Here is a 144,179-nt window from a genome sequence, read left to right as displayed (position 1 = left end):
CGCCTGGTGCCACTCTTGAAGCAGGGCAAATCCCCGCTCAAGCTCACCTCTTACCACCCAATGGCGCTGGCCAGATGTGTTGGAAAGTTAATGGAACGGATGATCCTTGGCCACCTGGAATGGTACCTTGAACACTACAATATTTACCCGAATTCCGTGGCGGGTTTCCAACGTGACCACTCTTTCATCGACAATGTAGTTGATCTCGTTTCATATGTTCAGCAGAAAACGTCCCATATGCGGTTATCTGCAGCTTTATTCTTAGATTTGAAAGGCGCATACGATAACGTATTACATGAGGCCATTCTTGATGCTCTTGCGACGGTTGGCCTAGGTGGTTGAGTCTTTTTGTGGATTGCAAGTTACCTGGCTGCAAGTTCATTCATTGTGTTAATTGACGATGGCCCAACTACGCGTCGCTATAGCAGCAGGGGCATTCCTCAAGGCGTTGCTCTCAGCCCGTTGCTATTCAAACTCGCGCTTGTCGGACTTGCTGAATACTTGCCAACTACCATCAAGATTTCAATATACGCAGGCGACATCTGTGTCTGGACTTCGGCAGTCACGCGTCCTCAGATACGTGCGCGGCTTCAAAGAGCAGCAACTTTGACAGCGAGCTACTTGTGTAAACAAGGTCTCAGCATATCACCAGAAAAATGCGCACTAGTGGCATTTACTCGCAAACCAATGACGCCTTATGTCATGTCAATCAATGGGCGGACCATTTCCTATGTTAGAACCCACAGGTTTCTTGGCGTAATCATTGACCGAGACCTCTGTTGGAGTCCGCACGTGGCCTACATGAAACGGCGCCTGACAGCAACTTCCCAGTTGTTTAAGTACTTCACAAGAAAGAAGTGGGGGATGTCAGTAGACGCAATGCTGAAACATTCCAGAGCTCTCTTTCTCGGTTTTCTAAGATATAGTCTACCTGTACTTGCAAGACAAATATTCGTGTTCTGCAGGCAGCACAAGCTCAAGCACTCAGCGTTTGCCTTGGTTTGCCCAGATGCACGTTAACAGAGGCAACTATTGCAATTTCTCGGGACCATCCAATGCAAACTCACATTACGGTGGAAGCCCTGAGAATGCACATCAGACATGTTGCACGGGCCCCCTATCACCACCTTGCAACACTACCTTCAGACAGGCGCCAAGCATTGTTCTCTAAAACTATCGTCAAGTACAACGACAAACTTCACTCGGGATTCAGCGCTGCATCTGAACCATCGATACCTCCTTGGTGTCTTATTAGCTCCACAATACATCTCAGTGTACCAGGAATCAGGAAAAAATCTGAGCTGTTTTCACCTGTGCTGAAACAACTGTCTCTGCTTCCTTTGCACAAGAGGTATGCGGACAGTGTATGTACATATTTATACTGATGGTTCCACAAACCTCCAGTGTTCATCCGGTGCTGTGGTTGTCCCAGCAAGAGCTATTACCACCAGCTTTACGACTGACCACCCAACGACATGGACAACTGCAGAACTAGCTGCTCTGCGCGCTGCACTTTGTTTAGTCAATCGGGAACCACCTCGACAATGGTCAATCTTCAGTGACTCAAAGGCAACCCTACAAACTGTGCTATCAGCTCTGCGTCGCGGGCAATACGAACAGCTCGTATTCGATATTAGATGCCTACTCTATGCATCACATGAGAAAGGACACCACGTGATGTTTCAGTAGCTGCCAAGTCACTGCGGCGTCATAGGGAACGAAGACGCCGATAATGCCGCTAGGGCTGCTCTTGAAGACACACAGGAAGAGGAAGAGGCCATACCACTTTCACGATCCGACGCAGCCGGCAGACTTCGAGTGCTCACACAGGAGATCACGCTCTCTCGATGGTGTACACCAAGCAGCCAGACCAACCAGAGCAATCGTAAATACCACCTTCCCTCTTTGATGCATCTCTGCATGCCAACTGGACTCCGCCGAACAGAGGCCACTCTGCTTTACCGCTTATGGCTAGGGGTGGCATTCACCAAATCTTATTCATTTCTCATTGGAATGTCCGAAAACGCTCTTGGCAATGCCTGTCTTTCCGAGGAGACGCTAGAACACATTCTATGCGACTGTCCTGAATATAATGTCCCGAGACAGTCCCTGGCGTAGGTTCTAGCGCACCTTGACAATAGACCAATGTCAGTTGTCGACAGAAGACATCGCAGCTGAAGGCGACGAAGGGACTACTTAGGTTGTTGAAAGAAATGGACTTGGACAAGCGTATGTGACAGTGATGTCACGTACCATACAAGATGGTACTCTCTCTCTTCTCTCCATCTTTCATTATCCCCCCTATCCTGCTCCCATGTGTAGGGTAGTAAACAGGCTGTGCTGAACTGGGTAACCTCCTTGCCTTTCCTTCTCCACTCTTTCCTTACTTATCGCAAAATTTTCTTGTCCGTTTAGGGACAAATATTTCAATTTAGCGACCAATGACTTTTTTTAGGGACGTAACAGAACAATTGGAGGCATTTTAGCGACTGCGAAGTTAGAAAATTAGCGACGTAAATAGTCTTCTAGAAGCGCACTTTATTATCTAAAGCTGCATGTGAGCGGTCAAAATTGGCTGTATGTCGCGTAGACTCTGTCACCATGATGAAGCAATGGTTGCCTAACAGGATTCACAGTGCATGTGAATCCTGTTACAGGAGGCATGTTTCGTCTATTATATTTTCATAAAAGCGATCTGAATTAGCCCTTAACGCTCCTGGTTCTGCACTTTCACTAAATAAGTTCAACTGGTGAACATTTACAAATTTTGTTGTGAGATTTAGAATGTTAAAGTTGAATAATAAGACAAACGGACGGTACAAAGACATAAACATAGGAGCGGTTGTGCTCGTTCACGTGAGCCTGAACACAATGCTTCCTTATCGCATGGGTTTTGGACTAATCAGAACTGTGAAGCGCCTTCAGGTAATCCAAGGTGCGGAAGCGTAGTATTTGAACTGTATAAAGGTCACGTAATATTCATCGCCGTGCTAAGATGCCACCTTGTGCGGCTTGCAGAATATTACTGTCCCTCCAAGATTGCCAAAAACTGGCAAATTGTCAGAAATAATGTGGACCAAGTGCCCTTTTGTGCTAAGAAAATTAGATTCATTTTGTTTTCTAAATAGTGCTGCATTTGGAACCGAACCTCACAGTCTGAGAGTAAATGCCGAATTTTAGCTGTCATCGTCCATTGCATGTAAGTATAATAGTAAATAAAAGCCCACTACACACTGCTCGTAAATTCAGTTTATTCCTGCCTCACACGGACTCAAACGCGAGACGTTTCGGTGAATTATTTATGCCATGCTAGCGTACATTATAGTGTTCCAAAAACGCCTACGTTCCCTAAATTTACTCCCAAGTTCTAGCAACAATTTTAGCGGCATTGCACAAGAATTTAGTCAAATTCTAGCCACTTTCTTGTCTGCGTTCAGCGACAGGCTTCAAAAAAAATGTGGTTGATCCCTCTTATATAGGAATCGGTATAGAACACGAAAGTGAAACGTGTCTTCACAGAAGTAGTGTAATGTTTATTGCACATTGATATATAATGTCTATTGGTGTTTTGTGGCTAAAGCGCCCTTAGGCGTTGATGCACCCACGCTGACGCCTGGTGGCACGTCTCCTCCATCACTACTACCAACGTCGATGACCATGAGCAACCGTCGTGCATATGGAAGCTGCACTACGCTGCACACGCTAGCACAACGCGAAAGACGAAGCACGTAACTGACACACTAATACAACGCGCAAGACAAAGCACGTAACTGAATCGTCACCGAGTCAAATCAGCGCGTACAGCGCGTCGTAATTGCAATCTCCGCGATCAACTTCAGAAACATTTTCAGAGCTAATTGCGGAGGCCACGCTCCGCTGTGCTGAGTACGGTGAACGCCACCTGGCGTTGGTAGTGCTTCTTGATGCCAGCGTCCCTTCGAATGCTGGCATCGAGGCGTCGTAGTGCTGAGACCACCGAAGCGTTCACTGTCGGTGCGCGTTAGTGTCATAATGCAGTACTTCTCTTTTCTGCTCGTAGGCGGCGGCACCGCCCCGAGCAAGAGCGCGGGTACACGGAGGAGTGTTAGATATATAAGGCGCGTCTGTGTAGCTCTCTGCAAATGCGTTTGTGGCGCAATGGGTTAAACGCTCGGCGATCTATCGTCGCGGACCGAGAGGTCGTGGGTTCGATTTCCAGATTTTGCATGTTTGTGGAACTTTTTCTTCTGGTTTCTTTCTTTGTATTATGTTCGTGTACATTGTAAGCTGACGTATTTCCGTGACGGAAATACGTCAGTGAAGTCTTGGTGGACCCCGGCATAAAACACTTTCGTGTTAAAATATGGCAACGCTGCTCCCGTGGGTGAGTGCCATGAAGGTCGCTGGTGTCTCTTTCAATTACTCTAAAGCAATCTAAAAAGAAAAGCTAGAATAATGGCCAGGAAGTATCTTGCAAAGGAATGAGCGATAAATGAAGTGGTAAATTAGGATTCTGAGGAATTTTGGGCTTGATGCTTGACAACTGAACATTTGAACGCGATTTCTGGAGGAGGAAGAAACATCTTTATTTTGTTAATTTGGTTTAGTGAGGGGTGGCTACCAATGCGATTTCTGGAAGACGGTGTTTTCGCTGACCAAACGATCATTATCTACGCAGCTAATAAAATTTTCAGCGCGAGATGGTGCCCAATTGTTGCAATTTGTCTTATGCATGTACTTAATCTAAAGCAATCTTGTTGCCTTAAGTATATTATTTCAAGTAAAAATACTTTCTTTACCAAATTGCTTTTATGTGGGGTTGCCATGGTTGGAAAATTTGTTTTGAAGACATTTGCAATGTGAATATTAAAATTTTAATTCAGTCAAAAGCTCACTTTGTGAGAAATATTTCACAGAAGTTTTAAAGCACTGACTGCTTTAGTTAATTTTTAAATGTTTGTTAACGAAAGTACTCAAATGGGTAGATATGAATGGTTATAGCTACAACACTTCTGAATATTTTCAAACTAAGCTTAGTGTGCGTAATCAAGAAGGCCGATACTAAACACGCGGCAATCTAAAAAAAATATTTAGAGACCTTGCAAAAATTAGAAAACGCGCTGATGTACCCTATCTGGCTACCATCCTCCCTTAAAAGAAATTTTATAAATTACGACCGTATGACATTCTGTGAACTTGTTGGAATGAATTGCATTACATCTGACAGGTCTGTCCTTGCTGTTCAACTGGTCTTCCTTTCTCTGCATGGCGACGCATATCTTTCCATACTTATGAGCCGTAAGCGCAACGTTGACTCCGTGTCAACTTCCAACTTTCTTAAAGTAGGGAGTCTTCCTTAACTACGTATAGAACGTGAATATAATGTATACCGACGACTTTCTTACCCGCAATGCTTTTTGTAAATAAGTGTGAACTATGTAAGTCATGATGTACATTTTCATGTGTTCGGAAACTGTGGCTACGGCAACACGAGTAGAACCTGCTTCTAGGAAACGCGTGACCTCCATACTCAAGCAGTTGCTCATATTGGGCACACACGACTTGGTCGGTGCGAACACAAAACATGACATGGCTATTCCGTATCTTGCAATTTCGGTATGCTTGGAGGAAAAGTTCAGCAAAGGTTTCGATAATTTCTCACAGTATTGCTCGGACGCTGTTCACGCAGGACACTTACCTGATGTGTGTCTATGTAAGTGAAGTTCTTTAGAGTTCTCTTATGCAACCATTCCCACGGCTAGCGTCGTTGTCCTCGGTGTAACCGAGTGAACGAGCACAGCTAAGGGTGAAAGAGCGAACACGAAGTGCAGCGGGGCATGAAAGACGGCGATAGCGAAGAATGCGCGAGGAGGAAAGAGGTGGAGGAAGGTGCAGTGGAACCATGAGGCGGAAAGCAGAGGAGGAGGGTATGGCAAAAGCGGAGAAGGAAAGCGTAGTGCCGCGCAAGAGGGTCTCGGCGGCGACGATGGCTACGAGATGGCGCCAGAGTAGCACGCGTCGTCTGTTCACCGATGACGCCAACGATACCATATATAGAAACAAAGCGCTGCGTGAGCCGAGGTCTGTCTGCGGCGGCTGTTGTGAATCGCGCTCACGCGTCAACCCCGCGCTGCCTCTCGCGATCTCCCGATTAGCGAGGCAGTCGCGCCACACTTCGCTTCGTTTGCAGCGTGCCGCACGAGACAGATTGGCCGCGCCAGCCAGTATATCGCGAAATATAAAACACGTATAGAGCTGCGCTCAAATTTCGCATTAGGGAGTATCGTAATCGTCAGTGAACGTTTTTACTTTGAAAACGGTGCAATAAGACAAAACACATCCATGTATAATGTGCAGGTCTCTTAATTAACAGATATAAAGTATCCATTGTTTCTGGTCGTTTCTTTCCTTCATGTTCAGCAGCTGTCTGAATCTTTTGAGGGGACACCATTCACAAGTGAATGAAAGGGTCTTCTACATTTTATATACGCTTCATGACGTCACTTGCCTCTTGCTGGTTAGTTATTAGTCCGCAGTACATTTCCCCAGGCATTTGCGAAACGCAATAGCTTTTGCTACGGCAGAAGACTCCAAGCTGGTGATTTCCGCGCGTTTAAATCGCTTACTATTAAGCACCTACGTTACAAATCACGTGAGCGAACTAAGAATACATGTAGGAATACAGGCTTAAGTCAAACGCCACAGTCGACGGCGGCTGATTCGATATTCCGGAAAGTTAAGGGTGTGGAAAGGGTGCAGGATGTGTGGTCCGAACCAGGTACTGTATAAGCCGACACAAGAGCGTATATTTTATGGCACGAGTTCAGAGAGTTCAGGGAGCGCGGCATTTTCACGTCAATGTGCTCCCGCGCAGTCTCGATGGAGGTTAGTTGAAAGATACCTCCAAAACCGCAGCAAGGGGCTAAGGATAGGATAGGAATAAACTTTATTTATCCAACGGTTATGGCTGTTGGTGGCCGGGGCTAGGCTGCCAGGGGTCCATCGCCGGAGAAAAATCTTTCGAGATCCTCGGAAATAGCAAAGGGCTAAGAAAGGGCCGATTAAAGAGCTGCCCTCTCACTCTTCATTACAGGAGCGCACTTGATCCCATGCCCATTGTTATTGCTTTCGTTATTGTGCATATTCGTACATTGTGAAGAATTGTAAACGAATAACGTTACTTTGCACCAGTCGTACCCATTGCTTAATCTGTTTTATTTGTTTGTGTTTTCCAGATATGAAAGGCAGCATCGCCGCTATATTTCTTTGCTTGGTTTCCATGGTGGAGGCAGGAAGTAGGTTTTATTCGTATTCACCGCTGGTCACAATGTGTTAAAGTAATAATGTAAATGCATGGTAAAAGCAAAATTGACGTTAATTGCTGGATATTTTTAACTGTTCACGTCTGAACCTTACTTGCGCATATCAGACGGTTAAGCAGTGTCTATTCTCATTGGTTCACGGTGTTTAACGTGCCTAAAGCAACACTGTGTCTGTGATAGACGCCGTAGTGGAAAACTAATGATTATATTGACTATCTCGGGTTCTGTACCATGCACCTAAATCTAAGCACACGAGCGTTTTCGCAATTCCTCACAGACGTCGCTCTATAATTATGCAAGATAATTATGTTACTGTGTATATTTCGTTGACTTCAGTTGTTTACTTTCGCATGAAGTTGTAAACATTTAATTTTTTGTTTTTATGTGCGGAGATATCTCTTCTTGTGTGATGTTTATTGTGCGTAGGTATGTGCGCATGTGCCTTGGTTTCTGCTTCATGAAGCTTGCCGACGAACGCCGAATTTCTATCGAAGTGAGAATAAAGGCTGACCAATTACAGCGCCTCCAGATAAAGATTGCGTTGGCAGGGGCCCCTCAATCCCCAGTGTAGAGCCAACCTAGCGGCCAGAAATCGTGCCAGGTCGATGTAGATCACCGAAAAGCACCTGTGCAGAAACGACTTGATCTTGAAGAAATTATCATCATCATCACCCCTGTCTTGCGCTAGCTGATTCCAACTTGCGCCTGCAAATTTCCTAACTTCATCACCCCAGAAATATAGGAGGTTTATTAGGGCAACGTAAGGAGGGATTATCTCAAAAGGCAGCTCGAAATCGAAGTCTCGCAACCGACGGACGCAGCGGCTTTTTCGAGAAATCCTTCTCTCACAGCAGAGCGAAACCGCAGTCGGTTGAAGCACGCGCTTCGCGTCTTGGCTTGCAGCATTCTCGCCACCGTGCCCCTTGGTTCATGACGCGTCACTCGCTGGAAGCATGCCTGTGCCTGTGTTCTCACAAAGTCAAATTTCTTCTTCTTTCTTCCTGGATATTTTACGTGCCAAAACCAGTTCTGATTATGAGGCACGCCGTAGTGGAGGGCTCCGGATTAATTTTGACCACCTGGGGTTCTTTAACGCGCACTACAACGCAAGCACACGGGCGTTCTTCCATTTCGCCTCCATCGAAATGCGGCCGCCGCGGCCGGGATTCGATCCCGCTACCTCGTGCTCAGCAGCGCAACGCTTTAGCTGACTGAGCCACCCCGGCAGGTCACAAAGTCAAATTCAAACTGTCACAAATGATAACATCAACGGCCGCAGAGCTTGCTGTCCTGCGTGCTGCTGTAAAATACTTCCTGCAAGACACACCTCAGAAATGGCTCATCTTTTGTGAATCTAAGGTAGCACTTCAGAGTCTGCATTTTGCTCTATATCCTAGGACTCATGCGCAGATCGCATATGAGATAAGAGAAGACTACCATCAAGCTATCGATAAAGGACATGAAATTATATTTCAATGGCTAACTGGACATACCAGCATAGCGGGTAATAACGTCGCCGACGAAGCCGCCTGGTCTGCCCATCCGGAATCCCGATCAATTCTAATCACCTTATCCAGAACTGACGCTGTAATTAAGGAACCTTCGTATTATGGCTAAAGGTATGACACACAAAAATTGGTCGCCTCATATTCTCCCGAAGTGTCATCTTCACAGACTTGATCCATCCCTAAAGCTACAAGTGCAATCAAATGTTTCGCGCTCCGAGGCGACGGTATTGTGCTGCCTCTGCCTCAGGGTGGATTTTACAAAGGCCTACTCCTTCCGCATTGGAATATGGAATACGACCATGTGCGATTCTTGTGGAACTATAGAAACTACTGAACACACCTTACGTCTCTATCCTCAGTACGACGTCGAGCGTGAAGCTCTCCGGGCAGCATTGAACAGGCTGGACTCTAGACCATTTTCTGAAATTAAGATCCTCGGACCATGGCCGTGCGCGCTGATGGCACAGAAAGCTACGAAAATGTTGGTGCAGTACGTGAAGTCGACAGGTTTTGGCGACCGTGTGTAGAATTGGTGCGAACCTTCAAATGTGCGCCAAACTGTGCTTTCTCTATCTCCTCCCTCTCTCTTTCATCCATATACCCTCTTCCCCAGTGCAGGGTAGGAAACCGGACGTGCATCTGGTTAACCTCCCTGCCTTTCCTTTCTTCTATTTCTCTCTTTCCCCACACCCAGACACGATTATCCGTTTTCTTAGCTAGCAACACTCAGCTTTTAGCATCTCCAAGCTTCCGAAAGGTCTTCAGTGTCAGGACGATAAGTTTAAATCTCGCGTGGCACCACTGGGCTCCGTTTAGTGACTGTAACCTTCGTCTCAAGGACGAGCCACAAAAATATTAGAGGCAGCTTCCCACTAGTGGTGCGAAGACTGGGCAAACAGCGAAGCTGGCGACCCCACCTAGCTTTATCTCGGTTCGGCCAAGTTCTTGCGAGGTTATGCTTCGAGACTCGGCAATGTTTTGCGCAAGATCACCCCGGAATCATCGACAGCCCAAGGAGCAACGAATACTTTGGTCATTAAAGTATCTCGACGCTTCTGGAGGCTCAAACGCTTTTGCTCGGTTTCGCGGGCTCGTAACTCCGGATCTTCTGCGAATCGCCGACGTTTCACCGCCGCCTCAGCGGCGCGATACTCGGGATCGGACCGAAGTCGTCTCACTCGCTCTCGAGTAGCGGCGCGGCGGCTTTCGCGCCGCGCTTCCTCTTCCTAGGGAGTGACGCTCTTCTTCGGCCGCCCCAGCTTCGCAACGATGTGCTCGGCGCGGAGACGGCAGGGCTTTTGTGTCGCCGCGGCGGCGACGCAGAGCTATATATCCCGTGGGTCGGCGCGTTGACATCACGGCTTAGCTCCGACTCTGCGCAGCCACGGCAACCACTCCGCACGGCGCGGTGACGTCATGTCTCGGCCAAGCTAAGGCGAAGCGATGCGGCGCGCCCGGTGACGTTACGGCTCACGCAGCTCTGGTGGGGGCTCGGCGCGGTCGGCGCAGCTTTGGCGAAGCGTTGCTAGGCGACGCATGGTGACGTCATCGCCAGGCGGAGGTTTTGCGGCGTACACTCGATGGACCATCCTCGAGTTTGAACAGGCTTCGCTAGTTCACTGAGGTATGTGCCATTGCGCTTAGACCCTTTCTGCACTACCACCAGGATCGGCCCACATTTCGGCGTTACACCTGACGGCAAACGCCCTGGTTAAACAGCTTCGCTGTTAATAATAGAGATATTATATTTGCCGGAGGCCTCTGTGCAAATTTTCATATGCGAGTGAATGTTTCGTTGCCTACATTCCCGGGTTTTGCGTGGCTGCTGGCTGGGTCCCTCAATATCTGGGGATATATACTTATGGATACATATACGAAGGTTATATATGTGCGCCGAATGAAAATACCAACGAGTCAATTGCGCGTGTGCGCACTTCTGTTCTGTGTAACAAGAAAATAAATTCGTACGCAAAACCTGGACAAATAATGTCGGCTCACAGTTGTCTCTAAATCACACCGCCCTGTTAATGGAATGATGAATTCTATTGGCACGCGGCACCGAGAACACTAGACGAGGACACGTTTTACGAAAACACGCCTATATAAGGGATCAAGCGTAGAGCCGTCGGCTTCGTCTTTGGATCTTCCACACAACAAGACGGCGTGCTCCAAAACTCCCGTCACTGTCGTTGTTGTCTCACGGAGCACACGTAGAAACATTTAGCGAATTTTTGTTTACTTACTTACTGCCTTCATAGTTTAGCCACTCGGTACGTGCCACTTGGTGTGCCCATTCTTCGCAAATCCTCCAGAATGGGATATTTGCCACTGTGGCACAAGCGGCGCAGAATCCTTAAAGTTTGTTTGATACGCGTCGTTATTTTCTGTGCATGCATCTGTCACTATACGCTCCTTCTCGCGACAGCATTATATACATCGCCTCGGTCATCGTGCCATCGCTCCGCATATGTCTCACATGTGTGCGTGCGCCTGATTTTGCGTTTGCATTTCAGCCTTAGCTTGTGAGCAATGTGGTGAATAAAGATAGAAATTGAATAAGAATGAAGTTGTGACCTTTGGTGTGGATAAACATGAGCACTGCATAACATTACACGTTGTATGTTATGACGGTAAACAAAGTTTTAAGCATCGCCGTTAGTTGTTAACCGCTTTACCGAATGTTTCATATAGGTTCCAACATGTGCGGTGGGTCTGCATATTTATTTTAATATTTTCTTTTTCCTTTGTAAAAGGCAAGAAAAATCATCTTCAATCGTCGCATTTTTTCTGAATTTTTCCTGCTACTAAGCTGTCGCTCCTTTGGCATCAATGCATAGCTTCCTGGCGTCAAGGTATAGCGGTATTTCCGCGTACTTGAGCTCGTTTCTGCAGGAAGACTCTTTAAACATTGGTGCTTTAGCTATATGTTTATTTTTGGACAAACTTTTCGAAAGCAATATATTAACGGACTCATCCATTCGACGCCGCAATCCGTGACACCACGGGATGCTTTTCGAAGTATCTCAACAATTTGTCGCCACCAGCCGATCACTTTGCGTCGTTTTCTGGCATGCCACATGCCGTCTCTGAGTACACTCATCATATTTCACAGTGTAACTTAGAAGCTCGGCTGACTAAATATTTTCCTTTAGTGTTGCTTTAGAAGTCTCTGTTTCCTACTAAGCGAGAGGAATGTTCATTGCGGAAGCAACTGCAAGACATTCAAGGCGTGTTTTCACCATCGCCGTTGGTACCACTGGGCTGTCCCAAGAGCGAATCGCATGTGCGGCCCGCTTGGCCCGTGCACCAGATGTTGGAGGTCAAGAGATCTGCGTGCTGCGAGTGCCAGAGCGAAGGGCAAGCATGCAAGGGTGAGTAGCTTCATGCGCGCTGTCAGCAAGACAAGACATGCCGAAGGAGTAGAGGAGCAAGTTCGCGACACTGCCCCTCCCTAAAAACATGCACCCAGAACATCACCAAGCAAGGAGGAGGGCTAGAGCCAAGAAGATGGACAGGATCTATTCTAAAATAGAGGGAGCCTTCTTCGTGGATGCTGCGGGTCCTATAGGAGGGGTCTCGGCAATATCGGTGGTGCATCAAGGCGAGACGGTCAGATGGACTTTCTGTTGGGCACCGGGAAATTGCAGAGTTGGAAGAGGTGGCGATTGCCTTGGCAGCTTCGCATCCTAATTCCGAATACATCATTACGGTTTCGCAAACTGCATACAGAAGTTACACGCAGGGCCGAATTGCGCCGCTAGCTTGCAGGATTCTCAAACAATCGGGGGTCTTCGCTTCGCGCAAGGAGCTGATTTGGGTGCCAGGTCATCAGGGTGTAGAGGGAAATGAGCTTGCACACGCCGCCGCACCGAGCTTTTTTTCCCCCGGGGTCCCTCCTCCTCCCTCCCCGTAGATTCGGACCTCCCATTGCCATTAGTAACCTATGCTGCAGACGTATTACAGCACTTGCGCTTATCGCGACGAAAATTCCCGGGCCCTGCTAAGAGATTAGATAAAGCAGAAGAATTTCATCTACGGAGATTACAAACCATGTCATTTAACAATCCAGGAAAGCTACATGCTATCGAGCCACAATCCATTTCAGCCGAATGCAAATTCTGCGGGCAGAAAGCGGTGTAGTACCATATGGTATGGGCCTGCCAAGCTAACAGTGCCTTAGGAAGCACACAACAGCCAATGTGGGAAGGATGGGAGGCAGGCCTGTTCAGCTCAACCCTCGAGGACCAGCAAGCCCTCGTGAAAAGAGCCAGGGCGGCGGCCTTAGCCAACGGAATCCCGGAATAAGGATCCGACCACCCTTCCCCTAACTCCCCTCTCTTTTTCCTGTCAATAAAACGGTTTCATCATCATCATCCCGCGCGACCAGTACGATACCAGTATTCGAGGTCCCGTGATATGCTGAGGTGTGGAGACGCAGCACAGTTGACATTGTGAAAGGAGCGACGGCATGGAATCGCACGCTTTCCGATAAGCGTGCACGCTCCATCTCGGCTTGCGCTCCTCAGAATGCCAGCGTTGTGACGGCGAATTCTCGCGGTCATTGAGTGAGCTATAGCTGCTGGCGTGGGTGTTCGTACCCGTGACATGGCGCTTGCTTACTTAGTAAGCGAAAGCTTGCTGCAAACTATACTGTCCATAAGATTGTTATTCTCACTTCATGTAATGGTCTAACACTTTGCCGACAATATCAATAATTTGCTATACTGTATATTGATATATTACTTTGCTATCGCTTTCGAGTGAAAGTGCGATTTTTTTCCTATCCCCTAACAATAATTTTGCTTGTATGACATTCCAGTCTGCCCGACAGGCCAACTTTACACGATATGTCCACCGGACGGGAGGCTGCGAGAAAACATGTGTCCTGGCTCAATCTTCAAGTACTGTGTAAGGGACAACCCTACGTGCCTATGCCCACCTGGTACCTGGCGACTGCTAAACCACTACTGCGGGCGCAGGAAGGATTGTTAACAGTAGCATTGATTATGTCAGCTTTGACTCCAGATTAACAAAAATTATTAGCATACGCATGACTAATGGCGTCTATCAGATCATCTGATTTCTACCTCGTTGTGTGCTGTACTGGGGCTCCCAGTTCAATTAGTTTTAGATGATTCTCAGTGAATGATATCTCGTGTGCATACAGATGTGACTGAAGAATAAAAAAACGAGGCCTCGAATATGCTGGACTCAAAGCTGGGTATATTGTTGTACGAAATGATATGCATAAACACATGTTACAGCAATTGATTATGCTATATGGTTTGCCACCATGTGGGAGTGACGAAGCCCTTTCCTAAAAACTGGGGTGGCGCAGCTGTCCCCGCGGACGCTAGATGTGCTTTTCATGAACTCCGCATCGAACACCCAAAAGTCCGCGGAAAACTCATTATTTGCGCAATTTCTGTACTACCGTCTGATTCAGCCAAGTGAAATGCACGCGGGGACAATAGAATTACGCCGGTGAGTGCCACTTTTGCGAATTTAAAGCCATCCTTCCGTGTGCACGGACTAGCGGGGTAGGCCAAGCGAACGAGTGTAGTCGGGGCGGCAGGGCTATAGCCACGAGCACGGCCGAGGAGCAGACCCCACCACTCCCGGGACGGGCGACGTGGCCCCGCACGCGTAGGGAAGTACAATCAAGGCATGGAGGAAGAAGACAACCATATGCAACAAGACGACAACGAGGAAAGCTAGGAATCAACAGTGGCAGCGAGTGGATCGCGGCCACCTCGAAGGCGCAACGTCAACCAGGCCAAACGCAGCTCAGCACAACCGCCGACCAGCCGCCGCCGTCTTCACCCCCGTAACTACTACCGAGACCGACGGTCAGAAAGCCAGCACCCAGGCCGAGCGCTTCTCCCCCTGGTCGACTAAAAACTAGTGAACCACCCGCAAAGAGGGTTCAACGTGGGCAAGCTCGCACCGTCCGAACTATCGCAGGCCATGCTGCAGGCCGCAAACATGACGTGGCAACAAGCAAACTTTAGCTAAGGATCGACATGAACCAAAACACGGCAGCTGTGAGCACTCCAACCAAGGAAACGGCGGCGATGTAATATCGAAGGGAGCAAGATCAAGGTCGGACAAACAAAACACCCGGTGGAAATGTACGAGCCGCCACCCGACTACGCCGGGAAAGGAGTAGACGCGAGCCTGCCACGAGTGCAACGCGTGACCCGGCACCAGGCCACACCTGTGAGGCCAAGTGTACGCTATGCGGAGGAGGCCACATCAGGGGTTCCAGAGGATGCCCGCGGAAGGCTTCATCAAGCCTTACGTCATCCGGCAACGACAACCGCAGAAGCAGCAGTGACGGTTACCGTCGACGCAACTGTCCAGGCGAGACCAGACCCCGAGCAGTGAAACTAGACACCGATCGGCAGCGCCTGGAGGTGTTATAAGCACCTCCAGATCCACCACCAGGGACGGAATCAGTACGAGGAAGAAATGATTGACCTCTGCAATCAGGACAACGACGACGGCGAGGAACAATGCTGGACAAACAGTTGGGTCGGGCAGGGAGACCTTCATTGGAGATGAGAGTCAAGTGCCCCAGTTAGGACAAGAGGGTAAAAAAGTCATTGCAAGTAATGTGAACATACGAAAAAGATGGTAGAGAGACAGAATGCGCAGATGGACAACCAATACGAACAGATAGCGAAGCTTACGGAACAATTACATAGGTATAAAACGTGATAACTAAGTCATGGCTAGCCAAAATCATAACCTGCAGAAACGAACAGGCAGGCGGAAACGAATGTGAAGCGCAAAGTAGCCAGGCGAGACACTCAGCCCGAGACGCATAACCGACAAGAGGCGGAGATGAACCAACGTGGGCCCAACCCCTCCAAGTAGTCAGCAACACGGTGGGGCAACTCACATGCCAAATGACGCAGCTAGCAGAGCAAGTGAAGCAAGCTTGTTGGAGATGGCTAAGGTCAGCGTTTAGGGCATCAAACTAAAAGACAATGTCAGCGAACTCATGCTCGCAGAGAAAAGCAAGAAGAACGCCCCGTACGCCAAGTTTGAGACTGAAATGTATCCTACAGGCAGAATGGACCTGACCCAAGATGGCTCTGTGAACTAAGTGGCGGAAAGAAGGCACGACAATTCTCCACTGGAATTGCCGTGGCTTCAGGAATAAGGCGGGCGAGCCGCAACAACACGTGGACTCACTTGAGAACAAACCACAGGTGATAATACAACAACAGATACCCAGGTTGCCTAGGTATATATGTAGATCTGACGAAGGGGACGGCGGAATTGGTACGCAGTTGCATAGCGGGGATGCCCAGCACCAGACGGCACAGCAGGGATGCGAACACACCCTCGTGGAGCTGCCCAGTCGAGGCATAGGAAACACGGAGAACGTGTTTAGACTGAACATGTATTGCAGGCCAACCATGAAAGGAATAGACATGGTGGGCAGTGAGCAAGGCAGGCTCCCGGCCGTTTCTTGTGCTGAGGGATTTCAACGCCCCTCACACAACGTAGGGGTACTGGTTCTGTTTGAAGACAGGGAGAGTACTAGCAAATCTGATAGAACAACGCAACCTAGCCCTACTCAACGAGCCCGACACCCCCACCCGCACGGCCACGACCAGGGACACCACGCCGGACCTCTCGCTCATGATGGGGACTCTAGACGCCTCATGGCAAAACACGGGAACGAACCTGAGGTCGAGCCATGACGTAACCACGATAACAATCAGAGGCCCCGCCTTCAAGGCGAAAACAGGCGCGGCGAGTATTACCACTTGGGATATCCTGAGAAAAGAGCAAGAAGGGACCGCAGCACAGACGTACGAGATCTGGGAGAAACAGCAGCTAGCCGTCGGGGAGAAACATACGCCAAAGATCGCAACCACCCACCAAGCCACCCCCCCCCCCCCCTCCGTGTGGTCGCGAGACTGGCGCACCTGTGGGAAGCGAAAAGCTGCCTAACCAAACGCCGGAAAAGGTAGACACAACAAGAAGTTGCGCAAGAGGATACGGAAAATAAGCGACAAAGCGGCAGAGTATGCGGCGGAATTATGCAAAGAAAGCTGGTTCAATCTGTGCGGCGGCCGTATTCACTCTCAAAACGTAACATCTCCTCAGGCACCTACCTCTACGACCGGATGACAAGCAAGAGCGAGCACAATTACGACTTTGAATAATTACGACGGGGACGTGAAAAAATTAATGGAAGACTTAAGAAGCCAATACCTTAAGACGGAGAAGAGCAAGGATCAGCCGAGACCGTCCCGAGACCTCGCCACTGGAGGAATTAGACCCTTTACTGATCCGCAGCGTAGAATCGCCATAGCAGAGAGCAACCAGAAGAGCGCCCCAGCGCTTGGCACCATCACATACCGTCTGCTGAACAACTTGAGCGACAGAGCGAGAAAAGAGCTCCTCGGGCACATATATGAGACCTGGAAGAGCGGCAGACTGCCAAGTAGTTGGAAGGAGGCAGCAGTAAGGTTCATTATGAAACCGGGAAAGCCCCCGCACATCGACAACCTGATACCCATCTCCATCATGTCTTGCGTGGGCAAGGTGATGGAAAGGATGGTGTTGAACAGGCTGCAAAGACACTTGGGTGAAACCAACCAAATGCCAGACATCATGTTCCGTTTCAGAAAGCACCTGAGCACGCAGGGCATGCTCGTACAGATTAAAGAAGAGTTCATAAATCAGGCCACGAGGAACTCGCCACGCGCCATCTTGGCACTTAACCTCAACTTCTAGAGAGCGTTTGATAACGTCTACCACGCCAGCGTCCTGACTAACCTCCCGGGCACTGGCTGCGGAGAACGGGTCTACAACTATATGTGGGACTTTCTAACGGATCGCAAAGCGACAAAGTGGGGGCGGAAGTATGCCTTAATATGACCGAGCCTTGAGGAAACCCCTCAAGCCTCGGTCCTCTCACCTCTCTTATTTCACGTATAGTACTCCTGAGCCTGCCCAAGGCGCTCAGAGCGATTGAAGTCCTGGAGCAAGCGCTCCGAGCTGATGACATCTTGCTCCGGACGATGAAGACACGGTCCCCCCGGTGGATGCAAGACACGCTGCAGACGGCGGCGGAAGTGGAAGACAAATATGCCAAGGAATGCGGCCTTAGATAGCCTAAGAGTCCAAGAAAGTCAGAAATGGTGCTATTCTGACAGCCGGACACGGAAAAGATTCAAGCAATTGACATCACAGTAGGTGAAGAAGACATCGTGCCGGGCCTATAGTGTCAAAATCCTGGGACTAGTTATAAAGAGGAGGAAGAAAGAGAAAGACAGAAAGCAGGGAAGTTAACCAGAATAACGTCCGGTTTGCTACCCTGCACCGCGGGAATGAGAAAGGGGAACACAAAGATGACAGGGAGAGAGAGGAGGGAAGGAAAGAACGAAAATAGCGGTGAATTCGCTGACGCGTGTGGTATTGCACTATTAGTCAAAGACGTTCACACAAGCTCGTCGTCCTCAAGAAGCACAAAGTACGTACCTTCACCGTTTTGTTGGCCGACGAATGATGGGGGCGGTGTTCCAGCAGCACCTGCACGGAAAGCGGCCGATTGTCCAGTTTTTGTAGCGCGTTAGCAAGTTTTGTCTTTCTGTGGCATATCGTGGACAATGGCATAGCAAACAACAAGGCGGAAGCGACTGTGAGTGGCGACGAGACACATAGGAATGAAAGAGAACGACACCCTGAGACTCGTACAGTTCTTCGTGGTGTCCCGAATTACTTAGGTGCATGACACCGTATTTCCTGCTGAATGCACTCTAAACGAAGCAGATTGATGTGATAATCCGCAAAGCAGTCAAACAAGCCATCGGAGTCCCGATGAGCACCTCCATCGACAAACTCATGAGGTTGTGCCTGCATAAAACAGTGGACGAACTGATCGAGAGACACCTCGCCAGGCAGAAGCAGCGCCTAAGTCAAACGAAGGCCGCCAGAAGATTACTGAAGAAGATCGGTCGGGAGGAGACGATACAGACGGAGCGAGGACAACTAACGGGCGACTCACTGGAAGCCATCAAAGTGAAACCACTCTTCAAGAACATGAGCCGAGCACATCACAGTGGCAGACAGGACGCCAGAGCAAAGGCTTAGAGCGAGCTGCGGACTGGGGACAAGGGGGTAGTCTTTACGGATAGCTCCAGAGACAGAGGAAAAAGCTGGGCGACCGCAACGGTGACAACCAAAGAAGAGCGGCTAATGTGCGCGACGGCAAAAATAACGACGTCGAAGAAGCAGATCAGCGGGTGATCTCCCTGACCCTCAACATTCCGTGGAGGACCAGAGTGGTCACAGACTGCCAAGAAGCACACAGAAACTTCCATTCGGGCAAGGTGTCCCGGTTGGCCCTTCGGGCGCTCAAAGGCGTCATCATCATCATCATCATCATCAGCCTATATTTATGTCCACTGCAGGACGAAGGCCTCTCCCTGCGATCTCCAATTACCCCTGTCTTGCGCTAGCGTATTCCAACTTGCGCCTGCGAATTTTCTAACCTCATCATCCCACCTGACTTTCTGCCGTCCTCGACTGCGCTTCCCTTCTCTTGGTATCCATTCTGTAACCCTAATGGTCCACCGGTTATCCATCCTACGCATTACATGGCCTGCCCAGCTCCATTTCTTCCGCTTAATGTCAACTAGAATATCGTCTACCCCCGTTTGTTCTCTGATCCACACCGCTCTCTTCCTGTCTCTTAACGTTACTCCTAAGATTTTTCGTTCCATTGCTCTTTGTGCGGTCCTTAACTTGTTCTCGAGCTTCTTTGTTAACCTCCAAGTTTCTGCCCCGTATGTTAGCACCGGTAGAATGCAATGATTGTACACTTTTCTTTTCAACGACAGTGGTAAGCTCCCAGTCAGGATTTGGCAATGCCTGCCGTATGCACTCCAACCTAATTTTATTCTTCTGTAAATTTCTTTCTCATGATCAGGGTCCCCTGTGAGTAATTGACCTAGATAAACATATTCCTTTACAGATTCTAGAGGCTGACTGGCGATCCTGAATTCTTGTTCCCTTGCCAGGCTATTGAACATTATTTTTGTCTTCTGCATATTCATCTTCAACCCAATTCTTGCACTTTCTCGATGAAGGTCCTCAATCATTTGTTGTAATTCCTCTCCATTGTTGCTCAATAGGACAATGTCATCTGCAAACCGAAGATTGCTGAGATATTCGCCATCGATCCTCACTCCTAATCCTTCCCAGTCTAAGAGCTTGAATACTTCTTCTAAGCATGCAGTGAATAGCATTGGAGAAATTGTGTCTCCTTGCCTGACCCCTTTCTTGATAGGTATCTTTCTGCTTTTCTTGTGGAGAACCAAGGTAGCTGTGGAATCATTGTAGATATTTGCCAAGATATTCACGTATGCCTCCTCCACTCCTTGATTACGCAATGCCTCTATGACTGCTGATATCTCTACTGAATCGAATGCCTTTTCATAATCTATGAGAGCCATATAGAGAGGTTGATTGTACTCCGCAGATTTCTCGATTACCTGATTGATGGCATGGATATGGTCCATCGTAGAATATCCCTTCCTGAAGCCAGCCTGTTCCCTTGGTTGACTGAAGTCAAGTGTTGTCCTGATTCTATTGGAAATTATCTTGGTGAATATTTTATACAATACTGAAAGCAAGCTAATGGGTCTGTAATTCTTCAGATCTTTAACGTCTCCCTTCTTGTGGATAAGTATAATGTTGGCGTTCTTCCAGCTCTCTGGTACACTTGAAGTTGTGAGGCATTGCGTATAAAGGGCCGCAAGCTTTTCAAGCATGATATCTCCTCCATCTTTGATTAAATCTACTGTTATTCCATCTTCTCCAGGCGCTTTTCCCCTGGTCATGTCTTTCAAGGCCCTTCTAACTTCATCGCTAGTTATAGAAGGAGCTTCTGTATCCGGTTCATCACTATTTCGAATGGAAGAAGCTTGGCTGTTTTGGCTACTGTACAGGTCAGTATAGAATTCTTCTGCTGCTTTTACTATGTCATCGAAATTGCTGATGATATTACCATGCTTATCTTTCAGTGCATACATCTTGCCTTGTCCTATGCTCAAAGGCGTATAACCTCCGAAAGGGGAACAGATAGAATTATTCTGGCTTGCGGCCCACTCCGCCGTGGAAGGCAACGAGTTTGCTCACCAGCAGGTCCGAGCACTCTCCCACCAGGCCACAGCCGTGGAGAGGGGAGGAGGAGAACGCCAAGAGCCAGCCACTGGTCAGGTAAAAGAGACAGTGGAGTACTGTAAGAGTACTGCAAAAACTTCAGACAGAGCTTCGCCGAGCCATACCTCAAGCTAACGAGGGAGCAACGGACAACATACAAGCAGATTCAGACAGAGGCGTAGCCACACCCCCGACTACTCAACCGAATGCACTCGAGCCAGTACGGGCAGGAGTGCCCCGTGTGTCAGGAGCCAGGAACACTCCAACACATGATAGAAAAATTCAGACTCAGCCAACGACACCCTCCATCCCCTCGCCAACGCCAAGCCCAACACGATCCCCGCCCCATCTCACCCCTTATAGAGCGATAGAAGATCTTGCTGTTCAGACCCGCCCTGGAAGACCAAATGCGGCTCTAGTACACTGTAACCGGGGGTCAGGCGGCGAGAGCAGCACATGCATTCCTGTGAAATGGGGACCACTTCTGTCCGGCGCCAAAAAGCTCACTGAATGAAGTTTTTTCATTCATTCCTCTGCGCTCGTGCCTTGCAGGAAATGTCATTCTTTGTCAAATGTCAGTGTGTCCAAGTTTATGCAGCTGATAAAACTACTATTCTTACTCCGTATAGCTCCCTACTAATTTGCTATCGCAATGGATGCTTCGCTTTTCGGGCGAAAGTGCGACTTTTTTATTGCACAAGTTTTGCATTCCGGTCATTCTAGTCACCAGAATGACTTTTTCAACATGCAACCTCGATTAATCAAAAAGCCAGACACTTATTAGCTTAATGTATTGTAAGCTGTCTTACCCTGTTTTGTCAATTTGATTTTATTAAACACCGCCCAATACAGATGGTTAAACAGCAGAGCTGAAACGTGCGGCCCCGGTGTTTAGCAGTGCGTTAAGTGATCTCGAACGCAAGCGACAACGGCGGGCCGATGAGGAGGTGTTGCGGGCAGAGCAGCGTCAACGTGGCGATGGCGGGAACGCGTTCGCCGGGGCCAACGCCCGCTTTCGGCGGGAATTTCTCGAGCAGCACTTTGGCTTCGGCTGCGACGAAACGTACACGTTGAAATCGCGAAGTGGAATGCAAGCGCCAATGGCGGGCGGACGCTGCTAACCACGACGCGAGCTAACTCGAGATATCGAACGCATGCGGCAACGGCGAGCCCAGGAGCCGGCGTTGCGGGCAGAGCAGGTACGACGCAGAGAACGACGTCACTAACGGCGCTGCCAATGGCGCGCGCGCTTGGGTGCGACGTAGAGAACGACGTAATTGACGGCGTAGCCAATGGAGACATTTAGAGAAACATGGCACGAACGGTTTTTCGTTTCGCCTAGCCATATACAGCTTTCGCTGTAAAAGTTGTAAGAGCTAGTCATTTCAGTACTGTGTGGAGGCTTTGGATTAAAGTCCAACTGCAACATAATTTCGGACCGCGTAAAAAGCCTAGTTTCAGATAACGCAGATAAAGAACATTCTCCATGCAAGCTTTACATATGCGTCATGAACAGCTCATAAATATAGACGTTCTCGACACAGAATTTTCTTCCTTTTTAAACTATGGCTCATCGGAAGTGAGATCAGACCCAGCACGTGTGGCTTCTCGACATGACCTCTGACGTTAGGGGGCAGCTGTGACTGGCCCGCGGAGTGCTGAAAGAACTCGTATAGGTGACACGGTGGGACGTATAGTCATAGCGTCAACTGCCAGGTGCGCGCGTCATCTGCTTACGTGCTGTTTCAAAGCTGCTAATAAGGTAATAATGGTAATAGACAATTACCAGCCCAGCAGCTTTAGTACATATACTACACATTTATAACCATTTTGCACAAAGGGAAATTTCACTGCATTTAGCCTTTAGCGAGCTGAACCACGGCCGCTGGATAAAAAAACAAGGTCACCTTTTTTTATCCAGCGGCTGTAGCTGAACACACACGGAGCACTCCGTACTTCGTGTGTAACCGTGTTCACTCCGTGTGTGTAACCGTGTTCCTTCTTTTGTCCATGTTTTTTTTTTTTTTTTTACGCGCAATGCTTGCATGTTCATAATGGAAAAGCAACGAGCCCAAGTTAAAACCTTACTGGTATATAAGGTCTTCAAGCGCTTCTAGTCGCACTAACAACTTCGCTGTAAAAATACTATAGGGCAGTTTTGCCAAATGGGTGAAACATTGGAAGCGACAGCGAGGTTCAGCGTTGTGCTGAAGCTCTTCGCACAATGTTCGAGGAATTACGCGGAGGCGAGACGTTGGTGCGATACAGCACGCGAGGCAAGTGCGGGTGCGCAGCAGAACCAACGCCTTGGAAGCGATTAGGGGTCTCGCAACGCTAGCATGATGAGGAGCACCGCCACCGGCGTGGTAGGTGTGGCAAGGCCTTTGATGTCGCGGGAAATTTTTTGAAATGTAAGTGGTAATTGTCTTCTGTCCTATATGTACCAGACAATTTATTGCCCACTCGAGCGAAAATCGTCTCCTCCGGGTAAGTATTATTGCCGTTGTTTTTGTTTCAGAGTTATTTCTACTGCACTTTGAATTTCCTGTAGCTTGTATTCAATGGATAAATGCACTTTTCTGTGTATATTAACATGTTTTATACATATTGTAACATGCATTAGAGTTCTGAATGCTGACACTTTGCCGCCTTGTTTCGTTGGGCGGTGGGGCCAGTCACGCTATTACGTATGGGTGCATCCCATTGCATACAACACATTCGAATGATTGTATCGTCCTAAATGCATATCAGTGTACTACGCGTGTCTACGGGTGACTACTGTTTTTATGTATCTGCGAGCTGTGCGACCGGGATTTACTTCCACAGCCTTTATCCGTACCACAATGCATCGTTCTTTCTGGGTATCGCTTTCTCGTACGGAGTCTCTATCGATTAATTCTTCCAGGTATTTGTGCATTGCCACGTCAAAACCGTTCGAGTTAAGGCGCGTCCTTATAAGACGCTGCAGATTCAAGGAGGACAGTTCATGCATCTTTAATCCACCGCCACAGTGCAGCACGAGAAGCTCGTTCAAGAAACCCAGTCGAGGTCATTGCATGCGGGCTCCCGCGAGCGTGTCCATTCCACGCAGGACTTTGTAGGGCTTCTTGATATAGTAGTCAAGCGGTTGCAGTCAAGACGTCATACCACCAGGGTTGACAACGAGTGGCCCCCAGGCACCGAGAAATGGTGCCTATTTTAACTCGTAACCTTCGAGTATATCCTAATGGAGAACTTATGGATTAATCTCAACGACCGGGAAGTCATTTAGCACATGAGCAGAACATGGGCAGCACATGGGCATTTTTGCATTCCGCCCCCATCGAAATTAGGTAGCGAAGTGGAGCCACGGGTATTTGCTGAGAAATTGACCGCCAGAGTGTATTGGCCACCACTGCGGATGAAACCACAACTGTGAGCGCCAGAACAAGCCACATTTTTTTTGTTTTCAAATTTCATTGGGACTGTACAAGTAAGTTCAAACGGTGTGTTCACTGCGAGCTCAAAGATTTCCCGCAAACAGCGACTGTCAGTGATGGCCATGGCTGCGGAAACAAACTTGTCAGCGACCAGGCTGGCAAAGGCAGAGTTCGCTCTCAATCCATAACCACATGCAACACATTTCCCGCGCTTGCTGAGGGCGGCGTATTTAGTGCACGGGAAAGCAATATTGACGTTATCTGTGGTCACCACGCACGATACCAATCATGAAATTGGCCGCGCTTTTTGTTGTGGTCGCCTCTCGCAGTGAAAGTGACACGTTTTACACGGCATCGAGGAAACCCCCAGAAACGCGTTCCACGTGCCCCTTCATGCGCTGCATATCTAAAGCGGGCGACCGCTTCGGCGACAGAGAAAAACGCGGCAGTTGCCGAATTCTCGGGCGAGCGCACGTGAAAGCTGCCACCTTCAGCAAGGAAGGGAAAGAGAGAGAGAGAGCGCGCGCAGCCGCTACACGTGCCGTAGGTCTTGGGCAGATCAAGCGGGCAAGGTACCGTTCTGTGTGCGGCGACATGTTCCGTGCACAGTCGGCGAGGGACTGTGTGCACATTGCGCGACGGCGGCGTGCGTCGCCACAATGCGCCGTCAAGCACGCCGTTGAAGACGGTCAAGAGAGGGGGCAGCGCCTCCTTTCAGCGCCACGCGTCTCGTGTTCGGTGCAGTGTGGCCTACACGGGCGGCTATGATGGTGACCACTGGGGAGGACGAACACAGACTTGCCCTCATGTTGTGTCACTCGGATACCAAGCCGCCACTTATCCACCGAGCACGTACATGGTAATTTGAGCCAAGTACGATGAACCTGCAATGCAGGTGTGCTGGACTGAACATGGAACGTGTTCAGTCCAGCACATAGGGTTCATCTATACAGGTGCATGGGGGGGGGGGGGGCAGCGATTTCCGCAGGACACTCACTTGAATTCATACTATGCAACTTGACAGCATGTGAGGCTTCTGAGGCATTACAAGTGTGTCTGCCGGAAGTTCTTCTTCATCCTTGATGTATTTTTATTTTATCGTGTAGCAGCCTTGGAGAGTAGGACTGTACTCTTGGCAAGCCGTTTACGATAAGTCGCTGTCGCGTAATTGAAATCAGCGAGAATTTTTCCCTCGTATACAAAATGAGCACCGCGAAGTCGTTGACCGAATTTAATCACTTGATATTTCTAGCGGGTTCCTACGCCTGTCACTACGATTAGAAAGCAACCGCTTCCCGACTCGCAAGAGAGAGGGTTTTCGATTACTCCTACAAGGAATTGAAAATCATGCCACATGTAGCCGTGGTGTCAGCGCGAACAATCATGTGGCACCGAAACCCACTGGGCCCAACAGCACACGACGACCTTGAGACGGCCCACCAGCGAAGACGAGCCGATCCAAGGGTCAATCGCTAGAGCGCGCTGACCGAACGATACCGGCATTTCATTCAGCTCCGCTGTGCCCTGCGTGTTCAGCGGTGGTGGCGCTCATCCCAGAGGCACTGCCGGCGCGTGCTGCACGGAACAGCGACAGAGGAGTAGGTCGGCCGCGAGGAGGCCAACCAGGCCAAGAGCGGTTTTCCCCTCGCTTTTACACTGCGAGGAGGGGGACCCTACTTAAAGGCGGACACGGCCAGTAGGACGCCTCATTTTCGGTGCTTCTCTTCACGGCCGGCCTTCCCCGGACGAACGCTTTGGTGTGCCATCACATGTGCCGTCGGCAATAGTGACCCGACGCCACCAGCGGCAGCAGAAGACTGCCTGCCCGATCTATCTTCACCGGAGTCCTAGTGCGTTCTCTACCAGTGTGGTCCCTTTGGGAAAACCCCCGGTTGAAAGACCTCTTCGCACGGTTTGCTTGCGTCCCGCTTCGACCCTCTTCGGGAAGCGTCGACTCTCCCGTCTTGCCAAGGTGAGGATACCGCGTGGGATACGACACACCGGGCCAGCGCCACACCCCGCCCCCCTCTATTCTTTTATTTATTTTATTTATTTTTTTCGACCCACTTCCACATTCTGTCAATCTCGCCGATGTTACACCAGGGCTCTTATTTCGTCATGTACACCTTGTCCCGAGCGAATATTTGAGGCCAAGTGTGTGTGCAGTGAACTGCCGTAGGTATGGGCAAGCCTGTCTAGGTGTCACGGTGTTCTTCGGTGTATTGCTTTCCTGACTTCTGCAAGGCTGGAGCGTGGGGCCTTGACCTTGACTTCCGCGGCAGACTTCTTGTCGTATACAACTGCGATGGCAAACCATTGTGGTCGGGCTCAAGCCATTGGTACTAAACGCCTACGCTCAGATGCAAGGTCTCTTACTCTTTGTAGTAAAGAGTTGTGATTAGTATATAACTTTATAAAACCTCACCATTACTTCTGCTTGAAGCTTTACTGTGGTGCTCGAATTGCATATAACATAGATACTCAAAAAAAAATATCGGCAAGCTTTCATTGTAAACTTCACCTGACGTAAACACTTTAATGCTATTCAGGTGTTTCCCATAAAAACGGATGACCCTGTAGCTATACTATACGCACGCCCGCACATGCTCTCCAAGCGAAGTAATAAACGTAAATTTAGGTTCAGTTGCTTGCGTAAGCAAGCCGGACGTATTACGTAAAACGTGCTAAATGCCACGTGTCAAAGGTCACCTAATATTGCTTACAGATAGCAGAAAACGCTCGGCCTTTTTATATGTTTCCTTGGTCTCTTTAGTTAACCCTGGAAACAATTTGTATTATGGTCTTTATTGTTGGCGTGAGCTGCTACAGGTAGCGCAACTTAAGAATTAAGGAGACTGCATATCGAGAAGTAATGTATATATAAACTTAGCCTCGGCGGTCGCAGCGAAGCTGTGCAATACATCTTGAATGGTGAAATAAAAAACAAATCCAATTCTGCTTTCGGTCCCACATTTACGATTTTCGATTCACGGAGGTTCTTTTAGACGCACCAATCCGTGCAATATGACATTGCCAGCACCAGGTTATTTTCATTTTTATTTTCCTACAGCTATATTTATCCAGCACTCATGTTCGCGTGCTTCATGCTCAACACTCAGAGTAAAACCGTGGTTTTATGTGCTCACAAAATTGGCAGTGCAATTTCTGCAGAAGATGACGTTGCGTATAATCTGCTTTCTGTTCTCTGGCAGTTTAGGAGAAACAGTACTGCGCACAAAATATATTGCGACTGGTTCCAGATATACGTTGTTGTGACAAACTGGCAAGAATGCTACACTATTTCATGGCGCGCTCGTATGTAAGATCAACTATTCAACTGCTCAGTTAGGCAGCAGATGGCTCTGCCCAGCTGCTTCGGGCGCCGCATTTTAGCTAGGTTGAAATGCTACAGCGCTTCCGTACCCGCAATGCAAGCAGTGCCAATGAACTACTTCACACACGAGAGAGTGCTCGGATTCCTACACGACTATCGTTCACATTACCAACACTGTGCTCGCACAACTGGCGTGTTCTGGCGAGACTTTTATGTTTGCGCACCCGGTATCTGGAGTGAAATAAGCGTGGAAATGATTTCCAGCAACTGCTTGCATTATGGACACAATACATACGTGACCCCGACCTTAGAGAAGTGATGCGTTGTATAGAAGGTTGTTGGTCTAACCACATAAATTCTTCTCTGAAACCTCGGCTCGGCATCGCTGTAAGCCACTTACTGTTATTTGGATCGAGACGGCCTGTCCAAACATTCGTTAAGCCAAAATAAACTCATAACACAGCTCCGATGCCTGGAGCTGCGATATGATGATTACCAGCTGATCAGTTGTGCAACGATTCTCTCACATATGAAGAAAAATAAATCTTTCTTCCAGTTATACCCTCACTAAGATAGACTTTCGCCAACGAAGAATAGTCGCCCGTTAAACAAAATGTTTTCAGTTTAGGCTAACTATTCGTAGCCATACCGCGTTATTATCAGGAAGCTTAAAAAAGACGTTGCGATTCACTTTTTAAAGTTGAGACATCTCAGTTTTGTTCAGTTGGGAGCGTTGGCCTACTAAAGACGCACAGCAATCTCACAGCACCAATACATTGCGCGTCTGTGGTGTAACATACACGAGAACACCCCTGTAATAGCCACCAGTGCCCTCTTATTTCCTCTGCATGCTTGTATACGCTCGTTCATAGGGATAGCCGATGCCTGGAGCTGTGCTATGATGAATAGGTGAGGTGTGTCGCGAAACCACTCCTTAGCGCGGAGAATAGACCGTTGATTGAGCGATCGTTCCGAAAGCGACCTCATGAATAGGATGAGGGCCTCATCACCATTCTCGTCTGCCTCGTCGAGAGTGTTTCTTTCCCTATGGAAGAGAGCCCCCCCCCCCCCCCCCCCTCATAAATCTGTATTACTGCACAAGAATCCGAACAGGCAATGTGGTAAGGCTAACTTTTCAAACAGCGCAAACCTACCGGATTACTTACCGGCCGCATGCAGGCTTTAGTCGCGATGAAGTGCCGGTAACTACCGTTCGTGTTAACCTTTTTCAAGCACGAATCAATTTATTGAATTCGATGTAAAGTATTTACTCGTGTCATTCTTGTCTCGAAAAATCATCAATTGTTACCTGATCGTACGTGTCGTTCCACGGACAGCAATAATTTGTTTTTGAACTGAGAGAACATTGGCAGTAAGGTTACTTCATTTTTCAGTGTACTTAGCATTTTAACGCTGTGCCTTTATAAAAAAATTTGGTCAAGTAGGCATTCCAATTCGTAACAAACGCATTAAAAGGCAAATTGTCGCTGTTTTGCCGTTATATTTAAAGCAATTGAGCGACGCGACTGCCTGAGGTGAACAGTCGCTGTCTATTCTACTTTGCAACTGGCATCTGGCGCTCATTACGATGTTTCCGAGCAATGTCGCTGCGAGGTATATTGTTAATTAAGTAGAGTGTGACACTACAACGAACAGAAAAGAAGCAAGATGCTCTCGGCAAGGTTATGCGCATAGTATCAGCGACCAATATCATTAGGAAACATCTTGGGTGCATTTCCATTACTCAAATTACAACACCATTGCTGAACAATTCTTGAAACAGTTTCTCGAAGTTTCAAGAATATCAAAAAGTTAATAAACCCATTTAAGGTTTACCTTTCATTTTGTTGTCCTTGCTGATGTAACTCTAGTTGTTCTTCAATCGGAAATTTTCGTGTTAACTCGTGTCTGCTTGTGTTGTCGCGTTTATGTGGCTCATGTGTCCGGGTTCTGGAGTGTTCCGCTTGGAATGTCGCGCACTGACGAGAGGCCTCGCTTGCGCGGGCTTAGACACTTTATATGTTGTGAAATCTCCGGGAACATTTGTTTTGTACGCGACGTTTAGAACTAATACCACTGCGTTTATCTGTAGTAAAGTTGTTTCTATCATTTGCATCATTTTGAGAAGAATTGACATTTCATGAAAGAGGAGTAGCCGGTGGTACCCGCATGCACCAGAATCTCCTCAAAATACGCGGAGAGCAGTTCTGACAAACAACATGCAAATGTTTATGCATTGTATTCGAGTAGCATTGATACTACACAAAGCTGCTCAAGTGTCTGCCATGTTGCCACAAGGTCGTAGCGTTCAACCATGCAGGCAGCTATCTTTCATTAAATCTGGTGTTCAAAAGGTGTCAGTATTGCTCGTAATTGTTTCTTGCCCACTGCAGCGAAGGCGGAAAAGACGATCAGCGTGATAATTAATTACGGCGGTCCTTTGAATTCTAGACAAAGTGCTTGCACTGCCGTAACGATTCAGTCCGACTCTATGAAAATGAGCGCTGACGTTAAGATGCTTGCTAATTTATAGCTAATTTATTTTTCCTTGCCGTTGATTCAAAACCTTATTTCACCTTTATTTGAGTAGAATTTCACCTCGTCATTGGGATCTAACTATGCCTCCGTAATCAATTAATTGTTGTCAAAGCCGTTCTAGTAGGGCGGACATGGAAATTGCATTCGTAAGGTATTATTATTATTATTATTATTATTATTATTATTATTATTATTATTATTATTATTATTATTATTATTATTATTATTATTATTATTCGTAGTAGAATTTCAGCTCCTGCGTGTACAGTGTCAAGTGCGTCCGTAAACGAGGTTCAGAGCTCCAGCATTCCTACAACGAAAGGAACAGGAAGGGAAACGAAAAAGTGGAAAAAAAATAGAAATAAAGGAGAAGCAAAACAGTGCATGGCATCAACGGCAGGCAAAATCCCGTCCGCGTAAGCGAAAGTGGCGCCCCTAAAAACCCACGCCGTTCCGTTATCGCATCGATCGCGTCGTGCGCAAGGGATACTGCCTGCTTCCCTATCCGCTTATGCACGTGCTCCTTCGAAGTGCAGATAACGCGGAACCCGTAACGCCCGGAAACACCTTCTTTCCTACACTTCGACAGAATGATAACCAATATGCTACCGCTTCCACAAATATTTGCATAACAATTATAGCTGTCGTATAAACGCAAATGGAAAATGGTATCGTGGTTACTGCTCCTTTCGTCAAATATAATCGCATGCACTAAAACACGGCAAGGAAAGGCCTCGAGTGTAAGATTCATGCTTCGTGACTTGCGTGTCAAGCGTAACTATAAATATGAGTTGCGCCGGGGGCAGTTGCAGCGGTTATTCGTAACTGCGCATGTCCTGATACGTTCATTGAGAACGCACGTGCGAATGGTTTCTCTGATACAAACACTTGGTGCATGGCATTAAAATGTGTGCAATGAATCGTATTCCCCGGGTGTCCTACATGCAGTCATGACCTGCACGGTATCGCCCACTGCTACAGAGCACACCGTGAAACTGCAATATCTATTCCCACTATTATTTAAAGCACGGATACTTACCCAACGCGTCATATTAGACATTCAATTTTCTTCTAAAAGTACTACGGGAAACTGCGGCGCTGTGGTCCTTGAGCTACCATGGGAGTAAGGGGTAGTGCATGAATTTGTCTAGTCGTCATGCTTGAGATTTAAAACGTTCTCGTGGCGTTATTTATTACGCTTTGTCTTTTTTATTATTATTTACTTCTAAACAGTAATACCTTTCTAAACACAGTCAGCGAATGAGAATCCGCGCACATGCCTAACGATTGCGAATTGCAGCATTTATAACGAAATATTGTCGAAAATGAGCAGTTTGCAAAGCCACAAAGTCGTTCGATCCATGTAAAGTCCAGTTTGCCACGTGTATTGCCAGATAGATTTCCCCTTTGACATGGCGCCCTGCTGTAGATTTACTGAAGTTATTAAATTCCCCATTAGAAGACTCAGTGTATTCCAAACAAGACGAAGTACACCACGAAGAGTAGTTCATTTCGACTTCTTCTGGCCAATGTTCTTTTCCAAACTGCAGCGAGGGCTTTACGCTGCAAACATGACCCGGTGACGAAAATTCCCAATAAAGGACGGTCTCTGCGCAAATTGGCCGGGATTTGATGATTCCGAAGATGTTGTCCGATTATTAAACAGCTTTTAAAGTCACTTGTAGGTGGAGGGAAGTATAGGCCTACATCTGCAAATTGTCAAAGCATCATGAACTGAAAGTAGAGTGTCCAGAGGAAAAACGGGTAACAAATAAAAAGCCCACTATAAAAGACGCAGTACCCAAGTTACGGAGTCCACGAAAATCGCCCTAATCAGGTGGTAAGTTGCACTTCAACCACCTTTTTTTTAAAAATGCAGGTTTATACACTTAAGTAACTTACGGCTAAAGAATCCGCAAATATCTTGGAAGATGTCTCATCGATGGTTTCAACGTGCCAAAATAACACAGGGGCTGTGATATCAACCATAGCCTAAAACTCAATTCTGGCCACTTGAGGTCATTTAACATGCACCTAAATCAAAGCACACGAGCCTCTTCGAATCCCGTCCATATCGAGTCGCTGCCGCCGCGGTCAGGAATTGAAACCACGGCTTCGTTCGTTCTCTGCAACAGGCCGCCATAGCCACTGAGCCGACTAAGCCAACTCGACGGGTGTTCTGGAAGAGTGCTCAGTCGGTTTCCGAGTGCGTTGAAACACCCCAAAGCTTCCTGCCACCTTTGATTAGCATGCTACCTTTAACTGAGCGAACATTTTGGTGGTCCTTAAGATACGTAGATCTGGAGCAAAATCTAAACATTGAAATAAGTCTGCTGGGCCCAAGTCACCCTGAAAAAGAAACGAACTAACCAAACTATGTCTGTTTTTAGGTGGTATAGAAAAAAATAGGCACTAGATTACTCTGACATCGCGGAATTGCTGCCGAAATTCCAGATAACAATTTAATAAAAAGCCGTTTCTTTTCTTAGCCTCGGAGCAATTTCCCAGCAATGAGGCGATTACATTTCGGGGGGTCATTTCGCAGTTGTGCACCCTCCATACCAGCTGCCACGCAGGTGGCGTTGAATATTCAATGTATAGCTCGCAATACACGCTATCAAATCACTACTTCTGAACTTGGAAAATTTCCATGGTTAGTTCGAACTTTAAATGATCGCCTGTGTAGGCTTGTGACGTTTCAAGCAGTAAGGTTGAGCTCCATGCTTATTTCAGCAGTGATTCAGCAATTTATATTATGCTCGAAGAAGCATCCTAAAGGTTCCGGTGGCATTTGAAACTTTCTTAAGCAGCGCATTTACATAACCTAAAATTCTGACATTTCCCTGTGACGTTTTCCATGACGTACGCGTTATTCCTGCAAACGATTATCTCGATGCACCCCGGAGTACAACGAAAGGTTTAGTCCACGCCAAGACTCCTACTAGCAAAATTTTCAACGACATCCCAAAGCACCCACAAGTTTGAAAATTATCGGTTCGTTCCTCCGAAGCTACACTTTGTTTGCGCCTACTTTCACATTTATTGCCGAGGTGTTGTTGTAGCGATAGCATTCCACAATTACCGACGAAGCTCGTGTTCTCTGACGCATCGACACTTATATAAATGCTAATTAGAAAACACTGAAATGTTCAGAATGGTAACCGCGGTCTTATGTTCGTGACCATTGTTCAATGTGCATATTTGCTCACATTTGTGCATTTAGGAGTCGGTCACTACGTGGAAAACCTATATTTGTCAGTGCGGCTCCGGCTCCTTTGCAGAGTGGAATATTTCGGGCGCATGAAGGTGGGCTGACCATGCCGAGCGCGCCATAAAATACCTGATGAACTTTTTCTGTGGGACGTGCTTAGACGCTGGTTTTTACAACATGTGTAGTGGGAAGACTGTGTTCGCCCGAGAACGTTTTCTATAAACGCATTACTCCCAGCTTCTCGTAGTGCCTTCATAGTGCATCCGCGTATTGGATGGACAGCGCACGTATATATATATATATATATATATATATATATATATATATATATATATTGGCTCAGTGTACTTTAGCATGGTTACCTGCTATCCATCTCTTTCTCTTCCATTTTCACTAACTCCGGTGACTAGTAGCAGGCTAGAGACACGCTCGTTCGCCCGACATCTCCTCCTTTGTCTACATTTAAACAGTACTAACTTTGTTAACACGATAGGTGTATGTAGAATATGTTGCGGGGATAATAGTGATTCGATGCTCACCGGGTATTATGCAGATCGATAGGTGACCTACTTTTGAGAAAGACACAGAAACAATAAAGTTGTGGTATATAGCGACGATGGGACTCGAAGCAGAGATTTGCAGATCGAAATGCTCACATATTTTCCGCCGTACATCACGCCACCAGTTTAATGGCTTTATTTCACGGAAATATTCCTTCCTAAAAATTAACAAGGCTTCACGTAACCCGCGGTAAAAAAAAATTATGGGAGGATCCTATGTGATTTAACGAAGCTGCTGGGCTATTCTTCGTCTAATACCACGTATGTTGCAAATCGATCATATGTTTACAAAAATAGACAAGTTAAATTGTGTGATGTAGAAACGTGATTTTCAGACAATGAAAAACGAGAAGGCAGCTGCGACCACAAACAAAAAAAAGAAAAAAGAAAGAAAGAAGATCCCTAGCATAGTGACAGTCCTGGGTCTTCCAAAGCATCCTCTATTGGAAAGTGTCATAAGGATGTCTGCTCAGCCGTTCAGCAATTCTCGGTTGATTCAATATGAATATCGTACTAAATTCTTAGAACACTACCTCATGTTGCTTCTCGTTCAATTTTCTGAGAATATTTCATTTGTTTGTTTTTGTCTAGACGTGACTAATGACCTTTTCTAATCATCCCATCCGATTCCTTGGCCATTCTCCAAAGTTGGTTGAGCCATGTTTAGAAAAAATGCAGGTGAGCACGTCCAAGGAGTTGTCAAGTTATTGTTTCATGAATGTAGTTTGCAGAGTATGTAATCGCGATCGTTTGATCGTTCGAAAAACAACGCAGGCTTGGAAATAAAGAGCGTTCGTGAACGTGGTAACGAGTGATTCATAAATTCTCAAACCCAGCAGCAACGAAAAAAAAAATACTGCTTCCTCCCTTTTCATTCAAGCCTTATGGTCGGTGACAAAAAATGCAGCAGCAAATCTACCGCTATCCAAAATGACAGATTTGTACAGACGCGCCACCCAATTTTGTTCGTTAATTTCCTTGATGTCAATTGTGGAAGCGAGCTTCTTTCAACACGGGCGTCCCTCGAGAACTATGTTTGGAGTGCGGATCAAGCCACAAAGAGCCAGTAGTCCAGTGTGATTCTGTCGGTTGAATCCGTGCTGAATTCTGATATTATCACCGACCATTGATGATGATAATTTAGTGGCATTCCCTTTGAAACGGGGCGGTAACCTATAGTCACCTAGCCTGCTTGATTTAATCAGGTATTATACTGTACATGTTTCTTATCTAGCATTTTTTCTATACATCTCATTAATCCTGTTCTTTTTTTTTCTTTTTACTCAATCTACCTTGTACCGCCACCTATGACTCTAAGAAATCAGGGGGTATTCTGTAAGAGTCCCCCCAGTGGACCGTCCACTTCGGCTGTCTTCGAATGGCTCCAGGTGCACGAACGAGAAGGAGCCAGCCAGCCTTCCCGTCGCTCGTGCAGCTGGAGCCAATCGACGACTGCTAAAATGAACACTAAGTGTCCACTCAGTGGACTTTTACAGCAAACCCCCCCCCCCCCCCCCCCAGGTCGTATCAATCTCTTCCCTGCTTTTTTTTTTTTTTTCACCAACACTCTAAACGTATCTTGCTTATCTCCACTGCTGACCATAAGTAAGCGTATGGCGCACTGCACCCTCAACGACTACCGCTGTACAAGAACTTACGCAACTCGTGTATATAGGAGCGTTACGTGAAGTGCCGCACAACTTCCTCGGCCCCACAACAGCGTGGCCGCCGCACAGAGCGGCGTCGGCAGTGACCGACATCCGTGGTCGACGGCAGGAACGGCTCGCAAGAGCCACCGCACGATCTCCGCTAACGCGATTATGGGTCACGCGTGGCCTCTGCGGCTTCGGCGGCGGCCGAGCTATGGCGGCACGGCGGTGGCCACCGGCGCTACCCAGCGCCGCTGGCCCTTCGCGTAGGAAACGCCCCCTCATGTACGGACGGGTCTTACACACCACTTCCATCTTCTCCCCCGCTACTCCCTGGAAGGCCCTTGTATAGTGAGCGTCGGGCGGTGATCTTCGCCGCATTGTTGTTGCCCTTGTCGGCTCGGCCACTCAGGCACGGCAGCTGTGAACGCGTTGGAAAGATGGAGGGGAAAAAAAAAAAGAAATGGAACCCCGGACAAAGGAGGAAAACGAGGAACAAGCGGGCCTTTTTTTGGCTTCGCGGCCATCATCCGGTCGTCGCAAGCGTTGGCGTCGAACGTGTTATATAAGGCGTCGCTCCAAGGCAGCGCGCTCCCTGTAGTATGGTCGTGCTTGATTGATGACGTTGTCGGCGCGGATGTTCGGCGCGCGTCGTTTAGTGTTGATAGCTCTTCTTTTATTTGCTTCTCGGCGTCGTTATATAGATCGGTTGCAGCTGTTGCGTAAAAGAGAAATAAGAAGAGGGTTCCTTTCCAGTGTGGCGTGTCTGTATGTCAGGCCGACCGTATAATGGCTACGGAGGTGTGTCAGTGTCGCGCGGATTGTCTCGGGCAATACCGTACATTGACGTTTACACAGGCACAGATAGTGCGATTCCCTGTGGCTTACCTTCACTGAACTACCACACGGTATCAAAATGCAGCTGCAGGTGACAGTTCGCTGCACGTTGTTTTAAGCAGCGAAGAATCGATGCATTGACGCTGTGATTGGCTCACGCTCGCGACGCTGCTCTTAATGGTGCCATTGTGGTAATTACGTACCTGATCTCCGTGGTGATCAATCGGTGCCTCGACATTAATGGGTTGCGTTGTAATGGCGTACAAGAAACAGGCGTGAAACAACGATGGCTATTTGGAAGCTGATGTGTGCATTGTCGATTTGGTAGTCTGAAAATTTGCATGGCTGAAGTATAGCCACAATTTTGGCCGAAGGTGAGTAAAGTGCACAAAGCTAATGAAGCCTATGACGATGACGTACCCGAACTTTGCAAAAATTAGTCATTTCATTATAGCGACTTTAGCTTAAGAAAAATAGCGTCATTTTATGTCAGAGCGGCGGTCGACCTGAGCCATGCCTGAATGTCATTGTCAAGTTTTATTTACAACATAAAAAAGTGCTGTGTTGGAGGCTGGGTACGCTCGCAGTTGTTTTGCCCTTGGCACTTCTCTTAGCGCTGACACAAATCCCGTTGTCTTTGTTCCACCTGACTGCACGACTACATTATTCGCAACTGTTATGCGGCGGTTTAACGTTTTAAAAGCTTGCTTTGCGTCAGCTTCACATAACTGATCATCTATATCATTCCTAGTACCTGGCAAACGAATAAAATAAAAATTTTAGAACGTTTTGCTCAATGTACGCTGCTTAAGAAGGTCGCCCGCTTTTCGTTCACTCCTTTGATCGGAGAGTTGTTCAGCAGCTACAGGAAAGCCGAAAGCTCTAATCCGAATCGACCCTACTACTTACTCCCCTCGTCAGCTTGGAAGCGTTCAGACTTCAGCTTCTCGCGTATATATTGACTGATCGACCCAAATAGGGTTACAGCCGCACTGACATATCATCGATTAAGCCGCGAGTCGTAAAAAAGAGCGGTGGGTTTTCTCCCCGCGGCCCGCCCGTATTAGGCGCGCGCCAAAGCGCCGCTCCATTGAGGAACCAGTACATACATACATACACTGCGGCGCATAGGACAATGGCAGATGGGCCGCCCATTCACCCATTTTCCTTCGAGGGCACATAGTACAGTCGCCGCCGGCGCACACTTGGCCCCTGGGGGTCGACGTCGTGGCTCGAGGGTCACCTTGGCCTCCTCCGCTGAAGCTGAGCCTACGGGCCATGAAAACGCTCTTCGCGGTCGCTTCTCTTCACTGGGACGTCCCGCTGAAGAGAAGGTGAGCGCAAGCCTGTCCCTCTCCGAGCGGCCAACAGGCGTTCGGGCACAGCGCAGATGCGAGCGGAGAATCTTGGCGGCGCCATTGAGAGTTTGCGTCGGCCCGACAAGGGCAGGCCAGTGTGTATGCCAGGAGGACACGGTTCGCCGAGAAATTTTACGACCAGGCTCCCACGCCAGCCGAGAGAGGAGGAATGAAGAGAGCGCGTCGGGTAATAAATTAACCTGGAGGATACGGTGATCCCGTGTCTCTGCCACGCGTGCGGCCGTATTTGCCTCATCTAAAACTCTCGCGCGCGCTCTCGAAAAAAGCGCATACGTTCTGGGCACGAGTTGCATGACCCGAGGCTTAACGTTTGTAAGATGTGTGATGTAGTGCGGTTCCGCCGTTATACGTGGACGCGGCAAACATTTCTTATTTGTCGCAGGAGTGCAGAGGAAGACACGAAGTGCCGAGCGCCGTCTTTTGTGCGACCGGGCTACGCGAGAGAAAAATTTACTATGGGTCAATAAAAAAAAAACGGTGGTATGTTAACAGTGCTGCAAATTAGAACAACGTCGATAGTAATTACTATCCTACTTTTTCTGCTCTCCCTCAAATGACGCAGTCAGTCAGTCAGCCAGTGTTGTTAGGTTGTAGTCGTCTTTTTCTCGCTACTAAATTCACAGTAAGGATTCTGTTCCCCAAGAGATTAGCTGCTCTAAAGAGATTAGCAAATCTGCGAGCATAAGGTCGAACAAAGAAAAATTTCATGCAATACGGGTAATTGGAGATAGCGGGGACCTACAGTGGACATACATAGTTAGGTTGATAGTAATGAGATGATTGTTATGACGATGACAACAACAATCGCAACAACGGCAGATGGACAGTGGACATACATAGGTACAGTGTACCTAGAGTTGACATAAATAGTTAGGTTGATGGTAATGAGATGATTGCTATGACGATGACAAGAACTATGGCAACAGCGACAATGATGACAATGATGATGAAGACAACGACGAGGACCATTACACTTATATCACAATACAACGTTGTCATCTGCAAAATTGACGTGTAATATTGGCTAGGGGTTTGTTTATAGACACAAACATTGCAGTGCCAATATTTCCCGCGAAGTGAGCATGAGTGAGCGCGAATTATTGGCCACTAGTTAGTGTGCCTAAGTTGGATAGTAAATTCTTTAGGCAACCATAACTTTTGCTTATGTTCAAACAGGCTTACCGGCAATTTTGAGATTTCATTTTTTCTTCTTTTTTTTATCCCCTAGAAAATATATCGTGCTCTGACTAAGTAATTGCGTTCTTTCGTTCAAATAAATTCATTTCCGGCGCGCTTTTGTCATCCTAGATAAGACCCAGGTGGTAAAAATTTATCCGGAGTCCTCCGCTACAGCGTATCTCATAATTATATCGTGGTTACCGCACTTAAAACAGCACAATTTATCTTTTTCCAGATTTTCTCTAAAAATTACAATTTGCCATTTCTAGCTGTCAACGTTTCTTACATTGTATCGTATTTCAACTCACAGTTCCGTTAAAATTGACTTGATGCATCTGCTCAGGCACATAAACTCTTTAAGCCATCAGCACGATCCAAAGCATTTCTCTTTTTTCTTCTTTGTTTTCTATAACCTTTCATTGCCTTTTCATCAGCGCTGGCCAGCTGCAATAAAGAAGTCTCTAAAGCAACCACATATGTTCCCCCTATTTTCCTTTCATTTTCTCTCTTAACTTTTTTTAAATACTTTTTCATCTTGCATTGAAATTTCTGGCTAAGGAAACACGAAGGAATTAACCACAAGTTAGGAGGCCAGCCAAGAACGAATACTTTGGCGATTTCTTTTTTTTTTCGTATCTTAAAAAGCTATGTCGTCTACAACTGCCCCGACTTCTCAGAACACTTTTATAGCAAACAACGAAAAGTTGTGGGATATAGAGTGCCAAATAAACTCCCGGGATGTGAAGAGCGCTGCAGGGATGTTATTCACACCAGCTTGAGCTTTTTAACTTTTTCTTTATTTTTTTTTTCGGAAAGCGGCCGGAATGGCCGGGAATCAAACCCACGACCTCGTGATCAGCAGCATAACGGCATAGCGACTGAGCAACAGGGGAGTGAGCATAATAATAAAAAAAAAAATCCAAAGTGCCAATGTTGAAAATGCAGGGACACAGCGGTGCAGTGACCGACAAACAGAAAGGTGTTCCTACATGCTGTTTACTTTCTCTCTCTATTTCTCGATACGCTGGTGTCAAGTCGGTAAACCACTTGAAGCCGACGAGCTCGTAGTACTTCAACAAAGTTTAAACACTGCAGCACGTCTGCTCGCGCATCACAGCTGACCGCGTGTGCTTGACATTCAGGTCCCGCGCCAGCGAAACCGGGCCGACACGGTATCGGCCGCCCTAGCAGAAAAACGGCGGCGGCAAAAGCCCGAAGCGTTCTGACGGTCTCCCACCGCTGCGCCGTGTTTGACAATGTGCTCTCCCACAGTAAACGAAAGATCTCTGTGAACAGCACAGGCACCTCGCGTCGAACGGGACGTAGCACTATCGCTTACCTCACGCCGTTGGACTCTTGTCAAACAGCAGAGTGGATGAGTGAGTTTCACTTTGCGAGACGCAGCAGCGACCGAGAGCCTTCTCCGGTAGGCTCTCTATATATAAGAGTGAACGTGGATAGCCACAAACTTTGCCAGGTCCACTTCAACGCCAGCTCTTCAATAAGTCCCATTTCAGCTTTGGTCAAAGGAGGTCCGCGAGCAGTAATACTAAAACACCTACTTTGCTCTCAAGCGAAGTTCACTTGCGACGTGTGAATTAAAAGGTGACGCGACTTTGTGTCAAAAGTGGCGCTCAGTAGAAAAGTGGCGATGCCTTCGCCTTCATTTTCGATGAGTTGGCTTGGCTCGTCTATGCTCGTCTATAGGCTTGGCTCTTCGGAGCGAGTGAAGGAACGAAAAGTGATATGCGTAACGTTCAGAGACAGGAATGCAGTATTGTGGATTAGAATGCAAACAGGGGTGGCTGATATTCGAGCTGGGATTAAGAAAATGCAATGAGCGTCGGCGGCCCATGTAAGGCGTAGAGCCGATAGTCGATTGTCTATTAGAGTTACAAAATGGGTGCCCAGGAAAGCAAAAGCAGTCAAGGAGGGTCAATGACAAGGTGTTGTGATGAAATCAGGAAATATGGAGTCGGCCGACGAAAGACAAGGTTAACTGCAGATCGCTTGGAAGGGCCTTCGTCCTTCGATGGACATGGAAAGTAATTTCTGTTAAGCAAACATCCTAAGGCTAGCACGCATTCTCGATAGATCCGTTCTTAAAATCAGCCACGAAAAGAATCTACATTGCCCAGTTAACTTTCCCAAACTCTTCCCTCTAGAAATTTGGGATTACTTGAAGTAGAACGCCAATGAATTTTTTTTCTCCAGATTTTGGGGACAGGCATCTCGAATGTTTTGTTATATGGCTTTCAACGATTATGAAAATTCGGCCGATTCAGCACAGATACGGACAGTCATTGACGAATTGCATGGTCAAGGAGTCGAGAAAGCGCACGTGAGTATTTTGAAACGCATTTCACATGCTAAGCCTCCGCAGCTAAATTAATTATGCACAGGAATCCACAAAAATGCTGGCAATGTGCCCTAGCGGCTTGTCTCCGCAGTTGCGGGGACGATCGTCTTCACTGCTTCACATTTTTGGGCGGGACGGCATCTCTCTCTCTCTATCCCGTGTCACTATATATATATATATATATATATATATATATATATATAATGACACAGGATGTTGTAAGTCCGCCGGGCGTCTGACAGAAGAACAGGAAGACGGAGCAGTCTCAGCTGGAAACCGATCGAGCGTGCACTACTAGTTCGCCGTCTTCCTCTTCCACACTTTACCGTGCCGGCGCCGATAATATCCAGTACGCGTACAATCACTCCCAGCACAGAAAGAAGCCATCCTTGCGACCTAGGGAAAAGACAGCATCGGCGGGTCGTAGCGTGGTTTAAACCGTGCTACATGAACTATTTCGCGCCCTCGGCAACGGCGATCAGAAGACGGCGCGAGCGGCTCGATGACATAGTTTACGCATGATGCTTGCTGCAGTACGTGGTAAGGACCGTGTTAGTTTGACAGAAACTTAGTGGATTGGCCGGGACGAGTGGACGGGACCCGAAGCCAAACAAGCAATCCGGGGGAATAGCGGGCACTAGGGGCGGATGCGTCACGGCGTGATTTTTGGCGCCACTGATCTTGGGTGGTGAACGAGCGGGCTAGTTGGCGACATTCTTCAGCATAAGTAGCTGCTTCTGAAACAGGTGTCACTTCAGAAACGTCAGGACGGTAGGTGAGAATGGTGTCCAAGATGCAGGAAGGTTCTCGGCCATAGAGAAGAAAGAAAGGAGAGAAGCCGGTGGTAGTTTGCGGGGCAGAGTTATTGGCGTAAGTGACAAAAAGAAGAACCCGGTCCCAATTGGAGTGATCGCCGGACACATACTCGTACATCGCAAGTATGTCGCCAAGCATACGATTGAAACATTCCGTCCTGCCGTTAGCTTGAGCATGGTAAGAGGAGGCGGTGCGGTGAACGATGTTGCACTCCTTGAGGAGTGCCTCGATGGCATTGGAGAGAAAGACGCGGCCACGGTCACTTAGTAATTCACGTGGTGCACCGTATCGCAGAATGAAGTGGAGAAGGAAGCAAGCGACGTCTTTCGCGGTGATTGTACTGCAGATTATCGGCGCCGGCACGTGAGCCGGCCGTACCGGAAGATGCGACGAGTAGAAACAGGCGGCGAGTCTAAAGGTAGCAGGCATTGGTCGCGCAGGATCTTTTTCACCCAAAGTTTGACACATCAAATACTTATTACATTTGGCATATGTTTTGTGTGACTAACATCTCTTGAATGCAGAGCTGGCTTTTCTTTTCTTATTCCTCGCGGATCTATAACCTCTGATATGTCAACCTTCCAAACACAAATGACTGCAGCATCGGAAACAATATTATTTCGGTTACTGTGTTTCACTTACGGGAAAGGTCAGAACACGTGATAAGAAGGATCTCGGGACATCAGTGACTCCTTGATTCCCTTAAAGGGGCATGTACCAGAGAAGAACTAAATAAGTTTAGACTGATTAAATATTGTGTTTTCTTTTATTGAGTTTACGTCAACTTAACGGTAATAGGTTAGTAACTGAAAAAGAAAAAAAAGGTCAGTTTCATTTCTCTTTTTTTTTTTTCGCGCCGAAAACCGAGAGCCGGTATACGTCAGTGTGACTTCATGAATGTCAAAGTATTTTCTTTTTTCTTTCGCATTTCGGTCGTTGTGGGTAAGTAAATATTCTGGCAACTGGCGATGTTCAATATTTGGCTTTTCAGAATGCAGTGTAGTCCATCTTTAACAACAAAAAATTAGCGTAGCTTGCATTAGTGGCGCAAGGCTAAAAAAACAGCGGAGCTGATCGGCACCTAGCACTACTAAGCTATCCCCAGCATTTTGCGGAATTTATTGATTGACTATCGATTGGGTATCGCAAGGTATTGGAGACGTATTTGGGCTAGCTAGGCTTAAACACCTTCGCTAGTTCACAGCGGTATGTGCCATTGTGTTTGGACCCTTTCTGTACTACCGCCAGGATCGGCCCACATTTTCTGTTCTCTCTGCACGAACCAACGGTCGGCTTAAGCACCTCCGTTGTTAAAATTAACTAGGCTTGAGCAGATGCCATCAAACCGTGCTCATAAACACATCACTGAGTATGGCTTACTCATCACTTCCTACACATCAATTCCTACACATCACTTGCTACACATCACATCACTTGCTGCACATCACATCACTTGCTACACATCATATCACTTACTACACATCACTTAATGCACATCACTTAATGCACATCACTTAATGCACATCACTTAATACACATCACTTAATGCACATCACTTAGTGCACATCACTTAGTGCACAACACTTAGTGCACATCACTTAGTGCACATCACTTAGTGCACATCACTCAGTGCACATCACTTAATATGGCTTTAGAATTTATATCATACGTCAGCTGACCCTTCCTTCGTACACCGATTCTGCCGTTATCAAACAGCGGTTGACGGTCACATTTCTTGCAATGCATTGCAAGATAACAACGAAACCAAGCGCAACACATTTATCCTTTGCTTTTTACAATGCAGCAATGTTCACTGAAACTGTCAATTATGCAACGGCCAGGTTGATGTCAGGCGGCGATGACAGGCACCACTTAGAGCATGCTTCGTGGAGAACAATATGCCACTGGCGTTTCAAGCACTGGAATGCTTTGCGCAACAGTGAGGTGGTCTCTCTCTCATTTTTTTTTTTTTTTTTTTTGTAATGCGAAAGTGTCAAATGGCGCATTGAGCGAAACAGCTGGCGTTTGCAGCAGCAACAGAGCACCTAAATTCTCACAGCACGAGTGGCACGAGCACGCCTCGACGAAGAAGAGCGGGCGAAAGGGCACAGCAGTGCGCCAGGTGTTGCGTAAGGGGAGAAAGCATCGCCGCAACGCCACGATACGTTCGCTCTCGCTCTCAGAAGCCTGTGTTACCCGCACGTTCCTTGTCCTTCTTGTCCACGCAAGCTCTCGCCTGCGGTTTAACTACGCCTGGGTAAGGCCAAATCAAGAAGCGCCAAGCGTCTCAATGCGCTCGGTTCATAACTCGAAGGACCACTCGGCGGCGTTCAGTTGGACATTAATGCTTTCGGATTCACTAATTATCAGAAGTGCTTAGGTGTCCTGGGATTTTTTTGTCTCTAACCGTATTCCCTAAAGTACAATAAACCTGAAACACTTGTCAGAAGTAATATCAACGAAAGAACACCCTCTCCACATCACCCATATCGTAAATGGTGTCAACACATTGTAAATTACGTTAACGTGCTGTGAGCTAATTCTGTGAATGCATTTATTGAGAGAATAAATTGGTTCCCCTCTGCTATTCAGAATCAGATTCAATTTTATTGATATCTACTGGTACATATACATCATCATCATCTTCTTCTTTAGCAGCGGAAGCAGCAGCAGCCTATCTTTATGTCTACTGCAGAACGGAGGCCTGTCCCTGCGATCTCCAATTACCACTTATTTTCTGCCATCCTCGACTGCGCTTCCCTGCTCTTGGCACACATTCTGTAACTTTAATGGTCCACCGGTTTTCTGCCATACGAATTACATGCCCTGCCCAGCTCCATTTTTTTTTCTGTCAATGCCAACTAGAATATGCGCTGTCGCCATTTTCACTGTGATTCACACCGCTCTCTTAACGTTATGTCTCTTAACGTTACGCCTAACATTTCTTGTTCCATCGTTCTTTGCGCGGTCCTTAACTTGTTCTCGAGCTTTATGTTAGCCGGAAAAAAATGCGGAAGCAGTAAGAAATGGCCGCAGCATGTAATCAGTCAGAATAAAACTTGGCATACGACAGGGTAAGATGTGTGCAGTAAATAGTATAAGCAGGGCAATATCAGCAATTTCGATGCCACAGTAAAAGGAGCAGAATAATTTTGTACTGACTGTACAGTACCCAGAACAGCCACGCCACTTTCACTGGAAGTTGTGATGAATAGGATACAGAGGCTCCTTCCATAACTAGCGATGAAGTTAGAAGGGCTTTGCAAGACATGGCCCGGGGAAAAGCGGCCGGAGAAAGATGGAATAACAGTCGGATTTCAATCAAAGATAGAGGATATATTATGCTTGAAAAGCTTGCGGCCCTTTACAGTAATACCTCACGACTGCAAGTGTACCAGAGAGCTGGAAGAATGCCAGCATCATAATCATCATCCTGTATTTTACGTGCACTGCTGGTTGAAGGCCTCTCCCTTCGATCACCAATTACCCTTGTCTTGCGCTAGCTGATTCCAACTTGCGCCTGTAAATTTCCTAACTTTATCATCCCACCTAGTTTTCTGCCGTCCTCGACTGCGTTTCCCTTCACTTGGTATCCATTCTGTAACTCTAATGGTCCACCGGTTATCCATCCTACGCATTACATGGCCTGCCCAGCTCCATTTTTTTCTCTTAATGTCAATTAGAATATCAATTATCCCCGTTTGCTCTGATCCACACAGCTCTCTTCCTATCTCTAACGTTAGGCCTAACATTTTCCGTTCCATCGTTCTTTGTGCGGCCCTTAACTTGTTCTCGAGCTTCTTTGTTAAACACTATACTAATCAATAAGAAGGTAGACGTTAAAGAAGTGAAGAAGTATAGGCCCATCAGCTTGCATTGTATAAAATATTCACCAAGATAATTTCCAATAGAATCAGGACAACACTTGACTTCAATAAACCAAGAGAGCAGGCTGGCTTCAGGAAGGAATATTTTACAAAGGACACATTCATGTCATCAATCCGGTAATCGATAAATCTGCGGAGTACAATCAACACCTCTATATGGCTTTCATAGATTATGAAAAGGCATTTGATTCAGTAGAGATACCAGCAGCAATGGAGGCATTGCGTAATCAAGGAGCACAGGAGGCGCACTTGAATATCTTGGGAAATATATAAAGATTCCACAGCTACCTTGGTTATCCACAAGAAAAGAAGAAAATTGCCTATCAAGAAAGGCGTCGGGCAAGGAGATACAATTTCTCAAATGCTATTCACCGCATGCTTAGAAAAAGTATTGAAGCTATTAGACTGAGAAGGCTTAGAGTGAGGATAAACGGCGAATATCTCAACAACCTTCGGTTTGACGATGTCATTGTCTTGTTCAGCAACACTGGATATCAATTGCAACAAATGGTTGAGGACCTTAACCAAAAAAGGGTAAGAGTAGAGTTGGATATTATGTAGAAGAAGACAAAGATAATGTTCAATAGCCTGGAAAGGGATCAAGAATTCATGATCGCTAGTCAGCCTTTAAAGTCAGTGCAGGAGTACGTTTATCTAGGTCAATTACTCACAGGCTCCCTGATCATGAGAAAGAAATTTACAGGAGAATAAAATGGGGGGTGCTGGGGTGCATGCTACAGGCATTACTAAATCCTGAGTGGGAGCTTACCACTGTCGTCGAAATGAAAAGTGCACAATCATTGCATTCTACCGGTGCTAACTTATGGGGCAGAAGCTTAGTACATACATATGGGAGATGTTATACATAAACAGGCCCCACAGTTCGAAAGTGCAGTGGGATCTCTACATCTCTCTATATCGTTACTAAATTTTATTCCCTTTGAAATGACAGCAGTCTCGTAGTTTTACTTATCGTTTTTTTTTTCTTCTGCAGTTCATGGAATATATGTTTATATTACAATCAGGCGTCGAAAGCCCGTCACAGAAGATGCCAACATTTAGAGTGGCACCAAAAAAAATTGCTCAATCGCACAACGAAAACAAATAAGCGAATAGAAAGGAAGAAAAAGTGGCGGCCAACAACCGCGGAGGGAGGGTGGCATCACTTTGTCTTATTGTTCTCCTCTTCCCACGTATACCTTTGCTACAGCGGCGGACCATTGCCGGCCATCATTGCAGCATCTTCGGGTGTAACAAAACAAAAGACAAAGAAGTAAACAAGGCGAGAAAGAGGACGCTTGGCTGCATTCGTAATTCTACCAGCCGTTATTCTTGGTTGACCCCCCATTCTGGGTACGCGCCAATGTTTTCGATCATCGTCGTTGTCGTCCACAGCGCATGAGTCTGAAATTGGAGCACCAGAACAACCTTGGGCGCGATGCGCTCAATATGAGGCCGCGCGCCGGTCGATTTTCTGTCGTTCAGCGGCATAGGGTAAGTGTACCCAAAATGCAGCAGACCGCAGCCAGAGACAAAGATGCCGCAAGAAAAGGAGAACCAAAGTTTTTTGCGCGTGGTTCAAGTGACGCCCCTGCTTTGCGAGTATCTAAGACTACTTGTAGCAAAGGAGATGTAGTCAGAGTGCCGTAAAATGTGCGACATTTTGTCAAAGTGCAACGCCAGACTACAACCGTCGAAGGCGGTGGCACTATAGAGAATCGAGCGCGCCTTCTCTTCGTGATACTTGTTGGGAGAAAAGCTAACTAAGGTACCATTCTACATGCTGACGCCTCCCCCCCCCCCCCCCCCTTCTGGCGGAACACCAACACCAAAGAGCAAGTCCAGGTCGTACGCACTCCAAGTTTGGTATTCATGTATATCTATAACGACGAAACATCTACCAAGCAAAAGTTCATCTATATTGAGTGATTTTTTTTTCCTTTTCATTCAGAAGAGCGAACAAAGTCCTACTATATCTTACGTCGCACAGTTTCTCCTTTACGCTCTCAAACATGCTATGAAAATCGACCAAAATAGCAATGGGAAAAAAATGGAAAAAAAAAAGTTTGCAACTCCGTAAGTTAGCGCTGAAAGATGAAGGTCAACCGGAAGCACGAATCATCCATTCCCTACGACAGCTTGCGCAGTATGACTCGCGCTGTTTCTCCCCGTTGCTTAAAGCATCCGCAGGGGGCGCTGTTTTGAGAACCACGCCATCTACTTCCGCTTCTTTACTTCCCGTCCTTGAATTCTTGCTTCCCGGTTTCGGTCAAGTTGTTTCTCTTCGGCATTCGTCCATCGTTGTTTCGTTCACCGTGTAGTAAACCACAAGCACCGCATCTACTGCCTAGGAAATCGAGAGAGCGACATCAAGTTTACCTAACCTAACCTATAGCGATAGTCTTGGCATGTTGCTCCAGGTGTTGATGAGAGATGAAAGAAAGGAGTAAGGAAAAAACGCACGCTCATACATTTGTGTGCTTGTGTGCTGCATACTTGTGTGCTGCTACATTTTGCGCATGCGCGCAAAATGTAGCAGCACACAAGTTCTTTATTATTATTATTATTATTATTATTATTATTATTATTATTATTATTATTATTATTATTATTATTATTATTATTATTATTATTATTATTATTATTATTATTATTATTATTATTATTATATACAAGAAGTTCGTGCCTGTCAGATGGCGCCGGCTCCTCCTCTTCCCTCAATTCATAGACGAACTCAAAATAAACAGAAAACAAAAATCAAAAGCATCAAACAAAGATTATAGAAAAAGATATATTTACAACAGTTCAAAAGTACCCCTACACATAAACAAAAACAATTGTTTCTGAGCAGTTCACAAGCGTTCGAGCGTTCTCGTTGACCTACACACGGCGGCCCTCGTTGCTAGGAAACACAGCGCGCACAGACACAGAGAAGTTATTTACATTGTCTCACTGAGGCCTGTATCCTGCAAAAAGCAAATCCAGTCCACCGCACGCCCCAAGAACGCCCCGCAGATCAATTCGCTTGCCGAGTCACGTGTTGAACGCATCCACGACAGCCGAACCCTTCAGGTTATTGGAGGTTTGCAAATACAAAGTACATGGTCCAAGATCGTGTCAAGTAGGACACAATGGCGTGCTCGACTACTGAATTTCGAATAAATCGAATCGCAACAGCGGACCACCCCCGCAACCCTCTTAAGTAAGACCGGTGTCTCCTCCGCTGGCGCTCAAAAGACAAAGCTGACACCGACAAGATACAAAAAAAAAAAATCTTGACAGTAATCATAGCGTGCACTCGCGCCAACATATATTTTCCTCGCGATAACCCACGCTTTGGCTGCATACACGTAGAATGAGAAACCGCTCGCCGAGTAAAAGAGTGCGATCTGAATACTGCAATCTCGTATTCATAGCGACCTCGTACGCCGCGCGCGCGCGTATAAACCTGCATGCATTACGCCGCCCCACAAACTATGCGTCTTGCATGGAAGAGCGGCCGCATCGTCACGCTTTCCATTCTGGCTTTCTCGAAGCATATGTGAGCATCGGCGGGCATACAAATCAACGCACTCAAGCGCGGTTGTTTCGGTGGGGGTGAGGGGGCCTGACGGGTGTCGACCCGAACGACGGCGCGCGCTGCAGCCCATGCTGCATGTCGTACTTCTTCTCTCACGAGGACGACGACATGTGTCGCTGAAAACTTGGAACGCGATGGCGCATATGGTTAGCGACCTTCTCAGAATTAGGGCAGCGGTAAATTAGCCAATGTGGTGGCTTTGCGTGTTTGTTTCGGAAGGCAGCAATTCAGCTGCCGCTAAGTAGGGAAAGTGTTGGTTACATATGTGGTGACTCGAGCCAACGCGCAGCGTGAATATAGAAGGGACAAGAAAGCACGCATAGAAAAGGCGCGAGCGTAAACTTACACTATATTTTTGTCTAGACTATTGGTAAAATATACGAGCATGCATAACGCAAATCGTAAATAGACTGAATGAGGACTATATACTAAATAAGAAAGCACTTACAATAGAGAAAGCGCGAAAAGTGATTGTAGCTATGATAGGGACAAAAAGAGGGACATTGATAATAAACCACAGGGAGGTTATCCATGCAGGACTGAGCCCGGTTGGTTAACTTGCACTGGGGGAAGGGTAAAGGGGGAGGAAAATATCAAGAGAAGGGGAGCAAGTCCAGTGTTGATATCGTCGAAGTAGCGAGAACCCGCAGCGCCGTACTTCACACGGTCGCTCAGTCCGGTTGAGATCAGGCACCACAGCAGTGCTCTTGTGACAAAGAAGTGCAGACGCGAATGGCGGTGCAAGAAAGTGTTCAACAAGAAAAAAAAGCTTCTCAGATAGTGCTAGCATGTTTCGATACGAACTACGTAGAGCCAAAGCAACCAGCAGCTGCCACAATGACCAAAATAAAATAAAGCAGTCTAAAACGTCATGTCCAAAGCTCTAAGCTTTGGACATGGAGCTTAGTCATAACGTGAAGGCAGTGCATAAAAAATATTGCGCATAATAATTCAAAGAGCCTCGTCACTCACAAAATTGATGCTATGCTGATACATCTAAAAAGCCTAACTTATGCTTGCCGTTCAACTTTTGCATCATATCTATCGATATACTCGTAGTGTGTAACATTCAGATAACACCATGACATTCTGTTCCGAGACGCCAACCAGTATTTATTCCAGTCGCCCAGTGATATGTCTGAGCTAGCTGTCACTGAAACGCCAAATAGTTCGTGCTGCGCGCATCACCATACAGGACAGAGGAATATGACATGCCCTTTCGGCGGAGCATGGTCAAATTTGTGCCGTTCTTAACGGTCAGTTCTGCGGACGTCCGCCGCGTGCAAGAAGGGTCATGAAAGGGACAATTCTTATCCACGCGGCTGCAGCACAAAGCCACAAAGTGAACCCGAACGGGTTTCAGTGAAAGGAAGCCCCCCCTTCGCAGTTTAAGAAAAATTCGTCCTTTTCAGGGGATTTAACCCAGGCACAAAGTTTTCCTAGCTGTTGCCTCTAATATCGAAGCTGGGTTAGCTGAGAGGGTAGAGAAAAATTCGTCCACGTCTAGGGATCGCACCCTGGATCAACGCCCTCCCTGGGTGGTTGCTCTACCATCTAAGCTGAGTTAGGTAGGGCGGTAGAGCAATCGCCCCGGAAGGGCCTTGGTCCTGGGTTTGACCCCTATAGTAGACCAGGCTGAATTTTTCTTCAACTGTGAAACTTTCCTTCTGGGAAACCCGTACGGACTTCGCAGAATCTGTCGCAGCGTTTCAGGTGCCTGTAACTGGTCGCAGCTCCGGACTATTCTCCCGGCCGACAAAGACGTGTGTAGCGCCAGGTGTAAGCAACGCCTAGACAAATACAGTATAGCGAAGATGCCTGGCTTCACGTAACCTTTACAGGCAGACGGAATTTCCCGGCTGGATAAAAGACATGCCTGTGGATGTGGTCAGCACGAGCCCTGAACGTCATCCTACATGTGATTTATGACTAGCGTGACCCGTCAGTTGTGAACACGGTGCTTCGTAAGCAACGGCTGGTACGCGTCCACTTCTAGAGACCCGCACCGGCCATCGGCAGCGGTGCACTTAAGTACGACGGCGTCGCGACGCCACAATATCGTTCAAGTTCGACGAACCGAAGTCTTCGCCTTCCTTCCCGCTGCTGACCCCCTCGAGTAGCACCGAAGCTTTATCGCGTATAGGAAGCCATTCCGCACGACGGGTTGCACAGAGCCTCCGCCGTATACGAGAAGCTCCGAGGAGATCTATGGGCCGCTCGAACCCGTCGTGCACAACAATTACCCAATAAGGCACACAAGCGGCTCACGCTCCTGCTCACACCACGCCGCGCGCGCACACACACGCGCGCACACACACACGGCGCTTCAACGTCAAAGGTGACCTCACGGCGGGCCCGATCAAGGTCAAGAGCGTCTTTAGGGCCCGTTGGCAGCTCCTTCCTTCTCCTTACCGCTTGCACCTCACTCGTAACTCTTTTTCGTGCCTCGCAGAGAACGAGGTTGCGAGCGTCCCCCGTCTTCGACTCGCACCGTCGTGAACTGAGTCGCCGAAACTTTCTTTTCTCAAGATGCCACGCTTAGAAGAAAGGCTATGCGAACTGCAAAAGTGGTCGCCAAGAAAAGAAAAAATAATAACGAGCCCCCTGGCGGAGGGTGAGAACGCTTTGATCCCCCAGCAAGCACACACAGACCGTCGGCAACAACCTGGAACAAGGTGCAGAAAGAGAGCGGTGATCGCAAAGAAAAGCTGGAGAAACGAACCGAAGAAAAACGAAAAAGCCTGACCCCAGTCGAGCGAGAAAGCAAGAAATAAAAGAAGTTTACCCCGTTTTCCTCGAGTTGCCAGGTCGGCCGCTGCGGTGCAAGTGCAAGCGCAAAGCTCCTTTTACTCAGGCACGCTGTAGCGGTATCGGCTTCGATCTACATCCATGGTATGCAGTTGCGCCGCGCTGAATAAACGCGCCGAAGCAGATAAGAAGTGAAAAGAAGCGAAAGTACCGCGCGAAAACGAACTGTGAAAGAGCTAGAGTAGCTTCCCTATTTGTTTTCTTGTTTTTTGCAGATATTTAGATTTTGTGTTATAGAAACAATGTTAGTGTTTCAACCAACTGGCGCATTTCAACTTTCTTTCCTTGATGCGTCGTTTTTGTTCGTTCGAGTACTCTACGCTTGGAAGGTGCTCGACTCGACAGCGGTGAGATTACAAGCGATCTCCCAGTGTCGTTCCCCTCTTTCACCTGCTTTGATTCGAGCCCTGCGGAGCAATACCTTTCAGCGTGGTACTGTCGTTGTCGATTCTCTTTCCTAGCTAGCGATCGCAAAGCTGCCGTATTTGCTTCCTTGCTCTGAGCTGGCGCATTACCACCGCTGTTTGGGTGCACGCTAACAAATAAGAACAAGTGTCCCCGAAATGCGATGGCGAAGCTCGCCTTCAATCGAAAGCACATTTGCATTTCTAAGCAATGCACAGGGTGCAAGGCGAACGTAGGAGCCGTATACACAGAGACGTGTGTTCTTCTTTTTTTTTACTTATCTATGTCTGTGGAAGAAAGGTATTTAAAGTCTACGAAACACGTATAGCGCATTTCTGTGTCCTATAATGAACTGCACCGATGCGCGAAGCACAGCCTCAGTCTGTATACACTAGTACGCTCTCATTACGCATGGCTCCCTTGTTGCATGAAATAAGGACTCAACAAATGATGCAAGCGCCCCACATACGTCAAAGTAACTTTAGCTGGGCCTATAGTGCATGTGTGTACATCACTGAAAATTTCTCTAGTGTTGACCTCAGATGAAGTAAGAGGACATGCCTTCATAACTATTCATGCATACCAAGCGTTCCACCGTCTGGAGTGTGTTTTACTTTACTTTCTATTTTTTTTCCCATGCGTGGAGTAACAAGCACGCCACTCTCTGCCACACAACACGCTTCTTGTTTCAAGTTGAGAATGCGGGCCGGTGTCGTGATGGCGTGGTCTGCCAGGTCCTGTTCCTGGTCGAATATAAAAGAAAGAAAAAAAAAATGTCGCAGTACAGAAAGCGAGAGAGAAGAGAACGACGAGGGAGTGGGACAAAGAGAGACGCGCCGGATTCGTCCGCCCGTGAAATCTGGCCGACCTACGCGCAGCAGCGCATTCCTAAGGCCACGGCCGCGGAGGGCCTCCTTGCGGAAAGATGACAGATAGCGCACACGTTCCCAAGCCATAAGAGCGGGCTGGGAGAGAGAGAGATGCAGAGCGACTAACGGTGACCTCAACGCTGGGAGCAGGAACTGCGTGAGCGCGACCGGCGCGTTGGAAGCAGCTGGAGCGCTGGTGGACGCGATGTCACCGGCCGATGCTGGGTACTTCCCTGGCGTGCCCAGAAAAAGTTCACTGTGTCGCCGCTGGATTCCGACTTTCTTCTTTTTTTTTTCATTAGCTCGGGGCTTTGGCGAAGCAGCCATGCGGGTCGACTCACTCTGCAAGGTTTACTGTGGAGCCCCAGGCGAGGTGTCCCGTAGTGAAAGTCGATACCCCCTCGGCGCGTACGATACTTTCCAGTTGACCCGTTGACCTTGCGCAGGTAGCTTAGTCGAGGGCGCCGCGTTTGTGTGGGCGTATGTAGGATCAGTCTGAAGGCTTTTTTTCCCGCGTTCGATTGGCATTGCGAAGCTGCGTTCGAGATGAATTTTTTCTGATTAGTCATGTCCTGCTCGTGGCTTTTATTTGTGCGAAACGCCATTGAATAGGAACAGATATATCGAGAAACGTGGCGGCGCCCTTATTCGGACCACCTAGAATTCCGTAACGTATGCTTATGCCGGCACCTCTTGTTCCCTGCTAGCGATTCCTGTCCGAGCGAGGTGTGTGTGTGTGTGTAGATTAACGATTTTCCTTGGAGGTGCCCATTCATACGACTGACCTAATCTCTGACTCGTTCAGCGAAGAAACGTGAGGTGGCTCAAGCAGCACCCAATGTATTATGAACGGCCTGATTGGGTACCGCTAGGTGATGTCATGCCCGTGGACGGGATAAATCGGCTAATTGATCCGCCGTGCGAATCCGCCTGTTACGGCCGCTCAAAAGCACATAGCCAGAGGACATAAAAAAAACGACATTGGCTCGAAGACAGGCATTGGAGCTTCGTGCATACCCGCTCCCTTGCAGCCCTTCCATTTTTATAGCGCAAACACATCGCAAGCATTGTGGCTTCCGCATTTTAGACAGAACTTGATAATCAGAACCACAAACCGAACAGTTGCTGGCAAGTTTATTTTTCTTGTCTCTTAACGTTTTCGTTGTCCATCATCATTACTCCTCTGGGACACCATTCTGTGGGGAAAACGAGTCGTTCGATAACTTCTCACTATTCCTCCGACGCACTCTATCAGCACAGCGGTGAACGCTCTTACGGCTGCGTCCATCCATCTCTATTGCCACCGCACAGTTCGGCTGGTTCACCGAAGTGAACTATTTTCGCCTCTGCAGCCATCATTCATGAAAGGCCGTGAGTCATCAGCGGGTAAATTATGTCCCCGATTCCATATATACAGCTCTATCAATTGCATGCTGTTCAGTTGCTCTATGCTTTATGTATAGTGACTATTTCGTACAAACAGGGCGTGGTGATAGGCAGCCTTTCCCTCTAGCAAACAGCGTAGCTATAACGTCCATGCAGATGTTCTTCTTGTTTCCTTATTGAGGTCAGTCCTGTGCCAGCGCCTCATTTTACCCTGAGTCATTTCATTGAGCATATACCGTGTGTCCCAGCTAACGTTACCCAAGCTGTTCAACGAAAAAAATATATAAAAAGCAAGATGCAAGATACAATTATAATACATGCTGTGTTCGGTCGTCGGAGGTCTGATAACCGAACACCGTGTCTTATAATTGTATCTTGTACAGTTTTTTAATCTTTTTTTTTTCTTTTGAACAGCTTGGCTAGCGTTAGCTGGGACACCCTATATAGGGTCAAGGTGGAAGAGGAGGAAGTGAAGGAGGAGGAGGAGGAGGAGGGGGGAAGAAAAGGGAGAAGGCAGGGATGTTAACCAGAAAGGCGTCTGGTTGGCTACCCCACAACAGAGTGTATGAAAGGGTGCATAGAAAGATGAGATACAGAGAGATGCTTCACGTCAATGTGTTGAAGTAGCATTCGCGCTTGAGAATCATTCATATATATCCAGTGTTTCCCTCGGCTATCGCATGCACACCGCTTATGAAAGGGCATGCGTTTTAGAATGCGTGGCGTAGTTCAGATCTGCAGCTGATATTCAATGGCTGCTACGCATAAAAATACACGGCAACCTTCTCGCGCTTCGATATCCCAGCTGAATAGCGTGCTTGTGTCGGGGCTTGCTTCATTTTGGGAGAGTCAAGGAGCATGCATGTTGGATACCTGTTATATGCAAAACTATAGGCCCGGTGATCAGAACAATTGGCCAAATAGACATTGACTATAGCCTGATAGCAACAAAGACAGACGGCAGTGACTGCACAGGATAGCCTAATCATGCATGGACGGCCCGCCACGGCACACGATTTACCGCTTTGCATGCATTCACATGGGCATCAAGGGTCATGGGCGTCATTTACCTCTTTACCTCTTGCACATACATTCCACATTGGTGACAAGGAAGCGGGTGCTCAGCGCAGGGATTGAACTCAAAGGTGTCACTGATCAGCATTTGAAAGTCGCTGTGGATCGTATCAAACTTCGCACATTGCACTTCATATTGCATGTATCGGACTGAAGGGGGTCAGTAGACCGACGTTTCCGTGCTTTCTTTATCACAAGAGTTCCAAGTTGAGCTAGTTGGTTGAGCAAAATCCTACAAGAACAGCGCCACCCACAGGACGAAAGGAACACGAAGCAAAACAGGCACTGACTATCAACTCTCTCTTCTCAGAGATGGAAGGAAGAGACGTTAATATTAGTTTCGCGTTATGAAGAACTCTTCAGGAAGCACCGGGTTTTATAAGCATTCAGAATGCCTTTGATGTCTCAGTGACGTCTCATTGATGTATCATTGACTTGCCTCAGTGACGTAGCAAGAAGCGTTCGGTCGAAGATACTGCCAGCCTCAATCGCAAGGCTTAATCGGCCTGTAGCTGTAGCCCCACCAAACGCTCACGGAAAAATAATAATAATCATCATATACGTCCCATATCTCGCTGACATAGATGACATGGCTTTGCAACTAAATGGCGCAAAAGAAGCATTGAAACCTAAACGCTTCCTTCTCTGCAACGCTTTTCCAGGCTGCCAATTCACTGACACAGGGCTCTTCCTATTATACCGTCAAAGCCGTATTATGCGCCTACACATCTCAACACAAGCAGGTGCTGGCATATATCCAGTCTTCCCTCAGAGTCAATTCAAGGCAGTTCCAAGAAAGCTACGTCTGATGAACGATAAATTTAGTCGCAGTTATGGCCTGTATGGATCCGTGACCCCACTGGTGCCATATACACTGAGTTTTACGTTATGTGCAATCCTTAGAAAATATCTTAAATGGAAGGAATAATTATTATCTGAAAGCACCGCTGTTCTTGTGATATCTTGCTAAAGAAACCTATCAATTTGCCTTTTTTAGTGTAAACCGATTTATTAAAGATATCCTGTGGTAGAAATCACAATTCTGTCACATCAGCCGGATTACTTTAAGAGGTGGACACTGCATGCAAGACACACTGCATAGTGATGCTAGCTAATTAACGAATTTCCCTAATTAACTTTGTTTGTTTGTTTCTCACTTAGGAGCCCATATTTATATTGCAGAATTGAAGCCTAGAAGGAATGAATTAATATTCATTTAGCAGAAATCCTGTGCTTAACATCCGTTTCGAGAAATACTTCGTGAAAATCTGCGGCGATACAGCTCGGTGTTCCAGTTAACACTTATCACCACTCCATTTACCCGTGTGATATTACTTCATAACTATATATATTGGGCTTCAATCCAGCAATTGAGGATGGCGCGAAGTGAAGCATAGACAGAACGCGCGGAGTGATACATTTTGGGGACCGTACTTCTTGCGTAGCTTCCACAGCGTTGCGCCTGATGTAAGAAACGGGGTATATGAAAGATTTGCGTTAGTTAGTGTTCGCTGTTTTGGGCGCCGTGGAGCGCGCGTCTCCTCTAGCCCAGCCTTGGCTGCCCATGGCATAACTAAGTGCATACGCGGCCGACGCGCCGTACTTTGGAGGTAATCCGAAGCGGGTGAAAAGATTAGAGCGAGCTAAGATGGCTGGTTTCTTCATGCGCACTGTCTTCCAATGCGCCTAGTGGTTGAGGTTACGTAACCTCAACTTTCCGAAACGCGATTAAGCCAGAGGCAGCACGAAGAGTTTGGTTCCCGATGCCGGTGCTCTTTATCACGCCATCAATGTGACAGAGACTTTCCGTGGTCATCGAGTGAGATGTTCCTGCTTGCTTGTGCGCGCATGACACCATGCTTACTATTTAATTAGTAATCCAATGTTTACTGCGATTCACACGGCCGATAAAACAACCAAGGCTTACTCCATGTAGTCGTCTAATACTTCTGTTAACGCTATCAGTTCGTCCTTTCCGGTGAAACTGTGACTTTTTTTTATTAGGCGCTGAGGTTTCTTGTCTCAGCGCTTCCAAACGCTTACTTAGGCGAAAGGCTCGTGCCAAGCAACCATGGAGTTCCTATCATAGCCTCCTGTTTATTCTGCGCCTGCCAGACCTTCGGCGAACCAATATGAAGCGGCCATCGCTGGAACTATGGGTGCGGCGGAGCTTACGTATGGTTGTCCTGAGCGCACTTTTAGCATTTTTGGTGCTCGCTGCTACACAAAAAATAATACACACAGAATCTACTATGGGAGTTATGTAAATGAATGCGTAAGCATTTGCTACTAATCACCTGCTGTTTCGTCGTCGTATGGTGCTGTGTTCGGTATAATTGCGAGAAATAGCTGCGAAAGAATCGTCAAACGGAGAAGCGTGGATGCAACACCGAAATTTTAACTGAGACCAGCACGAGACGACGAAGAAGTGGTGAGTAGTAGCAATACCCACTCGTGTTATGTATGATGGTGCGTTTGGATGATGCCGTTACTTCGTAGAAGATACGCACTGGGCGATGCGTGCTGTAGTACCTGACGTAATTGAACAGTGTCATGTTTTCTATACCTCGTACGTAGACGTGGTCGATGATGCTGCCTCTGATCAACCGTACACCGGCGGCGGCTGCGTATGGCGCGGCCACGCGGGCCACTATCTTGAAAGCGATCTGCGATGGGGACGGAGTGCGCCGAGTGCTGATAGCTTCGTGTGCAATGTCTTCTCGCCGCTTAGTTCTCGTTGAAGCGAGAGGTGGCACGAAGGGCAATTCGCTCGCTGCTGCGGGCCCCATTTTGAAAGCGATCGTCTTACGTGACGGACGCACAGACGGGTTTCCTAGTTGGGTAGGCACAGAAATGCTTACGCAGTTTAAAAAAAACATCAATGAAAGAGTGGTAGCCCCAACAAGTTAGATAATAATGTTTTACTTATTGATGCTTTTTAAAACTAAATCGCCTTGTGCGTCCGTATATAAAATGATTACGGTGTTCTCTCTCACATTGTTCAGAACTGCACATAATTACGCTGGTGGTAGTTAACATTACACGCCTCCTGTCATCATTCCTTAATCGTTGGAAAACTTATGTTTTCTGGAGTAGACTCAAACAAAATCGGTTGCCAACATTCCCAACTAACTCACTCAGTCAATCATTCAAGCAACCGATTAATGAATGGATTGATCTCTTTATTGACGCAGATGGTACTATAGCTTCAAATCTATCTCTGAAGTCTAAGGGCTTATCCTCAAATTATTTGAAGCAGCACTGAACCACCAGTGTTGGGTAAAGTTCTTTAGTCAATATTCCAAACAAAGTTTACCGGTAAGTAGTTAGTTCGTGATAAAAAAAATGTCGCAGTTTCACCCGAAAGGCAGTTTCACTCACCATCAATTGCGATAGCAACTTAGTAGAGAGCTATCGGAGTAAGGATAGTAGTTTTATCAGCTGTATAAACTTGGACATGCAGCAGCACCAGCAACGCGCAGAACTGTTGTCGAGCCCTCGCCGTTTTGCCCGCGTTCGCACCGAATGCGCGCGGCGTTGGTGACTGTTGCCAGGGCCTCTGGGGGCGGCTCAGAGGTTTTCGACGAGATCAGAACGGGAAATTCCTTGAGCAACGTCGGATGTCTTTACCACCTTCTCGCCTCGCAACGTTTTTATATAAATACGCATTTGGTTCCGCAGCTAAACGTCGCCTCCCCTCCCTCCCTCCTCCCTCCCTCCCGTCCCCCCACGGCCTTTCGTGCGACGGAAGAAGTCGCGTTTGCTCTATATATATATATATGGTGATTGTAAAGGAGGAAAGAGACGCTTAATTCTGCAGCCCTTCAAGGAGCACGGCGGAACGCGCGTTTGTTCTCCGCCCTGCGTTCGCTTCCCGTGAAAGCGCACGTCCCTCGCGCCCTTTCACTCGCACATACAGCGTCCGGCGCGCGGCGACGATTTCATCGCCGTTGACGTCATATGAAACCTCACGGTGACGGCGACGCCGACCGCAGAAATCCTGTTTGAGTGTCCATGTATTTGCTATCGCAATAATATATAGTGCGAGTGCAGCAAGTCCATCAGTTCGGCGGACATGACTAAATATATATTGTTTTATAGTGAACCGGCAGGCTACTGTTGCCCGACGGACATTCATTATCATCTCTACAGTCTGTGGTCATGGCATGGCATCTTCGTACAATGCTAGTTTGCTGTCTCAAAGCATCAATATTTACCAATTTTTGCCCGTCACCCTGTTGTCATAATAACTGCGTTAAAATCCATGTGCCGCGAATGAAATTCTTTGAAACTCATTAAGCATTATAAGAATAGCAAGTCTGTTAGCCCATTTGCCGTCTGAAAAAAGCGCAATTCGACAGCTTTTCATGTACGGCCGCCGATGGTTATGTACCCTCTGCTCTTGCGCCGGCGTCCGTGCGTCATTCACTATATTTGATCCGTGGACATATCGCTTTTGTCTTCGTGAACTTTATGTGATGAAACTGATTTAATATGGACTTTCGGTCATTATATTTTTACATCTTTGTGCTTCCTTAGACGGTGTGCTGTGGCACGGCCGCTGGATAAAAAAAGAGATGCCTTTTTTTTATCCAGCGGCCGTGGCTGTGGGAACCAATTTCCGACAAGTTCATACCGGTTTGTAACCTTTCGGAACTGTATTTAAAGCGAAGCTTTCTACGCCTCTTCCCCGTGGTTCAACATGTCTCGGTTTCCCGCCGGATATATTTTTGGAAAAGAGAAGTTTATTCAATTATTAAGAAAAGTTATCGGCCTAACAGAGGTTAAACAATCGGCGCCTTAAGTTCTCGTATGACGTGGCAAGTTAAGTTTATATACACAAAGCTCCGAATGCAAGTACCAGCAAACGGTTTCTTAGAAACGGCCCGCCGAGCGCCTGCCGTCGCTGCTTGGTGCTGTTGTGCCTGGCGATCCTTCTGGAATAAAGGTGTTCACCGGCGAGCGTGCAGCTGTGGAATGCCATCCACGCTTCATCGTCTTTTCGACGCCAAAGTGCTGGCGACGAAACCAGAGTCATCTCAATATAATTGACAAACGATTATGTGTCACGTCTTCATCTGTTCAATGACCTGAGCTGACGAACGAGACATGTTCTTCAACCCCAAACTGCAATAGGTTGTCGGCCATGTGCGTCTCTAAACAACAACGCCAGTCTTTGTGTGATTCACTCGATGCACCAGCGCGCGCCTGTACAGAGACGGGCCCCGGCGCAGAGTATTGACAGGCAAAGAACCTCCCTTCAGGGTGACCACAACCACCGCATTCCTTGGAAACGGTGCGACAGTCAAGTCAAAGAGCCAACGCTGACAATTTCCGTGGAACTGCGTTGACCCCGGTTTCACCTGAAACTGATTCTTCATTGCATCGAAGGTGGGTCGAAGGTTGGATACCCGATGCGGAGTTCGGCGAGGTGGTGCGACACCATGGGTGACATTTTGCGGACTGTGCTGTCATTCCAATTGGCCGGGAGAAGGATATTGAATTCCCTCGTCGAGCGAAAGCGTCAGCACTCTCCAGCACGCAGCATCATCTCGGACTGGAGAGCGTTGGAGGTTTCCGGACACCGATTTGGCAGAGGGAACTACCGGGTGTCGGGAGGAAACTTCCAACAACTGGTGAAAATCTGAAATCCCACAACTGGTGGCAGTGGTGGGATAAACTTTCCAGCATCGGAATCTCTAGCAACTGGGGACAGCGGAAAGGCGAACCGAGCAACCTGGTGCTGTATCTGCGGGCGAGCGTGTGGCGTTTTTGCACTTTTGATTCACGCGGTGTTTAATTTTGGGTGACTAGTTTGATTGTACCGGAAATCGTCAGCGTTTGTGGCATATTTTGTTTTGCACAAATACGAAATTAATACGGGGATCCTAGCCATAGACAGCTTCGCCGTAAACGTTGTTACGCAAAAACTGGTTGTAAACGCAGGTGTCTGTCAGTCCTGATACTGGACAAATAATCAGTGAAGGTGCCCGGCATATGGCGAAGATCGCTTACAAACGAAAAGCTTTGTGAATTGGACCCATGATTTCTAAGCCGTGGAGAGGCACCTGGTTTATGCTTGTTTCATGACAGCATTGCATGAATTCATGAAGGAAAGAAAACAAAAATCATCGACTCTAAGCGGTACCGTTCGCAAGCAAGGAGATCTAGCCTTGCTATGAACTCACGTTTCCGGCATGTTAATGTACAATATTTTTTTTGTTTTTTAACATTACAGAGTGAAATAGAGAAGGAGGAGGGGGAGAGCAAATGCTCCTGCAAATCTATCCACATTGTGACAGGGGTGTGCACCTGTGCGCTGCTCGGTAACATTGGAACCTACTTGCCCTCCATTGTTTACCTTTATTTTCAATTGTTTCATGCCTATGACACGACTACAAACGCATAGCAGTGAGTGCTGTCTTTTTGCTTAGGCTTGATACAAAGGATTCCGACGAAAGGCAGAACATCGGCTTTCGGCGCATGCCCATCAACGTCAACATGAAGACTGCTGTGTTTTACCGTCTAGGCATACGGTGGCCGTCGCGCCTCCCCTTTTTATTTGGTTCTACTGTGGCCGTCCTTGGCTTTTTGGTGATCGCTATGTCGGTGTGATCGATGCTTAACAGAGCATTCTTAGATTTCTGAAAATTTCCTGAAAAAGTTTGTAGCTTTTCATCAGTCATGCTGATGTCCTGTCGCTTATGTTTGCTTATATATATATATATATATATATATATATATATATATATCCCTATCTCGGGAATGGAGCTTAAGTTTTTATATACTTTTTATGTGAACACTCGCACTTCGCGGTTTAGGTTTTTGTTTCTGCATATGCTGGTATCCCGTTACGCGATATTTATTTCATCTAATGGTTGCTTTTGAATTTTATTCTCATTCTTTTCTTCCATTCTCTATCTCTCAAGCTCGCTTTTTCGCTGTCTTCTTTAACTAAATTCCCCATCCAAGCACGTCGCAAAACACGCGGAAACCATGTGACCTGCATGTAGCCCACAGCCGCAACACACTATTTATATTGCCATGGACTCGTGTTTTGCCTCGAGGCTATTGCCTTGCGAAATTGCTACAAGACATTTTATTCATTTATTTTTCTTTCTGTTGAGGCGACCCATTTTCAAGGCCGTACACTCCGGAACATTCCCTATAGGAGCCAATTTGCTCATCATCACAAAGCCTCTGCTCCAGTTGTCAGTTCACGTGTTCATTTGTGCCTCGGTTCAATAGGAACCGGCACTCGTGCAGCACAACGATATGAACCGAACAAATTTTTGCACTAGTTTTAAGATTATTGTAAACTTCATCAGGCATAACAAGCGCCTGAAGTGATTAGGGGCCGTATTCCCAAACGTTCGCCTAGGCGAAATTTCTTTTTTCGCCTTCAGGCGTGCGCTGATTGGCTGTTTTAGCAAAACTGGATGAGCTGATTGGGTGGTTGAGCCCGACGTCATTCAATTTTGCTCAACCTGCCAATCAGCGCGCACGCTGATTTCGCCTAGGCGAACGTTTCAGAATACGGCCCTAGGTTACGCCGACATCCCTGTCTTGAATCGCGCAGCATTGGCTCGCTTCTGCCAGCTACAGAGGGGTTTTACGACTTCCAATATTCGTCGTAAAGTACGCGGCGACAATTAGCAACAAGTGTTTAAGCTTCACTGGAGTTATCTTAAGCTTGAAACATTCCCAGATTTCTCTTGCGAGGCCGACAGTATAGCCTAACAACCAACAAAGTCGTTGATTCAATCACCTTCGTTCGTTTCGACAAGCAAAATCCGCCTCGCCCACCTATTTAAAATGCAAAATCTGCCTGACCACCGGTCACGTCAGGTAAGATATAGATTCGTGCGTCTCGCTTCGCTGCGGCTCAGCCCACTCTCACCGGCTTGCGGAAAGTCCGGCTACGCCTCCACTTCCAGCTATACGTTTGTACAATGAACGCCAACTGCATCGCCGCTCACGTACAACTCGTATTCTTGCATCGCGATTTCGCACTTTCACTGTCGGCATAACAGCTCCTCCCGTTTGAAAGGAGCAAAGTCGTCCGTGTCACCGTGTCCATCGGAGTCACCGGCGCGTCTCTCACGGACACGCTTTCTTTTTCGCGCTGCCCAGTATGAATGGCGGGTGCATTGTGAGTACCAGCGGGCCGCTGGCTGCCCTCGGGAAAGTGTCCGGTGCCAGCGACGCGAGGTACTCCACAAAGAGACTGGCACGGCGAAAGAGAAAACGCAGCGGGAGTCTATAGCAGCCTAAACAGTCCTTGGTAGCAGCAGCGACAGCAGCGCCGCTGGTGGTGGGGCACGGACGTTGAATGCGACGCAAGTCGAGCGACTCCTTGCGGCTGCGTAGCATGGACGAGCACGAACAAAAGGGGCGACGAACCGCCTTGGTCTCGCACGCTGCACACGCACACCAACAACGTGAGCCTCTCGTATACAGTATATGTGAACAGGCTCTTAAGCTGGAGACACGCAGTATGCGATGTGGCTTACGATCTGGCGTACAACTATAGTCGTATATACAAGAGACGCATCCGTCGAGTTTGCAACAAGTTTCCAAACATTTCAAACCAGGGACGTGCGCGAATAGCAATTTTCTAGACCAAAGCGAATACGGATCTAATACCGGAAGCGAACTGAATAGAATATCGAACACTTTTCTAATTGTTCTCGAATAAAAAGCAGCTGTCTTCGCCATTATTATACCACAATTTTCACACCCTAGTATTCACACCCTAGTATTCCCTAGTATTCACATCCTAGTATTTCACACTCTAGTAGTAAGGTTTTGCCATTACATTGCGTCTTTTCAAGCGGCGTTTATCAAAAGCACAAATGAAGCATTAAGGACGCACAAGAAAAAAAAAACTTCGCACATCCAGAACTCTAATAGGGGGCGAATACTATCGCAGTTTTGGAGAGAAATTCTGGCTCCACGAGTCACGTATAGCGTGCTTCACTACTTAATGTCGTGTGTTTTATGTCTACTATGGCCACCGGAATGGAATTTGTCGCACTTTTCTCCAATTGTGTGTTTGAGTGGGCACACTTGATGATGTGAAATGTTGGAAAGCTATGCTAAAACATTCGTATTTGGGAATAATGACTATGCGATTTGAATATGGAATCGAATAGAACCATATTCGATTCGTTATTCAAAAGTTTCGAATATTCGCACAGCCCCAGTTCCGAAATATTCCGACAGTCAAAGCCGTCATCTTTTAGGACGTTCACCACGTTGTATCGGACGCTGCGACGTACCAAGTATCTCTTTACTATTTTCATACGACGAAAGGGACTCCTGCCTGCCTCGCAGAGACATTCCAAGCCTCGTTTATTGTTATGTTAGACGGTACGCTAAACCACGCCGTATGTTACAGTTAGGTCTATAGGCTCCATCCGTTCAGTTACCGAAGCAGATTAGAAAGAGCAGAGTGGCTCGGACTGCGCGCCCATGGGCAGCGCGGCATTTAGTTGACCCTCCCTGTACATTCAGTGCCGCTAGAAGATTTTACAAAAGCTCTCTCATTTCAGGAAGATAAAGTATCTAGCCCTGTAGCGCGAATCGCTCATTCGCTCCTGTTAGTGTACACTGCTGTAGTTTCGTGGAAAACCATTGCCTGTAGATTGCGATTCAGTTTAATTCAGAGCTACGCCTGATAATATGCTTCAAGAAATAGAGCGCACCGAAAATATGCAGTTTCTTCCTTGAACTACGCGCTGTCGCTGTTCGAGTGGAAAGTTCATCGCGTTGGTGCGATGTGTTCATCTGTTCTCCCCGAGAACCAAGGCAGATAATGTTGCCAACTGCTTTTATTTTTATTTTTTGTTGGAGAAGATGATTTTCTTACATGTGTCTTCATTTTTCGCGATGTTCAGTACGCCGCACTGAATCATGTTCATTCTGATTGGGTACAAGCATGGTAAGGACATTCCATCGTGGAGTGTCCTTACCGTGCGTTTGCCATACATTTATTTAAATTTCGAACAACAATATAATTACTCTGGAAAACAAGAGTCGCCTGTACAATACTGTTTTCGCAGTGCATGTTAAAGTCGGCCCAGATGGTATTCTGTTGTTGGTGTCGTTTCTTGTACTCCACTCTATCTGCAATATATCCACGGTTAAAACAGACACTGGAACTTTAATGCGCCATGCATTCAGCCTACATAGTTGCCAACTGGCCCTACTGACTTGGCTAGATGTAGCGACTATTAAACACCACAGGTTTCACGGTGCTGGTGAACTTGTCGCTCCCTCCAGGTTACTCACTGCAACCCAGTCCTCCTTTCCAGGGTCCTTCAATATTTTGAATTAGAAATTATTGAAGGACTCTAGCCTCTTTAGATTCTTCCAGACCAATACTCACGTTCACTTCGTAAACGTATGTATTCAGTGCCACTACCCCCTCACCCCTCTCCCGAAAGAAAGATCTCTAAGAGAAACCGATCCACTACCCGCATCCAGTTGTCGCCACAGTTTAGGTCCGGCGCTGAAAACCCCCTATGCTCCCCTCTGATACCCCCCCCCCCCTCCTCCCAATCCATTCGACAGCGTTTTGTTCTCACAGTTACTTGAAGTGTCTGGCGAGAGCAGCGCCCCGTTGGGCAAGCGACGGGGTACCCCGTTCGCCACCGTCCTGATGGCTGGCCTTTGCTCTGGACTCGCAAGCCAGTGGCGCATGCGGCCGGCGGCGGTGGCACAAGCCGGCCGCTTCTCGCTCCAATTGTCGGGGCCGCCCGCGCCTGCTGTTCAGCCGCTTCCGTGAGCAGCACGTACGTGCCACCGGCTGCTGCCTCTTCTTTTTCTCGCGCCCCCGCTTCGAGAATTGAGAAGACAGCCCCCCCCCCCCCCCCCAAAGGGGCCCCTCTTACGCAATATGCCTCCTCACTCTCCGCCAACAAGCTTTTTTTTTTTCCTCCAACATCTTCATCCAGCTGTAGCGGTGTGAAAAGAATGAATGATCCGGCGCTTGTTTCCTTTATAGTCGTCCACCGCAACGACCACCGCAACGTCATAGGAGAGAGGGAGCGTGCGGCCGACAGTGTATAGTTCGCGTCAAAGGTTTGCGGGTTGCGGGTTGCGCGAAACAGCCGAATTTCAGCGCAGTTTTGGTTGTGGCGTGAAGTTAGTAAAACAGCGCAACACTACATGGTCCGAGTATACTAGCAGAGGCAGCAAATCCGATATAAAGGCTGCGTGCTCAGGTGCAGCAAATACTCAGCTTCTTCCCAAATCCCGCGCCCCCTGAGCATTCGACGCTTACTTTACACCGGTTCATAGAGCCCACCTGTAGAATTGGCACGTCATGGATTCGGCGCTTGCTATTATGCTGTCTTGGTCACTCTGGCGGGCCAGTGTGTTGTATGGCCGTTTGAGAACTTGTGAACTGACGTTGGAGCTCTAACTGAAGCCAGTAGAATGTATATATTTGCCTGGAATGACCACACTGCGTAGAACGTTAACGTGGTTGTTATAATACGCTGCACGGGAAACATGTACGTCGAAGACTTTCGCGCACAACAATATATCTCGCGTAGCCATTCACTAATAACCACGCAAGAGATTTTTGTCACCCATTAGCCGGTTTCGCAGAATGGTCTTACTGTTGCTGCGCGTAAGATGAAGGGTTAATCGTTGCGGAGGTATGACGCTGTGGATGCCATGGTCAAGCACGGTCACGCCAAGGAGCAGAGCCTTCCATGGACTAGCCCAGCATCATTTTATTTTGTAAGTGGTGTTTGGGGCCACACCAAGCATTGGTAAGGGTAGTAAGCGCCTGAAGTAGACCAGGGAGTGGATGAGGTCACAGGAAGCGCATGAGCTTCGAGGGGTGATTTGAGCCTTAATCACTACAAACGCATTTCTGGAGAAAACCAAGAAACGGGCGAAGGAAGCTTCGTTAATCCTGCGTGCTTTCTCTGCCCTTAGGGCAGGCGATCAAGTGTGCCTCAAGCTGTGTAAAGCGGGTATATGGTAGCAGACACAATCAAATGCGAGGAGATGGTATTCTATACACTCGCGGACAACTTTGTGTGGCAAGGAAGAAAACGCTGCGGAGTCAAAGCGCGCACAAGTGGGAGCGCTTCTGCTAAAATGTCCCGCATTCCTTAGTTTGAGGTGGGGAACAGAAGACACAAACATCTTATTTACAACAACAAAATGCCGCAAAGGAGTGTTAAAGTTGACTCATTTCTTTGCCTTATTCTTCCGCGTTTGGGCAAATGCGAAACTGTCGCGCGTGGAAGCTACGCTGACTAAGTGTCTCTTCTACGAAACCAAAAAGCGCTGTCAAAAGCGGCCGGCTCAGTAACTTGGCTCAGTAATACACGTGTAAATAGAAGATCCTCCCCCGTAGCTTTCTCTTGATTGCCACAGGTATCCGTGAGTGTATTTGAGATTAAGACAAAGAAAAAGCAGCGCGGAAGGCAAAGAACAAGTAAGCAGTGTTTTGCTAGAGTAACTAAATAGATGCCAACGCCCGACCATTATCAAGCAGTTCAACCAGCGCGGGTGATTAACTGCCCTTCCTTGACTATTTTAGCATAATGGCGTAATTTAAACTGAAAGAAATTGCGCACAGCGGTCACCGATCACACATGGACTAACACTGGATCCTGCTGTTGGCTATCGTCCCGAAAAGAAAGCACACCCTCTACATGCAAGCAACACTGACAAGTCTGCCGAAAGACGGCTACGACGACACGGCGCTCCTTGCTGGCGGGCAAGCGCCGAGAGAGGAATGGACTGCACAGGACATAGGTATACACTGCTTTTGGTTTCTGCCCCGAGGCGAGCGAGCGCAAACAACTACTGCCGCTGTCGATGTAACTGAATAGCGAGAACACAACGCTTCCCCTAAGTGCGCACACACGGAGAGAGAGAGCCAGCGAAGCGACATTGACAATGGCCCAGATCGGCGTCGCTGCATGGAGGCCCCTTGGCGCGCTTGCGGCGTGCTCGTCGTGACTGACGCCACCCGTTCTCTCCGCTCAGACTCTCGAGGTCCGCCGCCGCAGCTGGCAACCATGGAGGCAACCAAGCAGCAGCAGCAGCAGCAGCAGCGCGGCGTCCTGCCCAGGAATCGGGGCCAATGGCTTCTGCTCTCCGGGCGCGACCGGCGGCCACTGCAGGCAGAGCGCGCGGCCCACGACGTGTCTGTGCGGGTGTCTGTGCGTGTGCATCTCTGCGGGACATGCAGACCGTGTACACCTTCCAGCAGCACTCGGCCGGACAGCGCGCCGGGCACTCTGTGCATACCCGCTCTCTCTCTCTCTTGTTCTCTGTCGTAAGGGGCCGTTCACTCCGTCATCGAACGGGCAGCCCTTCTCTTCTCCTGTTCGGCTGCGTCCGATGTGAGCTGTCGTCGGCGGCCATGCCGCCTGCACGAGAAACTCGCCGAGCATGTCGAGCCACGACGAGAGAGTGACCGTTACTCCGTGAAAGGCACTGCTCGTCGTAGTTGCGTACGGCTGGTCCGTCAGGATCGAAAGGTCCAGCCTTGCACATCTCTCTCGGTCACGCTCGAAGATTAATCTGCCACATTCACGCGCCGTCCTCTCGTTTGGCTTTCTAATGTTGTCGCACCAGCGCTTTCCATTTCTTCACTTTTTCATTTTCTTTTTCTTTTCTCCTGGCTGCCTGTGGGTTGTGGCGCTATCCTGACCACTCCGAGAACTTTAGTCGACATGGGAAACACCGTTTCGCAGTCCAAGGCGAATGTATACAATCAAGGCTGCAAATACGGGGCCCTGCGCAACGCGTGCAGTAACGCACGGTCTTTTTACCCTACAGTATACCGAACGCGGCCGAGGAGCGTCACGCTTATAGAGGAGACGAGTTATAGAGGAGACAACTGGTGCGCGCTCATGAAGTGTAGACTGCGCCCCACGTACGTATCCATGAACGCTCCATTGGTGTGGAAAGTTCACGTGGTTCGCAAGGAGAGATGTACAGAAGCGTCATCAAGAGCATCGTTTAGCTGTACAAAGAGCAGGTGACACGTTGGAAACAGGAGAACGTTGGCGGACAAAACGACACGCACGGAGTTACACCAGTCACAGTGAAGGGTCCAGCAACGTCCGGCCAGTCCTTTAGGCTTGCAAACTGCCATTAAGCAGCATCGTTACTACCACTACAGCATACAGCCACGAGGTAGCCTTTTCAGTCAACCATACTCAACGACCAAGGCATATCTTGAGGGATTGGGCTTGGGTGCCTTGGATTATATTCAGGTTAGTTCTGCAGGTGTTGGAGATGACCGGTAGGCTGCACCGCAGAAATCCAATAAAGGGGACCCTGCACAGCTGCATGCAGCCTAGATTGTACTGATCGTACGGAGCGCGTCGACGGCAGAAGTTATTACAGTCGCTCAAGATTACACTATTAGAACGCCCATTGCCATTTAAACAATGCATGTGCACATACGACACTTCTCCCCGACACCTACCCACCATCTCGCAAGCCTCCCTGTACAAAGGCCCCACACGACATTCAGTGCAACTGTCTTCGCGCGCCGTGCCTCTCTGACGTCAGGGTACGTACCTCCGGCAAGACCTTAGATTCATCCATGGTGTGTGAGCTGTACTCAAGTGAGCCTCACACTCCCAGGAGTTCAGAAAAAAAATAGGACTTACCGCCATCTGCATTAAAGCAACTTTGTTTACTCCTCTTATATGAGAAATACAGCGACTGCCATACACGTCTATATTGACGGCTCAACTACACCAACCAGTTCCGGTGGCGCTGTAGTTATACCATCAATGGGAGCAACTCAACGGTTCAAGAGTTCCCATATCACTACGTCTACAAGTGCAGAGCTCGCGGCTCTCCGGGGTGCGCTACATGAAATAAATACAAACTCCCAGGAAATGGGCAGTCTTCCGCCATTCAAGGCCGGCCTTACAATGTGTACAGTCATTTCTCCGACATGGAACTCACGATCAGCTGAAGGGCGAAATCGTGGAACTTATCCATCACTTGAGGAGAAAGGGCCATGATATCTCTTTTCATTGAATACCAGGCCATTGCGGTATCATTGGAAACGATGACGCAGATAAGGCAGCTCGGACGTCAAACCAAGAAGACCGCCGCGTCTCTATTCGTCACTGAAGGATCGACGCTGCGAAACAGCTTCGCATTCAAGCACGCACACTTTCTTTAGCCGAGTGGAATACTGCATATACAAGGAGCACCCAAAGTCCCTAGATATTTTTTGAGAGCAGGAAATCTAGGGACTTTAGGCGCACCAGACTGCACAGATTGCACAGAGTACACAGACCGACGCGAAGCGTCTCCTCTGTGTCGATTGTGGTTGGGAGTAGCATCACGAAAGCTTATTCAGCGATAATTGGAATGGCTGACAGTCCTGCGTGTGATGTCTGCGTATGCGAGGAGAACAATGACCACTTATTGTGCCGCTGTCCTCAATTTGAAGCAGAAAGACAATCTATGATCAACGCCTTCAGGAAACTAGATGATCGTCCTCTGAGTGAACATACTATACTAGAGCACCATCTTCCCCGATCATCGGCTCAGAAGGCAGTGAAGGCACTTTTGTGCTTTCTGAGAGCGTCTGGTTTGTACGAGCGCCTTTGACTTTGTAGCACGGTCCGTGCACGTCTCCATACACCGCCCCCCCCCCCCCACCTTCTCTTTCCCTTCTGTCTCTTCCCCTTCTCCCTTTCCCCAGCGTGGGGTAGCCAACCGCACTCTTGAATGTATGACGTCCCTGTATTCCTTATAGCCCTCTCTCTCTCTTTCTCTCTCTTGCGAGAATTCTCTTGCAAACCGTCGAGGTGGCGTAGGGACTTTGGCGTTGCGCTGCTAAACCCGAGGGCGCAGGATCAAACTCCGGCCGTGGCGGCCCCATTTCGATGGGGGGTAAATGCAAAAAACGCCCGTTTACCGTACAGTGTGTGCAAGTTAAAGATCCCCAAGAGGTCAAAATTAATCCGGAGTCCCCCACTATGGCGCACCTCATAATCATATCGCGATTTTGGCACGTCAAACCCTAGAATTTAAATTCCGTTGCAAAAATCCTTATCTTTAAACTTAGGCGCCTTCTTTTGAAGATCTATGCTAAACGCTGTGAATTGAGCGAAGTTTTTCAGCGTTACTGTTTGTGTTTTACGGTTTTTGAAATCTCTTTGAGCGCTACTCCATGAGAGTTGCAGAATATAGAGAACCAGTATAGGACGACTGCACAAGGTGACTCAGGGATAGCGTGGCCGTTGTTACTCCTATTTTATGGTAAACACTAACCCCCAAATCAAGAAATGCATCTCAAATGGAAGCCCATGCTTGACTTGATCTAAATGGCGCTTGGTGAGAGCGTACCCAGGACACTCGCATTTACTTCGGCATGTGTGCGACAGGCGTCATTTAGATCAAGTTAAGCATGGGGTTCAACTTGGGATGCATTTCTGAATGCGGGCGTAAGTGCTCTGCCGTTTCGTTAATTTCTGTACATATTGTAAACAAACATTTTCAACACATTAAGTTCACTGACACTCTGTTTTCGCGTCTCTTGTCACGTCATTGTCACGAATTGTTTCCCTCCTTTATTTTGGTAGGTTCCGTTAGCAGTTTATCAAACTTACTAAATTCGCATTTACTGGCGAACATTTGCGACTTTGACAGTATCTATCCATGTATCTAGCCGCCTGCGTCTTTGTGCTCGCATGGTCATTTCGTCAACTTGGTACGTACCAAAATTGGCATACTATGACAAGAGTATATGACGAACATAAATGATAAGTCATCACATGAATGTCTGGTGCTCTCATGGTCGTTTCGTTAACTTGGTAGGTACCAAAACTGGCACAGTATGACAAGAGTGTATGACGAACATAAATGTCATGACATGCGTGTCATGTAGGTCATAACAATGACCCAGCGAAAAAAGATTAACAATCAAAAACCACAGAAATAGGTTCGGACGTGGGTACTTAGTAAAGGAAATACTAAAGGAGGTTGGTAGAAGTCATAGTCATGCGCATCACTCAGCTAAAATGACAATGACTCAGGGAAAAAAGATTAACGCTCAAAAACCACTGGAATTGGTTCGGACGTGGGCACTAAAGGATTGTGATAGAAGTCATAGTCTTGACCATGACTCAGCAAAAATGAGAAAGATTAAGCGAAAAAGATTAACACTAAAAAAAAACAATGGAATGGGTTCGGATGTGGTATCAAGTGAAGGAAAAGGCTAAAGGTTGATGGTGGAAGTCATAGTAATGAGCATGACTATGCCTTTCGCCTTAAGGTCTCTTAGGTGTAGCTAAAGAGTCTCCTGGGGACTCATGACATGCGTGTCATGTAGCTCATGAAAGAGCCGCCTACGTCTTGGTGCTCTCATGGTCGTTTCGTTAACTTGGTAGGCTCCCCGCACACTGCTTCGCATAACATTCATTCCCACAGGGCGTGGGATCTGCTGGCTTTTTTTTTTATTCAGTAGTTCCCAATAATTGCTGCCTCAATTGTGGCAAAACGGAAACAACGCATCACACGATGTTCGAACGGGTAACTGCCAAAGGCGTGTGGCAAGTCGTGAGGCGTTTTTTCGGCGTCCGCGTTTCTTCCGTGGTCGATGTGAAGAGAGTGTATTCCCTTCGTCCGTTCGCGCAGCTTGTCTTTGCTGTCACCATGATCATGTTGTGGCATCGGTACTGCTTAGCAGAAGCCCGCCCACAAACGAAGCCGAAGCGAGCTTCCTGCCCAGTTCCTGCAAAACATAGGTTTAATTATGGTGCGGAATCTTACCGAGTAGATTGCAGCGCACCAGGCAGAAGCCTTCCTCAGAGGTTGCGTACTCGTTTTTAAAGACGATAGTTTTTCTTGGGCTACCTAAACGCGAAAAACTTTGTCCGTCTGTCTGTCTGTCTGTCTGTCTGTCTGTCACTCGATTCAACCGCCCGGCCAAAACTAATTCAACAGCTCGGCCAAAACCGATTCAATCGCCCGGCCAAAACCAACCAAGCTACTAGCACTGTTGGCACGGGGTCATACACGTCAACATTATACAGCGCAAAGAAAACCTCAGGCCTATTTGAGGCAAAATGTACCTACATAACCGTGATCCGCAGCGTTCATTTAATTAAGAATACATTGGACTGTTAAGTTTAGTAGTCATGAGGATGGTAGTGGCCGAATACTCCACCAGAGAGGTCAATTCCTGTTCTGGTGAGGGAGTGACTTTGTTTAAGCTTAGTGGGCCTTCCTAATTTGGTTGTACTTGGACTAGTATAGCCCCACTAGCTCTCGACGATATATATATATATATATATATATATATATATATATATATATATATATATATATTGCCGGTGTCAGGCGCCACCAATGGGTGCCACTCCATGCGTGAAAATGTAGTGGGCTGGAGGAGGATTCGAACTTACGACCTTCAGATTAGAATCCGGGTGTTCTACCTCTGCTCCACGCCACCCCAAGTTAGGGAATTTGCAGGCGCATATTGGAATCAGATAGCGCATGACAGAGGTAATTGGAGATCACAGGGAGAGGCCTTCGTCCTGCAGTGGACATAAATATAGGCTGATGTTGATGATGACATTGGACTGGTTTTTACATTCGTAAATGAAAAAGCAACGCGTTAGAAATGGTGTCCAAGACACGGTACGCGGTAAAAAGGAGCCGACTGAAGCCGCGGCTCTGTAGCCAGCTTTAGGCCAACAGTAATAAAAGGTCCCAACAGATGGCACGAGAGCTGGGTGAACGCGGGAAATTTGAATGGAATTCACCAAAACCTCCATTGTATCCATCATGGGAGGAGTGAGAGGGGAGGGGAAGAGCGTGAGGGGTGGGAGGGAGGCGAAATAAGGGTGTTACGTATCAGGTGCGGCAGAAGACTGTCGTCTTTCGACGTCATTTTTCTTAGTGAGAAAGGTCCAGGTCGAGTTAGCGTTGTTGCCATTTTAAAATGACTCCTTTCACGGTGGGTGGGGAGTTAAGCCTCGTGGCTTAACTTGAAGAACAGCAGTGTAAATAAAATCAAGTCGGCATCACGTGTCAGCTGCACATATTAGCACGGGCACTGATATTTGGCAGCCTGGATGTGTGTTTCATTTTCTCATATTTTTTCTACTTATTTCTTTTGTATGATCCGAAACTCATGATGCTCGGCGATCTAGTGTGGAAGATAAAGCAAGAGTTTCTTTTACTTATAATATTAGTATGCCCGCAGTTTTCCAAATCATGGTCGCGTGTGATGTTGTTGACAGTATACAATAAATTACACTTATTAGTAATAGAGACATTCAAACTTAAGCGTATGGTTATGGTTTCTTTGTGGCAACAATAGAAATAGTTTACACTAAAGTAGGGCGCCGCATAACGAAGACAAACCACCACTCGTGAAGACAGCACTATATTATAGCTGCCTAAAAGCACAGGAAGGCTAGGCCGAGTATTCCAAACCCCTCAACAATATATCATAACGATCAAAACGAGCTCCAACGTGATACAAGAATTTTAAAGCGAATACCTTTCTCTGGAGGTTCGCTAAGCCAACTTTCAAAACACGAACAATATTTAAAGAAACTAGACAACGAAGGAACGCTTACCAGGCTTGTTATAATCACTACTGCGTTCGTTATATGGCGTAGAAAAGCGGTAGCCGAAATAAGAAGGTGACCAAGCACTGCAAAGCTTCCCCGGTTAATGCAAAAACTTCAACTTCGATCGCATAGTAGTTTCTTTTTTTTTAGAAGAACTAGATCTGCACGGAGAAAGAACTTAAGGCGGTGGGCACACTAGGGCGAGTATTCACAAAGAGCTCTTACGCTCGAATTGTTCTTAAGAGAAAATTCCAGCCAGTCCTGAAGCTGGAATTAGCGGAGGCGGCCGGCAAAGAACAAACGAGCAGGAAGCTTTGTGAATGCGTCTCTGATTTTTTTAACGAGGAAAGGTCGTATGTAATTCCGTTCTATAGCCTTATTGATTCGGGGTGAAATGTATATATGTTATTTGACCTAGAGTCCTCCCCCCCCCCCCTCCCCCGCATCTCACCATTGACCTACCCTACCTCCCCCAGTTATCAGAAGGCGAAATTAACAATCCTGGCGAAAAGAAATAAGCTACAGCAAACTTTGACACTAGCGCTATGAAAAGATATAAATCCGCATCCTATATAGCTAAGGCATACTTGGAATTCATCATTTGCACTGGAATGGATCAATTGTTCCTTCAGTGTCCTGTCATGCGCACAGGCGGTTTGCGGCAGGTACAGCGCATCTTCCAAGGAAGAAATTTATTACAGATTGTATTCGGAAACTGAATACCGAACATGGTGTCAACTTTTCATGAGGCATAGATGTAAAACGTATGTATTAGAGAATTTGTTTTTGGGCACACATTATAAAATACCGCAAAAATATTAACATAACAGGAATACCTACTTACTGGTTAATTATCGGTGTGTATTTAGAGGTATAAACAATTATCTACATGTATCCTGTGTACGAAGTATGAAGTTTGAATAAACGTCCCTTAATATGAGCCAATAAAATCGGAGTGCCGTCACTGTGCGAGTATCTTACTGGGCGTGTTAGATGTACGAGTTGGGTGCACTGGGAATCCATGGGAATGCGGCGTATTGGCAGCTGCGGCGTGTCTTCTATTAGTTTAGAACACAATAAAACCTCAGTACAGCTAAGTTTAAGCGAAAATCCAGAACTGATTTATTATATCGATTACTTCGTTATAACTGTTGTCGACTCAATTGCTCGAGCCACTTTCCGTGTATTCGCGGGCATCTTTCACGCTCGGAAAAACACTTTTATGTAGCCCGTATTGAGCAACAGAAAGCTGTATCGAGAGTTCCTCATGTTGCTCTACAATTTTCTCATTGACGCTTTTCGTCTAACTATAATAATTGAGAAGTTGATTAATTAATTAAGACTAATTATCTTATTCGGCGGAACGCAAAAAAAATAATAATCTGAGTATCACCAAGCGACGACAAACAATATTCCCTTGGTTCTGTCCAGCTACCTGGCATTTGCATACATTTAATGTTTCGCCCAAGTTGAGGGAAACACCCTGTGTACGCGAGTAAGCGAGCCATTCACGACGAAGCAAAAGTACTAGTACGAGTAGGGATATTACTGAAGAAAAATGACGCTTACTTCTGCTGCCCAATAGGGGGCACGGCGCTGCGTCAGGGGAAGGAGAACAAGGAGATAAAGATGTTGAAAGGAAGGGAAGAGAAGGAAAAGCAGCAAGAGTCTCATCCGATCACGAAGGAGGCTGGTGACGGAGGCGGTGGCCTGCTAGGGGCGAGCGCTTAGCGCAAAGGCATTGTAGAAAGCAACGCTACCGGCTGTCTTTCTCGCGCCGCAACCTTCTCGCGTCCTTCTTCTCCTGCTGCTTTCTTCGTTTCTTTATTTTTTACTGCCCATTTCTTACCTCCATCACGCGCTCATTTCATCTCTTGCTCGTTATCACGCAGCGACTTCCGTGTGCTCGCGGCATTCCTGTGGAAGCTCCTCGGAGTTCTCCTTTTCTTGTCTTGCCCGCCTAACCGCAACTTGAGCGCCGCGCACGCACCCACCTCCTCGTTACCTGCCTTCCTCGCCGTTCCCGCCGGCATTACGTCGAATGCGCGTGCACGCTGTTACTTGCGCTGCGTGGCCCCTCGCGTAACGAAAACAGTGACACACTTCGAGCGCGCATCGCGTGGCCCGAACGAGAACCGGAGAGCGAGCGCACCACACGCTCATGCGCTTCCGACTGCCCAGCCTCGCTTCTTGCTTCTTCTTTTTCGTATCTTTGTTCAGCTACCTTGCCTTTTCTTCCTGACCGGTATTTTTCTGATCTTCGTTCCTTGATCCTAGTGGCTTTTTTTTTTTTTTTTGTAAGAAGAAAAGGGGGGGGGGGGGGGTGTTTCTTGTGCTTAGCTTTATTGAAATACAATGAAGCAAACCAACATTGCGGGGCTTCTTTTAAAGCGAACCTTTCATCCTGAAACTTCCCGTACTATGTGACCTTGACTGCTGCGTCCTGTGTTACCGAATAGACCACACTTACAAAAAAAAATTCGGCTCCAGTCCAGGCTTTGAAGGTGGTTGGCCAGAGTAGCCGTGATATCCCCTGATCCGATAGACCAATGTGACGTAGCCTTGAACTGGGTCCTGCCGAGCCTGAACACGACGCCGTTCTGCATATTGACGTTGTTGTTCCTTTCGTCGCTCATCGTATGGCTGCTGCTCTTCGGGAGTCCTAACTTTGCGTGGCCTTTCCATAGCGCGATCACAACACAAATGAAATCAGTTGCTAGCTGAGGTCTCCTTCTCCATATGAAAGTGTACTGACGTCACTCCCTGCTTTGTATGCTACAGCTGCCGCTTCCCGGCAACAGCAGCTTATGCAACCGTAACATTTACCGGGAAACGCTTGCGGCGGACCCTATGCGCGAAGGCGCGCTTTCTGGTTCTTTTTTTTCCCGCACGGCCGGCGCCGCCGCTGCCGCGGATACGTGGAGGTGAGCGAAATCTGTGCTGCAAGGAACCCAGCGGCGCACGCGGCGCGCGCCTCCCACTGTGACTGGTTGAGTTTTTGTCTGCGGATACCAAGAAATTCCGGGATCCTAGTTATATACAAGTTTGCTGTGAAAAAATAATAGCGTAGCTATATGGTGGGATCGAACCTGGCCCTCCCCCAAACAACAGCTTCGATGTTCCAACCATTAGGCCACAATCGCACGTATAGTTCCCGCGTGCCAACGCCAACTAGCCCCTTGAGATGATCGCCATGTGTGGCACAGTGCGGAGCACGAGAGCGCTTGCGCGCGCGCCAGTTTCCTTTACATCAAAGACACAGGAATGCAATGGGAAAATCTATAGCATTTGATTAGCCGCTTCACAAAAGCTTCGCTTCGCATAGATTCGAAGATGTGCGTAGGATCCGCATAATATATTTTTTATTGATGTATCATTTCACAAATCTCGTGATAGGTCTACGACATCTTTTTTTAAAAGCGAACTAGCTTTCTTTGCTTATTTCGCCTGTTTACCTGGTTGGTGGATAGTCAGTGGAAGGACTCGGCAAGGAAAATGCTGGCTCGATCATTCATTCGCTCGTTCGCTCGTTCATTCGTTCGCTCGTTCGTTCGTTCCACATTTGTCCCAACTCCACACTGAAGAGAGATTCGTTCAGCCGACGAAGTTGCGACGCATTTGGTCATTCACCACTTGTATCTGCATTTTTCCACACTGACCTGTAATGCATAAAGCACCGCACTTTTTTTTTTTTCTTGCCGGGAGCGCTGATTGTCCTGATATGGCAAGAATGCTTGCCATGCTCTCGTGCCTCTTCATCCCCGGCTTCACAAAACACTGCAAAACTACGACTGATCCACCAGGCCGAAGCGTTCGCATTCAGATGATATGCTTCATACTTAAAGCCTAAACAAAGCAGCCCACGTATGTGGTGTCGGTGATAGATTGTAGCAACAGGCGGGTTTAGCCTGGTGATCAAGGCCGGCAATTGCTCCGCCCGAGTGCCTCTTACAATATAGCTGCAGGGTTTCACCATATGGCCATCAAACCGGTCTCTCTTAAACACTCCATAAGGAGACGTGAAGTTTCTTTGCGGGCGATAAGTGATCCCTCTGGAAATACAAGGTGTTGCAGGCACGCATGCGGAAGGTCCTTTTTTCTCCAGGAGAGCATCCCTTTCATCTTGAAATTTCAGGCATGACCACAGAAAGTGTTCAATGTCTCCTGTCTCGTCGCATGCCGTACACTTCGGATAATAGATTCGCCCCGTCCTAAATAAGCATGCCGGTGTACTAGCATGTCCTGGCCACGGCGGCCGCATTTCGATGGGGGCGAAATGCGAAAGCACCCGTGTACTTAGATTTAGGTGCACTTTAAAGAACCCCAGGTGGTCCAAATTTCCAGAATCCCCCACTACGGCGTGCCTCATAATCAGATCGTGGTTTAGGCACGTAAAACCACATAATTTTTAATTAACTAGCATGCCCTATCCTTATTCGATATAGAAGTGACGCTTCCTCCTGGTGAAATCTCTTGCTTACGCAGGGCATATGTGGTGGAACCCAAGGCGACCTAAAGAACGTTGAACTCATTCGGCATTACATGGCACGCACGTACCTGTGACGCAATAAACAGCGTTTTGTTTCATGGTCCGTATTCAGGCCCCATATTCACAAAAAAGCTCCTATTTTAGGATTGTTCGTAAGAGAAAGTTTTAGGCTATCCTGACGTTGGAGATATTGTTAGTGAAGACGGCTGACCAATAACAAATATCACTTACTAAAGAAAAGCTTTGTGAACTCGGCCTCAAATACGCGTCAGGGCCCGAATTTCACAAAACTTTCTTACGCTCGAATTTTTCGTAAGGTAGAATTTTAGCCAATTAGGAAGCCAGACATATCGTTAGCGAATGCGGCCAGCCAATGGCAAAGCGAACTTACGAAAGAAAAACTTTACGTATCTGGCCTCAGATTCTCGCACGCATGCTAGAACAGAAAAAAAAATAACTGGCAGCGGACGCCTAGAGTTTGATAGATCCCATGCCCAGTGCATTATGCGCAATTTAAATTAAATGATTATAAGTAAGGAAGTTTCGCGTGTTCGATGTAGGTAATAATTCACTTTGTCCGAGTTCGTTATGTTTGTGTTCGACTGTATGTGTGTGCGCTTTGGTTTAAGGAGCGCAGGTTGTGTCGAAACAAATCAAATCTTTTTTTTTTCAACATTACGTATGCATACATGATGTTACATCTTTTGTCTGTGACAGCGTTCTCGCCTTATTGGAATACTTCGAGAGAGGATCATATGAAGAAGTACCGTTGTGGCTCGCGGTATAACCATGAATTCCCCACCTGTATGCAAAGCTTGCTTCGTCTTAACACATAGATCGTTATCCCTAGGATTTATCCAGATCTCACCGGTACAGCGAAATGAGTCGCCAGCTTCACACACTACCACGCATGCCGCTGAAGGCATTCTAACACATCCCACGAAATGGCTCACTGCGAGGCGACGTCACCCTCAAAGTAACCCTGAGATTTCTTCCCGGTGTACCACGTAGGTCTAAACGCACCATTCAAGGAAAGCTTGGAGCATTCGCCGAGACGAAAGCAAGAGGAATGCCTCATAATTTTCGGTGTTCCTGGAATTGTATTACATCAAATGATCCGCCTGTGTTACACCCTCACCGCTGAGCATCCCTTTTCGACCCGAAGCTGCTATGCTGAAATAATATAAAGTGAAGCGCTTCAAACCCACGCGCAAACTTTAGCATATACGTTTCAGAAGCATGCATGACCTGCAAATGTACACTGAAGGTGAGTTTGACACTTGGTTTGTAAGCAATAATTACTGTCTAATTTTTCGTGCTACTCGTGCCTGTTTTCTGACTGCTGGTGGTCGCTCTTGCAACACTGATGTCCTCATACATATCACACCAAGTTTCGAAATAGATTTCAGAATTCGTTAGCCCGGTAATATTATATATCACACACCAGTCGTATCCGGATATAGTCGCTTTTTCTTTCGATTTGGCTTATTCGCGGAAACCTACCCCTACATCATCCTTTAAATAAGTACTGTCCTATAATTACAGTACCACGGAGGGATGGATGGATGCAAAACTTTAATGTAAGTCCTGGGGTACGCGACTCGGCGCGCAGCGGGCTGCTCCCACGTTGGGACAGTGAGGCCATGCCCGACCGCCGCATCGTGGGCCCTCTGGACTGCCCGTAGTTGCGCCCCGGCATCGGGGCTCTTGATAGCGGTAGCAGAGAATATTGTTACAGGTAGATCATTGAATGAAAATATATTTAGAAACGATTTACAAAATATAGCGCGATAGTCAACGTAGCCCATAATCCGTTCTAAGTGCCTTATGTCGTACTCCTCTTCAACTTGACTAATGCCGTCGACAATGCTCGCTGCACCATAACAATAGAAAAAATAAGCACAGTATGGTTTCATGGCAACGCTATTATGCGGCGGGCATTCAGTCTCAGGACTTCTTCATTGTACCCTGATCATCAAACGAGACTGGTCGATCTGCAATAGAAGGGACCAGAGCTTGTCCCGTCAATTGTATACAGCGACCTTGAATCATTGTGTGCGCTGGTTATAATACCGGGACATTCGTGCTACATTCTGCACCTGTTATGCAATCCTCGGGGGTAAATTTTTGCTGCCGATAAAACCTTACCGTTAGAATACCCGCACCACAGGGATCTAACCAACAATGTACGCCGAGTTGCATACTTCGCGTTGCGAGCTCGGCCACTTTCAGTGTATACGGAAAGAATTCGTAACAACCCCTTTCCGAGCAACCAGTCGCCTGATCTATGGGAACAGTGTTAGTATGACTTTATAAAGCGTTCTGATAGGCTCACACTAGAGCATAGTGACTCTACGAACAACTCAGGCCATTGTAAGCGCTTGTGATTAGTTTCCACAGCTTAGACATCGAGCCCCTTTCTCGACCATTTCGCGATCACCCACTCGAGTCACCAGTTATCGGGTAATGTCTCGAAAACGACATGAAAGAAATGGTTATGTTGCCTAGATGAATGCCCCTGCGCATTCCCTTTGGTCGCCTCCTTGGACGCTTAATTGTTTTCCGCTTTTGCCCAGAAGGAACGGAGCCTGCGGTCTTCGAGCGAAACTGCTGAGAGAGTCACCTGGCAGGTTTTGCGCATAGCGTTGTTCTCTGGTGGTCCCGCCTGGCTCGCTTTCCTTAGCATCCGAGACACGTTAGCACCATCTCCTAAACAGCCGAAAGCACTCGGCGCAGCCGCAACGAAGCAGAGATTTGTGGGCTCCCCAATTGGGGGCCCAAAGCGAAGAAAGAAACGCTGGCCGCTGCTTGTGTGAATGACCGTGGCGGCGAATGAACGAGCGAAGGAAGATAAAAACAAGAGGAGGACACATAAATGGCCGGGAATTCGCTTTACTCTGGGGGCCCCCAGGTGGGGCGAGTGAAGAGAGGCGGGACAGAATCAGGCGTTGCATGCAGCACGTTCCTTCCAACAAGCTCGCGGCTCTGAGGAACCTGCCGGCGAGCCTGCCCGGTCCTCCCACGACCGGCATTACACGGCGCGCGCTAATCGGCGGCAGCACGCTCGCGAACGACCCGAAATCGAGACCAAACTGAGCCGACTGCGACCATTTTTCACCCGCGCGAACACCGCCCCATTCGACAAGCTGCTGCGGCCGCCCCGAAGAAGGAGAGAGAAACCAGCGACAACATATATATAAAAAAGAAAAGACGAAGAAATAAAGTATAGGCGAGCAAACGGGATGTCTTCAAAAAAACAAGAATGAACGTATACGACGGCCCGCTCAAGCTCGGACGCAGGAACGGCCGGCTGATGGAAGCGCGGCAACCAGTACGGGCCGCGCCATCCGCCAGATTCATGCACGGGCACGACCGCCACGCGCGAGAAGATGGCTTCTTTCGTTGTCCAGGGGACCGTGGGAGAGAACACTTTTTTTTTTTTTTTACACGCGGCCATGATACGGAAAGAAGAGATGCCGGCGCTGCCCAAGGATACGACCGCCCCCTTCCCTTCCCCGCCACCTCTTCCTCCTCCTCCCAGAGTAGCACCGACACTGTACGGTTTCCTGGGGGTCACCTCCGGGCAAAGCTTCACCACCCTCTCTGTGCCTCTTCTTTTTCCTTCTTCTGTTCATTTTTTTTTTTTCCAAATGCTTACATTGGTCATCTCGGCTTCTCTTAATAAAAAAAAAAACAAAAATGAACGGGAGGGTGAAAGAGAGGGGGAGGAGGGGACGCACTGAGCGCGCGCATTCCGTCCCAGTGAAAACGTTGCCGGCGCCGCCGCCCGGGGCTCCGTGTGTGCCGGCTAACCTAGATTCCCAGACACGCTCTGTTCCAGATTGGAGCGCGTCGAGCAGCGAAGCCGAGAGAGGAGGGCCCACCTCGAGCCGCCTTCTTCAGCGTTGTTGGCGGCGTGTTCGTCGCGGTGGTGCATCCCCTCGCGTCTCAGCCGCGGCGGAGGGTGCAGAGCCTCTTCCAGCTCCACGCGGGAAATGACCCGAGGCCAGCTTATAGCGCTTGCGCAACATTGCGCCGCCGCGCCTCGGTGTTATAAATGACCAGCGCCCACCACTCGCCGTTGCTTCTTTAAAGGAGCCCCTTGCTACGGCAGCCGCCGCTTGGGCGCGCTTGCCGGCGCAACGAGCCCATCTCTAAAGCTGCTTCTCTTGGGTGTGCTGCGCCAAGCTTACGCAATGGCAGAGACAGCCGCGTCATTCGCAGCTATGGCGATTGGCTGACTCTCGCGTTCGCGGACTGCGGTGACGTCGATTGGTCGTCGTGCGTAGACACCGAAAATGCGACCACTAATAAGCATCGCGCCTTTGCGCAATCCAACACCGTGTATCGGAAACGGCCGGAGGAAATACGAAAAGCCAGAGTTTTGAGATTGCTGTGTCAACCCATGAATGAAGGCGCGATGTTAAAAGGAGTATCATCGAAGATTTTTCTTCAGGTGGCTTCCGAAACTGGCTGGCCTTGCGACTTTTGAGCGGGCCTCCTTTCCCTTCACGTGTTAGTTTTAACGTGTACAGCATTGACGGCAGTGGCATTGCTATAGCGGCGAGTGACGGTCCACAAAGAAAACAAACAGAAAGTGAAAGGCTGTAACTTTCTTTGCCAGCAGCCGCCGCCACAAGTGACACCGCCCATGTCACTACTTATTCCATATGAAAGGAACAAGCTCAACATGACAAAGATGTCCTCGGGAGGTCCACCCGATGAACTTAAGCTAGTTTTTCTGGCATATTTCGTTCAGCTGCTGTGACACGAACATCACGTTACGTTACATCGCCGATTGATAGCTGGCAAATAATGAGACCTTGAAACAACTCGATTCGAGGCTAAGGAAAATCACACAACAAAGTCAGGGTAACGTAGGTAAATAATGCAGTGCGATGCTGACGGACCTCTCACCAACACTTACACGCCGCCCTGCTACTCTCTGCTAGTCTGGCGAATCGGCTTGTCGACAGAGAAACTCTAAGTAACATTAAGATGCATTCTGCAATTTTTATATTGTAAACATCAATGGCTATATGTACACTATGCTGGTTCGTGTACTTTGCAAGTACACACTCCCCTTACCCCTTCCCCAGTGCAGGGTCGCAAACGGGGTATCTATCTTCAGGTTGACCTCTCTGCCTTTCGCATCTCATCTCTCAGATTTCCCAAAAGCGACATGAAATAGAGATCACTCCTCAAGCTCAACGAAGTGTTTCCTGTTTCTTTTTATTCAAGTGTCTACTGAATTGGGAGGCGACGTCTCGACATGTGGCCCTGCGGCTTTTGAGGAGTCCACCTTCTCCTTCACATGTTAGCTGTAATAAATTGCAAGACCGTAGTTGTAATACGTGTACTGCAACGACGTCAGTGTCGTTGCTAGCGGCGAACGAGAGCCCACCACCTAATGCCAGCCGCCGAGACTGCAGCTATTCTTAGGCCTGAATGACGCACCCATACGTCTTGTGTTCCAGACCTTAATCGAGTGTCGAGGGAGAAACTGTCACGTGCGGAGCCTTAGACTTTAACATGGACACTATAAGTGCTCGCGGCTCCATATGCGTGCTTTCCCATCGTCCTGAGAGAACTGAATTATGCACCTAGTTGTATTACAACGAAAGCTGTATATTGCTAGGCTAAACGAGAAACCGTTCGTCCCGTGTTTTGATAAACGTCTCCATTGGCTGTGTCATCAGTTACGTCGTTCTCTACGTCGCACTCAAGCGCGCACGCCATTGGCAGCGCCGTTAGTGACGTCGTTCTCTGCGTCGTACCTGCTCTGCCCGCAACGCCGGCTCCTCGGCTCGCCGTTGTCGCATGCGTTCGATCTCTCGAGTTAGCTCAGCGTCGTCGTTAGCAGCATCCGCCCGCCATTGGAGCTTGCGTTCCACTTCGCGATTTCAACGTGGGCGTTTCGTTGCAGCCGAAGCCAAAGTGCCGCTCGAGAAAATCTCTCCGAAAGCGGGCCAACGCGTTCCTGCCATTGCTACGTTAACGCTGCTCTGCCCGCAACGCCGCCTCCTCGACTCGCCGTTGTCGCATGCGTTCGATACCTCCAGTTAGCTCGGCGTCGTGGTTAGCAGCATTCGCCCGCCAATGGCGCTTGCGTTCCACTAGAAACACAAACATGTAACCAATAATTGAGAAACGCTTCAATACAGCATGGGGATTAACCCACTGCTAAACACCGGGGCCGCACGTTTCAGCTTCGCTGGTTAACCATCTGTACAGAGTGCTTGGGTGGTGTTTTTTGTTGTTGTTCCTCACGGGAAACTTAAATGGAAGGCGATTCACACAATAAGAAACACCATCGATAATTTAAAGCAATATCAACATGTGAAGAATAAGCCTCCCGCTAAGAGTTTTGCGCGCTTTAGAAAAATGATCATGAGCCGACGTGCATTACATGTAGCGGTTTCATACAGCTATTAATTCTTTTACTGCATGGGCAAAACAGAAATGCACTCACTCGCACTATTGACTTTGTCGGTAGAAATTCCATCATATATTATGCACAATCTACTCGGGACGACACACCAACGAAGTGAAGCCTGGGGAAAAGGCATGGAAAGCTTGGCTTTTATAAAAACAAGCTTCACCGTTAACGCATGCGCTGTGTCTGCATTTACGATCGTCTTTATGCGCTCGCAGTTTTTTGTTTGTTTTTTTCGACCCACCGCGGTAGCCCTGTGGCTACGGCGTTGCGTTGCTGAGCATGCTATCCGGGCCGCGGCAGCCCCATTTCGGTGGGGCAGACATTTATGTGCACGTTAAGGAAAATCGGGTGGTCAAAATGAATCTGTATAGTCCCCCACTACGGCGCGTGTCGTATTGAGATCGTGGTTTTGGCACGTAAAACCGCAGAATATGCTCTTTCTTTTCTTTTTTTTCTCTCCCTCTCTTTTGTTTCACTGCTACTGCACCGGCTGCTGCGAGTTTGACCTGCAGAGAGAGAGCAGAGTCACGGCACGTGCGAGACGAAATGCAACAAATTGCGTTGGGGGGGGGGGGGGGGGGGGGGGGACCCGCGTGTGTGTTTTCCACACGTTTTCGGGAGCGCCTCGCCTTTCCCTCGGGTGGTGCTGTCGGTTGATGTAATGGATGATTTATCGCGCAGCTTCCAGGTTGTCCCGACACGCGATGACCTCTCGTGCGAGAAATTAGCGCGACTGTTGGCTGCCGCAGCAATTAGGCCTTGTTCACTTTTTTTGTATTTTTGTCCAAGCGGCCGTCCAACCGCAGGAAGAAAAAGAAGACACGCAGGGACTGTACACTGAGCTCACAATTGAGCTGGGCCGTAGTTAGACTGCAGCGATTCATCAGCCTAATAACGCAGCCTAATGCTGGGCCTCGAGACTGCAGCGCTATTCTTAGGCCTTAATAACGCGCCGATACGCCCTCGGTGGCACGCTGCGGCGGCAACTCGAACGAAGTGTAGCAGTGCGCCCACGTTCCAAGCAAACTACTCGCGGTGATTTATGTGCCCGTTCATGGCCACTCCTCCAGAATGTTTATGTGCCACTGGGGAACAAGAACCATAGAATGATTAGGTATATACGGATATGTGTGCTACTTCTGTTTGCACAAACCTCTCATTCCCATTCTTGACTTAACCAGCGTCATACACCGCCTAAGCACTCATGACATCGCCGTGCCGACGTCTCACTCTGCGTGTTCACCTGATTTGGTGTTTGCATTTCACAGCTTCTGAACGATGTACTCCTTAAACATAGGCATTGCATGACATCAAAGCTGTTACTTGTTCAGCCCAGCACCTTAACATTTCTGTAAATCAAAGGTCGGACCATCGCTGTCATGCTATCGTCGTCGCCTTGGTGCTGTCGTGTCACAGCCTGCGTCACAATGGCAATTTCTCGCCTTACACGAACATGTTCCTCTATCTGGTAACACTTCGCAGAATCCGAAGCGACGCTGCATAGCCATGCTACCAGCAAAAATGCTTCGCAGTACATTGATTCCCACAGTGTATGGGATCTGCGTAATTTTTTTATAGGTACGTTATTTTAGGCGCCCTGTTCACTACCTACTCAGCTTGTTCCAGGAGGTCTGTGACGTGCCCCTGTCTTGATCACTTCAAAACGTTGTCCGACAAAGTTGTCGGACAACGTTTTGAAGTTTTTTCACTTTGCGTGAACACAGTTGCTCACGCGTTGTCCGACAAAGTTGTCGGACAACGCGTGAGCAACTGTGTTCACGCAAAGCACTAGTGAACTGCTTCCCGTCCGGAACAGGTGGCGATCTATCATTCTTTTTTTTTTTACACTCGCTGTTCATTGTCCCCGCACTGACGCAATGAAGGCAGGAACCATGCGTGACACACGTGCAGTCTTCTGCCCACTTAAGTGGTGGGCACATGTTTACAACATAGGACGCATTTCTGCCGGAAATAGAAGTGCCACGGTCAGCACGCTTCACTATATACGGCACCGACGTCGTGAGACATAATGTCGAAAACACGTCAGATATACGTTCCGTGTGGTCTTCCACTTTACTATGTAGCCCGCAACAAAAAAAAAGGAGACTGTTCAATGCAAGAGGTAAAGGTCTAGCAAAAGGGTATTGCGTGTATGTATGTATGTACGCTTTCGTGGTCGTGGTGCATACTGTTGTTCTTTTAACCTTCCTGGCTCACTCATGCGATCACGCAACACCTGTAATGCAGAGCCGTATGCGACTGTATCGGTACAGCATAAATACCGCGATGGCATCACGTTAGTGCAACATATCCCAATACAAGGTGGGAGAAAAGTTGTGTCCCATCAGGCCGGCGATGTTTTTGCGCAATACGATGGTGTCGCTTTCGTCTGCCGTTTTTCTCGCCGTTTTCTGATCAGCCGCCCAAAGACGGGGCGAAAATCGCAATAGCTTGCTTTTCTGTAAACCTACTGTAGCCTAATATTCATTGATTACAAGAGATTTGTTGTGCCTCATGATCCGATCGTGGTTTTCGCACGTAAAACGCCAAGACATTTAAGAAATTTGTTCTGGTCGCAACGGAGAGAGTGAGAGATGCTGTTCTTAATGCTCTATCTGATGGTCTCGCATAGCACTCCTGGTATTGGGTGAAAAGTGTAATAATGTACATGAGTGCACCAAGTGGTGCAATAGTTGCAAAGAACGCTTTTCAATTAAAAAGAGTAGCCGGTGTCGTTCACAGACACAAACATCGCCTTGCATACGGATAATATAGACACCCACACACACATGCACACACGCACACACAACACACGCAATTATTTCAATATGAATAGGCACCAACGGTGCCACAGAAATGTCCTACTAATGAGCGCTTCCATTGTCTGCTTATTGTTGTAGTTTAGTGAATCTAGTGAATTGTCGCTTGTCGTTGTGTCTACTTCAGTATAGCTTATCAGCCAAGAATTTATTCTACCAAAAATAATTTTTTTTTACTGCCTCAACTTTTATGTACACGCTCACAGTGGCACGCTTGCAGTATAGATTCATCGCTGAAGCGTTGTAACATACATAAACGCTATCGCTTGAGCTGTAGGTTTAGCTGCTCATTTCCACCACGAAGCCCTCGCAGTAAGTACTCGATTGCGGCAAGAATAAAAAAAAACAAAAACGAAAGAAATGCCCTTTTTTTTGTCATCGCGCTTTCAGCAGCGTAGTGTATCCTCCCGAACCCTTTCCAAGAGTTGCGTAGCCATGACATTGTGCCCGCAGGCCAGGCTTCCCGGAATCGCCAAGACGGCGGTGGCGGCTATGGCCACGTGCTTCCGTCAGCGTTGTTGGGGATTCGCGTCTGATTTAAACCGTGTAGGCACGAACGCCTCGGCACTACTCGCTTCGTGCGAGCACGCGTGCAACGTGCATCTCGCTCCCTTTGGTCACAGACCCAAGCGCAGCAGGAAGAGAAAAACTACGCCGGGAAAAGCTGCGAACTATATCCGATTACGGCGTTTCCATAGAAATGCGGGGGAAACCTTAACAGTGCTCAACTGGTAAAGCGCCTGCGTCTTTATGCGCTCAGTGACACCGGCGCTGGTGCGAATAACAGCCGTCATGACGCACGAGAACCAGAACCCGAGGGCAAATAAAAAAGGAAATTTAAGTTGACGTAAGGAGCAACCGAGGTCTCGTGCAGTATTCTTACAGCTGCCTCGGCGCGTGCGTGCCCTTGACACCCGTCAAGTGCTCGCCTTCCGTTCGTTTCGTTGTCGTCGTGGTTTCGCGGCGCGGCTTCGGGGTGTACGACCGCAGCGCTGCCGCGTCGTGCGGCAAAGCCCGCCTTCCTCTCTGTCGCTGGCGTTTCCTCGGCTGGTTCCTTCCTGCCCAGCCGCGCGGCGGCAGCGTGGAAGCTCGCAGCGCCGGCCAGCGCGTGTCTGGTCGTATCTGGAGCGAAGCTGCTGCCATCATTACGCCATCGGGAGGAAAGTGGGTTGGAAGGTCTCTCTCTCTCCTTGCATGTCATCGCCCTCCGGCTCGCGGATCCCTTTGTTTTCTGCACGCTGCTGTCCGGCTGATGCCTCCTTCAATGCGTATAGTACTGTAAGTCATTGTCGAACGTCTCGGAGTGCGAAGGGGAAAGGATGCGTTGGTGAGCGGGTCGAACAAAGCGCGCGCGGGGGGGGGGGGGGGGGGGGGGAGGCAGTTTTCGTGCTGTTTTCGGTCGTTGCTGCGCCAGCGTGTATACGGAGGCTTCCGAAACGTGAGAAGGATGTCGCCGATGGACCGACGATTACAGCACAAAGGGGAGGTAGCAGCAGGAGTATATTGACGTGTACGTTCGTCACCGCCTCCACACTTTTTTTTTCTGCGAGTTTGTCTTATTACATTGGTCGTAAGCGGGCTAAAGAAAACTATGCCCGCCAGACGAGAGTGGGGGCAGGAGAAACGCAGCGAGGTTATTGTCCCTTACGATTTAAGTGCGTGTTACGACGGCATACTAACAAGGAAGGAACTCTTATGCGGTACCGTGGTTAAGAACTAAATTAAAATTGAAATGTATTAGCTTGACGTCTCGAAACTTGAGAATCGCCGTAGTTGAGGGCACTAGATTAATTTTGACCATCCTGGTTTCCTTAAAAGAAAGCTTTAGCCCGGGGACAACTCCAATGCTACCAATTCACATGTACATGAGAAACGCACAAACTTTTTTATGAGAAAAACCTGGAACGATCTGAGTCAAATTTGTTACATTTAAGACAGAACGCTTGTCTGCTTTAGATGTAGTATTAGATGCAGTTTGCGGAATTGGGATAACGTTTATCACTGCCGATTCACACAGTTGTAAACTTGATAGGCTCGTTTTTTTTTATTATTCTTGCGATTTTCATGAATTTTGCTTTTAAAAACTCGGCGGCCTAAATAAAAACGATGCTTCTTTCCGGCACTTGATTATAAGTTTTTGTTAAATATAACTAACCTCATAAAATTCGGTCAGTGGTTACAGAGAGAAACGATTTCTCAGTTTCCAGATAGGAGCCCCCGAGCAAAAGATTTATTTTTAACGTGCGTCTAGATATACATGAACGTGTGCTTTGCATGTTTGCGTTCATCGAAATACGACCGCCGCGGCCGCGAATCGAACCCGTGACACAGCAGCGAGAATGCTATAGCCACCTAGCCACCGCGACGGGTGATGAATAAGAACTAAAAATGTTCATCGAAACGCGATGTGATCTGCTTTCTACGCGGGTGTCAGTGTCCGATTGGCTTTTCATCAACACACAGATAAACACTCAATGAGTTAACAAGGATGATGAGGGGTTATTATATGGGTCTGATCGCGGTTGATAATAGTTCGACCTGGATGGATAAGGTGCTTAAGAGCGATCAGCGCTTATAATGGTCGAAGCAATTCTAATAAGGTTCATAATGACTTATAAGGATTGATAAGGCTCGTATCAAGTTCGATAATGCTGATATAGACTGATAAAGGTTGATAAGAGTGAGATCATGCCCGATAAGATTGACAGATAACAGTATAGATACGGGTCGGATCCAGTTTTATAAGGTTGATAACGACCGATAATGGTTGATAAGGGTCGGATCATGTCCGATAAGGTTTATAAGCACAGAGGGGTTGACAAGAGTGAGATCATGTCCGATAAGGTTAACAAGGACAGACAAGAGGTGATAAAGGTTTAATCGAGTCTGATCAGGTTGATAACGATCGATAGGGGTTAATAAGGGTTTATACCTCACATCAAGAGCCAAAACAGATTACAATGCCAATAAAGCACAAATTTAATTAATCGTCTACTGCTTCGTCAATCGCGGTAAACAACATACGTCGCGTCGTATGCGTCGAGATTAGCAAGTGGCACTATGCTTACGCATACTTGGACAACTCCAAACGAGTTTCAGCATAATTTTTTCTCATTACAGAAGCAAGTATTTGCTAACTTTCAATTTGTCTGTTACGCTTTTTCTTTTTTTTTCTTTTGCTTATAAGAAGAAAATGTTGGTGCACTAATACGGCTCATTTTCAGTAGTTAAAAACTCTTTATTCTTATTGGCCCACTTTCTATACCAATACGTAGTATGAGGCAAGGTCTTATTTCTCATTTATCTTAGTCGTAAAATTATAATGTCCGTATTAGCAGATGAATTGAACTCTGTGGCTCTAAGATTTCTAATACACGTTATCTCAGAAATGAAGCTCTCCCAGAATTTCAAGTTCAACTTCAAATAAAAAGTCTACCTTCTTTCTCCTCGTGTAATATAGTTATTTATCTGTAGTGTTTACGTTGTGAATTCCTGTTGCATGTACGTTGACATTGTTTTGCTGCTATAACCTATCGCTCACTATACTCTATTATACTGGTCATTATCCACATAAACTATCTGAACGGAAGTGTTTGTATTTCGTTTGGTGTTAAGCATAAGATCATTGGAATTCAGCGCAATGTGGCAGCTCGCGACTGCACTCCCTTAGCCACTTCATCGCGCCTTTGACTACCACCCGGTCTCTTGAATGCGACGTAACAACGCAATTTCTTTTGCGGCTTTTTGTCGCCTATACAAATGCCCACTGGTTTCGTATCGCCACGATGGGCACTGCCTGATGCTACTCTTGTCATCGCGACGGCACCATAGTACATCTCCTCATCTACCCTCCGTTCTCTTGTCGATAAAATACAAACTTTACGTGCTGCTTTAGGCCGACCGGACGACAGAGCGTTTACGGAATGACGGTATTGGGACCATGGACTGTATTATGTATTCATGCGCACAAGAAGCCGCGAGGGCACTTCTCAAAGACGACTGAGCTATGCAGCCGCCTTTGTTTGCACGATGAACGCTGTTATGTGTGAGCGCGCATCATTTCTTAATCATTTCCTATTTCCTGCCGTTTCCCCTTCTTTCATTTTCGGAATCCTTTCAGAGCACGAGATGATAGCAGGTGCAATAAAATATTGTACTTTTTTTGTAAAATTACGCCAGAGAGCAAGACGAACAAATGGGATAAATAGTCATCTGTCAACGGGCGCATGACATCTAACAATACGGCGTACAAAATGATGTGCACTGTATACACTGTATACTGCACTCGTTCTGTTTTCTGTGTTCCGTCTGTGTCCATGTTTTTTGCACGCTGCTTGGTCCATACATTCAAAATGAACCGACTATATCCCATGGCATGGCATAGCAAGAACTTTATTTTGGTCCAGAGAAACTAGGGCCCGAGGGCAAAAGCCCCCAGGCTAAGTCAGTGGCTCCGCCCACGTAGGCACCGGTAGGCCAAAGGTTTTCCCGATGCCGTACGTGAGCTCTCCGGACGGCCAGGAGTTGATCTTGGAGGACTTCGCTGGATATGCGTCGACTCCAGACCTCCTCACTGTTGAGGTCCGAAGCCCTTTGGTTGGGGCACAGCCAGAACATATGATCAAATAGACACGGAGTGTGTTCACAACTTTTACATTCCGCGGGAAGCTCCTGGTCAATTTTGTTAAGCACAAAAGGTGTAGGATAAGATTTAGTTTGAATCATTCTTAATGTGACTGCCTGAGCACGGTTCAGCTTCTGATGGGGGGAGGAGGTAAAAACCTCCTGCCGTCCCTATAGTGTGAGGTGATCGCGTGAAAAGTACTAAGTGGGTCTTTGTAGGAGCCGCAGTCATCCTGGAGCAGTTCCTGATCTGATGCGCGGCATGTGAGATCTCGCACAGCAGAATGAGCTTGCTCGTTAGGATTGCAGCCATTGGGGCTGACCGAGTGGCCCTGATGAGCCGGAAACCCGACTAGGTGTGAGCTATCCAGTTGCTCGTAATTATGAGTATTAATACTGTGTATAAGTAACTTGTGGGCTTCCATTGAGACAGAGCCGGCTGAGTAGTTCCTAATAGCTGTACGGGAATGGGAGAAAATCGTGGAGCTCCTCCTCAGTGTAATTGCAAGTGCTATGCTTGCTTCTTCGGCGGCATGAATTGAGCTCGTTCTCAGTGACGTCGCGCGTATTAATTTACCGTTCTCATCGACCATGGCAATAGCGTAGCGGTTGTCTGATCAATAACTAGTTGCATCGACAGAAAGAGCTGAGCTTTGTTTTTGGCGCAATTTACCCAGAATGCATTTGGCCCTGGCGTCCCTTCTGCCCTTGTTGTGGACAGGATGAATATTTCTAGGCATGGGGTCCAGAAGTAATTGTGTCTCCACCTCCTTGAGTAGTTTGAACTTAGAGACGTCTTCTCCTCTAGGCTTCATCTTTCCGACTTCATCTAGAATTTTGCGCCCTGACTTAGTGTTGGATAGTCTTGCAATTTGTAACATCGAATGCGCCTCAATGAGCTCATCTATAGTGTTATGAAGTCCTAACTTGTTGAGGAGTTCGGTACTCGTTCCGTGCGGGAGCCCCAGAGGCCTTTTGAGTCCGGAGGGTATAAGCGTGTTCAGCTTAGCCTTCTCTCCTTTCCCCCAGTTCAGGTATGATGCAATGTACGTGACATGACTGACGAAGAATGCCTGATATGCTCTGATGAGATTGTCCTCCTTGAGACCTGCATTTCGATTTGAGACCCTGCCCAGGAGCCTTAAAGTATTGTTGGCCTGCCCTGTGAGACGGTTTAGAGCCGTAGCATTACAGCTCCTTGCGTCAATGAGAAGACCCAGAATTTTAATTGTGTCCACTCTTGGTATGACCCGTCCTGTGTTGTCTGTGATTTTAATTGGCAGAGTTTCTAAAGGCGCAAGGTTCCTAACACCCTGTCTCCCCTGTCTAAAGAGCAGCAGCTCAGATTTACTAGGCGATAGCCTGAGTCCGGTGCCCTTAAGGAAGGATTCTGTGGTGTCTACGGCTGCCTGTAGTGTCTCCTCTAGTGCAGCGAGTGACCCCCGGGGACCCACACTGTGATATCGTCAGCGTATATGACGTGCCCCAAGCTCGGGATTTTGGCCAATTCCTCCGAGAGCCTGTGCATGGCAATGTTAAAGAGGAGTGGGGACAATACCGAACCTTGTGGCGTGCCGCTGTTGCCTAAATTGTGTGGACCGCCTGTGACTGTCCCGAGTTTGATCCGAGCTGTCCGATTAGCTAGAAAGGACCTCACATAATTGTAAAAATTTCTTCCCAGGTTCAAGGTTGATATTTCATGCATGTTATGTTTATGCGCCACCATATCAAACGCTTTGATAAGATCCAGACCCAGGAGGCCCTTTACGTCCCTGCAAGGGTCGTCAATAATAGCACGTTCGATCATGAGCATGGCGCCCTTGTTATATCCCAAACCAAAGTTTTATTTGAACTGGTCGTTTAAGCTCACACAAACAGAAACGACCCGACAGAAAAGAATGTATCAACAAAACACAACGGTTCTTCACCTTTGTACACCTCGAGCTCTCAAGTGGGCCGGCGGGCAGCGGCGCCAGCCTTTCTGTAGCTGTCAATGTGTCTCAGTGCAGCGGTCACAGTTAGTACAACTATTCTGAGCGACCATTTTCTTCACGCCCACGGACCTGCCTGCCGCAAACGCAGCCTTCTAAGGGTTTACATACACTTGTATGTAAGTCAGCGGAGGCTACATATTGTAACATTCGGCTTGTCTCACGTTGACAGGAGCTGTGAGTTCTTGCTCGAGATTTTTTTTTTTTTCATACTCCGTGTTACGGCGAAGTGGTTGCGAGGCACGTGCCATGAATTTGTGCGCTCGTTTGTCGGCCTTGTCGTGGTTTAAACGCCACTCAAAAAAAAAAGAAAATGAAAAAAAATAAATTAAATTATGGGGTTTTACGTGCCAAAACCACGATCTGATTATGAGGCACGCCGTAGTGGGGGACTCCAGAAATTTGGACCACCTGGTGTTCTTTAACGTGCACCTAAATCTAAGTACACGGGTGTTTTCGCATTTCACCCTCATCTAAATGCGGCCGCCGTGGCTGGGATTCAATTCCGCGACCTCGTGCTCAGCAGCCCAACACCATAGCCAAAAAGAAAAGGAAACGTGTGACACTGTCGGCAGTAACGCAGTGCGAATATAACCAAATTCCTTAAGCTCAGTTTTGCTCTGGTGATGTCTGTGCTGCAAACTGCACGAGGTCCGCACGTTGTGATTGGTGACTTTAACGCACATCATCCCATATGGGGTAGCGCTGCAGTGAACTGTCGTGGCAAAGATTTGGCCGGCTTCATGTGTAATCAGGGACTAAGTGTGCTCAACGACGGGTCACCTACATTCATTCGTGGAACTTCTTACAGCAGCTGCCTTGACCTTACTTTTGTGTACAGAAGCATTCTGTCAACTGTATATTGGTACACGGATGTAGAAACTCATGGAAGTGACCACCTCCCAACATACGTTCAATTTAGCTGGTTCCGCCGCTCGGCCTCATGATGCACACACCAAACAGACTGGACTTTATTTAAGGCATCTATCAAAAACGGATGTCAGTGCACGCCTACACCATCCGAGGTTGAGGACATCATTGCTACTTCTCTGCGTGACACAACGAGACAAGTTAACTTACTGATGCGCAGATCAGCGAGCGATTCACAATACGAGGCCCTTCGTGCAATCCGCCGCCGCGCGGAACGACTATACAGAAGAACGAAGTCTCCGTCAGACCTTTCAGCCAGTCGCCGAGCGCAACGACACGTTCTTAGACATCTCGACAAGCTATACAGGCAGCGGTGGCGGAGGTTCTGCGGCTCGCTGGACCCAAGCCAGCCTTTATCTAAGATCTGGCGCGTAGTACGAAGTCTGCAGACGAGTCCACAACAAAGCCACCCATTCCGTGCAGTGGCTCTACATCAAGGCCAGAGTGAATTGGAGGTGACCAATGAATACTGTAAACTTGTGGTGGCTACCTCTAATACCGAAATTGAAGATCTTAGAACCATTGCACCCCCGTCACCTGATGAGCGTCTCGAGGCGCCTTTTACGACGCAAGAACTTGACGCTGCAATTTCTTCCCGACGCTCATCGGCTCCGGGTCCAGACGGAATCACGTACTCTGCACTCCGTCATATTGGCACAGAAGCACGACATATCCTGTTGCCCTCTAATAACATATCGTGGGAATCAGGAAATGTTCCTGCCAATTGGAAATGCAGCCGCATTATTGCACTGCTCAAACTAGGGAAGTGCCCTAATGAAATTTCCTCCTACAGGCCGATCGCCTTAGCCAGCTGCGTCGGCAAAGTAATGGAAAGGATGGTACTGTCTAGATTAGAGTGGTTCTTAGAAAGCAATAACTGCTTTCCCCAACTTATGCATGGGTTTAGAAGAGGCCGATCTGCCATTGTCGGTGTGGTCAACTTGATCTCCAATGTTGAACAGGAAAGATGTCGACGCAGATTAATGGAGGCAGTTTTTCCTGACATTAAGGGCGCCTATGACAATGTTCTGCATTACGCGATCCTTGATGCACTAGACGATTTAGACATTGGTGGCCGACTATATAACTGGATCGTTAGTTATCTCAACGGCCGTACCGTATATATGTCGACAAGCGATCTAGACACAGGTTAATAAAATATTCACCGCGGTGTTCCCCAAGGAGGAGTTCTCAGTCCGACTCTCTTCAATGTGACATTGATTGGACTTGCGTCTGAGCTTCCCAACACAGTAAACATTAGGGCATATGCCGACGACATATGCATATGGGCATCTGGAGCTATGCGTCCACAACTGCGTGCGCGTCTGCAACAATTACAGCCATGTACTTACGACGTCAAGGCCTCACACTTTCAATTGAAAAATGTGCAGTGCTTGCCTTCACGCGCAAGGAAATGACTAAATACCCGATAGTCGTTAAAGGAACATCGATATCTTATGTAACACACCACAAGTTCCTTGGTGTAACCATCGACCGTGAACTATCCTGGTCAAGGCACGTCACTGCACTGAAGTCAAAACTGAAGAGTTTTGTCCTTATGCTTCGGGTGGTGGCAGGAGCAAGATGGGGCCCGTCGGAATAGTCTCTTCTTCAATTGTAACAAGCCCTGTTCATAGGCTATATAAGATACAGCATGCCGGTGCTCTCGAACATGAGACCCAGCTGTGTGTGGACGTTAGAGAGCATGCAAGCTCAAGGATTGCGCACGTGCTTGAGCCTACCACGCTGCACCTCAACGAATGGAACCATCGCGGAAGCTCGGGCTTGTGCCATCAACGTATCTATGTTCTGCGAACCTCTTCGAGTGCACCTACGCTTGTTGACCCGACAAAGGCAACATCCCCTATCAACACTCCCTGCCACACATCCAAACTGCAGTTTTTTAAGAACTATATTGCGTCATGAGAACATTCTGCCGTTTAGATTCGCTTCCCCATGCATTCCTAGAGCACCTCCGTGGGTCCTGCCTAAACCGCTTGTTAAACTTCAAATTCCTGGAATTACGAGGAAGTCCTGTGTTTCATCCATTGGCCTTAAGTAACTTACCCTATCGCACATTTTTACAGCATAAAGTGGTACTTCACACGTGTATACCGATGGCTCTGTTATCCCATGTGCCTCCGCCGCAGCCTTTGTCATCCCGCAAATGTCCATCGCTCGACGGTATAAATTAGACCACAAGTCCACTTCAACTGCCGCAGAACTTGTTTCTGTCCACGAAGCAATACGATTCCTTACAAGAGAGCCTCCTCGCATATGGACTGTATTTTGCGACTTCAAGCCATTGAGTGCGTTATGAGACAAGGGCCTTATTATAGTTTAGCTCTAGAAATCGCAAAGCTTCTCGACATTGCGACCAAAAGCGGCCACCACGTCACCTTTCAGTCGATACCTGCACACTTTGGCGTGATAGGAAATGAACAAGCAGACGCTGAAGCTAAAATAGCTGTAAATAATGCGCCAGAAGTAAGCATTGCGTTCTCACGAACAGAGACGATTGCCCTGCTTCGGTGCGTTATGCGGAACTCTACACTTGAGTACTGGACCAATCCTGATCGACGACACAGGCGACTGCGCAAGTGGGACCCAGAAATTAAGTTCCGCATGTCTCATAAACTGAAGAGGAGCATAACAAGTATGTTACACCGGATTCGTCTTGGTGTTACACTCACGAGACGTTATATATACGCATATCATCGGCTGCAGTGACACTGGTCCCAACTGCGATCACTGCCAAGTGCCAGAAACACTGGGGCAGATATTTTGCTCATGCCCAGCGTACGCGCAAGAACGGCAGAGCCTCATTTCTACTATTTCACGAGTGACTAAAAGACCAATATCTGACGAGATTGTATTAGGTCCTTGGCTTGACGCCAACAGCGGAGCTGTGGTCATTGAAGCGACTGTAGTTTTCCTTCCAACCACTGGACTCGATGAACCACTCTAGTATGACCTCAACGTGATGGACATGTATACGCACCTGCTTATCATATCATCATTCATCGATCTTTTTATCCCCCCTCCCCCCTTCCCCAGTGTAGAGTAGCAGGCCAGAGCAAACTAACGCTCAAGCCGACCTCTCTTCCTTTCTTCAAATAAACCTCTCTCTCTCTTTCGCTCTTGCTCTGGTACGCATAATAAAGCGATGCAAGTGTAAACTGTAAAATTGCGTCCTGAATTTGTTTAGAGAGGTCTATATGAGAGGTCTCTGGATTACTTAATACCAAACGGACGCATCTAATTAACATTTCCCGAAAGGTCATTACCCAAGCGGTTTTGCATGCCTGGCCGCACCGTCGCAACGGAGCTGCCTCGACGGGTAATGAAACTCCTGATCCCGTGCTTAGCTCCAGAAGGCGATAGCCAATTACTCACTCCTGTGCCGCAAGAACCTGAATACACCGAATGTCTGGTAGGACAGCTGTCATTATGTTTCATTCTACACACGTCGTCAGCATTATATTTTGTTTGAATGTAGACGGCACGCTCTACGGCTATAATGACGAAAAAAAACGTGCACTGCAACGAATTTGACGGTTCTTTCTTTTTTTTTCTTATATAGTGGAAACGTTTTTGTCGCGTAGGGGCCAACCATGAAGCAGAGGAACGCCTTTTGTAGGCGCTTCCGTGCACTTGGCGAGGAACTAAGTAGGCATTTTTGAAGCTTGTAATTTTAGGATTACAAGTCTCAAAACTGGCCAAGTACACTTTATTGAAATCAATAAAGTGTATTTTCAAATTTTATGCGCAGTCTCCGTGACCTCACTTCCAGCAACATAGTATAATGGTTAATGCCTTTGGACTGGTCGGCTTAATGTAACTATGGGATTGCAGTAATTATAAAGCTTTATATTTAGCCTGTTTCTTTAATTTTGTAAAAAGACGGCGCTGAAACTACCTGTGAAAGGGCTTCCCTCATTTGGCAGGAATTCAGACCTTTGTATCCCACTAAACGTCATAACAGATCAGTTTTTTTTTATTATTGATATGAAATAAGGAGATGTTGACGCACAAATAAGCTGCCGACTACTCCTTAGCTCTTGAATGTGTCTAACCTACAACAAACAGTATTCAAGATTACATGTCAAACAGCTCCTGTCAGCTACCACAATGACGCTGTCCGTGCTGTGAATGATATGAATGATACCTTAACGTTTCGTTAAAATCCCAATGGAGCTCTCTACTTCAGCTTAAGCTCTTCCACTCTATTCCACCGATTATATATCTTTCCACACTTGCTCAGAAGGTCGCTTTTTTCCTTCTATGTGGTCTTCACCGCAACATAAGCATGCAATACAGCAAAGCATGCGCATGCAACGAAGGAGCCGAGACAGTTACGTGGTAAAGTTGCAACCTCGCAAGTGCTTTTCATTGGTAGCGGTGGCTCATCGTAAACATGTGACAGTGGACACCTTCTAGCAATCAAGAAAGCATGATGTATCATTCACTCGCTTTGAAACCTGTAAGTGCATAGTTTACGCGAACTTTTTATGGGACAATGTGGTGTTTGTTGTAGGGGTGTGCGAATATTCGAAATTTTCAATACGAAGCGAATAGCCTGGTCCCAACTGCGATCCTACTATTCAATCCTACTATTCAATTCCTACTATTCAATCCTACTATTCAATTCGCAGATTCAGTGAATAAACATAGTCTGAGTAGCATATTCAAATGGAGCGCATGTACTCATTGACCATTTCGCCGTAATTTCAGGGAATTTGAGCCCCTTACCACATGGTCACGCGAAAAAAACTCGACTGTATTTCCCGCACTTGTTCATTCAACATTACACATCCCACATCCAACGTATTAGACATCCCTGATCGCGTGCTACTAACGCGCCGATAACTACTCAGTGAAACGTGGCCGCGCATTCCTACGGAAGCCGAAACTCGCTGGGCTAAATGCGAAGAGGAGAAGGAGCGCAGCGAAAAGGCGGCGCAGCCGTCCGGTTTGGACGGCGGTGCAGCTTCCGCGCGCGCCGAATCGTGTCTGGGCGAAAAGAAGCTAGCGCGAAGCAAGCGTGTAACTGTACGGCCAGACGCAATCGCCGTCTTCAAGAGCGCGCGTTGCACGCGCGGCCCCTCCCCTTCTCTCTATCCGATCACCCTCTCCCGGTCGTCGTGGCGTCATCGTTCGATTTTGGGAAGAAGTTACGCGCGCACTCTCGGCCCTACAGCGGAGCGAGGAATCCAGGTCAAGTCCACCACCGGTGAGCGAGAGGTGCTCACGCCGGCCGACGTGGAGAGAAGAGAGAGGAACGGGAAAAGAGAGCGGCAACCTGCGTGCGGACGCTACGTTCGACGGCATGCGGTAACTGCTCGCCGCCGCCGCCGAGGAAAGCGGCGCGCCGGTGAAGACACACTTCTCCTAGCCGGGGGCGACTGGCCAATTTGGGTTGCCCCAGACAGCATGCCTACTTGGCTGCCCGCCGGCGCTCCTGAGCAAGGCGGCGTCTCCAACTGTTTCTCCCTCACTTCTTTATCTCCTTTTTCTTGAAGATGGCGCGCCGGCAACTGTCTTGACCTTTTCGGCTCCCTTCTGCGACAATTTTTTTTTTCTCCTTCTTCTTTTTGCTCCGAAACTGGCCGCTTTCAGGCTTAGCCCGCCTCCTCATCTGAATGTACCTGCGTTCGCGTGGACATGTGTGTATGCACAGAAGTCGCCGGGACCGCGTCATCGACTGTTTCGTTCGGCTGCCCGGTCGTTCAGTCTGGTGGCCCGTAATGGCCTTCCCCAACCTCCTCCTACGGCCCCACCGCCTCCCATCGGTCTTCTTCAGCTTGTTTCTCTTCGTTTCGTCTTGCACGGCAGCGGCTTTGCGTCTCGGCGACTCTTTTGACCTCCCTCCGTCTGCACCGGCAGCAAACGCTGCCGCGTACTTCAACCGAGATAATACCAGCTTTATCGCATTCCCACGGCTCTTCCGTTCGGTTCCTCTCACTTTTTCGTTTTTTTTTATTTCTTACACCACAAATGGCGCGTATCGAGTAGACGAGTCACGAGCAGATGCAATCTCCTGACCCTCGAATTCGTCGCCGACTTATAGGGGGCCGCGTACTTCGCGCCAACCAAATCCCTCCTTGCTGATCTGTCTCTCGCACGCGAGGTCTCTAATTCTTCCTTTATGGAGCCCGGAGCCGCAGGAGACGAGAGGAACGCGGATCTTCGGCATTGATTACATTCCTTCTCTTTTCTGGGTGCGTTTGTATATTTGTCCATATGGTGAATTGTTCGCCTTTCTCTAACGAGCCTACTCCTTGTTGCAAAACTACTCCTGGCTCTGTAGGGTCTGTGCATTTCTAGATAGCCCCCATACGCACCTTAAGTCAATCCAGGTCTTGTAGTTCGGCACCATCACGGAGAAGATGCAATCGTTGAACAAATTATCAGCACCATATTTAAAGGGGCCCTGAACCACCCCTCGGGCTTGGTGAAATAACATAGTCCGTGAGTAGCGCACGCTGCTGTGAACATCTCAGTCAAGTTTTGTTGTCGTAAGCGGTGCGTGGAGCTCGCAAGCGGCGCGCAAAGTCACCTTTCTCTCAAACGCCCTCGTTTGAACAGAGGCCATGATCCTCACACTCTTCTGCGTGCTTTATTGCGCAATAAAGCATGTTTCGATACGCGGCTGCTATTGGTCGCGACGGTCGGTTACACCGCGGCCGCCGCGGGGAGCCGCCACGAGTCCACTGGCGAAGCGCACTGCGGCTTGCTGAGGACAACCGCGTTTGGCTTACGTTTAGCGCGCCGTAGGCACCAAAATCGGAAACTTGAACTGCGCGCCACGGTGACGTTTCGTAGACGGAGCGTTGTAGCCCCGCCCCACTCCACTGTAGCCTTCGCAGTGCAAGGCATTCAAGAAGGAAGGGGGAGCCCTACGGAGGCTGTGTTTGATTGCCAATAACTCCGCTTCTGCTGAACGCATTGAAGTACTTTTTTGCGGCAAAGTATTTCTGCAATAGCCTATTTTCCCCTCAAGTGTCTTTCTCCACTTCGATAAAAAGTGGTTCAGGGCCCCTTTAAGTAGCGTCTTGTGCGACCATATTTCTTTCTTTATTTTGGATATCCATACCCTTCCTGAAATTGTTGAGAGAGCCGGGGTCCAAGGTAGGTAGACCACTTCAGCAAAATCACTGATCGAAAGCAAAAGGCGGAGACAAATAAATTAAGAATGCCACTCGCGAAATACTTTTATTTATTCAGATGTTATCGAGCATAATTTCTCTGCTCAAGCAAAGCGGCATGCAACGTTAAATCGATAAAAAAATAAATACGCTCAAATGGACTGATACTCAAGATAATCAAATGTTCGACTCCTGAAACCGTTCCGAGTTCTGTTCACCAGCCTTTGGCTAGTAATTCCGCTTATACGGGTGAAACGGCGCATTTTCGCAACCTTGACTTTCAAAGTATTACTCTGCAAGGCGTTTTATGTTTAGCATGTAAAACATCTGTCCTTGTTTTCATATTTTCCTAAGCCTGCGAAGAATTTTGTGTATAAAATACTCAACTGCAACACATTGATGACCTCACGCTTGATCACAAAACACCCCCGGAGAAATTTGACTGCTGTGTGGCGCGATTCTATGAAGGCATGTTCCCCCGCCGAGTGTGTGTGCATGCGCGAGATGATTCAGGCATAAACTTGCAGAGTGGCATTCTGCTTCTGATCCACATAATATCCTTGATCTGTATTTGAAGCGTTGTCTAAATGCTGCTTTTAACTCTGTGGCATACGCGTTAAACCCCGCACATTTAAACGACACGCTGGGGCGGAGCTATTGCTGGCACGCCTTCAAAGGCTATAGATACGCTTATAGGCAGCATCGTTCTCCTCTTCCTCCTAGCCTGGTACTTGATATCCTCCATGTCCCGTATCATTGCATTTATGTAGCATAGCGGTTTACCAGACTTGCATGCGGTCGCCATCGTATAGTACTCCACGTTCCTTACGTAGGGTGACGTTTCGCATTCCTCCTATCGGCATCTCTCCATCACGCATACAGACGTTAAGCCGCTTTAATCCACATGGTGGCCGCGACGTCCACAATTTAACGAGGTTAGCGTGGCCTGCTAATAGATATACGGCCTATGTGAAGGGAATGAGACCACCCGCCGACACTGCTGGGGTGTTTAGTTCGTCGGAATCGCAACGCGGCGGTTTTAATGGTCTTGCTCGTTTTCGGCGTTTTCAACATATGCCGCCGCGGCGCTGCAAGCAACGGAAACGTAAGTGTCAGGATTAAGGGCAGGAATGCCTCGGCTCGACATCCGTTGTAGAGTGCCGAAACACTCCTACGCACCGTTTCGGCTTGACACGCCGAGCCCCCCCCTCACGGATGCATGAGGCCCGCGGTAGGTGAGCCGCAAACAGACGAGCTCTGACATAATCGCTAACTTCGTGTGTATCTTCCGTTTCCTGGGAACTTCCTCGTTCTTCTCTAATCCCCCCACTCCCCCCCCCCCAAAAAAAAAAAAAAAAAAAAACTCGCGCGCCCACCGCCTTGAATTTACTTGATTCTTGTAAGTGCATGCTCTCAGGAGACCTTGAGGAGGGCATCTTATCGTCCTCAGTATTACATAACGTCCATTTTTTATCATTTTTTTTTCTGATGTTGGCGGAGATGCTTGTTTTACTGACTCTTCTTGTTATTCTTTTTTAAGCTTTCTGAGTTTCTACTTTATTATTGGCGTGCGTTCTTCGAGTTGGCTCTTGTTGCCTTCTTTGCTATCGCGTGCGAAATTTCCCTGAAGCCCATTTCTTCCCATTCTAATGGAAAGCGGACTAGTTTTGCCGCGAGCAGCAGTAGTGGTGCTTGTGTTTTCTTTTTCTGGGCGGTTCGTCGTTCAGGTGGATTTTTATTTTCCTTCTCCTTTTTGTTTTGTTGTCTACACCTGGCACAGCGTTCCAAGACCGTCACTTTGTTTTAGGAAAGCTTACAAGTTGCAGGGCCTTTTAGACGCCGGATTTTCTCGAACTTCGTTTCAGTCATCTTGCGTATCAATGTTTCTTTATGGCTATTTTATTTATTTGTTATCACTGACTTCCCCGAGCTTATTTCTTCCATCCATGCTATGTCTCTTTTCTCTCTCTCTCTCTCTTTCACTGATTATGTCTGGCCTGCTTTTCAGCTGGTATCTTTCTCCATGCATGTACTCTGAAAGGAAGTGTCTATTGGCAGTAGAGTCCATAGTTGTTTTTGTATATCTTGCGCATCTGACATGCTTCCGTTTCGGCCGAGCTGACCTCCCGGTACTTCAGCTCCACACTTCGTCATGTCTCGACATGCACTGGCACCGTTAGTCGTATACACGCTTAACTTGAAAGGTCGGCTATTTCACTAGAAGTCGATCCACAGTACTCAACCTTTGTAAGAGTCAGGTCAGTTCAGTAGGCGAGTGCATTAAATCATCCGGCAAGCACTGAGGTCTACTTTGGCCTGGTTCCTTCTTTGGCAGCGCGCGGGCTTAAGTGGACATGAGCTCTCACAAGATTTAACATATTCATAAGAATATTACAGAACGAAAATGACGCAATTAAGATTGTTTACTTAGAACCCTGCATCTGCTCAAGATCTCCAGCAATTTTGGATGTCCAGATCATTCATTTTGCTGGGCATCACACTCGACGTTCCGAGAACGGCGCTGGTGTTCTTTCGAGTCTTACTTGTCAAAACCACCAGTTTATATGCCTGTTGGTGCCATAGGGAAGTGCCTGTCGATAAAGTAAATGTGTGACTTGACAGAGGAGATAAAAGGAAAACTGAAAGTAGCACAGAAACCCCGTCTTTACAAAAATTCCACGGTTTACGATATTCTTCGAATACCGTGAAACTGCGGCCAAATCAAGGACAGTGCCGAAAACCTACACCCTGGCATTTGACCCCGCAAGAAGGCGGCAGTGGTTTGCTATGGCGTTCCCTGGAGTGAAAGCCACCGAAAGCGTCAGCAAGTCGGAGACCACACACACCCCCACAAAAAAATAATGAAAATAAAAAAGAAAGCGAGGGAGAGAGGAGGCGGCGAAAGACCGTGCAGCAGCTGGCAGTAGGGAAAGCCGCTAGACTTAGCGCGTCGCACGCGTTACGCAAAACGCTCACGTCCTCACGCATATACGTGCCGCCTCCGGCCTTGACGTTCACTGGATGCGCAGGTCGTACTACGTGACCAGCGCACAGCGCCGCGTGCTGCGCGTGCAACCAAGCCAGCCCTTTCTCCTTGCATACTTGCTTCTCTCGTGTTAACCCTCTCCCTGTTAACCGTACACACGCCGTCAGACATCGGTGAAACGGGCTTCGCGGTCAAGTGGGACGCCCAACCCCGCGAGCCGTGCGGAGGTCAATGCCGCCGTCTTGCCGCCCCTCCCGCCGTCGTCGTTCGTCGCTGCCTTCGGAGCGAGGACGCGGCCTGAGCGAGCCACGCCAAGTGAAGTGCCGCACACTTTCGGTGCCGCCCGTCTTCGGTCCCGTCAAGCGCGTTACTGCGAGAGGATGGAGGGGGGGGGGGGGGGGGGGTTGATCTCGAGCGTTCGATTGACTCGTGAGGATCGCTCCAGTGCAGCAGCAGCAGCAGCAGCAGCAGCAGCGCTCACGCGAGAAAAGGGGGGAGCGAGGTGATCGCGTGTATGAGGCGCACGCGCGATCTCCAGGTCCGATTGAGATAAGAGCGGAGAAGAAAGAAGCAGGAAGCCGAGGCCGCTGACAGCTCGGTTTCGTTGACCCTTTAGTACGCGGCATGCGCTTCGCTGGCTGTGAGAAGTGTTCTTGTGCTTTAGGCCGACACTATAGTATAGTTTTGTTATACGTCGGCGGTTGATGTGATGGACGTAAGCCTTAATCTGTAACATCTTCAACTTGTCACGGACGATTTCTCTTTAAGCTCCTATATGTCATTGATTGTCATTGATATCATTGAGGTAACCGGTCGACCATTAGAGTTACAGAATAGGTGCCAAGAGAAGGGGAAGCGCTGTCGAGGACGGCAGACTACTAGGTGGGGTGAGGAAATTTGCAGTCCCAAGTTATAATCAGCTAGTGCAAGACAGGGGCAATTGGGGATCGCAGGAAGAGGCCTTCGTCCTGCAGTGGACATAAATATAGGCTGCTGCTGCTGCTGATGATGATGATGATGATGATGATGATGATGATGATGATGATGATGATGATGATGTCTTGATGTCATTGATTACCTACATGTAGTCCATATACAGACAGGGTCAGAAGTTTACGGGACGCATGATCTGAGAAAAAGCGGAATATTACCCTAGCCTGGGCACGCAGCCTGGAGTTCAAGTGAACTCCAGGCTGCGTATATATATATATATATATATATATATATATATATATATATATATACATACATACACACACGTGAAGCTATGGCTTCCGGCTTCCGGAGAACGCTTGCGGCGTTTTGCCCGAATGATCCCCCGGTGCTTCGCCCACTCATCATCATTCACTTCGTGGATATGCGGTGTTTTTTTTTTAATTGGTGGCCATCGCATTACAAGCAGTAGGCGGCGTGTAAGCACTGCTGATGCATGTTGAAGCTGCACTCCCTAGGCGACGAAGCGCCACAGGCTAATCCGACGCGAAAGACAAACCATGTCTGCGGAAAATGCCAACACAGGCTATGTCGCGTTAAAGCCGCCGCTGCGTTGTGACTACCGAAGCGCTCCCTGTCGACACTCGTTAGTGTCACGATGCAGTACTTCAGCGTTCGTAGATGGCGGTGCCATCCCTGTCAACAAAACATATTTACTCGTTGGCGCCGAACTTCACATCTGTTACATCCGTAACGGAAGTTAATCGTGGACCCCGGCATAAAACTCATTCGTGTTAAAAAAAAAGGCGCGTAGGTCCTAATGTAGCCTGTAACATTTCTAGCATGTATTTCTTACCGGCCGCTCCACTATCACAAATCCCGAAACTTTCATGACACAAATATCAGCGCCGGCCCTTCAAAGGGGGCAACTTAACACCATTTACTCTGACCTCAGCAAATCTTTTGATGTATGTAGTCTCTACTCGCTGCTTGTGATCAAGCTTACACACTTTGGTTTTGACTCGTCGAATGGCAATATCGTGCGCAGTTATCTTCTTAATAGATCGTGTTATGTTGACGTCAATGGTCAAACGTCTTCTTTTTACATGGCAGCTAGCGGTGTCCCTCAAGGATAAGTATTAGGACCACTCCTCTTTTAAAATTTTTTATTAATGACGTCCTTTCCGCTATCCAGAATTTTTCATTTCTTCTATATGCCGATGACATCAAGATTTTAAAGGAAATTCATACTCTTAAAAGAATGACTGTCGCATCTTGCAATCTGACCGTTTTCTTTTTCTAAATAGTGCAAAGATAGCCTCACCTTGAATGCTGCTAAGACCAAAGTCATGACTCACTCGCAAAACAACAAGCATTTCTTCTTATTATTCTTTCTGTACCATTGTGTAAGATTATCTCGGTGTACTTTTTGAGACAACCTTGCACTTTTCAGACAACCTTAGCGTCAGCTGAAAAGCTTACACTAAGCACGTTCCAGTGCGGGATATGCGCTCTCTTGGCTCTGTTTGCAAACTATCAAGTGAATTCAATTCTTACACCGTTTCGCAAGTTGTACACATTGATCTGTCGTCCTCAACTCGAATACGCGTCGGTCGCTGAAATGACATTTCTAGATCCAACAGTGGCATTAAAAATCAGGTCCAGAAAAAGTTTGTTCATTGGTCACTGGACACGGACACTGGACCTTGCTCTAGAACTGTTGGCTATTGTCATTGCCCTCACTTCGTTGCCGAGGTAGTTGTGCTTGCCTTCTGTTTCTTTTCAAACTCATTCACGGTATCCTTCACAGCTGTCCCTATTTCCTCAGTTGTACCATGTTTCGCATTCCGCGCAAGATCACCAGTGAACCAGATCAGCTTTCCATGTTCCTTATTTTCATCACCAACACTCAACCGTTCAGAATGCAGTCTTTATAATGCTTATGTAATGATCTCGATATTTTTCATAACGTTGTCATCGTTCTTTTCAGAGCTTTGCGTTAATGTGTCATAGTTCCACATTTTGTTCAACTGTCATATTCTCCTCCTTTTTCTTTTGTATTCACGTTGTGCCTTGTTTTATGTACACCCCGGTTAACATCCCTGCCTTCCTTATATCCCTCCCTCTCTCTGTTCTTTTCAAGATTTTTTTTTTTTGCGATATTCCCCTGCCGTTTTCTTTTATTTTTATGTATGCGTGGGCCAGCACTTACACCTCTTGGTTGTTCCTGGGCACGGTAAATGATTGATTGATTGATTGATTGATTGATTGATTGATTGATTGATTGATTGATTGATTGATTGATTGATTGTGGGAATAACGGAGAAGCTGCTCCAGTGGGAGACCAGCAGCACGTAAACCGTTATTGCAGGTTAGTTAAAGCGTAGGCGCCATGGTGAGCCTGGTGTAAAAGCGGAGTGACATTGCGGATAACAATGTCACTGAAATTCACGTCGCATCTCTTGCAGATGAGTACTGCAGTGTCCTAGCCGCAGGCGCAATTCGACAGGTTGCACGCTCGTCCTCAGTGATCCGTAGTTTCAGTCAAAGTACAACAGCCCCAGTTGAAGGGGCGAAACGCTTCGCGCACCGCGCCAGACGCCCGGGCGGGGTGGTTACCGCGCTTCTTCAAGTGCGGTCCGAACGGCGTACGCACACGCAATCCCCCGCCGCTTGCACCCTTGACCCCCCTTATACGAGCGAGAACGATGGGCAGCCGAAGCTTCTCCGATCTCTTTCTCTCTCTCGTAGGAGAAGAAGACGCCCATCTGGGAAGAAGAGAAGCCGTGTCAATTCGGTGTCAGAGGCCATCCGCCAGAAGTCCCGTCAAGCAACCCAATTACCCAGAGGGGCGAGGCGGCCCCAACCGAGGGGCCAGAGGTGAGGAGCCGGCAGGCATGGCAGGAGGCCCGCGGCAACGCCGGCCACGGCAACAGCGTCGGTCCGGCGTCCCAGAAAAAAAAAAAAAAAAAAAAAGAAGCGCTCGTCCCGGAAACTGCTGACCCTGTTCTCTCTTTCTGGGCGGCCCACTGGCCCCGCGCCTCCTCCGATGCGCGCCCATTGTCTTGGACACCCCCGAATAGAGGGGGCCTCCGGCGCAAATGGCCCTACGGCGGCGATGTGGCCCGCTCTCTTCGTCTTCTTCGAGTGAACGCATCCGAACGTCTTCTTCTTCCTCGCGCCGCGCTTTCCGCGTTACGGTTTGTGGAGGACGTTGACGTTGGCTTCGAAAAGGTCCGGACGGTTCGGTTCCTGCAGTTGGACTATGCGCGAGCACGCATTTGAGAGTCGCCGTCGCGTGTGAATGTCGACAACTGAGTTCTGAAGCAATTTGGAAAGTCGCACTAGAATGAGGTTCGAAGGGGGTCGGGAATTGTTTTCCGCGTGATCGAAATGTTCGGGGCAGACACAAAGCGTAGAGGGAAAGGGAGGGTGCGGCGGAAATGGTCCATGGTGTTCACACGGTGCGTACATTTTCACCGCAGGATTTTTTCTTCTTCTTTTTTTTTTCTTCTAACCTCCTTATGGCGTTTACGCTCTCGAGATTTCTGAACGTGCCCCCAAAATATGCAGAGCTGTTAACCGAGGTCGTTGGCCTATTAGAAAGACGGACCGTTTGGCTAACTAGTCGCTACTATCGTTACTAAGCTGCGAATGCCAACGCTCTTTGATTCACCAGCCGTCGCGGCTCGGTGGCTATGGCCTTCTGCCGCTCAGCACGAGGTCGTGAGTTCGATTTCCCACCGTGGTGGGCACATGTCGGTTGCGGCGAAACAGTAAACAGACGTGAAAAATAAATAAATAAAAGCCAAGTACACATAAACATAGCCAGAAGCTCCCCCCCCCCCCCCGAAAAAAAAAGCAATAATAAACAAGTAGGATCTTGATGGCTCAGGCAGCGCCAAATTTCCTCCTCGAAGGCTCCAGAAAATCATTCAACTGAATCTCTTTGCTAGAAAACAAAGATCCCAAGTTCGCTAACGCTACCCAGCCGCCAAATTTAGTAGGTCAGAAAAAAGCGAAGGCACTAACGGTCCGTCTAAACAACACGACTCGCCTGTCACCATTTTCGCTGTTCAGCTATTAGCAATCATTAAGTCATTTTCACTGAAGTAAGCAAGTCATCGTAAGCGCGGGACCTGCAGCATTAGGTTTTTATTCCCTTCTTTTCTTTTTCGTCTTTTTTTTAATACGTAATAACGCATCCGTGGTCACATAGCGCAGTACAGAAAGAATTCTTCCTCGGTGAACTTGAAAGATAATCATTGAATATGATTGTTTGTTTGTTTGTTTGTTTGTTTGTTTGTTTGTTTGTTTGTTTGTTTGTTTGTTTGTTTGTTTGTTTGTTTGTTTGTTTGTTTGTTTGTTTGTTTGTTTGTTTGTTTGTTTGTTTGTTTGTTTGTTTGTTTGTTTGTTTGTTTGTTTGTTTGTTTGTTTGGGAACGCAACATTCACTTTCACATGCCCTTATATTTCTAAATCAACACTGCTTCAAGTTTTTTCATATCGTTACTGTTCTTTATTCAATTACATTTCCAGTTACTTCCAAATCTCACATGATGTGACGTGACGCTGTCGTGTCAGCTGTGGGTCGGATTAGCCTTCACTAATTCGTGTTGCTATCGCATTCGATTGGTTGGCTCATCTATACGTGCAGTCAGTGCAGTTACGAGGAGGCTTTTGAGCAGCTCCTCTGCCAATTTTCCCGCTTCTTCTAACGCCAGTCTCTCCGCTGTGGTTTGAGCAAACTAGACTTTAGGGCTTTTATCAAAACCGAAGTCCTGGGAGCAGGGTGCCGGAACTAAATGTTTTTCTTTCTGGTTTTAGTTTCGTTCCACTGAAAAACGTTCCGTTCTAGTTCTGCTCCGGAACGAAAAACAAAATATTTTCGAAGCAAAGTAACGATAAAAGCACAGTATTTATTTTTCCCGATAAGTGAATTCTGAATTCCGAGATCATGCTTAGTGCCTTGAATAATTAAGGCACTGAGCATGATCTCAGAAGCAGCACGTCATCGAGTGTACTCGCCAAAATGCGAGACCGCTGTTCCAATAAAACGAACGTAAACGACCGATACAACTTCGGTAACAAAGCGTTGTAACCGTAGAAAACGACACGATGAGCTCTTCAGCGCACAAGCCCTGTGTTTTGCTACGATGCCGATCTGGTGCACCGAACGGCGGGTTAGTGGAGCTCTCGAGCGGCTATCGCTCGCACTATCCCTGCCTGAGATGTGCGCTTATGGGGACCCCTGAGATACGCGCTAATTCTGACGTTGCCTGACATCGGTTGTTTCGGATGGCCGACTTTCCCTTTGGACCGAAAACCGGTCAAAAATTTTTCGGTTTCACTCCGAAACTAACTAATAAGTTTCGGTTACGTTTTCGTTCCGGTCAAGAATACCGTTTCTTTTCTTTTTTTTTTTTCGTTCCGTTCCGACACACTGCCTGGGAGCCTGATCTCGCCCCTCATCTAGGGCAGGAAGCCACACGGCGTTTATGCAGTACATGAAGGCTGCAGACTTGATTGCTCGACTGTAGACACGCCGAGCTCTTGCCTACAGTTGTCTAGTTGACGCGGTTAATTTGAACTTCCGCCTTTCCTCCATATTGTCTCAATACATCTGCCTCTTTCACTCCCCTACCTCCTTTTCCACGTGTCCGGCAACCGATTAAACTAGTTGGTCTCCCTTAATTTCCTGCCTCTCCCTTTACGCATATACCAAGAGAAACATAGAAGTTTCCCTTGGTCTATGTTTTTCATCGGAGTGACACTACAGATCTTCGACTTTCCTAAGGTGTTTGGCGGGGTAGCTGACGAGCGTTCCTTGAAGAGACTCTGAATAGAAACACAAAATCATATTTAATTAGGCCGGTTATCGGCCTATTTCTTAGTTCTTATCGACCGACTGACCGACCTTGCCAGCCTTGCGAACTTGCAGTATCAGTCGCGACAATATGCAGGACATAATTAGAGCAAAATACATAATTCAATTGCTTTGCGAAAAAAAATTGGGAATTAGGTTCCCTGTACTAAAATACCTCCAAAAAGGCATGCAATACAACACAATGCAAACGATACCTGTCAGTTTTTATTACGAAATGAAAGAAAACAAGCAAGCTCTGTCGTTTTTCAGATGGGCGTGTGACAAAAAAAAAAGGGGGGGGGGGGGGGATGTGTTTGCCGACAGCTTGAAAAGTTCACTGCCCATCAAGACGTATCGAGACGGTGGATACTACAAGCCGTACGGTACATGTTCTTCACCTTCAGTAGATAAAGAGAGCACTCCCGCGAAACGCCAGGGCGAGGGCGATTTATGTAACGTTTCTTCGTATGTAGCGCAGTTTGTTCGGGTACATCTGTGCTTGGATTCCTATTGCCACCCCCCCACCCCCCCCCTCCCCCCCGCCGCCACCTTTCCTGTATTACCCCTTGACTGAGTCATCAAGCGCTTTGTCAATAAATCAACGTTAATGCGACTGAGCGGAGCAAAATTGTATGCATTAAGCATTGTGGTGTCTTCCAAACGCATGATATGAAGCACTGGCAATGCGTATCCAATCTACTGGGGTATCTGATACCCAGCAATAGTAGCCTGTATCGAAATAAGATAATAGATAACGGCTCGCGTGGTACGTTGATGTTGTTTTCAAAGCTCTGACCCGACCCGAATGTACCTTGGCTTGCACCTTGACAATCGGGTGAAACAGCAGAGAGTCAACCCACCCACGCAAACGAGTTCACTTATCGGAACACGTCACTAGATCTGCCCGACTAGTTAGCGTTTACGCAAGCGTTACGGGCAAATGTCAGCGCGACAAGCCAATTCTACCCGCTTTTGTCGTATTCATGAAAACGCCAAAAACGCGCAGGATGTGTCAAGCGCGCGGTCGTTTGAGCGATGCCACTAAATCACGGAATTTCCAACTTGCTCCGTCATCTTTTCGTATACGACCACAGCAGCCTGTTATCGTTTTTTTTTTTTTTCGGCTCCTTTCTCGCCGCCATGACGTCACTCTCCCGCGAAGCAAAGCCGTAAGAAACTTCCGTCGTCACGCTTATTCAGCGGGACGTTGAATGAAAACGGTTCGCGCATCGATGCGGCGTGTACAAACGAGTTCGTGCCCCGCAGACAAATAAGCCGTCTTGTAACGCGCGCGCTACGGTCCGGTGTGATACAAGCCGGCGAGCGCTGCGTGCGCGGGCGTTGACCTTTCGGACTCGTTCGTTTTGAAGGGCCAGCGCCTGCCTCCTTTGACGGCCGACTTAATTAAATGCTGCGCGCTGATACGCGCCATGTGCTCTTGTTCTTGCCGCTCTGCTGGCGAGCTTTCGGTGTTACATGGGTGAGGAGGAAAGCTGGCAGTCGGCGGGCCCCGAGAAGCGTGGGAAAGATTGATCGTCGCTGTAAGAGGATAGGCGCGCGCGATTGAAGCCGCGGAATGCGTTCCGAGGGTGGCAGATGTGCGCACCTGTCTTAACGGTGACTCACCACGGCCTCGTATATAGCTACAATGTATCCCCCGACAACTGGGTCTGCCTACTTCGCGGTGGATTTTTCTTCAGAACAGTTACACAGAATCCGGATATAGCGGATAGAGGCAGCGTCGGAATTTGTATCCCGTTTTACGAGGACCTAATTTCAGCTGTGTCAAAACATATTTTTACCGTAATCACTTTGATCAGACACTAAGTCATCAATCCTTTGAAACACCGCGCATATGAATACATGGAAACAAAAGACGAAAGCGAGAGAGGCAACTAGTTTGCTTGAAAAAAAATATTCAGATGTTTGCTTTAAGCATTTTCTGTATGTTGCATTCCGACATGTATGGCAAAAGCATATCGATTATCTCGGGCCCCATGTGCGATATCATTGAAAGAGCAAGTTAGTAGCATAAAGTGAAATTAATCACTCGCTCTCTCGTTTACCACAGTGCAATACGTACAATGTGTGTGACTAATTAACTCATGCTTTATACGTCTGCACGCGCTATGCGGCCTCACGGGCTGCTCTATCGTCTGCCTTAAATGTATCTCCATGGCAGCTGCTTGCGCCAAGCACTTGGACCGCAAGTAGTTGCGCCAAGTACTTGGACCGTGGAGCAGCACTAGTACTGCACACTAAAGTCGCCTTTAGCCTTCCTCGGAGACACCGGCTAGTTACACACTTATAGTTACATGTTATACTGTGTGTGTTGTGTGCCTGTGTATCTATGAATGCATAATTTTATACGTCACCCCCGTAATCTCGAGTGGAATGCCAGGTTCGTGGCCTGGCGAAGCTATCCAGCATTCATTAGAGAATGTTTCTCTCCTCTCGCCGCTGGAAATAACATTTAGCCTCAATTTGGTCCCATCTTTTAGCTTGCTCAGCAAATCACCGTCTTTGTTGTGCGTAGTCTATAGACTACCGACTTATAGGTGCTCCATCTTGGAGCTTACCTTCAGGATTTGAGGGTTCACTTTCATCTCACGACCCGCCGCCTTCTTTCCATTCTGCGCCGCACAGTGAACCGACCTAATAAAGGAAGCGCTACTGGTAGGCACGTTACGCTGCCCTGGTTTTGGAAGAACCGTTAATCGTGGGCTCCAGTACACAATTGTAACACTTGCACACACAAAAGGAAAAAAAAACTAATTCTGGGGTATTACGTGCCAAAACCACGATCTAATTATGAGGCACGCCGTAGTGGGAGGCCCCGGAATGATTTTGACCGCCTGGGGTTCTTTAGCGTGCACCCACTTCACGGTTCCGGAGGTCTTTTGCATTTCGCCCCCATCTGAATGTGGCCGCCGCGGCCGGGATTTGATATTGCATCCTCGGGCTTAGCAGCTCAAAGCAGTTAATTTCCGAGACGAAGTTAGAACCTCCCCCCGAACTCAAGCTGCCGTAGGCAATTTCCTCTCATAAATATATATTCGGTAGGTGGACTTTCTCGGACTTCCTTCGGATAAGGCACCTGCTCGCATCTAAGTGTCCCTTTTTGTTGCCATGTGCCGTCTCTTAACTGCCGTGCACTGAAGTGCACGGCAGTTGGACTGTTATTGCTAAGGATATTCACTGGATATTGCTAAACGTAAGGACAAGTGCGAGTTCGCTTAGCAATTCACTTGAACTAAGCCTTTCACGTAGCGCACTCTGGCTTGTCATGGGGAATCACGTTAGTGCAGACCAACAAAAACAATTCCCTAACTGCTTGCTGGTCATTGCCTTCCCATTTATGCTTGTATATTCAAATGAATGAGTAGGTTGTTACCAAAGACGAGTCTTCAATAGGAAAACTGCGCAAAGGTCTGTATGGTAATGAATAACAAGACCAACAACTACAAAAATTTAATTCCTTCTGGCTTTTCCCAACGTATTCGTGCGGTGGTTGTTCTTTGGGTACCGAATGGTGCTTCCGAATGAAGTACCCGTGCTAATCATTGAGACCCTGCTTGAATGCTTGTGATTTATTTACCAGTGTAGCGCTCTCGTAGGTCAAATATTTGTCTTGTTTTTAAGTAGTTTTTTTTTCGTTTTCATTCATTTACAAACATCTCGATGACGTCGCTCTCTCCTCTCTTCGCAGAGACGTCATGATGCGAGTACTGCTCGTGGCGCTCCTAGCGGGGATCGCGTCGGCCGGCGGCTGGCATGGAGGAGGCGGCGGCGGTGGTGGCGGTGGCGGCTGGCACCAGCACGTGCCCATCAAGCTGCTCGTGAAGCACGTACACAAGCCCATCCCGGTGCCCAAGCCCGTGCCGGTGCCCCGGCCGTACCCGGTGTACAAGCTGTTCCCCATCTTCAAGCCGTTCGCCGTGGCGAAGCCCGTGCCGCAGAAATACGTGGTCCACCAGTACCACAACATACATGTAGGTATAACGCGTTCGCGGGAAACGGCGGGCAACAAGGTCCACGTGACTGCCGTGCCAACGTTAACTTGGAGCTCCCCATATTGGTAGCACATCGGCTGTCTGTAACTTCCTACGTATTCTTATTTCTCTCTTAAGCCGCCTTCTGCTGGCGTGAACGACGAAACACGACGCAGACTATTGTGTGGCGTTCTTTGGTTATTATTATTTATTATTTGATTTGAAAACATATACACAGGAAAGAGAAAGCGAGAAGCAATGCTGGCAACTGCCACCAGAAGGGGCACAACGCCTGCCTACTCTTTAGAAAGGACGAGCGAAACATAGAAAGGAAGGAGGGGAGGAAGGAGGAAAGGAAGAGCGAGATGACAAATCTCAAAGAATAAAGTAAAACATACAGTAGGGCCCGTCCCTGCAGGTCAAGCTACTAAAGAATGCAAAATAAAAGAAATAGTTGCTGGGTTACAAACGTGCCCCTAAGTTCGTTGCTTCTAGAAAAGTAAGTAGAGCACGATGGGCTTGATCACGTCGAGACGCACAACCACTGGGGTATAAACATTCATCTAGAGTCGTACAGCGCAGGCCAAGGTAGTCCCTCACTAGCGATTTGCGTTGCGCACTGAAAGCGGGACATTCCAATATCAGGTGCTGAAGTGTCTCGCATCCACCATACACGATGGACTGGTCACACGTCCTTGTCTGTGTAAACGTTCGTGCACATTAACACAGCCAACCCTTAGCTTGCGTAGTTGCGCTCTAGCGCGACGAGGCAAGCCTCGACCGCGAACACGCGGCGGGAACGTTCCATTTGCGACGCGCTGGTCTGGATGCTGCTTGAGTAGGTGGCGACGAATCAGCAGGCGAGCGTCATCAAGCTTGCACAAAATTTCAGGGCAAGCACAGTCGTTATGAGTGCAAGTTGAAGCCAGTCGATCAGCCTCTTCATTTCCGGCGATCCCTACGTGCGAAGGTATCCGTTGAGCAACGAGAGATACCCCACGTGATAAAATTTTGTTGGCAGAGTCAGTAATGCTGCGCACAATTGGGCAATCAACCTGCATGACTGCGGTGTAATTAGCTAAGAGCAGCGCGGGAGTCCGTAAATATGACAATCTTCGGCGGTGTGGTTAACTCCTCTTGCACGTATTTCAGTGCAACAAAGTCTGCTAGCTCCGCAGTTGCTGACGAGGCTGGATGGGGCACTATGAAATATACGTCGTACTTGAGTTGAAGGGCAGAAGAAAGCTGCAGAGGCGCCTTGACCGTCTCTGTGTACAGATGCATCTGTAAATAGTTGAAGGTAATCTGGAAATTTCTCGAACATGTGCGACTGAGCCAGCAAGACAAGAGAAACGAAATTATTTTCAGGGCGTAATTCACCTGCTAGAAACGAGGAGTAGACGGAACCACGTACAGGCGCCGTCGTTTTCTTAAACCAGCAAGAAATGTGGAGATGGCACGACAGTTTATCCTGTTCATGGCTACCATGAATAGTGAATCTGCACAGACTGGGGTTTCTCTGTCAGAACAGCAAAGGGGTTCAGTGGTTGCGAATATACACAGTTGCCATTTGAGCGATTTTATGGCTAGATTTAGCGTCTTTCTTTTGGTTTAGCGACAAATTTTACCATTAAACCGGCAACTCTTTTTGGCGATGTCACCGATTGTTCTATTACATTTTAACAACGTTTACTTCAAAAATCGTATTTCTATAATGCTTTTATTATTCAGAAGCTACAAGTAGGCTGTCGAAATTAGCTGTGCGGCGCTTAGGCTCTGTGGCCATCGTGAATTAATCCAGGTCTACACTGTGCTTCACTGTGCTACACTACACTGTGCCGAGGGAAATAGGCTTCACGTTATGCTCACGAAATGTCTATTTTATTTCATTTTTTATAAAACCCAATACAATTTGTCTTAACGCTGTGGTTTCTGCAAATTAAATCCCCAGAAGTTATTGAAATACATATTATGGGGAAATTTCTAACGCAGCATGTGAAAGACAGATCAATTGTAGAAAGGCGCACATATCGAAGCGTCTCGGCTCATTCAAGTCACTCTGAGCGGTACGCTCCCGTTTCCCGCGCATTTAGAACGAATCTTTACCGCTCAGAGCTCTCAGGTAGATCTAGGTGCGGCAGCGTAATATTTTGCCTGCGTAAAAGTTTGACGTTGAAGTTGAAGATTGAAGTTTATTTGTAGCACAAGAGCAAGAAGAAAGCATATGTACATCTTAGGTAGTACATTAGGAGGTCCCAAAGTAGAACTGTCTGGGGGACCTCCTGTTTTACAATGCATATGATATAATACATAAACAGCAGCAGGATGCATCCAACAAGCCATTACGACTTTATACAAATCAGAAAGTTTTTTTAAACAAAAGAACAAGATAGTACAATAAAAATAAAGAAATATCATAAAAAGGTTATTACATTATGGTAAGCTAACAAAGGCATAAAAACAAATTATGAAGATAGTTTAACCTGTGAATTTAAAGCAATACAACACGAACGCATTTATTTAAAATCTATATGAACAATAAGAGTGAAGAAATTTATACGTAGTAGAAATTCCCACAAAAATACTAGAAAACAGACGTCCGTATAAAAGACAAAGACGAAAAGGAAAATCGACAAGAAATAAAGAAAAAAAGAAAAAAATCACAGAGAAAGCAGCTCCTCTAACAATTTTGTTTTTAATTTTCGTTTAAAGGAGTAGAAAGAAGAGGTAATCTTAATGTCTGTAGTAATTGCATTCCAAACACTTACACCAGCGAATCTGAGGGTAAACTTTCCATAATTTGATGTGATTTTCGGTAAATGCTTTTCGTGTACCTTGAACACTTGCATGAACTTCAACTCTCTTTCTTCTGTGTGTTTTCCGTTTGCTTGCTGCGTGTGCTTTAAATACTGTTTGTTTTGCTGTGCACCTTTATACGTGGCTTCGTCATTTCCGATTACTTTTATATCGTGTTTTTATCTATTTGGATAACCTGAACTCGAAGCCACACAGCTTCGTGACAATGCCCAAGCGCGTGTTCTCCTTTCACGTTAGTTCTCTGTAGTTCTCCTTTCCCAAGCGTTAAGCACTAGAAAATAAATAACGTGGACCAAGTGCGTCTTTCTATAAGCAAAATCAGGTTACCTGTGTTCTTTTGAACGGCACTGGATTTCGGTTCACTGCAGTGCTGTTCATAAAGGCGAGATATGCAAAAGCGCACTCATTGCTCGTCAGTCCACCAGAATTTCTGCTTTCGTTCGACAACGTGGCAATAAAAAATACCTAGCTTAAAATGGATATCGCTAAAATTCTCTGAAATCCTTATTAGTGCTCCCCAAGTAGGTATTGGGGAGCACTAACTTACGCTACATTTCAACTAACGTACCTAACAGCGTAGTATTCTTTATTAATATAGTAAAGGCAAAAATATCACAGGCCAAAGTTTCTGTAATAATGCAGCAACTCGGCGAAGTTAATAAGTTTTGCAGTTGTATTCTTACTAGATTTATCTGGTGACAAATAGGACGAATGAAAAAATAAAAAGAAACAAATCAGCGAAAGATCCTGCTTTGATTTCATTTATTGCGATATTGAAAAACGTTGACAACACAATATCAAAAAAGGATCCTAATGTGCCATAATTTGTCGATTGTGATACTGTATATGTTGGCTACAAATATGTCACTGTCTTCTTCACAACATTATACGTTATCGGTGAACATGTTATCCCACCTAACCATGCAACTGCAGTTGAAAGACTGAGTAGGATAGCATGACTTGGCAGGATTACCAATTATGCACAGTAAAGTAATGTTGAATAGGCATCCGGTGTTTCAAAGTCTGAATTAAGTGTTTTCTTGGCTGAAGAAGCCTTCTGTAGTGGGTGCAGTTTTCTCATTCTGTTCACTTTCAATTAATAGGCTGTACGTAAAGTCAAGTGTTGAAGAAAGTCAAGGTAATTTTTTTCAATGTACTTGACAGTTTAGTATTAGAAGCTATGGCAAGTTTGCTTCATCAACGTTAAATACCGCAATATAGGCTGCTGTAACTCCTACAGGAGGCTAAAGTATATAAAATGGTGCTTGCAGAGCATTGGATGATCCACATTGAGGCACCATAATTACCTGAAGGCACCTACCTAACAACAAAGCCAATATTCAGCCGCGATGCCCACACATGAGCATTAAAATAAGACCGAATTTTATCAGACAAGTAAATAAATAACAAAGTAAACTAAAAATAAAGAAACAGCTGTGGGGATAAGAATTTCATGTGGAAGTGAGAGTTATTACCCGTTAGATAGTATTTACATAAACAATGCACAGTAGCAATAGCTACAGTCGATTGTTTCATTAGTTATTTATTAGTGACTGGCCGTAGTCTACTTTAGTGCACTTCTTCGAAAGCAATTGCCAAATATTTCAGGAATTCCACGGCTTTCGTAAGCTGAGTGTCTGCACTGAGCAACGCCACAAAGTATTTAGTGACAGCGACACACCAATGTGGTGTCTGCAATTGGTGCCACAGTTGGTGCCGCAGTTGATAACACCCTGGTAAGGCTTTCGCGAATGGGCCTCTGGTATCATCGCGCGGTTCGCATCCGTATGGATCAGATCTCCCGCTAGAAGCTTATCTGATACTCTAGAGGGTTGCCAGCGCACCAACTTCAGTGCCACATGCTCCATCCCCCTACATATGTTGTCCAAAAGTGTTAACCTCTAACCTGTTTTCTGCAGACTTCATTCAACAAACTTTTGTCCCAATGACTGGCCACCAACAACACAGATCTGCCCTTACAGCACGGATCTAGAGCTAGGATACGAGTTCACGAGGCACCTGGATCTCCAGCATCCATTGTGGCAGTTACTGCATGTATTAACAAGCACATACTTAATATTACTGGCAGAAATGTTCGTCTTCGAGTCCCTAGTCTCAGAAAGAAATGGCACTGTTAAAGAGGCACCTTCTCTTTAAAAAAAATGTGTTTTACAAAGCAAGAAAAAGCACGTCCAAGTCATGCATTTGTTAACATGTCGAGTCTATAGCTTGAAGGAACGCAAAAGCTACGGCACTTTTATTTTCACGTGTTTTCTGCCACAGATTCCTGTTCCTGTACTGAAGTTCGTGCCCCACCGCACGTCCATTCCCATACCAAAACCAGTGGCGCTGCCAATACCGATCCATGTGCCCAAGCCAGTGATCGTTCCAGTGCCGAAGCCCGTGCCGGTTAAGAAGCCGTTCCCGGTACCCGTACACGTCCCTGTTCCCAAGCCGTTCATGGTGCCCATCTTCAAGTCCGTACCGGTGCCGGTGCCAAAGCCGATCCACAAACTCATTAAAGTCATCAAGGAGATCCCTGTCTACATCAAGAAGCCGGTTCCCATATAGTGAGTGTGTCTATGACTTGTCGTGTTACGCGGCGTACCTGCCTCGATACTGACTGACCTTCTTGGATGTGGCAAAAATGAATTTCTTGTTTGCAGTTGGTCATGTACCTTTGCTATCCGCCTTTGTCTTGGACGTTAGCATATCCTGACTAGTGAGGTCAAGCGCAGCGTAAAGCAGCAAAGATTTCGTGCCATGTACTTAAGCTTAAGAAAAGCGCAAGAAAGACATGGACGAGGAGCATAGGGTAGGCGCTAACTTATAACATCAGTTAAACATCAAGAACGCAAGGCGCTATAATTGGAAGTTAGCGCTTTCTTGTCTTTCTCGTTCATCTTCTTTTTTTTCGCTGTATTTAAGCTTAAATCATGAATTAATTATGTATGCCGGCAGGGCATACGAACTTCCTGTGTTCGCGCATAAAATCGAGTGGAACTACAGCGCATATTTTTGCCAGCTTTGGCCCAAATCCGATATTTCTTTTTTCAAATTGCCATGCTGTCTTCTTTCCGAACTTAATGACGTAAACAAAGTAGTGTAGATGCTCGCTTGAAAATGTTGGATGGTATGCTTTGCCGATAGCGTGATATCAGCGTGATTTGTTTGTCTGCTGTTTATTAGCGTGACGTCAACGTGTCGGAATTGTTTTGCCGATAGCGTTATTTTTGCAGCACTTTGAGATAGACGTAGCTTTTATATCAGATAATATTCGAATGGGTAGTCTGCAACACATAACGGTAAAAAAATATAAAAAAGGTCAACATGCTTCTGAGAGACGTAGCGGTCTTACCGAACCACTAGCCAATTTCCAGCGAAGCTGTTTTTCCGGGCAGTTGCAATAATAATTTAAGTTGCATGCAATTAAATCACGCACATTAAAACGTTGCTCCTACATGACTGCTCAGTTTAAGACCTTGCTCGTATATACCGTTTACGGCCACTTTTTTGCAAAGCAGTAATTCATCCTCGCCCACCTTACTTCGCAAGAATGTTGGCCGTAATGTTCCGCCCATTTTCACTAAATGTGATCTTAGTGGCGTTTATAGTTCCCCGAGGACCGCAGGTTAAATTTTTCATTACTCCAAAACGCACTTATAACGGGCCGGATCGCTTGCATTCAAAAGTTTCTGCTCAAGCCGTAACTTGTCCACACACTTCAAGTTCGTCTACACGTTACCGATAACCTTTCAAGAAGTTTCGTAAATATAAATAAAGGGACATTTTAGCTCACCAACGACACCAGTCAGAGGTACGACGAACTTCGTAGAAAGCTGAAAAAGATAAAAAAGAGAGTTCAAAAACACTATTTTTTGTAACGCTTCTAATCAGGCCAAACCAATAATGTTTCGTTAGATATTGCACTTAACATGATCTGCATTTTCAGCATCCATAACCTTGGTTATCTCGGGACATTGAAAGCATAGGTGATAACGGCCGTATCGCACTTTCGAACAATTCATTAAGATTTTTTTTGCAAAGACAGTATTTAACCCACACCTATTTAGCTTCGCACACAAAATTGCCATAAATTTCCCCCAATGTTAGCTCAATTTAATCATGGTGGCATTTGTAGTTGTATCAGGGCGGCGGTCAAAATTTTGCGCCGCTCGTAAAACACAATCCTAACGCACCGGAGCGCTTGTATACGTAATTAGTTGCAAAGGACAAAATTAACCCACACACTTTGAGCTTCATGTCACACTTCAAACGTTGCCTGCATATTGCGTCTAATATTCCCCACATTTCCTAAAATATATAAACTTCCTGAGCTATTTAGGTTTTTTTAGCAAAGCCATGAGAACAGGGTTCTAACGCTTTTGAGCGCTTCTTATAGTCGCATCAAAAGCTTCGCTGTAAAAACTTCTGGAATTAGGTTGAATTTCCTGGGGCGTAGGCAGGCCGCTTCGGCGCGTTTATGCTAATTCACGGCAGTGTTCGTAAGAATCCGTTTGTCCTGCAGCTTCAGACAACGAATGATCACGTGGTGCACGCTGCAGCGGTAAATAGCAGCGACTCTTCCCATCGCGGAAACGTGGCTGCGCCAATCCCATTACCCAGTCTTTGCAAGAGCAATGAACCTACCATTCCCGTTCCTTTCGTTCTTTTTCTAGGACGCCAAAGGCTACACACACAACTCTTTGTCGCTTGAAATACTACCAGTAACTACCTGCCACAAGTAAGATTTTCCAAACTTTCAATTGAAGATTTCTGCAGCTGATAGGCGTGCTTTTCACGGTTGCAACACAACTCTTTGTCGCTTGAAATACTACCAGTAACTACCTGCCACAAGTAAAGTTTTCCAAACTTTCAATTGAAGATTTCTGCAGCTGATAGGCGTGCTTTTCACGGTTGCAGGCTTTCTCGCCGTTACCGCGAGTCGCAAAGGGATATGGCACACCAACATGGCTGCACTTCCGGCTTCAAAAATGTGACGTCAGGGCCTCTCCTGTTTTGTGTTTTTCCTCCATGCTCGCGATCAACCGAACGGTCGATCGCAAGACACTAAAGTTAACTGATAGCGAAATTAATGCCTTGAGAGAGAGAAATTTGTTGAGCAATGGTTTAAGAACAACTGACATATGTTCAAATATTTTTTTTCGATAAACGAACGTTCTAGTCCTCTAAACCGTAGAATAAAATACTGGCAAGCCTAAGAACGCCCTAAAGAATTTGATATGATAGCTTTTCTGCAGTCAGTTTCGGTTTCGTTTCTCAGAAGGTTACTGTGTCGTCACATCATGACGCAGAATCTGGTCAGATGGAAGCAGAACATTGCGATGTTTTGACACTCGCTCCGGCTCGCTTGCTTGCTTCCTGTGCTCCTACTTATTGTCAGGGCCGATGTAGCAGCATAGCAGACGACCGAGGGAGCCAGAGTGAGTGTTTAAACCTATCAATATCCTTCTCCCACGTGACCACCTTGTACGTCATGACGTCACTACACAGTAGAAACTGAACAGACACTGGCTGTAAAAAAGTTATCTGAAATAATTTAGGGCACTCTGAGCCTTGCCAGAACTATTTCGGGGGTTTAGAGATCCCGGACCTTCATAAAATTATTAGTCGAAAATATCATGTCAGTACAGTCGTGTAAGTAAACTGGTTTATGTTTGTTTCTCTATTTCTTCATTAATCCTATCTTTAACGACGCTTGCCGCTATCGTGGTAACGGTCTTTGTTAAGCACACACACACACGCGCGCGCACATACATACATACATACATACATACATACATACATACATACATACATACATACATACATACATACATACATACATACATACATACATACATACATACATACATACATACATACATACATACATACATACATACATACATACATACATACATACATACATAGAATCAGAAAAGCGCGCTTCTCCGTACTGTGTTTCTTAATGCGGCGAAGCCGACCTAGAAACGGGGGGAGGGGGTTTGCGAGCGACAAGTATTCGGATACTCTCGCACTCTTGCGCTGTCTAGTATGTGCCATCCATACTGTTATATACAACTGCTGCATACAATGCACAATAGCGCGAATTTTACACTATCCACGGATTTGGTAACGCCGGAAACACGTTCACGCAAAGCGTGCGAAGTATAAAGGCAATTAGTATTGACCCTTTGTTCGGCGATCTCGTAAGCGCCGCCATGTTTGATCACGTGGTGACGCGTCCATTGCTTGCCTCAGCTGCCTCCGTGTTTACAATGGATGTGCATGACGACCGGTGTGGCTCAGAAAACCTCTCTTTCGGCGGATATCGTAGAGGGAAAGTGGGCGGACGACACGAAGCTTTGGTCACAGCTTCAGAGGACATGTAAGCACTTTCGGTGCTCATTACGCCTTGTCCAAAGCGTGCCAGCAGCGTATATGGTGTTTTTACTAAAAGCGAGGCTAGAAGTGCATACTTCAACCTCTCCAAACATTCCGCTTATTATTTAAATCAAGGTTAGTGCGTTTTGCTCTTCTTTATTTGGCAATCATTTGAATCAGCGGCGTGTCACGTTTATAACTCCGTAAATTGCCACCGTGTGGTCATTATCTGATTGCTTATTTTCTGCCTAATCACTCGCGGGTGTGCTCGGTTGCGATAAGCTTGTTCTTGCTGCGCACGAGGCTTGGAACGTAGATGGTCTGTACTTTGTAATAGCTTGTACCAAGGGCGTATCATCGCTAGTCCCTCGCTTACTCTGTGGAATGTCAAGAAACGTTCAGCTTCGAAATTCGTGTGTAGTCGGTGTTGTCGCAGTCACTCATGTTTCGGCGCATTCATTTAGGAGTGAACATATTCACTTTTTCTTGATACGTGGGCGATACAGTGGGCGTAAGTTTTTGTGTGAGTTGGGGTGCATATGTATAGATAAAGTACGAGAAACTTACTATGCCAGGAAGCGGTGCTACTCCCTTTGTCACTGTGTAATGAGCAGTACTCACGCTTGCCAACGTTCCGGGGTTGAAGTCTCTCCTTTGGAGGTTAGCGATACAACAGTGGTGCAAGAGTGAACTTTTTATTGTCGAGGAAAGCCGTGAATTGCAAAGTGTCGCCGGCAACACCGGCAGTACTTATGTAAAAGCGGTCCGTCGACTTCGTCACACATTAATTTCTAATATGACAGTCACTATTTTTGCAGCCAACCACTGCACATGCCTTCTCTCTACCGCTCCACTTTTCGCAGCATGAATGGAACACAGTGCGTTAGCGAACACCCAGTTGTATTTCCGACAGATGATCGCACTGTAACAGGGCAGAAGCGGTAATGGTTTCGTATTCGTGAGCGTTCACTGAGGCAAGTGCGGCGCGCCGTCGAAAGCGGCATCTCATTTCTCTAGAGCAAACTGCTCCGCAAAGAGGTCTATAAGCCTAAAGGCCCGTTGAAACCCCCCAGGTGGCTAAAATTAATCCGAAGTCACTCACGACCCCGTTCCTCATAATCAGATTGGGGTTTTGGCACGTAACACCCACGAATTTAATTTTAGTTAGTTAAAGCGAATAGTTTTCTTTGGCGCATTCGGCCGTTTTCGTGTTAGTTCGGTGGTATGACGGTGGTAATTCTTGGGGGAGGAAAGGCGAGTAAACGCGCTGAGAGAAATGGCGCGTTTTCCATAGCCAGAATCCATAGCGGATTCTCGCTCACGAAGTATACACCGCAGACGCAGGCGAGCGTTCCGTCGAACGCTGACGGCGTTGACGCCGACACACCAAGGAGTAGTAGTAGTAGTAGTAGTAGTAGTAGTAGTAAACGTTTATTTCATGAAGGGGATTGAAGGTTGAGTGGGGTGGGGCCCTCAGTCCAGGGCTCCACTGGCCTTAGCGGCTCGCTGGGCTTGGTCGAGGAGAGCCAGTTGGCTCTCCCGTTCCGTGCTAGCAAGCCAGGTCTCCCACTGCCTGTTTCTGGGTATTTGCCCTAATTTGGGGGAATTGATATTTAGGGGCCGCGAATTGCACTCCCACGTAATGTGGGCAAGCACCAAGGAGAGTAAGCATAAAGCCCAGACCACACGTAAGCTTGCGGACGCGCGCAAGCCCACGCATGCGCAGACGGTGCGGCACGGCTCGTACGCGTCGAAACGCGGCGCGATCTCGGTGATCAGCTCCTCCGATATTGCGCTCATGGGCTGCCTCGCGTCGGCGCGCCTGGCTACGCAGCGACGGCGCGGTACATTCAACTCTCAGTTAAGCAGATTTACACCATGCAAGAAAGTGCTTCTTCTTCACTTTTTGTGCTGATCTAACAGCTCTAAAAATATAAAAATTACGTTTATAGATATCAAAGCATTTTGAAACACTGTCGATGACAAAGTACGAAGTGGCGTCTGCCAAGGCGTCAACAAGTGAGGCCTGTGAGCGCGCGCTAGGCGCGGCAACCGCAAGGCGCGTGACGTGAGCTTGCGCGCGTCCCGCAAGCGTACGTGTGGTCTGGGCGTTAGACTCGTTAGCTCTCCACGGCTTCCACGAAGGAACTCCGGGAAGGCACCGAGGGAAAGGGTGCGCGGGAGGAGGGGGGACTGTTGCTCGCTCGTTCGTTCAAGCTATTCGCTTACGGTGACTGTCGAAAGGCTTTCAGGTCTAACGAAGCCCTCGGATAGTAGAGCACGGGGCCAAGAGCTCACACAGCTCAGGCAATGCAGGCACAAGGCTTCGACTAACTCGTCGTCGTCTTATTCCTCGAAGCAGTGCATACTACTCGACAATCATCGACCATGGTTTCTGCATAACTTTCTCTCCCATTACACAGCGTGCACGAGGAGAGCCATGGCTGGAAGGGCGGCTGGAAGGGCGGTTGGCACTCGTCGGGCGCCCACGAGGGACAGCTGGCAAGCCAGCTGGCTGCGGCCGTGCACTCCGCCCAGCGTGGTCGCGGAGGCCTGAGGTTCCACCACCACCAACACGGCTCGGCCTCCGAGGCGGCACCCATCATCGCGGCCGTGCACCACGTGACACACTCCGGAGGAGGTAGAGGAGGAGGCCTGAGCGCAAGTGGCCTTGCCGCCGCACTGCAGCACGCTTCCAGGCAGTCCGCGCTCGACGCGGTGCGCCACGTTTCCTCCGCCTCGTCGGTACTCCAGCACGCGGGAGGCTCCCCTCTCGAAGCCGTCCACCACGTGACGCATGGAGCGTCGTCGGCCGCGTCGGCGCTCAGTCACCTGCCCGAACAGGTCTACATGCTCACATCTCGTTATCACAAGCACCCTGAAACTGAAACTAGTTTAGATAGATAGATAGATAGATAGATAGATAGATAGATAGATAGATAGATAGATAGATAGATAGATAGATAGATAGATAGATAGATAGATAGATAGATAGATAGATAGATAGATAGATAGATAGATAGATAGATAGATAGATAGATGTCGGAAACTGACAAGCTGGCTTTCCCGCAATACCCATTTCTTTATTGTATGGCGGCCGGTACATTATTGAAATGGTAATTAACGGGCAATACGTAAAGTGATATTACTGTTGTGCACTAGACGGTCTGGGAAAAGATGCACAGAAGCAATAACAGCGATCTAGCCAAGCATTAATGAGCATTTTAACGATGCGGGAGCGGCCTTTTTCTTTGGGGGGGGGGGGGGGAGAGAGAGAGGGGGGATGGGGCGAGGCAGTGTGAACTGTAGCAATGCAAGCTTGTGACTTTTTTAGACGGTTAGTAACTTTGGGAGACGGATGAAGTATTACCCAGTAAGATTACGCTAACAAATTTCTATAAAACTTAGTCATACTGCATGTATATGGCTATATGTGGTAAGCTCCGAATTACCAGTTACAAAGGGGTTATGTTACAATGTAGGAGCTGGTACCATGTTCTCGCAGTGACGGTGCTAATCTTGTTTTACGTCAATGTCAATCTCTCGATAACGAATATCTGCTATCGGTAAAATTAGATCTTTGGGCGGGCACTTGGTTGCCTTTAACCCTTATTTAGCTGTCTACGTCGACTTGATATTTGCCTTTAGTGTTCGTGTTATGCTAGGTGACAAATATGTCTTGTATTAAAAGCCATCTCCCCACTAATCTTGTGCACCACATTTTTTTTTTCGGTGGGTATTGTGGGAGCATTTTTGTTATACACCCAGGAATTTTGGACATTGCCCCTGGGGCCATCTGTTGAACTTCACCATAATGCACCAGCGTAACTGAATGGGCAGCATTGTTTTTAAAATGACACTTGAAAAGTCCGCCCGAATTTCAACAACTTTCACTTAGCAACTTCGAGAGGGCAACCTCCTTCTAATAACATGCGTATTTACGGCACTTATTCGTAGCTTTCCTGCTGCGTTATAACAGTGTTTTGATCCTGCAAAAATGATGCTATAACGCAGCAACCACGTTACGGCTATGTGCCGTAAATACGAATATTATTAAAAGGGCGTACCCTCTCGACACTACTAACTGAGGGCTGTTGAAATTCGGGCGGCCGTCTGAAATATCGTTCTTTCTTCTTTTTTTTTTTTTAATGCTGCCCATTCAGTTACGCTGACGTACTCCGCTGAAGCTTGACAGCTAGCCTCAGGGGCAAAGTCCAAAATCCCTGGACATGGGCAATCAAATGCTGCTCCTGCTGCCCTTGTATGTCATTCGCCTGTTTTCCTCCGTTTCTATGCTGTGGAAACTAGTATTACACAGCAATGCTATTGCCGATCGTGATACTTCAGACAAACTATATGCCATTGCGTTGAGCGTCTTGTGTACACGTGCAGTGCAGTGAAGTGCATTGCTTTCATTAGATGGTGTCACAACCATATCGCAGTTAAAGCTGGTGTTCAGCTTTAGCTGGTGTTCATTTACAATGAATTTACATATTATTAAGGTTTCGGAAGGCGAAAAAAGGGTGACGGAGGGGGGCGGGGGTATGACGGTGTTATTGTTCTGGCACCTGAACTCTCAAGCCAACCCTTGGTTGCTCCCTGAATTCTGACCGTGAACGCTTTGGTTTTGGTTTCTGTGCGCAGTACGTGGCACCCGTTTCGGCCGTACACCACCAGCACGCTGTAGCCGTGCCGACAGTGATCAAGTACGCGTCCGGAAGCAGCCACGGTTCCTCGGGTCACAAGTCTCACTACGGCAACTACGCGAGCGCCAGCAGCAGCGGCCACTACAGCTCGGGTCGTACCAAGAGCAGGTACTCGCCTTCGTCATCATCATCGTCCAGCTCGGGTTACAAGGCGAGCAGCAGCTACAACAGGCCATCGTCGGTGCGCGGTTCCTCTAGCGGTTCCTCCAGCGGTTCGTCCGGTTCTTCGAAAGGATCCTCCGGGTAAGGCGGCCTCTGATTACTGCGACCGCTCCGCGACATCGATGTTACAATGTCCGAGCATTTTGCTTTGCCTGAACCGTGATTGTGCTTCTAGGAATGCTACGCTTTTTAATGCGATAAGCGTTAAGGGCCCCGTGTCGCAGAAAATCCGCCGTCGGCGTCGGTGCCAGCGTCGGTGTCGGCGTGGATGTCGGCGTCTGTGGCGGAGAAAATCATCCCGAACCACCCCGACCGCGCAGGCCCTTCGCGTGGTGCAAGGTGTTAGTGAACAAAAATGTAATTTCTCACAGTGAAATTCGTCAGAAAAATGGTAAAGTACGACGTATACTTAACAACCTACAGACATGGTGGCGTCGGACTGTTATTTGAATGTACGAGAAAACATAATTCTGTTACGAGGAAACTCAGACACAAACCCCTTTTGCCAGCGTTTCTACCATACCAACAGGGCTCGCATTCTCGGCAGGTCAAATTGAGACTTGGCCTACCTAATGCGTTTTGGTCGCGCCAGCGTCGGGGCTATAGCAAACAATTAATAAAATAATAATAAAGGTAATAGGGCCTTTACATTTTAATATAAGACGACTTATTTTGCCCCTGCGAAAAACGTCTTCCCAGCAATGCATTTCTGATTAAAAGTGAAGCCGCCTTTAAGGGGATCGCTGTAAGCGTCGTGGCTTTGGCACTTAAAACCCCATAACTTGTTTGTTGTTGTTGGTGTTTGAAAGCTGGCTTTCCCATGTTCTGTGTTGAAGTCAATCCTACTGGAAGAAAAATGCGATGCGAACAGGTTCCGATAACGCTATCGCGTTCCACTCTTAAAGGCGAAGCTTGAGCATCCTCCAATTTTTTTATCTCTCTCTCTCTCTCTCTCTCTCTCTTTCGATGTGTGCATTTTTCTTTATCTTTCTGGCTCCCCTTACCCCTTACCCCCTGCAGGGTAGCAAACTGGATATCTATCTTCCGGTTAACCTCCCTGCCTTTCGCATCTCATTTATCTATCTCTCTCTCTCACTACGCCTTTATAGGAGCACACTATCGCAAACAAGTTTTCGCTAGATCTAAGATACCGAGAGCCCCGTCAAAACTATAAAAACACGCGGATAATCTCGCTTTCAGAAACGATAATGGATTTTTTTTTCTATAACAGACCCGGCATGCGCTCTTGGAGCCTTTAAGACAGATTTTTTTTTCAGCTAAATATAATCAAAAACTTACGTCATAATAAAGTAGTTCAAAGGTTAAAGTCATTCAAGTAGTATTTCTGCTACGCTTTCCGAAGTTTCCCTTTATGCCTCAAGGCATACGCAGAGAGATGGCGTCCAAATATTTGCAGGTATACGCTTGATATATTTATAACCTTGAATCTCAGAGGTAGCGCAGAGTTCGAACAAAATTAAATTGCTAGAAACAGCCAAAGGCACAGATGAGGGCATTTACGTATGGCTGCGAACTAGGTGGAACACCAAAATTCGTCATCATGGTGCCATTGAGGGAATCGGCTTTCCCGTACTGAACGGATTGTTAGGATTCATTATCTGCATTAGCAGATTACGCACCAATCAGGGTGACTAGGCTTAGCACTGTATAGTTTAGGTACCAAGTGCACATCAGATCGAGATGGTGTGCATTGGCTCACGTCTACCATGCAGACTGTCGCGAGGCTCGGATGGTTTTCTCCGCTCCTCCTGACATTAGCGGCAATGCCTCATCGCTAGTCGCGTCTGCTCCAATCATTTAAAATGTATTGTACGCCACAGACACCAATCAAGATATTGTTGGATGGTACTTTTATCTTTAAGTGAAGATGGACGTTGAAAAGTCAACCTTTCTTTAAAATTGTTCCTTTTGAGTTCTCGCACAGAATAATCCGCTTGGACATTCCACTTTTTAGGTGAAAGCTGACGAAAGCAAATTTCGACATAGAAAACAGTAAAATTTACCACCAGCATAAATTTAAACGTGGACAGACAAAAATTCCGGAAGCAAGCATCTCACGAGGACTGTTGACGATAATGCGATTAGCATTCAATCAGTGTAGCGAAACACAGTGTTGATAAAGACAGGTTTATTAGGAATCTGTAGGGGTCATTCTGGGACTCAGATTTCTTCTTGGCTCGATAAATCTCGTATTCCATCGTCCTTAACATCTCGCCATTTAGAAACGCAAATGAGAATCCCACTTTTAGACCACTCTATCAATCAGCTCTAATTTGGCCGAAGAGGATTAGCGGATAAAATAAAAGGGATACTCCCACTTTTACAATTTGCGCGATCGATCCACAACACTAGTGACATCATTTTGACATGACGAATTTCACTGTATTGTCGTGTTTTTAAGGCCCCTATTTCGCGAGAAAAAGTTCTCAAAAGTTGTCAGGTTGAGTCTACTTGCTTTTGTTGCAATTGTAATATTTCTTTGTCGGTAAATAATTTATTTGCATCTGGCAGACGATTTTCAAAACTACGAGCGGCGAGTGCTGTGTACCATGCGTAAAGGGAGAATCTATAACGGCCTTAGATCGTTAAGCTAGTGTAGACAATTGAAGTATTCTTTAAAGACACAATTTACGTTAATTTAGCGGTAATAAGTTAATTGTGCGACGAGGACGTGAAGGTCTAAGTTCCGCTTCTTTTTCTTTTTTTTCCTTTTTTTGTATTTCGCGTTGAAACCCCAGCGCCAATACGTCATTGTGACGTCACGGGTTTCATAGTGTTTCTTGTGTTTGTATTCGCGTTGTTGTCATTCCGTAAATGTTCTTGAAACTTGCAAAGTTCACTCTTGTGTTCTTTCAGAATTCAGAAGTTCATTTTACTCATAGTTCATTTTACTCATGGTTCATTTTACTCATTCGTTCATTTTACTCTGTAGTTCATTTTACTCAGTGGCTCGTTTTACTCAATAGCCCATTTTACTCAGTAGTTCATTTTTATCCACAAGAATTTAACTAGGTTCAAGCAGACGCTCTCAAAATCCACGACGCCACGGTGAGCTGATGGAGGGACTTCAAAATGGCGTTGGCACTCGTTTTTTTTTTTTCGTTTTTATTTTCGTCTGTTCTGACTTATCAATCCAGTTCTCGGGATAATTAAGTGCGGCATTTCTGGCATTGTAGCAGAAGGGCAGTTTACTAACACAGCTAAAATGATTTTCTTCTTTAGTGTCTGTTTATTAGAATGGGCAGTAAGCCACTGCCAGAACAAAGGATGTCAGAGATGTGGTCAGAATGGACTTCTATGGCTAGAGGTTCAGTTCCTGCCCATCCAAGCCTGCGAGATGCGCGGTAATAGGGATGCACTCCGCCTCGCGATTAATATTCATCTCAACACTTTATTTCGTTGCCTTTCTTTTCAGATGTTTTTTTTTTTTCTTTTTTGAATTACTGTGTAGGGTAGCATATTGGATTCCTTTTTGACTAACCACCCTGCACTTTCCTTTCTCGCTTGTTCTCCCTCTCTCTACGACGTACGATCGAGTGCCGGTGGGGGAAATTCAAGATGTCATCTCTACCACTCCCTAATTTTTGTTTTCTTTTTTCGTCTTTTTAGCATGCCCAGCTGTAGTGCTAACTTTCGTAGTACGTGGAAACTTTATTTCTTTGCTTTTTATTATCATTTTAATTGTAATTCATTGCCTCCTATTTCGCTACGAATGGCTAAATAGCTGAAATGTGTCACTTCACCAATCATCACACTTTATTCATTTATTAATTTAACAATGTGGAAATGTAGGCGACATTTTGTGCTTGTTTCCAACGTTTCCAATCCATAATAAGTCAATCAATCAGTTAAGCACTGACGTAGTGGCAGCTTAAAGAGTGCAATCTACCAGTTTAGCTTAGTTTCATTTATTGGCCTCGTCGCAATAAAGGTGAAGAATTAAGCACTGCGGAACGTGAAATTTGCTCTTTGTTGCGCAAACTTGTGCCCAGAAAGGCAGGCCGCACTTAAATCATGACGATAGCGGTGAACACAGTCGTCACTTGTCGATTCTTTGCTCGCGGAACAAATCTGTCTGCTCTTTAGACATGTGTCTCTATACAGTGTAGCTTACTGTTAAAGGATAAGCACTCTTGTGTGCATCTCGCACACTGCAGGCGCTACCGGGTAAAGCTACATCAATGCACTGCCCATGCACAGGTGTATAGAAAGGTGCCAGCGCCACCAGCCACAAGTTGTGCGCTACAAAGCGGAAGAATTGTACTCTTGCCAGGAAATTCGAACGTGCTCGACACTAGTGTGTTCTCTTTAACAGTGAACTGCGCTGTACATTTCATAGTAATCACTACGGCACAAGTACATTCGGAAAGATAAAACACTATTCGTGTCACGTGGGCATTCTGAGTAGACAAGAGTGTTTCGGCTATAGAAGTGGTTGACAACGTTCAAGAAAATTCTTCGAGAGAGACTCAGGCATGCTTGTATGACACGTCTTTCCTTCATTTCTATAGGTCACGGCGTTCATACTGGGTACAATTATTTCACCGTTGATTAGTGCAACTATGCAACAAACCAACGAATACAAGCCGGGATTTCCTATTCTATTCCAATGCTATTCCTTTTCGCGCATCGTCAGTGGTCTGAGCGGCGCTTCGCTCACGTTATCACTTACCACGTTATAGGCCGGTTGTGAACGGCAGATGATAAGCAAGGAATAGAATCGTGCCAAGGAATTATACCGACCTGGGTCATGCGCATGTGAAGATGTGACTCCCCACTTTCCACGCTGCCACCCGCCGTGGTGGCGTAGTGGCTTTGGCGTTGCACTGCTAAGCCCGAGAGCGCTGGATCAAATACCGTTTACGGCGGCCACATTTCGATGGGAGCGCAACGCAAAAACGCCCGTGTACCGTGCATTGGGCCCACTTTAAGGAACCCCAGGCGGTCAAAATTAGTCCGGAATCCCCCCACAACAGCGTGCCTCGTAATCATGTCGTAGTTTTGTCTCGTATAAACCCCAGAATGTCATTTTCTTCAACTGTCCATTTACAGAATCGGGTGTTCAATAGCGCCATCTGTTGTCATTTTTCGACCGCACGTATGCTTGAAAAATTAATAGATTGGTACAGGTTTTGTTGGTTTTGCCGCAGCACTCAGTGGCTCAGTGCAGTAACCGACACTCCGCTTCTTAACTATGCAGGTACCAAGTAGTCGCGCAAGTAGACATCGACCTCTCCGGCAAGCACTGAGAGCGGCCGCCATCGGACTGTCACCACATCGCCGCACTTCAAGAACCACCGGACCACGTTGCAAGCGACGCGAGCACTTCGACGACCAACGCGTCCTCTGCGAGCGGAGGACGGCATACTCATTACTTCAACACGCTGCCGGTGCAAGCGTGATCCCTCTGGTAGAAACTGTCTGCGCCTCTAAATCTACCGGCGTATTCAATCCGCTGGGACGGATAACTCTGCTATCGCTTCTCATTCTTTGGTCCTGCTCCTTACTGTGTAAAGTAGGCTTCTCCGCAAGTGTACTTGCATCGAGCGAGTGTAACAATGTGCGCGGACGGCATCTTTATGACATGAATAATTGTCGCTGAGACCGTGCTTCAATTAGGTCGAATCAGCTGCGATCTGTACGGAAGCACTTCCTGTCGTACAAAAGTATAACGTTGCCTCGTTAATTCCACTTCACTGCTTGTTTTCTCCTTTCACGTCTTGGCTTGAGCTATAAGAACCGCTTATTAATTCCCTTTTCTTTTTTATAGAAGCAAAGTGCTAATGAGATAATTCGCATTCTAGTTTGCTGCTGTTGTGAGAAATTAGACGCCGTACTTTCTTCACTTCTACAACGATTTCTACTACTGCTTGCAGTTTAATTTTTTGTCGTTCTTTTTTCACTTCAAGCAGTTCGTCATTGGGTGCTCTTAATCTCCCATTAATCACTTATCACGACGTAGTTTTTTACTCAGTTCATAGGCACTTTGGATATGAAAACCTCATCTTCCTCTCAGTGTCCGAGTGAGAGTAACCTCCGGCTGCGTTGCCGTGGCATTTTTGTAGTATCATTTTAGTGAGGTCTGGTACCCACCTACTAGCGCGAATTTGCTTCACGTCGACATCTACGGTTCCGCGACAGCGTTTGAAAAAGCTCCTATTAAGTTCCCTGCTTGCCCTTTAGAATACTTGTTTGAGAGTTTAAATGGAATATGAAAAACAATAACGTTCTACCGCAGTAAATTATAATCATCATCGCTTTATAACTCAAGGCATTTTTAAGGGGACAAATACTGAAATGAGTTACATTTTGCTGAGCTCTTTTACGGACAGAAGATAGCTAAGTCAGTCCGAAAGGCCTCAGAAATTTGAAGACAAGAGAATAGCTTATCTGCCGTGCGTACAGTTCCTCACCTTCGAGTGCACGATAAGTACTGCCGTTAAGTTGCTGCCTAATACTAGAGTACTTCAGTATTCTAGTATTAAATAACTCTGCTCGTACTCATGCAATGTGCTTTGCGCATAAGCGCATCCCTATACTTGAGCCAGTGCTCTCAGTATCGACACCCTGCTTTTGAAGAGAGACGAGAATCGTTTGAATGAAACGTGGACGCACGACTAAATGATTCCAGCCGGCATCGCGTCCTGCTTAAGAGTGTGAAGTTCAGTGCACGATATGGATGGCTGGACATGGTAAAGTTTCAAAGGACTACGTGGAGCTCAGGGGCTTGCGTGCGTGTGTGCCAAACATTTGCAGCCACCCCGATGCCGCGGCAAGCGAAATGAATAGCAAGCGTTTATACTTGCATAATTTCTGACCTTGCGCAATTCCTGTTCCAGCCTGACTAGTTAAAGGGTAACTCGAATAACAAAAGTGTTGTGCTGTTTGCGGGTGACGGCTGAGGTTGTTCTCCCATTGCCTGCTGCCAGCTGAAAGTTGGCAGCAGGCATGCAGCAGTGATGTTTTTTTTTTTTTTTTGATCACCGGTCGAGTAAGCCACATTGTTTTAACTTGTTTTAAGTGAAGCACTGTAGCCCGCGCAATGGTACATTGCCCATGCGCACATTTTGACCTGTAGAACCTAACTGCCGATAGTTGTCAATGCTGTCCTAACACAGCAAAGCCTTCCATGCCATACGCTCTCGAATCGTCCCTCTAAACCAAGCCTGCATTGGACCATGCTGCTCATTTAGTTCCTCACGAAAGAGGCAGTTCCTCGGCATTTAGGGTCATAACAGACATCTCTTTAGCTGTCGAACGATTTAGCTGATTAAGTGTGTATCATCGGGTCTCAGATATTGTCCCCTCTCCCCCAGGAAAAATAAACTAAAATTTGAATTAAAGATGCAAATTCACACTATGCTAACTACATTGGCAGCAGTTATCCCTTAGATGAAAAAAAAGGGCGGGGGGAATCAGTGATTCTGGGCACTATGGCATGGCGGCAATATCTGAGCGACGCAACGTTTCACAAATTCCTAACGAGTAGCGATGATGTATTAAAGGTGCCTTTATGTAAAGCTGTTAGGGTTTTTACATTAAGGAGCACCTCTGAAGAACACGACGTTTCATTACAAACATCTGAGCTCAGGAGATATTACCAGCCACTCAGTAGTTAGTCCACAATAGAAGCGGGTCAACGGCTTACGGCTACAGGAATCCCGTGAGGCGGCTTCAATGCGTTGCACCAGCGAACAGGACACGTATCGCGTTCTTTTTGAAACTTTCGCTGCAACTTCGCTCAGTCGGTGGTGAAGGGCGAGAGTTGTTCGCTTCACCACGGTGGCATGCCATAACGTCGCTGTCCTACTGGGTGACGGGCAGTTCAATGTAAAATCGAGTGTACTCCAACTGGTAGCAATTAGTGAAATATCGAGGTCGTTATTTATTACCTCTCCGAGGCCTGGAGCCCGAGTTTCTCATGACCCCACCAACTTGTGTCGGAAGAACTGGCTTGAGCGTCGAGCGCCAACTTGTTCTTCCACAGTTCCTGGGCACTTCTCGTGGTTAAAGCCTTCGCGGATGTGCAGACCCGTCTCCCTTTCCCCTCCCCAAACCCCCTCTTCCTTGGGATGCACCAGCGAATCAACGTCATGGTTGCCGACTACTGTAATCGCAGCGAAAATTAAACTCCTCACAATCTGGCGCGTCAGGGCACTGTTAATTGAACACGTTTTAGGACGCATGCTAACTTGCCCGCTTTCCACCACTGCTATCAGGGCACTTGTGTTCATTCCCTTGAATGTGCATGCGTAATCTGTCAGAGCATGAACTGTCTATGCCATGTTCACGCATCTGTGGAGTGCTAAAGAACGAACCTGTGACCACAATCTGCGCTCAACCCCGCCAAGTTGCTCATGCCTAATTCGCTGCTACTTTTTTTTCCTATGCTGTGTTTAATGCGCAAAGAAATGTAGGAAATGCTCATGTAGTGAACTTTCTTACGTGCATTTTCTCTGTTCTTTCGAAGCCTACAGAAGCGAGATAGAGATGTAGAGAGATGAGAGGTCGAGAGATGCGATGCGCTACCAAAGGGCCATGCCCTGTTACTATCAAAGAAAGAGCGAAGCTTCTGTCATGGCGACTAAACGCTGCTCTTCTGAGATGCGGAAAGACTCCTAAAAGGCCAGGTTTCAAAAAAACGCTGCCCATTTCGCTTACTTGTAGTCGGCAGCCATTCATCGTCTCCGCGAGGCTACGAAAGAAGTGCTCACTATGTGTTGTTATTGTTTTTTGGTCCATTTTGTAATGTTCCTTCGGCATTAACAAGTGCTTCATGCTCTCAAGCGATATGGGTGTACCTTGTTCGAACAAGCGTGTGTATCTCTGTGTATGTATGGCGTGTGTGATATGTCTGTGTACCTGCCACTGGCTCACTGTAAAAGAATGTGCGAATGAAGATGCGTTGCCCTGTAAAAGTAGGCATACCGACAGTTTAGTATTCTAGGAAGCCTCGGAAAGACAAGGAACAGTGATGTGCAGGCCTTGGTATAGGTTTTGATGCGACCATTACTGGCGAGAAATTCTCTGGAAGCCAGCTCATTTGTTGCGTGGCCCAGAGATGTGCACTTATATGTATGTGCACTATACATTTCTGCACCTACTTAGCAGTATGTGCAGAAAGGATGCCCGTGTTGCAGACTCCTGCAGACGTACCGTTCCTGGCGCTCGGATTACATGTCGTTTGACTCCATTAAACGAAGCGTACCTCAAGCGAGCGCTACCTGACAAATTGGTAAAGTCATTCATGCTTGTTGTATCCTCAAATTTGTTGCAAAGAGACTATGCGGCAAACACACAGTACCGCAATTTCGCTCTTAAAACTGCCTATATCTTCAGCCGTAGCTTCCTTTTGTGAAAAATGCGATGACTACTTTCGGTTTTCCGGCGAATTCCGCTAATTCGATGTCATATTGCGAGAAAGTTATCGCTGGTTCTACTTATCCTTTGAGTGGGTGTGTGTGTGCGTGTATGCACGCGGACCGCAGTCGTAATAAATTCAATTCACAATATGTGTGGTGCGGGAATGGTAATGCTCATAATGTGAACTATTATGCTCCATTTACCATCAAACACGAGACTTCTGGTAACGTCAGTTGTAATTTGAGGCTGGCCTTTACATCCAAAACGACGGGAGGATAGTGCACAGGCCGAGCACGGCGAGCACAGCGTGTTTTGCCAACTTTACCAACAAAACTCACTGTTAAGCTTAAAGAAAAATGTGACGTCCAAGAAAGAAAAAAAAGTCGTGTAATGGGGCATACTACGCTATTGTGAAAGGCAAAGAATCGAAGCACTGCATTAAGCGCCATTCCACGTTGGCACGGAGTAAAGCCGTTTGCCAGCCCAGTATGGAAGACCGAGTCGAGTTCAGTCTGCGCAGTAATAATCCCGAACCTACTCGATGTTGGCGAGTCGCATGAGGTTGTCGACTCTGGGCCGCTGTAATTTGAGGGCCTCTGCCGAGGATGCCGCGTGGATGTGTCTGTGTCGAACGCAAGGCGGGCTCCCAGCAGGAGCACAAAGGGAAAGAACGCGTTGTCCTCTTTATATATTTGCTTTCTTTTATGTTCGTGTTTTCTTTTCTCCATGCTTTGTGTGATGCTCGGCCAATGGCTGCGCCACGCCAAACTTCGATGCCGGGTTGCCACTGCGGGGCAGTGAGCAGCCGTACGTGACGCTAACCTCAATAAAATAATTGCTCAAAGAAGGAGTGTCTCTTTTTCCTGCCAGGTGTGGCAGAGGCTACGCGAAACACCCTCCGTAACTGCTTGACGTGTCCTCACGTTGAATCACGCGAAGCCCTCACCATGTTTTCTCCGTCCCCTTGCTCTTGTCTGCCTTCTTTTTTTAATTATAGAGTATTTAATTAGGAGATGTCGCCTTTTATTGGCGCCGGCTACTCCTTTTCACAAAGAGATATGGAAAAAAAAGAATTAACCTACACGCATTAAAACTAAACGTCGACTCCAAATCACAATAACACAGTCCAGTCACACTAATTCACACTAAGTACACTAATGCCACACTAAAACTGAAAGTCAACTCATAAAAACAGCAACACAAAGTACAGTCACAAAGGTGCACTAAAGTAAACACAAAATCCAGTCACATAAGTTCACTACTGTCACACTAAAACAAAGTCAACTCAGAAACACAGCAATACAAAGTTCAAAGTTCAGTTTGGGGGAAGACAGTGCTTTGAGGCTAATACATTCTTTTGCTTTCTGCCACTTCACTTACGTGGCCGGATTATTCAAATGGAAACAGGCAGAACTTAACAAACTCAATGTCATGATCAGGAAACTTGTTAAAATATCCCTAGGGATACCGAGTACCGCTGCAACTGACAAGCTCATGAGTCTAGGAGTCCACAACATAATGGAAGAAATCGCTGAGGCCCAACAGCTAGCGCAACACGAGAGATTGAAAAAAAAACACGAGCAGGCAGAAAGATATTACAGAGAATAGGTGTAGAACCTAATAGATAAAGGAGCCCAATAGAGGCTGAAGTGGAATTAAATACCGAAGTTAGGGATAGGATCCGAACCAACCCTCTCCCCAGAAACATGCATCCAGAAAATAATATCAAAAGGACAAAGGCAAGAGCTAAAGCACTCTTGCAGGAGATAGAACAGCAGAACCAACTGGCAGCTACAGTTGATGCTGCCTGGGTGAAAGGTAAAGAAGCCTATACAGCCATTGTATCAAATTCACAAGGAAAGGTGCAAGACGCTATCACTATTTTTACCAAGGAACCCATGGTGGCGGAACAAGTGGCAATTGCTCTAGCCATCAGGAGTAATAAGTGGGCCTTCATTTACAGTGATTCAAAAGCCGCTATAAAACGTTCTGATAAAGGCTACGTAGCTGGAGTTGCAGCTAAACTATTTGAAAACATTAGGATTAGGAGAACAGAAATCCGATGGTTTCCTGCACATATGGGGAAAGTGGACGAGACTCGGGTAAACCTCAATGAGGCTGCGCATGACTTGCCACGATGACTTGCTAACCGTGACAGCCATGACCGAGCCGTTCACCATCAGGCCGGGGAATATAGAGATCATTTAATAACTTATAATGAGATAACCAAACATTATTATCTAGGACGCAGGCAATTCCCATTGCTACACTCAAAACTAAACAGGGCTCAGGCAGTCTCGCTGCGCTTATTGCAAACGGGTACATACCCCACGCCGTACCACATTAGCAAAATATATCCAGAGAGGGAGATTAGGATGGAATGTAATGATTGTCATGGCATCATTGAATTCAAACATATGCTCGCGGGGTGCCCCGCAACTCTTCCCAGCCTCCTGGAAGAATGGACTCGATGGGAAAGAAGAATACAAAGCCCATTGCTTCAAGACCAACTAAGGGCCGTCCAGAGGGCCCATGATGTCGCTGAAGGGCTTAGCCTGACAGTGGCAACGTGGGAGCGGCCCGCCTCGGCTTAAGTCAAGCCTCCGGACATCTTTAAATAAAGTT

At 47.3% G+C, this 144,179-nt stretch overlaps 1 protein-coding gene across 1 annotated transcript; it reads left to right on the top strand.

Moving 5' to 3' along the window:
* Positions 1–69,337: 69,337 nt before the first annotated feature.
* LOC119448906 (uncharacterized) lies at positions 69,338–130,209 on the top strand. Its single transcript, XM_037712116.1, has 6 exons — positions 69,338–69,481; positions 110,993–111,121; positions 111,921–111,967; positions 117,816–118,098; positions 123,199–123,485; positions 129,726–130,209. Exons 1-6 carry the CDS (start codon positions 69,338–69,340, stop codon positions 130,207–130,209), a joined length of 1,374 nt encoding a protein of 457 aa, XP_037568044.1.
* The last annotated feature ends 13,970 nt before the right edge of the window (positions 130,210–144,179 follow it).

This window comes from Dermacentor silvarum, chromosome 4 (assembly GCF_013339745.2).
Source record: "Dermacentor silvarum isolate Dsil-2018 chromosome 4, BIME_Dsil_1.4, whole genome shotgun sequence".
Lineage (NCBI taxonomy): Eukaryota > Metazoa > Arthropoda > Arachnida > Ixodida > Ixodidae > Dermacentor > Dermacentor silvarum.
Note: the sequence above shows the minus strand (reverse complement) of the source record. Positions and strands in the feature narration are given on the sequence as shown.

Excerpts from the sequence above, each read along its gene's own strand:
- LOC119448906 (XM_037712116.1), top strand. The coding sequence starts at position 69,338 with ATGGAGGCAACCAAGCAGCAGCAGCAGCAGCAGCAGCGCGGCGTCCTG. Across the intron at positions 69,482-110,992 it reads ACGTGTCTGTGCGGGTGTCT|GAGAAGAAGACGCCCATCTG; the intron begins GTGCGTGTGCAT and ends TCTCTCTCGTAG. Across the intron at positions 118,099-123,198 it reads ACCAGTACCACAACATACAT|ATTCCTGTTCCTGTACTGAA; the intron begins GTAGGTATAACG and ends TTTCTGCCACAG.